The sequence below is a fragment of the Pseudorca crassidens genome, chromosome 1 (genome assembly GCF_039906515.1).
Source record: "Pseudorca crassidens isolate mPseCra1 chromosome 1, mPseCra1.hap1, whole genome shotgun sequence".
NCBI lineage: Eukaryota > Metazoa > Chordata > Mammalia > Artiodactyla > Delphinidae > Pseudorca > Pseudorca crassidens.
The window spans coordinates 117,935,537-118,077,512 of NC_090296.1; the positions used below are offsets into that span (position 1 = coordinate 117,935,537).

Sequence of the window (141,976 nt, forward strand, 5' to 3'; positions counted from 1 at the left end):
GCCAAATGACCCAGTTCCAACCAACACAAGGGGAGGAAACCTCTGAGGAAAAGTTCTCTCCCCGAATAAAGAGGCACACGAGAAAGGAGCCCTTTTGCTCTCCCTCTCGCACCTCCACCTTCCTTTCTGCTGACAATGTTCTTGGGTGAATATATGATGCCTGGAACCGTGGCAACTCTTTTGTGACCATGAGGCGACATCTGCTGAAGATGGTGGAGCAGGAAGATAGAGAGAACCTGGACCCTCGCTGACTCTGTTGAGTTGCTACACTATCCTTGGAACCACCCATCTTGTTGAATAAGATTATACATGTACGTATTGATGATACCATTACCTGATGTCTTGTTACTTGCAGCCAGGATCATCCTAACTGATAAAAGGGATAACAGTAATAATAATAATGATGATGATAATAATAGGATCTTCTTTATGAAGTAGACACTCTGAGATCTGTTTTATACGTAAGGAAGCTGAGGTTTAGAGAAAATACTGAATTTTCCCACTTTATATATCCACCACTAGCAAGTAGAAGAAACAGGATCCATCTGATTCCCACACCTGGGCTCCAAAACACCTCACAGTCCTGCCTCAGAGAGAGTTGGGTTCCACTGAAAGGACATCAGAGAAAAAGGCGATTTCTACTCCTCTCCTAGAGCTATCTCTAAATTACCCCATTTCCAAGTATTCAGTGAGTATCTATGTTAGAATGTGTCCTGTAGGACCAATGATGTGTTTTGGAGTTGAAAAGAATAGAGATGATGGGATTGGGCCTGTGAAGAATGAAACCAGTCCTGCCCTTCAAAGGCTTGTGTTGTCTTTAACGATCTGGGATGGTCACCCCAGAAGCAGTGAATGACCCCAGAAAGAACACATCTTCTGCTTCCTCCAGTCTGGGTCCTTCAAGGCCAGTTCAAGTGTGCCTTCCTCCAGGCAGCCTGCTCTGACTGTTCCAAGCAGACCTGGCCCTCTCACAGGCTATGTTTGCCCAATTCTTATCATGAGCAAAGTTTTTAAAGCTAATTATGTGCACATGTACCCTTCCTGCCAACTGAGTGTGAGCAATTGGTGGGCAAGACTGTGTCTTACAAACAGGTGCCCATCCCATGCCCAACGCAGTCCTGAGTGCCCAGGAGGAGTTAAGGAAATGCTTCCTGGTTTGACATGACATCATTCAGTGCCAACCACACGCTCTGTAAGGACAGCTACCCCAGGTCAGTTTCACCCCCTCATTGCCGCAAACCCACCCCATGCTCAGCATAAGCCTTTATCCACCAAAGGGAGCTTCTTCTACCAAAATCTGGGGTATCCATTATGGGGCACCCCAAGAAGTACAGTGGTCATGTGACCCTCAGGGGGAGCCCACAACATCAAACAGTTTGAAAAAGACTGCCTGGAAGAACTGGGACTTGACCTTGCCTGGGAGGGCGGGGAAGAGCGTTAACGGGAGCCCGGCGTGAACAAAGGCACAGAGGTGGCCCCATGCCGGAGGGTAAAAGGGACAGTCGGGGTTGGCTCCAGAGAGCCACCAGGCACCAGAGAAATGGCAGCTTTCTTCCGCACTCCTGCCAGGTGCTGCCACCTTGACCCAGGCCTGAGGAACGTTCTAAAAGCTGGCGATACCTTTTCCCTCTGGTCTTACTCGTCCCTGGAACATGATGGCCTGTGCTTGAAGAGCTTGGGGGTTTCGGATTCCTTCAGGCAGCCAAGGAATCAACAGCTTCTGGGGGCTGCCCTGAACCGCCCCTCTCCGCGGGTATTTTTAGTCACTTTTAATTTGGCACCGCTGAGCACTTCTGATTTCACAATGATTAGTTAGAGCTTGTGTGCGCGCTGGTTTTCTTCTCCCGGGCCGCCTGTTTCCCACAAGGGGACTGGTTGTTGTTTTGACTTTTATGTGCTACAATAAAAACTTTCATTGTAGCAAAACGTTTGCTCGTCAGAATTAGCTTGGTTAATTCCAAAGAATTGTTTCACCTTGGCTCCACAGGCAGCAGGGATCTTTTTACAAGACGAATTGGCCACCAGCCAGCTATCTCCGGGACCATTCCTCTGTAGTGTTCTTCCCCCTGGAACTTACCTTTAAAGAGGAAAGACCTTTGCTTGCCTTTGCTTTCCAACGGCTCCTGCGAACGTGCTACCGAGTTTACGTGCTCAGCAGGGCTGGGTGACGTTGATTTTAACGTGACAGACATGAAAGAAAGCCCGCCCACCCAGAGATAGACTCTCATGAGTGCAATCCAGGCATGAAGGCATACACACGCGCGCACACACACACACACACACACACACTCAGATATGCCAGGCCCAAACCTACACCTGGAGATATTACACTGCCGGACACATATCAACACACACTCACAAACGTACAGACACACCAGGCACGACACTGCACACAAGCAGGCTGACCCGGGGCACACGGGAAGATAGAGATGCAAAGGGACACGCAGACCCCACCCAGCGGGTCCGGATGGGGAACTCCTGAGCCGCCCTCCCCTCACGCCTGCAGGGGTTAGCAGGCAGGCTGGGCCCAGAGACCTACCTGTATCAGTGAGGGAGCTAGTAGATGCCACCACCACACAGCATCGGTTACCCTGGGGCCAGGGCTCAAGGCCCTCCTTGCACTGGAGGAGACGAACCCCTAAGCCAGAAAAAGCCAGCTCTCTTGAGCCGAGAACGCAGGCCGAGCCGACTCGCTCTGGCGGCTCTCCCACCTGCCTCTCCCCTTCTCCCACTGAGATCCGCTAGTCAAGGAGGTGGAGGTCTGTGCGGTCAGCTGCCCGTTGTTAGGTGGGAGTCTGCTCAAATAGTCAGGAAAACAAACCTGTGAGAGGCAACGGGAGGGGCGAACGCGCAACCTGAGCTAGAGCGCGGGCCAGGAGTAGGGTGGACAGGAAGGGGGTTCTGGAGGACTCTCTGCAAATGGACCGTTTTGCCTTGGCTGTCCTTGGGATGGATCCTCAGAGCTGGCCTCAAACCATGCGGGTTAGTAAATGACACTCAGCGCCTCCTACCGGCCTTCCAGCAGCCCCTTCCTCCCCCTCTTCTCTCTACACTGAGTGGGTTTACCGTCAAAGGGTTCTGGGAGAAAGGCGAAGTTGCTATTATCTGGACACCCCTATGTGGCAGGCCCAGTTCAAACACTTGAACTCATTTACTCTTTCAACAATCCTGCGAGGCTGGCATCTTTATCCCCATTTTGCAGACAGTCGAGGTAATGATGATGGTGCTCAGTGTGGGCCCAAGGACAGTTGCGCTCTCTCTCCTGCATCGGGTGGATAGACGATGAGGCTCAGAGAGGTTCAGGGACTTTCCCAAGGCCACCCAGCTGGTACTGAGGGAGCAGGATTTGAGCTCAGAACTGACTCCAAAGCCAGTTTGGGGACAGGCATTTAGGACCCGCTGCCCTGGACACAGGATGGCAGGATCAGGGCCCCAGATGGCAAGGTCTGGCTGCAGTGTGGGTGGCAGATTGGAGGGGAGATCCATTCGGCTGTGGCGTGACCTGGGCTAAGAGCCTGACCTAGGGACACCGCGGCAGCAGGGGGGATAGGAGGGGTGGCGGGGGCGGCATGTAGTTGGTAAGTTGAGCTGAGCTGTGTCCCGCATGGCTGAGACACAAAGGGTGCCCAGACAGGAGCAGCTGCCACTGCAAACACAGTCCCTGATAATGTAGCTCTGTCATTCTCCCCTGCCTGCCTGCGCCGCCCCCACCACCCCTGCCTAATTCACTCCTTGGAGAAATGGCACAGCTGACATCTTAAGGGGAAATTGGCCTTCGGGCCATGTATTCATTCTTTAAATTTTTATCCTGTTCCAGGCCCTGGTCCAGGCACTGGGGCTACAGCAGAGAACAAAACAGAGCTTCTGCCCTCCGGCGCTTGCAGGGGAGACAGACAACCGTGGACAAAACAGCAACGTCCGGCGATGAGGAAGATGATGGGGAAGAAGCAAGAGCCGCTGGGGTGACGGGTGGTGAGGGGAGGGCGGGACCAAGGGAGCAGAGATCGGAGGGCTGAGCTGAGCCACTGTCTGGGAAGAGCAATCAGAGCGGATAGAAGCCCCGAGGCCGGAGCAGGCTCGGCGGCACTAGGAAGTCAGCGTGGCAGAACTGGGCCAGCAAAGAGAAGAATGGGTAAAATGAGGCTGGAGAAGCAGCCCGAGGCCAGGTCTCGTAGCGCTTTGTGGGACGCGGTCAGGGCTCTTGAGTATAGCCTGCATCTGTAAGCACCAGGGGCCACGGGGCAAGCGGCTGACAGCATCGTGCAAGGAATCTGGCCTTCTCGGCAGCCGCCGGAGCCCTTCATTCTAGAGTTTCTCTAGCCAGAACTTTTGGCTCCCTGGCTTAGAGATCAAGTCCTCCTTCGCAGTCCCCGTTAGGGAAGGGGCTTGCAGAAGCTGCTGGAAAACTCTTGCTACACTGTTGGGTGCCAGTCAGGGCTGAAGACCTGGACAGGGGCCTGGTCCCAGGACCTAGCTGGGTAGGGAGACAAGAGCAAGACCTGGGATGGAGTCCTCTGGCTTCCCCTGGCCAGCTGTGTGGCCTTGAGTCAATCATTCGCTCTCTCTGAGCCCCAGGTTCCCCCATTGTCAAACAGAGAGATGTCCCGCCACAAAGCCCTGCAGATCAAGTAAGCAAAGGAAGTCAAAGGGCATCGTAAAATAGAAGAATTCTGCACATCTGGAAGTTTTTACTTAAAATTGTTTCTTGCCTGTAGGGGGACGGGACACTGACAGCCAAGGAAGGGAAGGAGAAGGCTTCTCTGGGAGGGACTTGGGCCCCCCTCCCTGCCCCCTCCTCCCCATTCTCCCCGCTGTCTGGTTAGGCCTCCTCTGGAGTCTCTGATCCTGAAAAACTAAGAGGCTCCACCTAGACCCTGAGGCCCAGCCCACCGGCACTGATTTCTCACCCAGGATTTCTTTTATTTAATTAAATTAATTAATTATTCTTTTTTAAAGATGTTTTTGATGTGGACCTTTTTTTTTTTTAAGTCTTTATTGAATTTGCTACAATATTGCCTTTGTTCTATGTTTTGGGTTTTTTTGGGGGGGCCGTGAGGCATGTGGGATCCCAGCCCCCCATCAGGGATCGAACCCGTGCCCCCTGCAGTGGAAGCACAGATTCTTAACCACTGGATCGCCAGGGAAGTCCCTCACCCCGGATTTCTGCTCAGGCGTGTGCTTCTTGCTCTCTCCGGCAGGGAAGCCACAGCCTGATCAACAAACCCACGGCGTTCTCCAAGTGGCACCTGGAAGAGACCCCAGGAGCAGGCTCCGCCCGTGGCCGGGATTCAGAGACTGGAGGATCTGCTGACAGGACTCACCAGGGTTCCCCCCAAAGCCCGCCTCCACCCCACACCCCGATTTCAGCTTTGGTCCATCTCTCTCTCTGCATTCATTAATTACTTTTTTAAAAGTCAAATGATTTTTTAAATTGATGTTCCTAATTCTTCTCACTTTTCGATCCTAAGGACGTGTATCTATGGGTAAATGAGAAAACACGAAGGAACTGGCTGATGGAACACTTAATTTGGATCATCAAGGAATTCTAAGGACCTGAAATTTATTAACCTCCCATAAGACAAAAAGACTACTGGTGAGTGAGGCAGGGTGTGGGGACCATCGCAGCTGGGGACACAGGGCTGGGCCCACAGAGAAGGCCTCTGCTTCAGCAGCTCAGCTGGGTGGGGGGCAGGGGCCCACGAGGCTCTGGTGCCCCCTGAGGGCCCCCACCTGATACCCTTCAACCTTCTGCCTCCACCAGCCCCTCCTGACCGTCAGCTGGTGCCTTCTCGCTTCAACAGGGCTCCACCAGCCTGTCCCAGAAGCTGCCTCCCCCTAAGAGGCAGCAAGGTTCAGGTGAAGGGCAGGACAGCACAGTCAGCCAACCTTCGGCGCCTGTCGGGTGAGCAGAAACGCTGCCCTCGCAGGGCTGCTGAGAGAAGTCAGGAGGCTGATATGCAAAATCCCCAGCCAGGGACGAGTCCGCACCTTCCCATCTCCGCCCAGCCTGCATCCCTGGACCGCACACCGGGCACTAGGGATGCGAGATGAGTGACACATGGTCCCTACCTCCATGAAGGTCACCGTCCCCCTCTGAAAACTGACCATCTGGGTTCTGGTGGCTGGAGCAAGAATTGGACCACGTCATCAGGGAGGGAACCGTGACAGAGAGAGGCTGGTGTCCCTGACCCCTGAAGAACTCAGGGCTCTTTACTCATAGCCAGGAGGTCCTCTAGGGCCCTGTGGAGGCCGCTCGGAGGCCTGGAGACCAGGAGGGCAGCTGCCTCCGTATCTTCTCCTCTTTGTCATCATTTATTGAGCATGTAATATGTGCAAGATGGTATGCCAAATGCTGTATACGTATTAACTCATTTCATCCTCCCGATAGCTCTATGGGATGAGTGTTATTGTTTATTCTACAGGGGAGGCAGTTGAAGCACAGAGAGGTTAAGCAACCTGTCCAAGGTCACACCGCTGATCGGTGATGCAGCCAGACTGGACACAGGCGTCAGGTCCAGAGGCTGCAATCACACCCACCGTAGTAACAACTCCTCTGACAGGCATGACGTATATAGCACAGGTCATCATGAAGCAAATGTTAGTGTTAGGAATCCTCCTGAAAGCTTATTGCCCTACTTTACATTTGAGAAGTTAGGCCACTGAAGTGATCATTCATTTTCACTGATTAATTAGTAGGAGCCAGGAACTGTTCTAAGTACTTTGCATGTTTTCACTAACTTGGTCTCATACTGTCATGACCCCGATTTTACAAAAAGGAGGAAACTGAGGCGTGGAGAGGCTAAGCGCCTTACCCAGGGTCCCCCAGCTGATCACTGGCAAAGCCACAGCCTGAACTCGGGAGGTCTGGCTGTAGAGTGCACATTCTTGACCACTCTACTACGCTGCCCAGGGTGTGCAAAGTTAGTAACTAGAAGAGCCCAGGCTCACAGCCAGGTCTGTAGGCCATCCGTCCCAAGCGTCGGCCGCTCCCACCTGCTCTGCCCGGACTGTGACGCCCTTTCCAGGTTGAGATCCTAAGCAGGGTCCCAGGCCTCTGGTTCACTGCCTGCCAAAGCAGGGGTCCTTTGTTTCTGGGCCCTCCTTCCTCCAAACAGGCTAGAAGGAAGCTCTCTTGTCCTCCAGGGCTCTCCAGCTGCCTCGCTCACCTGGGCTTGGCCTGCGCTGGAGTTCACCTGCCCTCCAAGCCTTCCGGCCAGACTGAGCCCCTACTAGACCCCTGAGGAGCCGCACCCCTGGCTAAGGAGTCATCTACGTTTCATTGTGGGAGCCTCTGGCCCCTTTTCCTGGGTGCTCACACTGTCGTCGGTGCTCTTCCTTGGGCTGGTCGTGCACTCCGCCTTCCTGAAATCAAGGGCCCTTGTCTCCTGGGCCTGATTTGCCTTCGCTTCTGGGCTACCTTTCCCCAGACTCACGTCTGCTTCCCTTCACCCACCAGTTTCTCCTAAAGGGGCACCATCGTGGCGCCCTGGCCTCCCCACCCCCTGAGTGAGGCTGCCGGTGGCACCCAGCCGGCCAGGACAGGCTGCGGGGGATGGCAGCTGTCACAACTGCACAGCTGAGCCCAGGTCGGGTGGACCCACAACAGCACAGCGGCCGCTCGGAGCCCTGCTGGCCAAGGGCCAGGAGAGATGAGCTTCCCAGAATCCTCCAGAAGCAGCACAGAGGAGGGGCCAGACAAGCCGCGCACTTGGAGTCTCACTCAGACCCTGCTCTGTGACCTTGGCCGCCTACCAATTAATCTGTGTCCCAACTCCACTGACTATAAAACAGGGGCACAGCTAACACCTTGAGGGTAGCCGTGAGGATGAAAGCCTGCCACTTGGCAGAAGTGAAGGGACTCTCGGAGGTCTCTTTTAGCTCCAGCAGGTAACGATTCCGTGAAAACCAGGCAGGTAGTCAGGCCGCATGTCAGGCAGGTCAGGCTGTAAAACGCCAGCATCACGTCTCCTCAAAAAGCAACAGACTTCTGCTGGTCACTCAGCATGTGTCATGTGAGACACCCAAAGAGGACTCTCTATCTCCAGCCCCAAACCCCTTCCTTCAGGCAGGAGCCAGGGTGCTGAAACGCCAGCACTGCAGGCACCCCTGCGACTTACACACTGCTCTCTCCAGGCATCTCTTTTTAAAAGAAAAGGTTTCGAGCTGAGTGTCTTCTCTTACAAAAGGCAGCCCCACAGCATCACGGCCCCTGGATGGGCGGGAGGCACAGGCCTGGAAGCCAGGATGAGGCACAAAAGAGTGGCCGAGCTCAGGCCTGGAAGACGAACCTCACCAACTCCCATGGGTGGCTGGGGCCAGCTTGGCATGGCCATACACCTCGGCACCTAGTAAGGGTCTGTCATCCTCACAGGGGCAATGCTGGGCTGTTCACAGAGCACATTTTTACGTACGCTCTTCTGAAACTTCACAACCTGCAGAGGTAGGTCTGTTTAGACCCATGTCACAGATGAGGAAACCAAGGATTGGAGATATGGACTCCTCCAATATCACCAGCGTATCAGGGGCAGATCCAGGGTAGACCCAGCTCTGGCTCCAAGCCCAGCACTCTGCCAACTGCACTGCCACCTGAAGCACCAGCAAGACGCCGTGGTCAGCAGCCCAACCCTAGCGCCCCTGCATCCCCCGTGGGGAGAGCTTAAGGGGGTTCAAAGACTCGAGGCCCGCAAGCATTTGGCTAAGTCACGGTACTTAGGATTCTGACAGGTCCCGCTAAAAGCCCTCATCCCTGGGGGAAGTCTTTGGTGCCAAAAGGGAAGGAGATAAGTCCCCGGGGGTGTGGACTAAGGGAGGACAGGCTGGGCCGTCACAGAGCAGAGCCCACCCACAGCACTGGAGCAAGCAGCAGAGCCTCCAGAGGGGAGGTCCCAGGCTGGGATGGCAGGTGGCCCGTCACGCGCTTTGACTGCAGAGGGAGGTCTGTGCAGGCCCCGCTTAGAAGCAGCTTCAGAGCAGCTGCTGGCTGAGCAGCAGTGGCTCCTACGAGTCGCCTGCATTATGGAGGTGTCTTAGTCTCCAGGAGCCCCACAGCTCAGGGATCTACACGGTCTTCCTGATGAGACAGGAGAATCCCTTCCCTTCATCTCGGAGGGATCGCCAGCGAGGTCCAGGTGAGCAAGCCCAGCACCAGAGAGTGGGCATGGAGAGGGGGCCGCCACGCTGCAGGGTCGGGGGTGTACTCACTCGTGTGTGCACGTGTGAGGGGGTGTGTCTGCAGGGGTGATGAGTGGAGCGAGTGCAGCTGTCAGTGGGAGCCCTGAGGTGTGTCAAGGGTCCGGGCCCGTGGCTGTTTCTGAAAGACAGAGACTGTGTGTGCGTCTTGTTCACCCCACCCACCACGTGCCCCATGCCTATCACAGTGCACCATCACCCAGCTGTGTGGCCCCAGGCAAGGTACTTAACCTCTCTGTGCTTCAGATTCCTCTTCTGTAAAATGCAGCTGGCACTGGGCTTGCGGGAAGGATTTGACGTGACAGCGAAAGGACCTGGTACGCTCTCTGTGCTTGGCGTCCCTTGTGCCCCCAGAGCATCCGAAAACATGAAGGCTGGCACCTGAGGTCCTCCTGGCTCACCGGCCATTGGGAGAAGGAACTTTTGATCCTAGAAACCGGAACGATCATCAAAAGACATGAAAGGAGCTGGAAAACGTCACCCCTGGGGAATGTTGTTTACGGAGCACACTTCACGAAAGTAATCATTGTTTTCTCTGAGAAGCAGTTCTCTAAAGGGCCCTTGAAATACCTTACCGAGAAATCCTCCAAGAAGAACAATCCCTGTGACTTGCTTTGAGGGATGCCTCCGACATGGAGACGCACAAACCTCGTCCATGCAGATCCAAAGGTGAAGGTGGATGCAAGGCCGAGGACTGGGCTGGCGCCTTCTGTAGAGCTCAGCTTTACAGCACAGAGTTTACGGCACCTAAGCAGCTCTTTGTGAATGAATTGTATTTTCTTGGTGTAGCAATGCGCCATACTCGGTCTCAAAACAAAAAAAAACTGAGCACAGAAGCACAGTGCTGAGCACATACCAAGTCTCCACAAATGGCAGCTGGAGTCATTTTTATTATTATTTATGTACTATGAATATTATTTGTGTATAAATACTTAGCTATAAATAATGTTTATTTTAATATTATTATTAATATATGTTATCATGCAGGCAAAAAATGAATGATGCTACCGGAAGAGTGGAAGAAGCAATCAGGTGACCCCCAAATTCATCACTTTGGACAAGAGAACAGGGGCTCAGAGGGGAAATTTGGCCAGACCAGACCTGCCAAAGTTATGCAGAAAGTCAGGGATGGGGCTGGGATAAGCTCCCTACCTCCTGACTTCCAGGGGCCTGTCACACTCTAGCCCTGCTCCCCTCCCCACTGGGGGTCAGAGCCCTCTGTGGCCCAGCAGGGGGACCAGTACCCTCCTACCCTGACCTACTCGGTCTCTGGGCTGGTGACTCCTGGCAGTGTCGCCCTGGCTCAGGGAGGTCTACTCGTATCAGCTCAGCGCTGGGAGCCAGGAGACCCCAGGGCCACATCAGTTGCCCACCCACCCTGCTGCGAGGGACCCTGAGGCCACCCAGCAGAATTAGCAGAACACCCTGGGAAGTCTCCCTTCACCCCTCACTCTCACTTACACATGGGGGGTCTCGACTCACCTACGGCCTCGGCCTCCAACTCAGAAGGGGCAGTAGCCACAGGGCCATGTGCGTCTGGGAGGTCACAGGTCCCAACAGACCCCACCAGGGTCTTGGGGGCTGCCTTCCCGGAAGAGGCCTGGTCCCAGCACTCACTTTCCCTGGCTGAACACTACCATGCTGGGATGAGAAAAATCTTTGAAGTTATGGAGCCAGTTTTGCTTTTCTCTTGGGCACCAGGGACTAGGGAAAGTGTAGCGGGATGTTTAGAATCTATCCATTTTATTTGCATACTTAGCAGGGGGGCCAACAGACGCAGACACACCTGGGTTTGAAACAAGGCGACCCACTTACTAGCTGCCTGAGCTCGGGAGGTTCTTCAAGTTCTCGGAGGCTCAGTTGCCTCCTCTGTGCAATGGGGTAATAAGGCGCTACCTCCTGCAGTTGCTGGTAAAGGCGAGTGAGGCCAGGCTTGTAACAAAACACCACAGACGTCAACGCACTGTGATGGGGGAGCGGGTCCGAAGATGTAACTATTTGCCCATAAGAGTCTGAAAGAATCTTCACCAAAATTTAAGCAGGGGTGGGTATCACTGAGGGGCAGGATCTCAGCTATTCCAATTCCTTTTCTTCTTTTCCTTTTCTTTTGACCTGAGTTTTCCAAATATTCCACAATGCTCCTGAACTCGTCATTTGAAAACGATAACAGAGTGAAAAATCAACCCGGCCGCCCGCTGCGATGCGTAGCCGCTTCCGTACTGGGGGTGGGGGCGGGGATGGGGGTGGGGAGGGAGCCCCGTGGGGGCAGGGCTAGGTGCCCTCCCCCGGCGGGCGGGCCCAGCGGGCCTGCTCGCTGGGGTGGCGCCTGGCTCAGACAATGCGAACACACAGTCATTCATTATAACTCAATTACAGTGATTAAAGCTGGTGGCATGCAGAGGCAGGAGGGAGTGTTGCCAACAAAATTTACACTCCGTGTCATCAGCGAGAGATAACAGCAGCTGACGCGGCCGCTCGCCTCCCCCTGCCATCTGCTCGGCGCGGGGGCCGCTCGAGGGGCGAGGTGCTGCCGGAGGACCGCGCAGCGGCGGAGAGCTGCTGATTCGGGCCGCCCGGGGCCGGGACAGGGCAACGATCGCTGGGGAAGCTGCCCCTCCCTGCGGACAGGGCGGCCCAGAAGCACGATGTCTGGAACGGGGGTTTGGGGAGGCAATGGTGCCCGCTCTTCTGGGTTTGTGCCCACCGTGGCGGAGGGTGGGACGGGAAGATCTGGGTTTTGCCCCCATGCTCCAGATGAGGAAACTGAGGCACAGACCCATGAGAGACGGCGCACAGTAAGCCTAAACTCACACCTGCTCTAGCTCTCCTAGGGACGTTGCAGAGAGGGAGGCTCGGAGGTTGGGGGCCACTCTGGACTGCGGGGAGTTGGAGGGGCCAGGCGGAGGCCTGAGACCCAGAATGAGTCAGAATGAGTCAACGGTGGGGACAGGAGGGCCTATGGGGGCAATGTGGGGGACACCAGCCACAGGGCAGGGCTGCTGGGGGAGTGTGGTGGGGCGTGAGGTGGCCATCAGTCAGCAGGCAGCGGATCAGACACCCGTGGGCTCTGGGCAGGGTGACTCAGAGGGACTAGGGGGATGAGACAGGCAGAAGACCATGGCCTGGGTCTGTGACACCGTGAGGCAGAGGGACGGGGAGGACGCAGCTGCCTTTCAAGGGGCAGCAACGTCACCCCAGAACACCAGGCCTCCAGCTTTGTCAGCCACAGGGAATAGGAACCTGTCTATTGGACCAGCAGATGAGTTGGTCCCCTATCTGGAAAAGTCTCCATTCTGAGACCCTGTTGACTTGGGGTGGGGTGGGGGAAAGGAGGTGCTTCGGGCTCCCTTCTCCTGGTTATTCTCTTACTCGTTTACCCAGAGCGTTTTTCCAGCGGTGCCCGCCTCTGAGACCACAGTCACCATGGTAGCATAATGCTACAGCTAGAGCTCGTTTCCTAGTGCCCAAATCCCACCACAAGTCGCATTTGCTAAACTGTCAGCGGCCCCTTGCTTCCCCCAGGATACATCTGACCCCCCAGGTGTTCTCCTTTGAGCCCCATCTTTCCCCTTTGCCCCAGGGCCTTTGCACATGCCGGTCCACAGACTGAAGCTCTGCCCCTCCTCCTTTGGCCCTCCTCAACCCGCTTGTCCTTCAGAGCCCAGCTTAGGCATTTCCTCCTCTAGGAAGCCATCCCGACCTCAAGGCCAGCTGGGTGCCCCTCCTCTGGGCTCTCATACCTGCACGCTAGTCCCCTTGGAGCACCGACCAAAGAATACAGGGGTCAGCTGGGGACGGGTCTGTTTCCCACCTTCAACCGTGGTAGCAACTTGGGGGCAATGGCTAGGGCCTGTGCATCACTGAAGTCTCAGCGCTGACTGGACAGGTGTGCGAATGTGGGTGGGTGGACCAGACAGAAGCCAACAAAACGGCTACCTCACGCAGACTGGCTCAGGAGAGCATGGAACCCAGCCCACAGGTCAGGGCAGAGATCAGTGTTAGAGTGAAGAGCGAGGGCGGGAAAGTGAAGGGATAGGAACCACCCCCCTTCCCCAGCCTCTCCCACATCCACCAGGGCCCCTCATTCCATGCCTGACAAGCCCACACTGTGCTACACTTTTGGCTCCCAGGCAGGTCAGACCAGGCAGGGCTGATGGCCTAGAGTGGGGCTCGGAGCTGCGGACTGCTGAGGCCTTCTCTCTCCTGCACATCCCACGTCAGGCCACCTAGACACTGGACTGTCAGCAACGGGGGACACTTGGAGACGTGGTACAAGAGTGAGGTCCAGGCAGGACCACACCACCTAGCCCGAGAAGCACAGTGCCTGGAATTCCCCAAGTAGAACCGAAAGAGGAAGCAGAGGAGAGGTGTTGAAGGCCGGGGACGAGGTGGGAGAGTCTGCAATGCAAAAGGCACTCAGAGTCAAGAAACCTGGGTTTTTGTTTCAGTCTTGACTCAGGGCTGCCTGAGGTTATGCATTCGTTCATTCTGCGAGCCGAGCTACGGACACAGTCCAATGCTAACGGTGGTCCTGCCTCCATGGAGCTTCCATTCCAAGTCACTTGCGCTCTCTGGGCCTCAGTTTTCCCATCTGTCACGAGGGTAATGGCCTTGAACTGGTCTCCCGAAGTTGGTATGGGGGAGGCTTTTTTTAAGTAAGATGAAGACTCATTGAAAATCATGGCCATCTATATCCAATCTCCTGGGATAAACCATAATGGAAAAGAATATTAAAAAGAATGCATCTATGTATATAACTGGCCCACTTTGCTGTGCAGCAGAAATTAGCACAACTTTGTACATCAACTATACTTCAATTAAAAAAAAAAAGAAGAAGAAGAAAGAAAAAGAAAATCACCGCCCACAGAGCAGGAACGTTTCTCCCTTTCCAATTCTCAGTGATTCTGATTAGGTCAGATGCTGAGGGGTCCTCAATGCCTCTCAGTCAGGAGGACTTGAGGCCTAGTTAGATCTGTTGACATTGCATTTACTAGTGTGAAGAATTTTTTAAAAGATGAGTGATAACCCCCTGAGGATAATGATATACAGTTTCCCTTTTAAATGCTTATATTTAAGCTTAAAAAGTGAAATTATTTCAAGAAAAACTATTAAGTAACTCGGAGGCTGGTGGGTTTTAGCAAACCAGGGCACATAGCACCAGATGATAATTTGCAAATGACCACAATTCCTTGATCCTTGGGTCCAGGGGCTGCTGCATCACCAGGGTAGCTCTGCTCCTGGTGGGGGCAGGGCTCAGAGGCCTGACAGCTGTAACTCCTAGAACTGGGCCAGCAGGGTCAGAGGAGGGTACCACACCCTGATAAAAAGGTGATGGTGAGCCAGTTGGTAACATCGGTCCTTGGGGCTTCCCAGGGACTAGGGAGTATGTCCCTAAACAAGCTTGAATGCAAATTACTGTCAATGACAGACAAGCTGATCTACAGTGCACGCACAGCACTTGACATGAGTTTCCAAACGGTGCTCTGCAGAGAGGGGCAGCGTCTCTGTGCAGTGCTTTACAAAGTGACTCAGGCCTGGGGGCTCTCTCCCTTCTCCCTTCCTCCCTCACTCTTTGTGCCTGCCCTCCTACAGCCCCCCCCCCAAGGGGAGGGGTCCTCCTAGGAGTAGCCTCCAGCCCCAGCACAAGGGATTTGTAAAGCCTTTAGCCACGCAGGAGCAAAGTAGCTCAGCACTACAGAGGGGCAGGCGAATCAGGGACCAGTGTGTCTAAAAGGCCTTTCCTTCTCTCAACCCATGACTCCTATCATCCTTAAATACCTAGGACAACTGTGATCTCCGTTGAAAAGCCTTCATGTATTCCTCCCCTTCTGACCCTCCTAAGAGTTGCATGAACTTTCTGACCCCCATAATATGCTGTCCATACCACTATTTATTAGTAACACTGTTCTATAATTGTTCTAATTGTTCAAGTTTGTTTTCCCCACTAATGAGTACACTGCTTGAAGCATGGACCATTCATTTCTATACCCCGTGTCCCTAGCTTCTGACACTGGGTACGGGTAGCATAGATATAGAGCATCTGTCTATATCTATCGAATCAGTGGGTGGGTGGAAGGGTGCATTGGCTTGGCTTAAAGTTATAAGCTAGTTTTGCACTCACTCTACTTCTCTATTTAAGGAGAGGAAAATGTGTGTTGAAGGCATTGTTCTTTCAGGCATTCATATTACTAAGCACATATCATGTGACAGGTACTTTGTTAGGGGCCAGGAGTACAGAGTGAACCAAATTTGATCTGTGCTCTCAGGAAGTTCACAGGTTGGAGAGTGAGGCAAGCAGCAAATGGGTAACAAGGGAAGGATTTCAACGTCATCATCACTTATATGTAAAACCACTCAGAATTGAATCAGTTTTGAAAGGAAATTCAGATAGAAGGTCAATGAGGTTAAGTAAAAACCTGCAACCCTGAATTTGAATTAGAAGTATCAGCAGATGTATAGCACAGGGAACTATACTCAATATCCTGTAATAACCTATAATGGAAAAGCATCTGAAAAAGAATATACATATTGTATATATATAGCTGAATCACTTTGCTGTACACTTGAAACTGGCACAACTTCAATAAAAAAAGAGGTATCAGTAGACTTCATGATGTATTTTATCTTTAACAACTATATAAAAACACGTACCTCCTAGCTCTGCTACTGAAAGGATCTAAAAGCAATGACCAATCCATTAGCATCAAGCACCCCTAGCCCCCAGATTATGGCCCCTTAAATACTACTTCCCGCTAAAAGGAACTAGGGGTCCTTGGGGAAATGGCTGACTCCAGATTTAGGACAGAAAATGTACAAGATGAGAACATTGCCTTGTACCAGAAAGCAATGAAGCTATCAGACTACCAGAGTCACATCAAAAAGACTCAGAAGGCATCTTCAAGAAGTTTCCTAAAATAGGATGATTTGAGAAGCAATAAGAATAACTCCACTTGACTGAAACATATCAAATATATATAAATCCACATGGTTAGAGTGATACTTTAAAAGAAGAAAATCTTGGAGGTTGCTAAGGAACTAACTTATTACTTTGAAAACTGAAAAATAAAGCAAATAAGTAAGTATTTATCGTGCATTGAAACTCTACCTCAAGATAACCAAATGGTTCATGAGGGGTAGTTTCTCTTTATAGAAGTACCCAAGCAAATAGATGAAAAAGGAGGGATAGAATTTAAGTATCACCATTTTGCAGCCTCCTAATGAATTCATGCATCTAGACAGTGATCAACCATGACTGCTAACGTTCAAAAGGAGAAACACATACATAGTTATGTGCTTCCGAAGGGATCAATGAAATAGTCTTGCCTGCGCACACCCCCACCCCGGCCCCAAATCAAGCCGGGATCTCATCAAACTCCAAGATCTAACTAATTTAGCAATCAGCAAAATTCAGACTGTGAGAAGCTGTGAGGACAAATAATTTTGTTTCTTCAATAAATAAATGTGTGTGTGTGTGTGTGTGTGTGTGTGTGTGTGTGTGTGTCAGAGAGAGAGAGGGAGACTGAGATATGAAGAAGGAACCTAAAAGACATTTATCAATTATAGTCGCTTTGTACTTTATTTGGGATCCTAATTCAAATATACACATTTTTTAAAAAAATCACCAGACAATTGAGGAAATTCAAATATGAAGTGGTTATTTTATGACTTTTAACATTGCTGTTAATTTTTTGGGTGGGTTACTAGTATTATGCTTATATTTTTAAAATAGATTTCACTTTTTGGAGATATTGAAATATTTACTAATTAAATGATGAGATGTCTGGGGTTTGCTGCATAATACTTCAGTGGTGGTAGCCAGGTGGAAATAGGAGGGGTGTAGATAAAACAAGGTTAACCCTGAGTTGACAACTGTTGAAACTGGATGGTGAGTACACGGAGATTCATGATACCGTTCTCTCTACTTTTGTTTGTTTCCTAATAAAAAGCTAAACAAATTTAATCCATGATGTCTATGCATGAGATTGTTGCCCATGAAATCTACAGAATCATTAGAATCACAAAATATCTAGGCTAGAGAGGACCCAGGGATTGCTCACCCAGCCTTCAAGCATGACTCCATAGATAAGAAGACCAGGACCTGGAGACGTCTGGTGACATAGATAAGACGACATGGTGAGCTTTGCTCCTCTGCCACTGGGCATGTGCACCTGTCCCCCACTTCCCCCGCCATGCCCAAAGCTCCCCTCTTAGTCACCAGAAATTATGATGATTCCTTATCAAGTCCTGATTTTTCTAGCTTTTCTTTATTTAACCTTCAATTATGAAATATTTCAACCATACAGAAGATAATATGATATTACTAAAGCTACCACACAGATTTAAAAAATGTGAACATTTTAAGATTTTCTTCAGTTTTTTTAAAGCTAACAAAACGTGATAGGTAGAACGAACTGAACTCCCACATTCTTCTCCCTTCCCTCCTCACAGATACAATTATCCTGGTGGCATGCTGTGTTCTTTCCACTTGTGTTTTTATAGTTTGATGTGTACACTCAAATTTATAATTGTTTTGTGTGGATTTACATTTGACATAAATAGTATCGTATCGTATAGTTCCTTTTGCAACTTGCTCTTTTCACACAACATTGTGTTTCTGAGGTTTATCCAAGTTGATACATGAAGATCTAGCTCATGCATTTTAAAGCCTGTATACAATTTCATTATACAAAAACGTATAGATTTTTCTTTATGTTTCCTCCAATAATGCATTATTGGTTATTGACAGTTATTTTTTGCTGCTTCAAACAATGGGGCAATGAAAAATGTCTGTATGTATCTCTTCGTGTGTTTGTGGAAGAGTTTCTCTAGTGTATATACTTGGAAGTAGAACTACCAGGTCATAGGGTTGTGTTGCTTCTACTTAGCTATTGCCAAATGCTCAACAAAGTGGGTGGGTGACCCAGTCATGCTCCCACAAGCAGGGTTTGATGTCATTCCCCATCCTCCTGGAAGCTGCATGTTATTAAACTCAAAAAGTTGCCAATCCAACAGGAATGAGTTGTTGTGTTTTGCTTTTGTTTTTTGAATTTGCATTTTCCTGATGACTAGTGAGAATGGGGCTTTGTCACCTGTTTCCTGACCATTTGTGCTTCCTCTCCTGTGAACCACCTGTTTCTGCATTCTGCCCATTTTTCTGTGTTGTTTACTTCCACGTACTGACTTGGAAGAATTCATTACATATTCCAGATACCACTTCTGTGTCCGTTATAGGCGATGCATTTATTTTTTTCATGCTTTTTTATGGCAGCTCTCATCGTACAGGCGTTTTAAATTTTAATGTAGTCAAATTGACCTCTTTTATTTTTTTCATTATAGCTCTCCCTTTCTGGGTCTTGTTCAATGATCCTTTCCCTACTCAAAGTCCTAAGGTTGCTCCCTAATATTTGATCCTAAAAGTTTAAGGATTTTAATCCTGCTGGAATTTATTTTGGTATGTTGTGTGAGGTAGAGATCCATTTTCCCCTCCATAAAGATGGTCTATTGCTCCGGAACTATTGCTAAAATGCTTTTCTTCAATGATACATGACGGCACCTGGGTCATAGTCAGAGTTCATCTCTATGGAGATTCATTTATGCACTCTGTTGTGTTCCACTGGTCCACTTGTCTATACATGCACCAAGAGCACACTTTCCTGCTGACTGTGGCTTTACAATAAGGCTTGATATCTGGAGGACCAGTTCTCCTTTCTTACTCCTCTTCAAAATTATATTTGCTATTATCGGTACTTTACTCTTCAGATAAATGTGAGTATTAGCTTTTAAAATTACATAGAAAGCATCCTTTTTGGGCTCTGTTTAACATTGCATTACTGTATAGATTGCTGGGAAAGACAGCTTTTAAAATGAAACCGAATTTTCTCCTCAGTGAATATGGTATAGCTTAATGAGACAGGCTGGGACCTGGGCCCCTTTGTTGCAAGTGCTGCAGTGCTTGCACCTGGACACCCCTCTCCTCAAGCAACAAAATACAAAGAAACTGTACGGGACTAAAAATAACTGTGTGCATGGTGCAGTTGGGGCAAATTCTGGACCCAAATGATACAAAGAGACCAAAAAAACCCAACTGCCACTTTTTTTTTTTTTTTTTTTTTAGTGGTACGCGGGCCTCTCACTGTTGTGGCCTCTCCCGTTGCGGAGCACAGGCTCCGGACGCGCAGGCTCAGCGGCCATGGCTCACGGGCCCAGCCGCTCTGCGGCATGTGGGATCCTCCCGGACCGGGACACGAACCCGTGTCCCCTGCATCGGCAGGCGGACTCTCAACCACTGCGCCACCAGAGAAGCCCCCAACTGCCACTTCTGAAGAGCCTGGAGCAACAACAGGGCGTAGGGGGCAAAAGCAAGATACTGCACATGCCCCCTCCACACACCACCACCTAAGGGGTGGGCAAAACACCTAAGCCGCCCCTCTGACCCGACCCCTGGACACACCCCTACCCTCACCCCATATAAGAAGCAAGGTTGCCCACCCGCCTTGGGGAGCGAGCAAGCAAGGGAAACTGTTGTTTGTTCTCGCTGCCCCCTGCTGCAGCAGGAGGGGCCCCAATAAAGCCTTGCCTGAATTTCTTGTCTGGCCTCTAGTCAATTTCTATTGATTGGGGAAGGCCAAGAATCCTGGTCGGTAACATGATCTGCATATACGTCTTTTTTTTTGTGGGGGGGCTGCATTGGGTCTTAGTTGCGGCATGCGGGATCTTCACTGAGGCATGTGGGATCTTTCGTTGTGCCACACAGGCTTTCTCTAGTTGTGGCTCTCAGGCTCCAGAGCGCATGGCCTCTGTAGTTCGCAGCACGTGGGCTCAGTAGTTGTGGCATGAGGGCTTAGCTGCCGCACGGCATGTGGGATTTTAGTTCCCCGAACAGGGATCAAACCTGTGTCCCCTGCATTAGAAGGCGGATTTTTACCACTGGACCATCAGGGAAGTCCCCTGCATAAGTCTTTTTAAAAATTATTTCCTTCTATAACATTTAATATTTTTCTTCATAAAAGTCTTATGTAGCTTTACTTAGATTTAGTCCTAGGTCATTTTTGTTGCTATTGTAAATGGGTTTTATTTCTTTAAATTACATTTTGTAATTGATTACTACTTATGAATAGGAACGCTATTGATTAATATTGATTTCAGATCTAGCAACTTGATTAAACTCTCTTACTTGTTTTAATTGTATATTTTCTAAGTATGTAGTCATATTATTTGCAAATAATCCTGATGTTCTTTCATTTCAATCATCATATTTGTTATTTTTTATTCTTTTATTTTGTCCTATCGCATTGGCCAGAGCCTTCAGCGCTATGTTGAACAGCAGCAGTAATAATGAGCGTTTTTGTTTTGTTGCTGACTTTGAAATTATGCTTCTAAAACTTAACCTTTATCTATTATTGGGTTGCTGCTGGTCTGATTCAGCTATCCATTGCCAGATGAAAGATATTTTCTTTTATTCCTACTTTGGTACTTTAAGGAAAGTCATGAATGGGTGTTGAATTTTACAAAATGCCTTACCTGTGTCTTTTGATTGATAAAACTAAGACTTCCAGCTGTGCTGAAAAGTAAGCTGTGTTCTTCAATAATTGGTTGTAGGGTTGGTTCTATGTCCCAATTATGTTGTTCAAATCTCCTATATCCTTATCAACTTCTCTCAGCTTGATCTAGCAATTTCTGTTAGTGGATACATTAAAATCTCCCATTCCTCCTTATAAAATTCTGTCCATTTTTGATTTATGTAGTTTTTATGTAGCTTTCTTAGCTTGGGAGCTCCCACTCTACATTTAAAGTTTTTTATCTATGACATTAAAGGATTCCCCTTTCTTTCAAGGTAGCCTATCAAAATAATTGTTGTGTTTGTTTATTTATTTTTGGCTGTGCTGCGTGGCATGCAGGATCTTACTCCCCCAACCAGGGGGGAGGCCCTGGCAGCGAAAGCACGGAGTGCTAACCACAGGACCACCAGGGAATTCCCTGTTTTACTTTAATTTTATCCAACGTGTCTGTCCACACGGCTAAAGGAAACCCTAATTAGCTTGCTGTTAGATTTGCCAGAATTGGACATGCCAGACGTGCTTTTTTCAAGTCTGGTCACCTATTGTCAGCAAACACTTGCATCTGTGATATTCACAAGAGACAAGACCACAGCTCCATCTCACTCTCGCTTCTGGCCTCAGCAGAGCGGGAGCCCCCAAGGGCCCGCTTCTGAGCCATCAGCCCTGCCCTGTCTGATCTGCCTGGGAGGGGAGCTCAGAGTCAGGGGCACGGTGAGCACACTGTGGAGTTTTCTGGGCATTGACAGATGTGCCCTAATAGATGTGAGGAAGGCCTAAGCTGGGCAGTGGACACTTCTGTCCTCCTTTGACTTTTACCTTCCTATGGTCTTCATCCTGAGATTGCTGATGTCCTCTTCTATCTGTGAGATCAGTTCTTTCCAAGCTTCTGAGCCAATCCTAATGATGCAGCTGGTCCACCACCCACCCACTCATTCATCCATCTACTCATTCATTCATCCAGCCAGCCAGCAGCAATATCGTACAAACACTACAAATTGTGTGATCTTGGAACTTCAGTTACATCATCTATAAAATGAATATAATAATAGCATTGACTTCATAGGACACTTACGTGTTTAGAATTAGACAGTGCTTATGAAGCACTGGCAGACACATACTAAGGACTCTATCAATAATAGCTATGATCTTCATCACACACTCACTGATTCATTCAACTAACATTTCCTGATCACCTACTGCGTATTAAGTACCAGAGATACGAGACACAGTCCCTGCTCTCGGAGCTCACTGCCTGGTGGGAGGGCCAGGTGGACATCAGGAGAGAGGATGATATTATGAAACTAATAGCCACAATACACCATGAATAGTACATGCCACAGAGAGCTGGCAGAGATGCTCCAACAGCACAACGGAGACACAGCCAGTTTAGACTAGAGAAGCTGAGGCTCAGGGAAGGGCTTCCTGGAAGAAGTGAAACTGAAACTCAGCCCTAAAGAATGAGCAGGCGTTTGAAGAAGGATGTAGGGCATTCCTGGCTGGAAGAGAAACACATACGAAACCTAAAATCAGAGCGTGGCTTCTCAGGGCCTTGGAGGCACGTGTGACTAGTGTGTAAGGTCAAGCGGGAGAAGAGGTGAGACATGACTCTAGAGATGCATGGCTGGGCCTGAGGACAAGTTAAAAGTTCAGACACTGTGCTTGCCCAGGGCCACTGAGGGGCTCCGAACAGGGGAGTGGTGAGGACAGGTGTGCAGTTTACAAAGGTCCCGCGTGAGTATATCAGCCGGGTAAGGGACCCAGATCACGTCCAGTGATCCAGTGCACAGAACCCCAAGTCTTTGGATGTTAATTGAGGTGGGGACCTAGAGCCTGGGACCCATCACGGGCAGTCTTGAACTGCAGCTCACGCCCTTCATTTCCTCCTCGTCCCCCTGCCCCTCCTGGCTCAGGCCGGAACTGTGGGCTCTGCAGCTCCCTCCTCCTGAGCTAGAGCAAGGCAGAGGGGAGAACTAGGTGGGGCGGGGGAGGGGCACGGGGAAGGATATGCCCTTACCCCAGGCCTTAGCACATGCTGTTCCTTCTGCCTGGAACACTCTCCTCCCCACATCCCTTGGGCATGGTACCTCTGCATTCTTCAAGCCTCAGTTCAGCTCACTCCTTCCAAGAACCCCTTGCTCTGACTCCACGTCCTGGGTGATGTCTCAGCTATGTGAAGTGACATCTTTTGGTTTGTGCCCTCACATATCTCATGGAGCGGCAGTTGTCAGTTTATGTGACCGTTTCTGCCAGCTGGCTGAGAGCTCTGTGGGGAGGGCAGGGAGAGCACCCAGAACCGTGCCTGGCACACGTTAGGTTCTCACTATAGAAATGTTGGTTGGATGGATGGGTGGACAGAAGGATGGCTGAAGAAATGAGTAGATGAGTGAGTGGGTTGGGTGATGGATGGATGGAAGCATGGGCAAGATGGGTGGGTGAGTTCTAGAGTGTTCTCAAGGCAGGATGACTTGACTTCCATGACTACTGTGGGCCATCTCCCTTCCATGAGGAATTTCCTCACCAGTCCTCTTGAAGAAGAGGCAGGAGGCGTCATCCCCTGGGTACTAATCCTCCAAACAGTATCATTCAGTCCTGCCCACCGGGCAGCTCCTTCACTAAGAGTGGGCTACTGAGCTTAGGGGAGGGGGAGGTATGAGTTGCAATCTCAGCTCAGGCTGTGTCTCATGGCGGGTTACTTACCCTTTCTGGGCCTTAACTGTCCCATCTATCAAACCAAGGTCTCAGGATAGATGTCTCTTCAAATACAAAAGGCCCAATTTTGGTGTAACGTTTAAAAATACCTCATGAGTACGGTACATTTTATAGAGCACATTTTCTATTGTTGTCATAAAAAAATCAAATGATGCCTAACCGTGTAAATAAAAAAAGGTTCATCAGGTTTGTTTGCTATACTTTATGTTAAAAATAGCTCATTCTCAAACAGTGTTCTTGAAAAAACACTTACACTCCAGCATCACGGGAGAGTCCGTGGGCAGTTCATAACATTTAAGAGTCTTGCCAATAACACTTCCGGCTCCAGCATCCAGACCTCTGTATCTGTTCTTTCCCGTAGACCCTGTAAGTTAGGACAGTCACTGCCCCTGCTGGGGCCTGGGCTGCCTAGGGGTGGGGAACAGGGATGGCAGTGACTCAGAGAGAGGCCTGAGGGTGACCTGGTCTTAGGATAATCCTGTCACTGCCCCTGCTTGGTCTGGCCTGGACCCTTGTACATAATCTGATGTGACCTAAAACCGTGAAAGCTGGCTTCTGACGACCACGCCCTCTTCATGTGTTTCAAACAGATCTCCTTGCTTTGAGCAAAGGCAGCACAACAGAACTGAAGAACTGCAGAAACCAGTGCCTTCTCTGGGCTTCAGCGGTGAGCACTGTGACAGCCCACTTGCCCTGAGAAACGGGCTAATCGCAAGCCAGTGAAAGCTCATTCTTTATTCACTAGTTACAACCCGGAGCCTAGGAAGTCCTGGGCGCTGCACTCCAGGGAAACTAGTCTAGCTGTGCAAACAGGTGTGTGAAATGCTGCAATTAGTATGAGCCCGGATTTTTGCAGCAATAGTTAGGGGGTGACTTTGAAAAGGGCTAAGAAAATATCAAGGCTTTCTACCATCCTATGGAGGAGGAGGTGTGGGCAAGCTCCGGGGATTAAGGATGAAGTCAGATTGTTTACCATACTTGGGTCTCTCCCCAAAGACTCCAAGAGGCCTCACAAACCTGAGTGCAGAGGAATCACCTGCAGAGCAGTAAGAGGGGGAGCTGAGGTTCTGCGAGGTGGGAAGCGTGGGAATGAGAGGGCAGCGGTGGGCGGGGGAGAGAGGAGGAGAGGAAGCAGGCGGAGTGTGAGGCTCAGCGTGGACAGGCTTGGTGAGCTCCTTTCAGGACAGTGGCCGTGATGACAGGAAGGGGTCAAGGCACCAGCAGCCAGGGCCCAAGGGTGTGTCCCCAACCACACTTTCACAGGTCAAATGTCTCTCCCCACCCTCGACTGTGAGCTTCTAGCGCTCGGCCTGAAACTTGGTCATCTCTCCATCCTCGACTGTGCCCAGGAAGTCTTGGGAGGACAGCCTTTCTGAGGTAGGTCGCCTCCCCTTCTCAGAAATGGACCTGACATCGGCCTTCACTCCCAGCAGCACAAGACTGGAGGTAAGCATTATGAGGTGTTTTCCTCTTCTACCTGCTGAGGCATGCAAGCCTCAACTCCAACTCTATCTCAGCACCGATGGGCAACCCACTGGCAAACACAGAATTTTCTGGCCAGGGCCTACCATCTGGCCCCTCTGGCCCTCTGCTGTGACGATAAGACCTGGACAAACAAGGAGTGTGGTTCAAAGGGCTGATGCTTTTCCTCAAGTTTGTGCAACCAGGACAAGACAGAGCTGTCAGCCAAACTGTAGCCCCCGATGGGCATTCTTGCTACCTGCTGGAAGCTTCTCCGCTGTAAGCCTGAGAGGACAACCGGCTCCAGATAAATGACCCGTGTGTGCAGTCCAGCTGTCCTTTCTTAGGCTTAGAATAGACTGCTTTATCCCGAGCGTCACTCCTTTTTTCAAATGTTCAACTCCCTTTCTTGTATGAAATAACAGCAGGCAATCGTTTGTGCCGATTTACGATGACTGACAAAATACTGAGTTGGAAACCACGTTTGTCCCTAGTTCTAGAGAGATTTTGCCCAGGGCTGCGTGACAGCCAAGAGCCTGGGAACCATCCCGGGCCAGCCCTGCCTCCCTGAGGGCACTGCCCTGCATTTCCTATCCTGCCCCTTCCGTAAATAAATCCCTCTTCCTTCAGAAATGCACCCGTAGTGAATTAGAGAGCGGGGTCAGCCCACAACATCTGAATTTAAGCTTAAAAAAGACGGTGGAGGTTTTCAGGGTCCTGATGTGACATCACAGACACTTTGCAACTTCACTGGAAGTTCATCACACTTCATTTTCTTCCCAAAAAGTTTAGCAGTGACAGCCGTAGAGGACTTTGGTGTTACCTGTGGGCTTCCCCTCAGGGCAAGTTAAGCACTCCCCTTAACTGTCCCGTGCGATCACTTTTTAGGGGCAGGGGCAGCATGGCAGTGCTTTGAAGAGAGAAGAGCTCACGTTTATGGATGACAAAGGAAGCTGCCCAGGATCCAGGACATGGGGGTGACAGCGCCCCGCTCTCTTCTTGGGGGCGGGGGATGCAATTAAAACGCAACAATCAAACCAACCTTTAAATAGTAACTTTTAAAAATATAAAAACAGCTCATTACAATGACTTTTCATTTTCTCTTTTCTTCAGGAATCAACTTGTCTTCCACCCTCGCCCTCCCTTGTGGGGAGAGCCTTAACAAGAGGTGGCAGCTGAGCATCTGAGACCCAGAGAGAGGAGGGAGAGAGGGAGGGAGAGAGACAGAGAGAGAGAGAGAGAGACACAGACAGACTCTGGATACGTCTCCCCAGCCTTAGAAAGGGAACGCACCTTGCGTATCTGCAGCCTCCCATGCCAGGTTGGGGGAGGGGCTCACCCAGGAACAAGAGCGGGGGTGGGGGTGGGGGGTGGGGTGGGGGTGGGGTGGGGGGGTGGGGGGGTGAGGGGCGTGGTTCACCAGAGCCCCTCCTTCCTTCTCACCAGACAGAATCACACATTATAAAATAATCCATAAAAATGCAGTATAAAAATTATCTTCCATATGCTACATCCATGGAGAGCCCACCACCAGGACTCACGACGCCCTTTAGCTTTTCCTTAGAAGAAGAAAAAATAAGACCAAAAGGAAAAAAGGAAAAAAAAAAAAAAAACCCCAAAGACCAAAAACCCACCCAAATCCTAACACCTCAGAACATTTTGGTACCAAAAAGTGGCACCTGCAGGAGACGATATTCTAGCTGTAAGCTGTCTGGGCTCCTAAGAGAGACGGGAAGCTACAAGAAGTCAGCCCAGTGTGCCCCCAGCCCAACCCCAAGTCCCCTCGCCCCAGGCAGGGGGGAGATAAACCTGACTCACAGCTCTGCAGGTTAAATACACACTTTCCCTCTAAGGAGAGAGGAGGTCAGAGGCAGGAAAGGGGAGAGGAGGCATTTTATGAAAGGACATCACTTCTAATTCCTTTTATTCAAATTAAAAAAAAAAAAAAAAAAAGCACCCACATCAGTTGCTATTTTTTCTCTGGTAGCTCCCTGAGCTGAGTCGCTATGCTTTCCTCTAACTTCGTGTCCTTTTTAGGTTGTGTCCGAAGATTAAGAAGGGCCGGAGACAGAGTGGCTTTGAACTTCCATTTCTCACCACGATAACCAAATGTGCACCAAAGAGAGATGGAGGTCAGGGTGGGTGGGAGGGAGGGAGGGAGAGAGAAAGGGAGAGAGAGAGACAGACAGACAGACAGACAGGGTGTCAGACACCTGAAAGGGGAGCATGGAGCTCAGGGGACTACAGAAAAACCCACCATTTCTGCTGCCGTCACCCGGGCTGACACCCATCTCAAGCTCTGTCAGTCCGTCAGTCTGTCTGGAGCTTGGTCCTGACACGCCTCAATCGATTCCCAGGTCCACACAGAGATACACTTGTCCGGGGGGTACCTGGTAGCCAACCTGGCTGCCAGCCGTAGTGCCTCTCCTCCACCCCAGGAGTTTTCTCCCCGTTCTACTCCCTCTCCATTCTGCACCCCGCTCCCTGCCTCCCCTTCCCAGATGGGAACTTTTGTTTTTTTTTTAAAAAAAAAAAAAAGAAAAAGCCACCACCACGAGTGGATTACAAATACAGCAGGCGAAATACACGGCTGGCGTTGCCGGTGGGAAGGGGCCTCCTCCCCCCGCTGACCAGTCCGAGATAGGAGTCTGTTATTTACACTTTTCACAAACCTCGTGCGCTGCACAGTCAGGGACGTGAAACCCCCCCTCCCCTGGCACAAACGTGTGGTCCACGCTCCAGTGTCCCCGAGCCAGGGCAGGGGAACACATCAAAAACAAGAGGGGAAGGAAAGATTCATGAGGGCGTCTGTGGGGAGCTGGAGCCACGAGCCCCCGAATAAATCTATGTGTAGCATCTGCCAGGATCGTTAAGGGGAGGAGAGGAGAAATCCATCAGAGTCCGTGAGTCCCATCAATCCACGCCTGGGAGTCCCGACTGTGACGGGGGCACCTTCTCAGCCGCCGGAGCACAGCGCTGGCCCGCTTGCCGCCCATCCTCCACGTCCACGGAGCCCCTCGCCGGGGTCTCCCCGGCACAGCTGAGTCTGTTTCTCCCGGAGTTTGACAGCCCTGTTACAGTCCTTGTTTAGTAGATGACCTCATAAACCGTGGCCTTCTTGTCACCAGAGCCTGTTACAATATATTTGTCATCCGCCGAAATGTCACAACTCAAGACAGATGAGGATTCCTTAGACTGGAGGAGGAGAGGCAAGAGAGGGCGGCGAGAGAAAGGACAAATTCACTTTGTGGGTACTGGACGCCCTCCCTTTCAGTGCTCTCTGAATTCAACCGCCCTCTGCCCGCCCTGGAGCCCACACTGCAGGGCCTTCAAACACAGCCCTTCCCGTTAGAGGGGCCCCTTCCACCTGCTTCCCCACAAGGAAAAGCTCGTTAACAGGGCCCAACGTGATCTGTACAGTCTCTGAGGAGCAAAACAGAACACTTGAGCCTCGTGAGCTTTGATCCTGAGTTTACAAACAGGAAGAAGCTTTTCTGAGCTGGGAGCAGGTGTCAACAGGCCAGACCCTCAGCCTGGTGAGCTAAGAAAAAGGATTTGCACCTGAGTTTTGAAGCATCCAGTGTAACTGGAGACTTGAAAGTTACATGCGTGACACGCTAGATGCCAGACTTCTAGCCTGAATCCAGAAAGTGGCTTGTTGGCTCTGAGAGCGGGTGTGACTGTGTGTGTGTGTGTGTGTGTGTGTGTGTGTGTGTGTGTGTGTGTGTGTGTGTGTGTGTGTGTGTGTGTGTGTGTGTGTGTGTGTGTGTGTGTGTGTCATGTCTCTGTATGTGTGCGCGTCTGTGTGACCAAGTGAGAGGGTACAGCATCAGGCCCCAGGTCTTGAAAACTCACAGAAAGCCTCCTCCTTCTCTCCCATCTCCTTCTGGATCTTTCTCCTGCTCCACCTCTCTCCCTACTTGGAAGTGTTGAGATGAAATACGAACTTACTTGAATATCAGACAACACTGCTCAGAGAAAAAGCTGCCCAGTTTGCTCAAATGCCCAGCACACCTCCTGCGAGGGCGCAGCGTGCAGGCCAAAGCCAAGAGCATGTTTTCACTTCTCCTTGCTCTAGAAACCCTACAAGAGCCCCTGCTTAAAAAGCCCTCACCCCGAGGGGTCAGATGCCATTAGCAGCAGAGTGTATGGCCCACGGATGCGCCCAAGTCCAAGCCCTTGCCTCTGGAGAACCCATCCTGGACCCCCGGCAGGCAGGGGCTGGAAGAGGCCAAGGCAAGTTCTGCTTCACCTCCCCCAGCCCCGCCCCCATCGCCGCGGACGGGCCCTGACTCTGGGCAGGATCAGGAGGGGCGCTCGGGTGGCGGGTGGTACCTGGAATATGCTAGCTCCATACGGTGTCCTCCAGGCGTTGAGAAGGTTATCCTTCCCGGTGCTCACAAACCACTTGCCTGCGGGCGGGAGGCAAAGGAAACGTCAGGTTGTGGGCTGCTGCCCTCTCAAGTGAGACCCGCCCCATACATGGCTGGCTGCCATGGAAACACAGTGTGAACCGCTAACCAGTGCTGGGCCAACTCTTCACTCGTGAGAGGCATTTTGTAACCGAGACACGGTAACACAAACATCGACACCCAGAGAATGCCTTCCTCTGCGATCAAGGGGAGGGGTGGGCAGGCTGGGATGGAGAAAGGGAGGATCTGCAGTTAATCACAGGGATTACACTGCCCGAAAGATGCTTTTTAAAGCCACTAAGGTTGACTGATCCATCTCGATTCTACCGCTGGAAGACGGCAGGAAGTGCTAGGAATGACAAAGCTCTGAGTGTCTGGAGACCCAGCGGAAGGCGGGGATTGCTGCAGGTGCGCTGCCAGGGCTCTGCCTGCGTTAATGCCCCAGGGCTCCCAGAGCCACGTGGGGTGCCTGCAATTCCTGGTCCACAGAAAGACCGGTCGGGGTTTAGAGAGGACGGGACGCATCAGAGCTGCACAGCCACAACTACTGAGTCCGCGTGCCACAACTACTGAAGCCCACGCGCCTACAGCCCGTGCTCTCCAACGAGAGAAGCCACCGCAATGAGAAGCCCGCCCACCGCAACAAAAAGGAGCCCCCACTCGCTACAACTAGAGAAAGCCTGCGCGCAGCAACGAAGACCCAACGCAGCCAAAAAGGAATAACTAAATTTTTAAAAAAGTAAAATAAATTTATATATTAAAGAAAATGAAGTGGGTCAGCAGATATTCCAATTCAGAGCTATGGCCACCAAAGCCTGGGGTCTGAACCACAACCTGGAAGCACTGCCGGCAGGGCTGTGAGTACTGTTCCTTTGCCCCAAGCCAGCAAGCTCTGGCTCTAGCCTGGTCTCACAAGTGCTTGGTACCCTGTGGCAGCATCTGCATCCGAGGATGCAGGGGGGGGGGGATGCCAGATGGGGGGTACCGGTCAGGGTCAGGGGGCCTGGCTCTGGGACCGTGCTCACTTTGGGGCTCTGGCCCTTCTCTAAGCTTTGGGCCGCATCTATGCACAGAGGGCAGGCCAGGCCTCCCGGGGCTCCCGCTCCCCCAGGCTCACCGCAGTAGGCGAATTTGAGGGATAGCACGCAGCTCTCGTGCAGGTGCAGCTGGTACTTGTCGGGCTTGGTGTGGTGCAGCACCTCCACGTTGCTGCTCTCCATGCCCACGGCCAGCCACTCCCCGGTGGGGCAGTAACCCAGCGAGAAGATCTGCGGGGGAGGGGCATAAGGAGATTAGCATCCTCCCCAGCCACAGGGGTGAGGGTTCCTCGAGGGCCCTGCTCTGGGACCCTGAAGGCTCAGCGTCCCACCACTCCTTCCCCCAGCACCTCCCCACCTGCCATTTGCAAAGCCAAGCCCGATAACCCAGGGGAATGGGATCTCGTGTTTCATCCCCATTTGACAGGTGACGAAGTTGAGGCCCAGAGAGGTTGCTGACTCTAGAAAGTGGCAGAGCAAACTCAGAGGTGGCACAGATATTTCCCTCTCACAGTTATTCTCTCTGCCTCAGTGACTTCCGCCTTTCCTTAAGAAAAATGTGAGTAAATAAAACACTAACGTCTTGAATAGCAAGATTAAAATATTAAAACAAGCAATAAAACAACAACAGAACCCAGTAACACCTGGCACTTATAGAATGCTATGAGCCATGCTTACAGCCAAGGCTTTTAGAGGGACCATTTCAGGTGCTCCCACCAGACCCATGAGGCAGCTATGACTATTCCCATCCCACGTACGAAAACCAAGGCCAAAGTGCTCAACGGCAGAGGAGCTGGGAATCAAATCCAAGCCGCTGGGGCAAGTGTGTCCAAATCCAAAGCCTTGTCGATTCTGTTTCATTGCCACTTCCTCCAGGAAGCCTTCCCAGATGGCTCAGGTTGGTCTCAGGTCCATTTGCAACGACCAGGTGTGAGGGCCCCTTTGTCCCCTGACTCAGCCACTGGGACCTGGGGAGGGAAGGCCCCACGCTGCTCCAATGGAAGGAAGGGGGGGGCTCTCGGGGGCACACCTGGGAGGTGAAGTCGTGCTGCTGCAGCTGCCGGCCCTCCCGCAGGTCCCAGGAGCGCACGGTGTTGTCCAGGCCTCCGGTCCATAGCTTGGTGCCGTCGTGGGAGATGTCTATGCAGCTGGCCCCATCCGTGTGGCCCTGGAACTGCCTAGGAAGGCCAGGCAGGGATGGGGGTGAGCTCCGGGGAAGAACCGATGCCAAGCGGACAGCCATCCCAGGGGGCAGGCCAGCTCCGCCTGAGCAGAACAGGAAACTGGGGTCCATCGTCCCCCCGAGGAGCCTGCAGCAGAGCCAGGCCTGGGCCCCTCTCCTACTCTGCTCAAGGGTCTTCGGCAGGGGCAGTTCTGGGAGAGCAGGTACGTAACAGGGGAACCCCCCCCTTAGCCCGACACCCCATGCCTCCTCAATTTGCATTCTTGATCCATCCTTGTCACCCCGCATAAACCACGCGGCTGAGGCCATAAACCAGCTGCATGGCGCTATGACTAACGCAGACGGCCACACTGCACTGAGGGCCGATGCTGGGCCCGGCGCTGGGGTCCGACTCTAAGGAAGGGGCTTCACTCCGCCCGTTGCATGCAAGGGAAACCGAGGCACGGAGGTTAAGTGACCTGCACAAGGTCACACGGAGGCAAGATTGAAACCCTGCAGCTTTGCTCCTGAGGCCCCACACTTAACCACCAAGAGGTACTGCTCCTCCACTCTGGTCTCAACGCCTCTCCTTCTCCTGCCCTCTCTGTGTGTGTCCCCAGCTCCCCTTCTCCCCAGAGCCTTGTGCAAGTTCCTGGGCCAAGGAGCCCTCCATCGTCTACCCATGTCAGGCATCTGGCACAAGCTGTCTTCTCACCTGGGTGCCCTCGCCCGCGCTGTTCCGGCCGGCCCACGGCACCTCGGACAGGCCAGTCGCAACAAAGATACCAGGCACGGCCAGCGAGGCCTTCCCAAGGACAAGGACCCCCGCTCCCTCCCGTGCCTAACCTGACTAGGGTCTGGTTGTGCAGGTCCCACACGGCAATGTTCCCGTCGCTACAGCAGGAGAAGCAGACTTTGGCGTCGGGGCTGATGGCCAGGGCGTAGCAGGCCGGAGCCGAGGAAGTCAGCTCGGCCTTGATGCGGGGCGTGGGTGACGCCAGGTCCCAGATGGTGAGCGTGCTGGCCTCGCCGCCCACGATGAGCGTGCGCCCGTCGGGGAGCAGCTTGCAGGAGCGGATGTAGTTGTCCCTGTTCTGGAGGGGGAAGGGGCAGTGTTCAGCACCACCCTCCTCCCCTCCTGGGGACCAGGGGGGTCCACCACACTGAGCACCCTGGCCGCTTCTGCCCACTTCCTGCCCTTGCCGAAGGCAGCTGCCAGTCCGACTCGGCTCCTCATTCACTCCTCGTTCACCCCCCTTTCAAACTTTCACTCACTTCTTCACAGACCCCTGGAGGTCGGCAACGCCTCCCCTTACGGACGACGAAAGTGGGGCTCAGGGAGGTTTGCCAACTTGCCCAAAGTCGCCCAGCCAATACAGGGCTGCACCTGGCCGGGGGGGATGGGGCTCTCCCCCGACCCAGGCTGTCCCGCTCTCCTAGACCAGGTGGAAGGGATGCCCCCAGCCCCGGGATCCTCACCAGGCAGTCCAGCTGGGAGATGGGGCTCTTGCTGCCCGGCTGGCTGATGTCCCAGATCTTCACGCAGCCCTTGCCACCTGTGTAGACGTGCCGCGTGGGGTTGCTGATGGTCACTGCGCACACCACCTCCCCGTGGCTCAGCGTGTTGATCTGCCGGGCGTGCCTGGGGATGCCGGGGCCTGCCAGGGCATCGTGGGGGAAGGGCACGGGCTGCATCTGCCCGTCAGCACTCACGTGGAAGGAGTAGGCTCTGGGAGGGGGAGAACCACACTTCTGCCATCTCCAATCCTCTAATGACAGTGTGCACAGCTCCTGCCTAGTTTGACCGGCACCCGCCCCTGCCTGGCCTCCTTGCCTCCAGGTGTCCCCTCTCCCCAGATCTGAGGGCACCTGGTAACCCCAACCTCCTTGGCCTGGCTCCACCGGGCCGGAAACCGCTGCAGAGTCCAACCTTGGCTTCTGCCCCCGCTCACAGATCCCTGCTGCAAACCAGGCTGCTGACCCCAAACTGGCCATGCGAAGGGAGCACCCTTCCCCCACCCAGCTTGAACGCCACCCCTCCTCTAGGAGCCAGTGACGTTAGGGAGGAAAACGTGTCTGCGACCCTCCAAATGAGTCCCAGGGTGCACATCAGGGCCAGGGGCGAGCCAGCGTGGTCGGCCTGCTGTCTTAAGTGCCAGCTGTGGGCAGAACCCACAGGAGCCCCCGAGGCCAGGGCAGCTCCACGGCGTTTGGTTGAGAGACCGCAGTGTCCCAAGTGTTCCTTCCCTCTCAGAGCCCAGGGACCACATCCTCCACCCCAGCCCTGTCTCGTTCCCCTTTCAGAGGGAGCCTGGGGGCCGTTCAGGAGCGCGGCCAGGAAGCTTTGCTGGGGTTGCAACCTGGCCTCTGGGTACCCCGAGAGGGGCAGACACCTTCCCTCAGGGGAGGTCCACCAGGGCAGGGGATGGATGGGTGGGTGGGTGGTGTGCTCTCCCCTGCCCTCCCCAAGAAGCAGAAAATAGCCAAAGCTTACGGTTTTCCACCAGGAATGGAGGCGAGGCTGGAGGGCAGGCCCGTGGCCCGCATCGGGGGGTGAGGGTCAAACCCAACCTGTAAGGCAAGGCCAGGCCAGCCCTTAGTGCGGGATGCCGCCATACGTCCCCCCCACTACACATCCCCCTCCACCACCTCCTGTCCCACCCGCACGGCGCTGCCTCTTCAGAACCCGAGACAGCTGGGCAGAGCACGGCCCCTTGTTCCAGAGAGAGCACGGGCCCAGGAGGGCCAAGTGCCTCGTCCAGGACAATGGCAGGAACAGGATGATGGTCCAGACCCCGAACTCTGAGCCGGTTATCTTCCACTCCCACCCCCAGCTCATTCTCCCTGCTCTGCAAGGCCGAGCGGGCCCCTCCTCACTTTGTTCCCTCCCCTGGTGTCCCAGGGGGCTTGTCATGTGGAGAGGAGGCCAACCTGGGTTCAGGAGATCAAGAGAAAAACCGTCTCCTGGAAGAGGACCCACCTCTCCAGTCTGAACTGCTCTCAATAAACGGCAGACAAATCTTGGTATAACGGGCTGCCCCGTTTGCCAAGTCCCTGCCTCGTGGAAATCACCCGACTCACCGTGGGATTCCCACCCCCACAGAGCCCAGAAAGAGAGGTGTCAGCCCCGCTTCCCAGATGGAAAGGGGCAGCCCAGGGAGGCTGTGTTGTGTGAGGTCACGTGGCAACTGATGGGCAGACGGGGTGGGACCCAGGTCTGCTGACCCCCAAGTGTGTTCCACTCTTATTCCTAATAAACACTCTACCCCAAAGGCAGCTAGCTGCCTGGTCGCTGGGCCCAGGTCCCCTTTGGTGTGCACGAAGGGCCACCTTCACCCCCTCCAACTCCCCCGCTCCTTACCCAGTCCCCCCAAAAAAGGAGCCAAAAGGTCTACGTACAGCTCCAAAGCTCACCATTGGCGATCGGCCATAGGCGGCGGCAGCAGCGGCGGCAGCCGCGCTCATCTGGGGTGGGATGTTGTGGAGGCCGGCGTAGGCGCTGGGGCTGGTGAGGGAGCCGTTCATCTCATGGTGGCTCATCATGGCAAAGGGTGCAGCGTAGGAGCTGGTGATGGAGATGGGCGTGCGCAGGGCTGAGGCTGCAAGGAGGCGGCCGTCAGCCGGGAGAGGCCACCAAGGGGAGTGGGCCCCACGCCTCCATCAAGGGCAAAGCTCAGGCCACCAGGCTGCCTCCCTGCCCAGCAGCAATCCCTCCTGTGTTCTAAAGCTGCCTACTCCAAGCAGTCCTCCTGGACTGAACCCACCTACCAGAGAACCCCATCTTCACAGCCTAAGAAGGTTCGAGCTGAGAGATGTGACCACCGCTTTTTATAGAGCAGGACTCGGAGGCCCAGAGGAGGGGGCTGTGCAGAGCCTCACAGAACTAACAGCAGAGGCAGACAGATCACTGGTGTCCCGACCTGTCTGAAGCTCCTTCCACACACCTAGTGCACAGCGGCTCCAGGAAGCCCTGACATCGGTGTTGAAGCACCAGGCACTCACCTTCTCCTCAAACCTGACCAGGTCCCCCAGAGACGGGCCCTGGGAGAGCCCTGACTCTGACCCCCCTCCCTGGCCCCCACCTGTGAGGCTCCAGCCCTGGCCTGGGGCAGAGCCCCTCCCCTCAAACATGGTCAGCCCAGCCCCATCGTGCCTACCCATTATACCTATCGGGTCCATGCCTGGAGGCTTGCCCGGCATCGACCGGAGTCCTGGGGTCGTGCTGGTGCCCGGAGTTGGGGCATCGTTCCTTGGGGTTGGTGTGTTGGACTTGAGCCCAGGGGTGGAGGATTTGTCATTCTGAAGAGGGTAGATGCAGAGACCAAGGGAAGCCATGAAGATTCCTTTCTCCCAAGAGCTGGGCACCACATGAAGCCCAGTGCTGGACCCAGCTCTGAACCTTCTGCCCCACAGCTCCTCAATTCTTGCCCAATCTTGTTTGGCAGGGACTGTGGTAATTGTTCCCATTTAATAGATGCAGCAGCTAAGGCTTAGAAACGTTAACTAATAATAAGCACAGGGCTCAGCCTGTAAGTGGTAAAGACAGGATTTGAACCCAGGCCAAGCCCCAATCCGTGTACTTTCTACTCCAGCCCTCTGCCTTCCACTTAGCACCACTCCAGATCCAGACCCTTTTCCAGAACGTTTTCCCTCTGCCCCCACGTTCCCCACCCTCTCCCAGCCTCTGCGGCGCCAGGGGCAGACCCCACATACATGACCAAGGTCTTTGGTCTTGGAGGAGGGCGTGCTGCTGGAGGAGGCCACCGAGGCGGGGCTGGTGGGAGCGTCCTTCTTCAGGCCACGGGCCTTGTCCAGCCCGTTTTCAGGAGGGGAGTGTGCCGGGCTGACCCGGGGCGTCGCTGGGTCCTAAAAACACAAGTGATACGGGGATGTGCCGCGCAGTGACGAGTCTGCAGTCTCTCTGCTCTGGGGACGGGAATGGAGTGGGCACAGGGCATGGGAAAAGAGCCTGGTCCCAAGTGGGGACAATGAGTTTTTAATGACCTAGTCTGACCCCTTCATCCCACAGATGGGGGGAGACTGAGGCCTGGGTGGGTGGAGGTGACCTGCCCAAGATCAAATACAGGTTCAGGACTCCAAGCTGGGCAGCTGGGCCTTGGCCCTGGGTAGGTCCTTTCCAGCTCCCCCTCCCTCGCTAAGGCTGACCCAGGAGGCTCACAAGCCCAAGATCCCAGGGGTGGTGGGGAGAACAGAGCTGACCTGGAGGACCATGGTGACTGGGAGCCAGCCCTCCCCTGGGGTCTTCAGGGGCCTCTCTCTGGAGACCCAGCCTAGGAACCCCAGCAGTGTGCACGAATGCCCAGCCACCAGGCAGCCAAGCCCTGCCCTCCTCCTCCTGACCAGCTGGATGCCCCAACCCCAAAGGCCTCGTCACCCAGCTGGGGCTGCTGGTAACGGTGCAACAGCTGAGACACGACAGCTCCCACCCAGGACAGGAGCAATCGCCGACCACCCTGCACAGGGACAGTCGCCCTGCGACCTGGGCCGGCCCTTACCTCATTGGAAACGTCCACCACCAGATCGTCACTCTTGTCCCCGTCACTGTCCTGCACGGAGAGGGAAGCCAGTGAGAGGCCACGCCCACCCCAGACTGAGCCCAGACCACGCCCCTGCTTCCACCAGCCAGGATCCGAACCCCGGCCAAACCCCAAAGTCCATGCTCTCCCCACTCAGCCCCACCAAAGCTGACCTCTTCTGCCTGCTGTTTGCTAGCCCAGCCCCCAGCCCCACGGTCACTCTGCTCCCACGCCCACAGGCGGCCTCACCAACACCTGCCCAGTTATAATATTTCTAAGGCTGCTTTAACATGTCGCTCTGGAGCCAGACACCTCTCTCCAGCTGGCCTGATATCCACCACCATTTGCAAGTGAGTGCGCTGGTCTCGTTCCATCATTCCCATCACCGTGTGTGTGGGGAGGGGATTAGCCTTGTCTCCCAGAAACGCAGCTGAGGCTTTGGCTGTGCTACGTGTCCGGAGCCCCAGAACAGCCAAGGAGCTGAACACGGAGGGCCGGGCCCAAGGGTACCAGGTCCCACAGTGCATCGCCCCCTGCCCTCTGCCCCAGCTCTCAGCCCTGCTCGGCCTGGCACAGAGCAGACACCACGACCACCTGTAGGGTCGAAGTGTGGGGATGCCAGGAACGGTCCCCAGAGCAGACCGGAGGTTCTGAGGGGGCCGTGATGGCAGCAGGGGGTTTTTGGCCCATCGGGGGAGGTGCCCCTAAGCTCTCCCCAGGCCCTACGGAGGCTGGGATGACTTCCCTGTCCACTGCCTCCTGGCCATGGTCCGCAGGCTCACAGGACATCGGTCTGTGGACGCTTCCCCTGCCCGGGCCACCTGCCCTCCTCAGTGCGGCAGTGTCTCCTGCCCCCACCTCTTCCTGACTCTCCCACGACTCAGGCCCCGTGGGGTCTCCCCCAGCCCAGCCCACCCAATCCAAACCCCGGTGGAACCCGCCGCGCTCTCAGACGCACGTAGCGGCTCAGACTGTCCTTCTCCTCTGCTTTCCGCTTCTTGGCTTCCATGCTGTAGTCGGCAGAGCCCCGATGCTTCTCACTGGCCCGCAGGCTTTCCGAGGGCGACACTGAGTTATTCTGGAAGCAAGGAGGAGAGTGAGTATGAACATTTCATGCACATATCGACATAGCTAAGTGACTCAGAAGGTCAGCTGAGGTGTCGTGTGTGTCCTGCAGGTCTCAGCTCCATCGGAGGTTCCCCAGGGACGCCTTCCCAACTCCCCAGACTCGGTTCCTCTGGGAGCACGACAATTCTCTTTTATAGCTGCTATTAGATAATTAACCCAGCACGGGCCGTCTGCCTCTGGCCTATGAGACTGTATGCCTCATGAGGGCGGGCGGGGGTCACGCCTGTGTCCCCCACCGCCCATCTGTGCCTGCCACATACATTTGCTCAAAGAATGGATAAGCTCAATCTGCACTGCGTCTCGAAAGATGGATCTGAGCCGACAAACTGGGGCCAAGTGCAATACTTCACCTGCGGAACCCGACAGGAGCGGGGAGACTGACCGGGACGGGGATCGCCGGGGTGCCAACAGGCCTCCTAAGTGTAGGTGGGCGATGGGGCATTTTGTGCGAACACCCTACAACTACAGCATGGCCTTCTACAACTTTAGAGAAACTCCAGAGTTATAAAGAAACAGAAAATGCAATGTCATGAAGCCTTTCCCCTCTTAAGACAGGAAAAGGTATAGAGGACAGGCAGACTCCCCCGCTTTGTAATGACGGGAAAGGAGGGGCCCCAAGACAATGGGCAACGTGCCCAAGGTCCCCCAGCAGCAGGCAACACGAAGGAAACCCAAGTTTTGCAGGCCTGGAAGAGACTTAGCAAGTTCTCCCTTCAACTACAAAGCAAGTGAGGACAAGGAGAGTTTGGAATTTCAGGCCTGGCAAGAGGGAAGGTGGGCCAACAGGCGAGGCAGGAGAAGTACCGGCCAGCGGGTCCGGGGACGGAGCGATGCTGGAAGGGGAGAGCTGCCCGCAGAGGAGGACCCTGGCTGGTGGTGTGATGGGTAACCAGGAGCGGGCTGGGAGCAGGGAGGGAGGAGCTACGGGCAGGGGTACCTGCCAGCAAACCTCTGTGCCGAGAGAAAAATACCACAACCCCCTCCAGGGGGCTGCCGAGGCTTGCCCCTTCCTGAGAGGCCACGCGACCCCGTCCCCGCTTCGCTCGGCACCCTCTAGGGCACCTGCCCTGGATCAGGCCTGGGGCTGGATGCCAGGCGTGCAGGAAAGAACAAGACACAGTCCCTGCCCTCCAGGAGCTCACAATCCAGCTGGAGGGAAGGCCAAGTCCGCTTCATCCCCATCCCCAGGGGTGTGTGACGAGGCCACACGGGGACCCAGAGAGACGTCTGCTCCGAGGAGAAGGGCATCAAGAGGCAGCTGGAAAGTCTCCCCACGTCCCCAGCGGCCGGGGACAGTGTGCCGGAGTGGGGTGGGGGGGAGCGGTGCGGGAGCCAGCCACAGGACTTTATTTCCTCCCCTAAGCCGGTTTCTGGGCAGCCCTTCCCTGCCAAGCTTCTGCCTGAAGCAAATTAAAATGGCAGAGTTATCAAACCTTGAAGAAAATATGGAGGTTATAACGGAAGTGCAGCTCAACCCTCCCCGCAGCCGGGCAGGCGCGGCGGCGATCCACGCACAGCCGTGATTCAATTAGCCGGGGCGAGCGCCGGCAGAAAAATCGCCGTCATTTCACTTCAGTTCCTCTGACGGTGGCCACCCCGCGCTAAGCAGAAGCGCTCCCAGCCCCTCTGCTCTCGGGCGGGCAGGCGGGGAGGAAAGGGGGGCGCGCGGCTGCTCGTGTTTCTCCCCGCGACCAGGGCCACGGCTCAGAGAACAGCGGGCTCTTTCTTCTCCTGCAGTCAGGCTGAAAACCCTCGCTGCTACCGGAGCAGAGTCCTGTCAGGCGTTTAGCAGCATCGATCCAGCCCGCCTCTGGCTGGCAGGCGGCCAAAAAACTAAGTATTTTTTATTGCTTCGGCTAGGCAAGGAAATATGAATGAAGCTACCTCTAATTGGACTCCAGACTAACCCCTCTGGGACAGCTTCCAGCCCCTCCAGCCGGTCCCCCTCCCACTCCGACACGGCCCTGTCTTTCCTGCCGGGGCCTCATCTGTTGACAACCTGGTTTCCAAAGGGCTGATTACGTGTGTCTACACTCCCTCCAACACCATGGCCGCGTGCACACATGTGAGCCCCTACTGCCTGTCCCCGGGACGCCCCACACCCCCTCCCGGCCCAGGACGGCGTCCCGATTCATTTCCACGGCATTCTCCAGTGGCCCAAGGATGGCCCCTCTGCCCTGAGTCTGGATGTCGGCGAGCACTGAGGAGCGAAGAGCCCAGCTCTTAGGGGTTCCCCATGGGTTCCTTCTAGCAGAGATCGTTCACAGATGGGGGCACAAAGCCAGAGTCAAGAGCGACGAGGACGAGCATGAGCATGTGTGAAGGCAGGGAAGGGGCCGAGCACTTCTCTGTGCGGCAGGTCCCTGTTAAGCAGGTTAAGCTCCGGATCCTGGGTCCCGTTCTGAGCAGGGGGTCTTCCTAGCTAAGCGGAGAGGCTGGCTGGGCAGGAATATTGCCATGTTACAGATAGAGAAACTGAGGCTCAGAGAGGCCAAGAGGACTCCCCAACGTCCCATGAATCTGGGACCAGACTGAGCCTTGAGGTGTCCAGCCCAGCCCTCCAACAAGGCCACCCACTGGGATCAACACTAAAGCAATCAAAATGGATGTACAGTTTCAGCTGTTCCTTTCTTACGCACCTAGCCATTCCTGGGCCCACATGACCTGGATTTCTGAGCACACAGGCAAGTCGAGAGGGGACGTGAGCACCGCTGCTAATGGGAGGTTTAAAGTCAGCCCGGGTAGAGGGCTGGGAAGGGGAGGTGGGTCGGGATGGAGGAGCTGCCCAAGGAAGCTGCTGTCTAGATGGTTAGTTAACTGCCTGACCTTCCAAGTCCCACTTAACACGAGGTAATAACCAAAGCCATCCTAACAGATTAGATGGCCCCAGATACGAGGACGGCGATGAGGAATAAAATAGCTGTGTTAATCGCTGGAGGATTTTTTTTTATCCAGACTCCACTGTGCTTATTCAGAGGCTTATTCACTTGAAACAGAACCTCTGAGCCTCCGTGTGCTCAGAAAGATTTACAGCAAATCTCAGAGCTGACAGACACGCAGGCAGCCTGCCCTTAATGCTCGCTTGCTAGCACTTTCTCAAACCGAGTTAAAGCCTAGAACAGGGAGAAGCCTCAGGTGTTGGGAGGAAATGAGGAGGATATAGGATCATACAGGGGTCAGCCAATCTGGGGGGCAGGGAGGCACTCCGGCCCCAAACGAGGGGGGGACACCAGGGTCCCGAGCTCTGGGCTCAGCCTGTGACTCCACAACCCCCCCTTGGAGGGCCCAGGGCTGGCTGGCTGACCTCTCCAGTAATCACCTCTCCTACAAAAGGCGTTTGGTTAGAGCTCACTTAGCCCAGCTCTTCATTTCACAAATGATGGCCCTGAAGCCTGGAGAGACGAAGGCTTCCCCAAGTGCAGGTCACTCAACAGGGGACAACACCCTCCTCCCAGGAGCCCACACAGGGTTAGGGCTGACCCTCCCCCAGCACCCAACCCCCCCCCCCCCGCAACAGGTTCCAGAGTGCTGGACTTACCGTGCTGGATTCTCTCTCTTTGGGGACAGAAGGCCAGGACAGGAGGAGAGTCAGGTCCCCCAAGACAAAGAAACAAAAAAGAAAGCAAGGTCAGTATCGTCCGGTTGCCTTTTATGCTTTGCTAGTTCACGGGTTTTAAAACGAGCAGCGGCCTGGCTCTGAGTCACCGCGGGTCAGCCAAGGTAGGGCCATTAGGTGACGTCTCTCAGTTTGGAAATTAACCGCCCCAATCCCAATGCTTCACTCGGCCACCAGGCCCCGGCGGGGCAGCAGGGGGGGATCTGTGGCCTAGCTCTCCCTGACATGCGGAGAAGGGCACCAAGATTACTGGTCAGCAGTTTTTAAAGCCGTTAACTTGGGAAGGATCGTGCTACGCAAAATAGCCATGGGATCTGGGAGTTGAGAACATTATTGTTATTTTTTTGTTTTTTAAAGGAATTATCGGAGTGGTATTTTGGTGGTGGTGTTTTGCTGTATGCAGGCCTCTCACTGTTGTGGCCTCTCCCGTTGTGGAGCACAGGCTCTGGACGCGCAGGCTCAGCGGCCAAGGCTCACGGGCCCAGCCGCTCCGCGGCATGTGGGATCCTCCCGGACCGGGGCACGAACCCGTGTCCCCTGCATCGGCAGGCGGACCCTCAACCACTGCGCCACCAGGGAAGCCCGGTGTTGGGTGTTGTTTTTTAATTAATACTCTTCTCTGTTTCTTTACCAAGACGCCCCAGGAAGCTGAGGCCTCTGATTATTTGCCCAGCCAAGCACTAGCTCCCTGATCCTCCTGTCTGTTGTGGGGAGGCCCTCTTCCTCTGCCAGGAGGACCATCCTACTGCAGGGGCAAAAAAACTTAGTCTCTGGTTCCCACGACCTGCTCCTACCGCCCCATGGCCCCGGCCCAGGCAGGATGGTAACACTCCAAGCCCCCCGTGCCCAGGGCCGGCTCATAACGCGTTGGCCATGTGCCCCAGTAAGTATCTAAGGGCAAATCAAACCATCACATGGTGCACCTTAAACAGGATAGCATGTGTCGACTGTATCTCAATAAAGCTATAAGACTAATATCTAAGGGCAGACCACACAAGGTGGCAATCTTTGCAAAGGGTCTGCTAGGAAGCCAGGCCCTCTCCTTTCCCAATCAAACTAGGCCCCCTCCCAAGGCCCTTCGCAGCGCAGCTTCAGGGGTCTTCGCGGGACAGGCTGGGTTAAGGGTAGAGAACGTTCTCATTCCCAGTCTTCCCAATCATCTCCCTGCAGCAGTGTCACCACCACCTCTACTTAAAGACAGTCCCCTAATGAGGCTTTACTTGAGCGCCAACTGGGTATCTTTTTCAAAGGACGTGGTCTCTGTCCTCAGAGGACTAAGGATCCTGGTGAGGATAAAACACTTTCCAGGGTAGGAAACAGAAGAACGGTAACAAAGGGCTCCGTCTTGGGACCCCCAACTCTTGAACTCTTATGGGAATTTGAAAAGAGACCCTCAGCTTGGCCAGGAGGGCATCCTGCAGGGGTGGGACTGGGGCTGGCCCTTGGAGGGTGGACAGGGTGTGGCTAGGAAGATGGGAAGGTATTCCAGGAAGAAAGGACAAGATGTCTTCCAGGGCAAAGAAGAGAAGGTACACATCAGGGATTGGGGGGTGGCCTGGGGGATGGGGCTCCAGTTTCCATGTACCAGGATCTTAATAGATGGCCCCAAGCCTTTTGCTAACTCCTGGTCCTAGGGTGACAGCATTTGCTGTGTCTGTTCACAGAGGGGCCTCCGAAACCTCTGCCCCCAGCCCTGCACGCTGCCCTCCGCCCCTGCCCCGGGCCGCACCTCTGTGATCCAGTTCATGGTGGTTCTTCTCGTCCTTCACCGACAGGTGGGCCTGGCTGCCCAGGGCACCAAGCGCCAGCAGCCCTGAGCTGCTCCCCGTCACCGGGGGGATCCCTGGAGGCTGGAGGCCTGACGGGTGGGGCGGCAGCTGCACCGGGGGGCCGTGCGTGGCGTGGGAGAGGTGCTGCGCCTGGAGCTGCTGTTGCTGTAATGAAGTTGGTGGTGAGCGCGGCTGAGCGGGGAGGGCCGGGGAGGCTGGGCCAGCCCTCTCGCTCCTCCAGGAAGTGCCGGGGGCACGTGCCCCCCGTACCTCTGCCCCCAGCTCAGGCCACACATGCTGTCATGCTGGAGGAAGTCTGGTAATGGACCGCAATTGAGACACAAGATCTATGATGGCAAACGCTCCACCTCCTCTCCAACCCCAGTCTCAGGACAGAACTTCTCAACGCATGTCTCCAAGCCCAAGATAAATACAGCATGCGTTTAAAAGCCAGTCGTCGGGGCTCCCTCTCCGTTGAGGGCGATCCACTTTTACGCTCCCGACGGCCACAGTTTTGCTCATGCTTGCATGCCTGCAAACGTCAGCAGCCGGCGCTTCCCACCCTGAGCCCGTACCCTGGGGAAGACTCCCTAATCCTGAGGAACTCCAAGCCTGTCTTACAAAGCGGAGGCAGGACACTTGGCAGAGGAGTCCCGAGATCGAGAGGAGTTTGGGGCCAGTGGAATGAGAGCCGACGTCACCGGACATCAGAGTGGAGAACAGGGTAACAGGAGGAGTGGGGGCTTTGGAATCAAGACAGACCAGGATTCAAATCCTGGCACTCACTAGCTGGGTGACCTCAGGCAGGTTACTCACTAAGTGATCTCATAACAATAGCTAAACGTTTCCCAGAGGCCCTTCCAAGGCTCCCTCCCCTTCCAAAATCTAGTCGTGCATTAAGTCACTTATTATCAATAGCAAGGGTAACAATCCCTAATTAAGGATTCCGCTTGGCACTAGCCTCAGGGTCTTCTTTTCCCCCTTCCCCTTGTGCTCCCCCAGCAGCCAAGACAAAGCGCCCTTTATCATTCCCAAGATTGCGTCAAGAACCACGGGCACTGTGGGGCACGCTACGCCACGGCTGAATACTTCATAGGGACTGAAATATGTCTTAGGAATGGCTGGGCCCTTGGGTACACATACATCTTTCTTCTCAACGAGCACAACAGGAGGGAACAGAAATTTACTGAATGCCTGAATCCATGCCTGGGCCCTTTCCAAATATTTTCTCTCACTCTTCCAACTACCTGGCAGAAGGGTTCTGCCCATTTTACAGATGGCAAACTGGCACTTAGGGGCTGGAGGGGGCAGCCAGTAACTAGCCAAGTCTCACCCCTAGTGGGGTATCTGGACTCAAATCTGTCAACCACCGACGTCAGCCAAAGAATGTTCCTAAAAGACCCTCCTCCCCAAAGCAAGAAGAGTTGGTGGGGGTGACAAAGAGCTAAGACGTGACGAGCTCACCTGTCAGTGTGAACCGTGGCTCTCAGGCCACTGATGAACAGACAACAACACACAATGCAGGCCCACGGCTCTGGACAGACGTGAGGCTCCGAGAGGCAATGAGTGTGTTTGAGGTCAGGGATTAAGAGCCCCACTCTTCCCCAACTAAGCCGCCAACCGCCAACCTGATGCACCCCCAAATTAATGGCACCCCCAGTCACACCACACTCCTGGCCCCAGAGAGCTCATTTCTCAGTTTGGGGAGAAAGGCTGGGACCCACGGCCATTGCTCCAGACCTAGGACATCTCTTGGTGGGCAGTTTACGGAAGCCGCCGGTGGGCACTGGTCCAGGTTGCAGCCTGACCCCAGATCTGCCTCGAGACGCCAGAGCAGAAGCGAAGCCGAAGGGCCCCCTGGAGCCCTCCCCATCATCCGGGTCAGAACAGATTCCTCCTTTCTGAGAGTTATGACAGCTCAGACTCTGGAGCCAGACAGACTAAGGAAGATGTCCCGCTCGATCTCTTATCAGTTCTAAGAACTTAGACAACAGTGGACCTCTCTCAGCCTCAGTTTCCACATCTGCAAAGTGGGGATCAGAATGCAGCCCATCTCTTCAGGTTGTACAAGGATCACGTGCGTAACTACATGTGAAGGCAAAGTAGGTGTTCAACAAACATTAGCAAAAACTATGAGTGGACCACAAATAGAACTGCATCTTTCTCTGATCTTGGCAACTCGTGGGCTCCAGGAAGAAAGGACCTTGTTTTATCCATCCCAGCACCTCGGGTGGGGCCTGGCATGTTTGCCCAATACACATCTGCTGGGTGAATAAATGAAAATGTTGGAAAAGGGTTTACACAGAGAGGCTGGGAAGTAAGTCAGCAGAGTGGCTCTGTCCAAAAGCCATCCACCTGCCCAGATCCAAGCCTCCTCTTGGTTGGGAAGAGGGGCATCAGTGGCGCATCCTGCTTCCCAAAACACGAACCAGTGAACCAGCATCAGAAACTTGGAACAAAGGCTGTAGTTGCAGTGGCTGTTTGGAAGACAGTGGCTTTCAAAGCTGCTGAGCTTCCCAGACGGACAGGCTGGTTTTCAGCTGTGGCCCGTCAAGCAGGAGTGTCTCTTCTTTGCAACAGAGGAAAGGCAGCTTCCATGTACTTCTCATCTTCAAATACAAGAGCACCCCCTGCACAGCCAGAAACTCCCCTGAGGTCTGCTCTGGGTGGCTGGAAGGCATCGTCGGGAACGGCCCAGCAGGCTCCAGGAAGCAGGGACAGAGAGCCGACCTCCTCCCAGGCTCCTCTCCTGGGGCGAGGACAGACGCCAGGGCTTGTTGGGCCAAGGGTCTGCTAACAACAGTCCTGGTTGTGATAAAGGGTGAGATAAAGTCTTTGCCGCAGCGGGGCAGGGGGAGCCGGCTGGCAGTGATCCACCTGTCTCTCCGTCCCCGTGTCGCAGGCAGGGTACAGCCATCCTCAGGCTGCATTTCTATCCCTGTGACATATCTGTGACTTCAGAGGGCGATGTGCAGAAACACAGTGACATCCGAGTGGGAGGGTGACAGCGTTTTCAACTGGGGACAAATGGGATCAAGTCCACCGTCCGAGGAGGGAACTGGGCTTCACCACTCTGCAGCAGCCTGTCCCTGGCTTCCACCATTCCCTCCAAGACCAGGATTTCTCCGTCCACCATAGGAAAGGAAGTCAACCACCCACCCCCCAACCCCAAGAGGGGTGGGGCGTCTGGAGGCAAGCCCCCTCGTGAGCACGCCCTCCTCCCACCTTTAACATTTCACACTGGGACAGCAACCTGTCAAAAAACACGTCCCATGGGGCAGACGCGTGTCCCTGTCCTCACGTGTGCCACATGCCCAGTTCCCGGGCTCCGAAGTACGGCCACTTACACGGGAGGCTGTCAGGGAGGCCCGCGCTGGCCAAGTCTGTGTAACTGGACTGTGCACACCACGCTTCATGCCTCTGCAACCTGATTTAACGCTTCGCTTCTCAGGTTCATGATTTGGGTTAAACCTAGTGAAGTTGTCTAAGCATTTCCAGGGCTGAGACCCACCAAGGACCTCTAGACAGAGTCCTAACTGCATAAGATGCAGACGCCCTGCCCTCCCAGGAGAGGGAGGGCAGCCCCGGCCTCTACTTCCTGCCCACGGAGGTGGCCCCCCAGCTCCAGGCTGAATTGTGCCTTCATGCTCTGTTATAGCTTGGAGAGCTCACAACAACCCCGTTATCCCCATTTCAGAGACGGGAACAGGCTCAGGGGGAGGTGAAGGAACTCCGCTAAGCCAAAGTAACCAGAGCCAGGACGCAAACCCAGCACGACTTCTCTCTACCACGGCCCCCTGGCTGAGAGAAACAGATGCGTTCATTCTAAGGCCCGCTCGCCGCACCATCCTTCTCCCAGTCAACTGAGCCCAGCTCGTCGGCGTCCTGGAGGGAACGCGAGAACCTCAGTACCGGCTTCAAAATACCCAGTGTAGTTTGTAACAAGCGAAAACCTCCCCCTTCCTCACCCCGCTCACCCAATTTAAAAAAAAAAATAAGTAAGCACCAACAGGGACCTACTGTACAGCACAGGGAACTCTGCTCACTATTCTGTAATAACCTAATGGGAAAAGAATCTGAAAGAGAGTGGATACATGTATACGTACAACTGAATCACTCTGCTGTATGCCTGAAATTAACACGTTGTTAATCAACTATACTCCAATAAAAAAAAAAAAAAACAAACCAATCAAGCCAACACTTGTATCTTCCACGAATAATTTCCAAGGGAATGCAGACCAGAACGTCAGTGGGGCCAGTGAGGTACATGCCCCGCCACCTGCCAGGTTCAGTGACCTTGGACTAGCACGGAGCAAACTAAAACACGAGTTCTGAAGATGGTGGGTAACTTCGGCTCACGGGGTCTTTAATCTGCTTGGGGGGGCCTTGTGCAAGCTGCTGGCCAAAGGACAATATTTCACCCCTCACGCTCAGGAACCTTTTGACCCTCCAACGATCCCCCAATAACTTGGACCCAAGAAAAAAGGGTGTGTAACAGGTCTGCAGTAACTGGGTCCTGGCAGGCCCTGGCGAACAGACACACACCTTCAGGCCTGCCTTCCCCAGACGGTCACTTGAGTTCCCAGTGGCCCTGTGTGTGGTGGGCGGACTGGGCCAGCAAGCCTGGGCTTCCGTCAGCCCCTCTGTCCCCTCTCCCCTCACACCAAGCTGACGCTGGATTCTGGCCTCTCTCACCTGGAGGGGAGGCCCTGGAAATACTCTAATTCACGTGATAAACACACACCGCTAGCTGCAGGTATGCCCGTGCCAGATGTGTCTACCTGACCTCTCATCTCTCTCTGAAATGAGCCAAGATGTGAACTCAGAATCCTTCCACCCCATGCCCAGGAGAGCCCCAGATGACTGACTGAAAAGGGCACGTCAAAGGAAACTTGCCCAGCCCTTTTCCATCTTTTCACAAATGGGGAAAACAGGCCAGAGGAATGAAGTGACTTGCCCAAAGCCCCCGCTAACTCCCAGACCAGGGGGCTGGGCTACTTCTCCCCCAAGAGGGGCAAATCGGACAGTACCACGTGGGTAGCCACAAGGCTTCTGGGTCCTCCCCTTCACCGCCCTTTCCTGCTGGGGCAGGACTCCTGCCCTCTGGCCATCAGCCCTCCCGGCCCCCTGCCACCCTCCTCCCATCGCTCTCCCGAGTCAGCCCGGCCACAAGCCCGCTGTCCCTCTCCTTCCTCCCTCACAGGATGCCCCGGCTCGGCGAGCCATCCTCAGCCGTCCGTAATTCCTGCCTTGTGAGGCTCTGTCAGGCGCACTGATTAGACGGCTGCCTTCTTAATGACAGGGAGACGGCCGCATTCACTCAGAGCCGGAGAAGCAATTACCTCGAAAATGGGGGTCACAGGCCCCACTCGTTGGCTTTAATTGAATTCCAATATCTGCCTCTAGCTGCCTTGGCCTAACGTGTAGCTTCCTAAATACTCCTTGAAGGAAGTGGAGCTAATCCAAGCAGCGCTTCTTCCCCCAATTCCACTCTTCTCTTAGAACTTAAAAAAAAAAAAAAAATTTCATAAGAGGATTTTAATTCCAAAGTTGAGGGTGGGGGGAGACAGTGGGGGAGAAGGGACTCCACTGCGGCCACGGAGGGATGGGAAGGCTGGGCCTGGAAAGCGGATAGGGAAGAGGCTCTGAGAGAGGAGAAGTATCAGAGAACGCACTTCCCACCCCGAGCCCTCATCTGCCACTCTCAGCAAAGCCCCCACGCTGTGAACTGGCCACTGAGGAGGACACGGGCGCCACACCGGGGCCGGACTGGACGGGAGGTGGCGGGGGGAAGAGCCCTAAGCCGAAAGCCAGCCCGGGGCCTCTGGCCTGGTGTTGCTCCTGGACCGTGTGTGACCATCTGTGAGTCACTCCCCGTCTCTGTAAAGCAAGGGCGTCGGCTGGATCAGTGGTTCTCTACCACGGGCCATTTCGTGCACTGCCCCTGCCCCCTGCCGGGACATCTGGCAATGTCTGGAGACGTTCTGGGGTGTCACAGCTGTGTGTGGGAGGGTGCCACTGGCATCCCGTGGGTGGAGGCCAGAGCTGCTGCTGAACATCCTCCTGCACATCCTCACAAAGTATGTGGCCTCAAAGTTCACGAGTCTTGAGGCTGAAGAACCCTGGGCTAATAAGATGGTTTCCAAGGAGACTTCGAATTTTACCATATTATGATTTCCCTACCGGGGGCTCTGCCTCCCAAGCTCACTGGCTAAAAGCAGTGACCAGTCACTCCCGTTCCCCTTTCTGGCCTCCTCTCTGCTCCTCCCCCCTCAACACTGTCAGGATTCAGACCAGGCTAATACTCCCGCCCTGGCCGTCCTCCAGCAGCTCTCAGCAGCTGCCACGGGACTCAGACCGGAAGGACAGAACCCAGTAACCATCACGGGGCCCCAATGCTGTGTGGGAGGATCAGCACCCGCCAGCATCACTCTGTCTCTCCAAAAGCCCACCCTCCCGGCGTTCCTGGCCCGAAGGGATGAGCTGGCCCACCCCCTCCTGTAACAGACGCAGAGACTAAGGCCCGAGGAAGAGACGGGACTGCCTGAGGCCACCTGGGGAAGAGGCTTAACTAGAACACAGGTCTCCAGGTTTCTGCCCCAGAATGAAGAGCCCAGAGTCATCATTCAACCCACCAAGCAGAACATCCCAGGCCTTCAGTTCCACCTTGAAATAATGACCGTACTTAAGAACAAGCGGAGGAATGAGGACCCATCAGAGGGCTAGAGGGACCTCAGCCAACCAGTCCACTGCTTCCCAAGCCTGACTACCCTTCCGAATGATCTAGAAAACTTCAGAAACACAGATTTCCGGGTCCACCCCAAACCTATGGAAAAGAACTCTGGGGTGAGTGCCCTAGAATGTATTGCTCAGAAGCTCCGTTGGGGACCTGGACTCAGCCATCTGTGGATGGGAAGCAGTGATCTCACCCACCCTGTTCATTTTAGGGACCAAAGGTGGACAGCTGCATCCTGAGGCTAAGAGTCTTGCCCAAAGTCCCCTTAAAAAACCTGTTTCTCCTCAGATGCTTGTCTTAAATATCCTTTAGCAGCCTCATACCAGAGCAGCAAGCAGGAGGAAGATGCTGCGTGAATCCCACAAACGCACTAAAGATGTAAGCCAGGTAGGAGCACTAAAGGGGAGAGATCGGGCTTCCTCCTTTCACTGAGGGGCCAGACCAGAAGTAGGCCTCACGAAGCACTCTGCATTATCTTTTCCTGTTCCCGGGTGAGACGGGACTTCTAGAACATCAGGGAGACCTAGCCAGGGGCCCTGGCTGGACCTGACATGGGCCCAGGATGAAGACTCCGCCAGGCAGCTCAGCGCATGGGACAGCAAGGCCCAGCCCCAAATGCCACAGCACGTTTCACATCACAGTACAGCAGAGACAGTTCTGATCCCAGGTGGCCAAAGAAGGGTAGACCTTTGCCAGTGAGGGGACAGGCCCCTGGGGAGGTGGGAGAAACCAGGTTGGCCTCCAAGGTGATCCCAGAGTCCACCCCCCGCTCAATGCTGGAGATACCGAAAGCCGGGAAAGGATGGGGTTGATGAATTTCGAGGCGGATCGGGTCTTGTCGGGCACCGCTTTAACTTGGGGAGTGAGAGGCAACCGGGGAGCCACAGGGGGAGATCTCTAGGCGGGTCCAAGCCCATGAGATGCTGGGAGAGGCCGGAGCCCTGGGGCTGCCATTCTTTGAGGCCAGCTAAGGTCAGGGTCCATCTCTGGTTATGGTAAGTGAGAGGAATAAAAGGGCTATACACACGGTGAGAGGCAGACTGGGGAGTCCACGTACCCCGATGATGGCGTTCAGCTCCGTCATGGTGACCTGCTTGGCTCGCTCCACCGCCTGCGCCACCTGCTGCTGGTGCTGGAGGGAGCGGGTGTGGGTTAGAGGCGGCCGCCTTCCCCGACCCACCACGGAGGCACGGGGGTAGGGGACAGGTGGTGACACAGGAGGCAGAGGAGGTCCACCGACCAAAGCAGGACACAGGGAGGACGGGGGACCCTTTAAACCCTTCTCAACGGGTGCCTATTACTTCTGTAATCCACACTTCCCGGAGTTTTAAGTTAAAATATAAAAGAGCCCAAAGAGGGCTATTTGTCGACCGTCTCCCTCCGCCACGCAGACAAAAAAACTTCCTTCCAGGCATTTGAGACAAAAAAAACTTCCTTCCAGGCGTAAGTCCCCAAACTAACATCCAGGCTGGATATTAGAAGATGCTACTGAATGATTATTCATTTCCTAAATGTGGTGACAACGGTGCAGTCCCGTAGGAGGGTGTCCTGTTAGGAGAGGCAGCTGGAGCAGTGAGTGCTGTGAGCTGTCAGGGTGTTTGCAACTCACACCCAAAGGGTTCAGAGGAAAAGTACGTGTATCTACAGATACTCACCCTGCATCTATCTAAATAGAAAACGAACAACAACAAAAAAACGGCACAACGTTATAAGCTGGGAATTGGGTGATAATGTGTCGATGTAGGTTCATCAGTTACTCTGGTGTGGGATGTTGATGGTGGGGAAGGCTAGGGGACGTCTCTGTACCTTGCACTCAGTTTTGCTGTGAACCTCAAACTATAAAGAATAGAGTCTATTTAAAAAAAACATTTTTTTTTAGTGCATTCATTCCCTTCAGCCTTGAGGTGAAACCTGCTTCATAGGCAGCTGTCTCCCCTAATGGGTTGCAAGCTCCTAGGACATCACTATATCCTGTTTTTACATGAATTCAATCACGTATGGGTCACTACTGCGACTCAAGAGACCCAGGAATCCCAGAGGGAGCGAGGGTGGTCTAAGCCACTGACGGGGGCCTGGAGGGCAGGCCTGCCCCAGGCTGGAGTGAGCTCTGCTGGATGGAAAGGGGCCCCTCTCGGGCAGCCCACCCATCTGCCCTGCACCACGGGGCCTCCTTGCAGATGCTTTTCTCCTACTGCCCACTGGTCCAGCCCTGCCTCAGGCGGGAGTCTCTTGCAAAAGTGTGCTTAGAAGATGATGTGACTGACTTGGTCATGCTCTGATGAGGACACTCTGTCCTGGGGGCCGGGGTCCCCTTTGGGTAGTAGTTCTCCTTGCAGGGTCTGGCCCTCGGTGCTAACTGGCCAGGCTGCCTTGCTCTTAGATGTCTCCAGGTGTGGAAGCTGGGGCACGGGGAAGCAGAGGCTGGGAATGCTGGTTGGGATGGGGTAGGGCCGGCGGTGGGGGGAGGCACAGCGGTACCCACTGCCCACTGTTAGCCCCTCCACAGGCCAGGACCCTCCTCTCGGGACTCAGGCAAGGGCAGAGAACAGGTTCCACTGAAGGAGCAAGTGGGCCCTGTGATGTGCCAGAGGAGCTTCTGTAAAGCCCCAGGCTGTCAACTTCAGTCCACGTGAACGGACAGGGGCTGGGGCTCCGGTGAGACCTAGGCAGCCACTGGGCTGCTCTGCAAGAAACGGAGGGCACAGTAAAAGAAGGGCTTACCTCTTGTGACAGGAAAGGCATGATCTGTGCTAAAATCGTGTTCAGTCTCTTCGCGATCTCTGTCTGCAAAGGAAAAGAGACTGCGTGAGGCTCAGGCCAATAAATCAAGTCGCCAAAATGTCAGACGGTGGAAGGACAAGCTTCCCCCCAAACCGCAGACCCCCGACGGGCTCCATCCTTCCACCCTCGGTGGGCCTCCTGCCAGGAGGCCTCGCTAAATCCACAGCATGAAGCAATCTCTTCCAACTCCCTCCAACCGGGCTGCCTACATTTCAGGGAGCTCCAATTTCCTATCAGAGGTGGTCTCTGTGTTTGGTTCAGAGTATCCAGTTCGCCTCCTCTGGATGGAAGCCCTAATCAAAACAACGCAAAACTAAACAAGAACCACCTCCACACCGCCCACTGTGGTGAAACCCATCACAAACAAGAGGGAAATGCAGTGCGGTGAGAAGGAACTGCTGTGCCGTGTGGCCCCAAGGGCAACAGCAAGCCAGGCTCTCGGGCTCCCAGACAAATCAGGAGGTGATGGAAGACGCCCGGCTGCATGTGCCAAAGTGTTCCCTGGGGCCAGCCTCACACCCGGCGGTATGTGTCTTAAAGGGTCTCCCTCGCCCTCCACTTTCCGCTGCTGCCTGACTCCCACCAGACCGATCCCTCACCCTTACATGTGCTGCCCAGCCTGAAATCCCACCGTCGACGCTTCCTTTTGGGGGGCATAAAGCACTGCCTTCTCTAACATGATGCTCGGGATGTAACTGATTGGATCCCTAGCCCTTCATCTAAGTTGACCACAGAAACAATTCTCTGCCCCACTGCTAACCCTCCAGAAAAGATCACATTCAGAAAAACATCAACTGATTCTGCCACCCGTGTTCCATGTGAAACCATCTCAGATGAAGAATGGTTTAGGAAAAGAAAAAAGAAAAAAACAGTGGGGCTAAATGGTTAACTGAATCCAGACAGGAAGGCCGAGGACCAGACAGACAAGTCTCAGAATTGCTTCTCTTATCTCCTTCTGAATCCCAAGGCCACCAGGACTGAGGTCCCAGAGCTGGCTTCAAGGCTCTCATCAGCACATAGCCATCTTTCAGAGACAAAACCATGACAACAGCCTTTAAAAATCTGTGATCATCTGCATGTCAAATGACTCTGGATGAGAAATCCTCGTGCACTTAAAATAAAAGCAATGTTGTCTGAAGGCTTACGAACAGACCCTGGCCCTCAGGAGAATTCCTGGGGCCAGCACCCCCTCCTCCCCCCAGCCCCCAGCCACTCATGAGTGATGAGGATGCCCCTGGCTTGTGAAGAGACAGGCCATGGACCAGGAATCTGACGGGCTTTTGTGGTCCCACGTCCTGGGGCTGCTGGCTGCGGTGCAGGCTCCAACTCAGAACACCTGTCCAGGGCATCGGGGGCTCCTGGGTGGGGATCAGAGATCACAGCTCTCTCCTGGAACACTCTAGATTCTCAGGAATAGGGCCAGTCTTGCCCACTGTGGGCATCTGGGGTAAAACAAGTCTTTGGTGTGAAAGATTGCCCCCCATATCCTAGACCAACTGAGTGCCCATAACGGTCCCCACATTTCTAAACTTCCAGGGTGGAGAGGGTATATCATCCTCGCTAAGCCCCATGGGACTCACAGCCACATCTGCACATTCAGGGTATATTCCCGCAAGGGCACTGTATAACAGTTTGTCATTCAAACTGGGTTTGTCAGCAACAATGCTTTTGACATTTGGGGCCAGATAATTCTTTGTTGCATGGGGCTGTTCTGGGCATTGTAGTGTTTTTAGTAGCATCCCTGGCCTCCGCCCACTGGATGCCCGTCATTCATACTGTAAGGAACCTGGGACGATTACTAATTATTGTATAAATTATTAATCTAGGTAAGTGGGAAGAGTTCTACTCCAAAACAAGGTCCTTTCTCACTTATGTTCATTTTTCTTCCCCCAAACTGACTGACAGTGGGCAAGAGGGATAAAATGTAAGAGTCAGGGTTGTACAAGTCGGGAGTTCTAGAAACAATCAAATCAGTCCAAACCCGTAAGAGCAACATAATCACTCAACTGTCACATGTTTATGTGCCAAATAAGAACAGAAAGTTTTATTTAAAACAAAAAGCAAAGAGAAATAAACGAAATAAACCATCCTCACTGCTAGGGAGCTCATCGGTCCAAGGCTTCTTACCTCAAATGACTGCCATAGCAGAGCCTGGTACGTAGTAGGTGCTCAGTAAATGTTGAACCAAAAGAATCTCGCTGGCCTCCCCGCATGTATTTTTTGAGACTTCAGATTGCAGTGGCCCCTGGCCAGGGATCTGGGCCTGCCCCACTGTGGGGGGCATCGGGGGGAGGGGCAGTGGCGGACGGAGCGCTGACCTACAACCAGGAGCACAAGTCCTTCATCGACAGGGTGAGGCAGTGGTCAAGCCAGACCAGCCACAAACCGCCCGCTGGGCTCTGCCTGCTGCCTCCGCTACAGCCAGGGAGGCAGGCGCAGGCTCGGAACCTTCCCCATCACTCTGGCCTGCTCAGCAACTACAGCTCTCACCGTCTTTGGGGTGGGTAGTTATAAAGGAGTCCCGGCTGTTGCTTACTTCCTCTAGCAAACAGGTCAAGTGTCAAGATCTTGGGAGGTAAAGGAACAAAATGACAAGTAGCTGACCTTCCCTCTCCCCGCATCTTTTAGCAAACGTGCGGCCACAGGCTGCCCCCAGGTGGGATCTTTCCCCTGCGCGGCCTGGTCCAGAGCCCAGCATCCTCTGGTTATGAGGAAAAATCTGCCGGGATTTCACGTAGCTCTGCCTGGTTCAAGACCAGTTCAAGCCTGGCATCCAGGCTACTAGGTGACCACGGCTGGGTCGCTCAGAAGCCCTGTGGGGGGCTCAGACCAAGTCCCCTCTCATCTCACCTTTCCACCCACAGGGAGCAGTTCTTGCCTCCCAACCCCACACATCAGGACCAGCAGAACAGATATGCAATATTCCGGAGGCCTGGGCTATCAGCCTTCAGGCTCTCTCCTGGGGCCCAGACTTAATGAAAAGCGGCCTCCCCGAGTGACAGGAAGGACTCTGGCCTGCCACGAGTTAGGACTGTACAGTGTTGGGGGAGGGCAGAGGAAAGGGCGTGGTGTCACACTTGGTCCCTGTCCTCGTGTCTGGGTTTTTTTTTCCTGGGAGGAAGCGGGGGGTGGAGAAAGCATGCAATCCCATCCTTCCCAGCTGGGACCGTCCCCTGCCGGGGAGCAGCTCTCCCCTCCTGGTCTCCCCACCATGTGCGAGCAGGAATTGAGCCTCGGTTTCCTCTACATAGACCATCCAACCCTGAGAACGGGCTCAGCGCACGCTGGTGCGTCAAAGAATGAACAGGAAAACTGTTCCCTAAACGATTTTTCTTTTCATGTTTATTTTTTTGAGGGTGATGACGGCAGGAGTGGAAGCTCCTGCAAATAGAAAGTCGACCGGACAGAACCACTCTTAACAACAACGATAATAATAATGGCTAACATCCGCCGACCCAGCTGCTCCAAGCATTTTGCATGTGTGAGCTCACAAGAGCCCTACAGGGAAGGCACTCCTCATCAATCTCCAGTTTTCAGATGGGGAAACTGACGCCTGGCAATTAAGCAACGTCACTAACCGACTTCCTACCAAGAAGCCAAATTTTGACATTTTGAGGGAGCTCAGAGAAGTATTTTTCAAAGAAAAACTACTGTCAGGGTTAATAATTGACAGCATTTCCGATTAGGGCAGCTGTTAAAACAGCATCTGATCCAACTCAAACAAGCTCTAAACATCACTTCCAAGAAAGGAAAGAAAAAAAGAATCAAGACGTGTGACTTTTAACAATCGGGACAGGTCACAAATCACAAATCGGAACTAGATCCTACGTTGGAAAGCTCCTTTTGGCCTTCGGGGCACCCTGTTATCAATAAGGCAGCTGGGGCTCACGGGGTGGACCTTCATCCTTCCTCCATCCTGGTCCCAAAAGGCCACTGCCTTTGAGTCAGAGCCTCGGAGGAGAACCTGGGAGGCGGCAGGTGCCAGGCTGCGGGAGGACGGCTTCCTTTGGAAAAAGGTGTTTGGGGAGCCTGGTGACGCCTTTGAAAGTTTCTTTTCAAGTGTGGTTCAAAGAAGGCAGCTTTGCTGGTGGAAAAACATCGTTCCTCAGAAGGAACTAAGCTACTCGACGCAGACAGAGCAGCCGCTCAGAGAGAGAAGTGTGCACAGAGATCCTGCGAAATCCGGAATCTGCGCTCTCAACTAGGCGCAGGAGGTACACCTGCCCTGTGTCGCCGTCCAGACTGTTAGGCAGTAAGTGACGGAACACAAGATGAGGGGGGCGGGGGCGAGTGTAGTTTCCCAGAGAGCAGTCCGCTCCACGCGCCTTAGTGACTCCCATTCACGCGATCATCTCATCAGAGCAGAACCTCTAACCATCCTGGGGTAGACGGAGGGCGCCAGAACTTTCTCAAAGCACACTGCTCCAGCCACACCCTTGCATTCACATTTGCTGCTGTTCCCATCCGTTGGGCCTTTGACCCACGACACTGAAGGGAGATGGAATCTGCCCTTGGTCCACACCCCGAGCAACCTCTCACTCCTGACCGGCAGCACCCAGCCAGGCCTCGGCTCTTTTTTTTTTTAATTTAACTGCCTGCTCAAGTCACAGCTGACAGCCACTTCCAGAAGACCGTCTCTCCAGTATTTGAACTGCCAGGTGGTCTGGACCGATCAGCTCTTGAAAATGCACACTTCATTCTAACCTCAGCCCAATAAAAACGAGGAGAGGGAGGAACCTGGCCGCTTTAAAGAGCACGTTCTGACCCCGGAGCCACACAGAAATGACCTGGCGTCGCCTCCCAGCTCGGCCTCCAATCTAGCCGCATGGCTTTGGGCAAATCCCTTCCCTCCTCTGGGCTTCAATTCTGTCGTCTGCAAAACAGAGGGATGGACTGAATAAATGATAAGATCCAGGAGCCATCTTTCAGAGTCTGAGAACGCTAAACATTCCTGAGTTGCTCTGTGACACATCGATTCCTCCAGAAAGCTCAGTAAAACAGAGCAGAACGTGAGTTCAAAGGATGAGCAGAGAAGAGGCAAGCCGACTTGAGACACGGATGGATGCCGGGCGGTGGGCTAGGCTGGGGCTGGCTGGGCTTGGCCCCCAGGACCAGTCTTCACGGCACAGACCGTTCGAATGTGTCCATCAGCCATACTGCACCCAACGGTCACAGAGCAGACAAGAGCAGTGATGTCCTATCTGTAGGTGCCGAGCACCTCCTGTCCGGGTTCTTGCCGTGATTCACAAGGAGCTGAAGACAGCCAGGCAAGGGCTCTTCAAGGTGTCTCACTTAGTGGGAAGTAAGAGCAATGAGGCAGCCAAAGGGCCGCTCCTAGGTTCCCGGTTTCACTTCTAAAACAAGAATTTCTTCACGGGACAACCAGCGTCTTGGGAAGAACAGAGTGCTGTGATTCTGAAGCCCCGTGTGTAGACGTGTGCGAGAAAAACGAGCTGACGGAAAGATACCTACGTGAGATGTGAGTTACACCCCAAGTCCCGTGGAAATGGTGCTCCCCCCCCCAGTTCTGCGTCCGACAGGCCATGTGACCTCTGGACCGCTGGCTGGGCCTTGGGTGACTCCTCTTGAAGCGTGTGTGTCTGGGGTGGACACTTGGTCTGCTCTGGGGTTCTTGAATTTGGATGGGGTTTTACCTGGCTCTCTGACTCAAGTCCTGGGGTGTTCAAAGGGAGGCTGCCTGTCTTGAATTAACATCACAGGGGCACAGGGAGAGGCTGGGGGCCATGCAGAAGCAGGAAGCTGTGGCAGCCAGGTGCCACAGTCACCCCGCAATCAAATACTGGGAGATTCCAGAACAATGCATCCGAGCAATCTTACCTTCAAGTATCCCACTGCATCTCCTAGGCAATTCTAAACTGACAGGCCCTCAATTATTGGACTACGAGATGAAATTCCTTGCCAAGCAGTTCCTCCTCAGACCAAGCTCAGAGAGCTCGGAAACAAAGCAAGTGGACGTGTTATCACCAGAGAGAAGGAAGTCCAGGGACAGGGAGGTGTGAGACCTCCAGCAAAAGCCAGTGCCGGGTTCCCAGGCCCCGCTCCATCCCCGCCAGGTACTGGCTCTAGGGGAGAGCAGCTCCACGGTGTCTTTAAGGAGGGGGGAGTAAATGACCCACTTGGCAGCCCGGGAGATAATGACCCCTGCTCCTGCAGGGGCTGGGGAGGTTTACATCACAGATCACTCAATGATAGGTGAGCCTCCTTAAAGGCCCTTTTAGCATTGACATATTGATCAAATTATATATAACTACAACGCCATTAAATATTTATGCTTCCGAGGAAGCCTGCTGAATTCTTTATGCAGGGAGGGCTCGGAACAAAAAAAGGCCCAGCCCTGGTGTGACCCTGAGGATCTGTCTCCCGGGGGAAGGAAGGGGACGCTGGTTGGGGCCAGCCTGTGACACTGGTCCCCGTGCCCTTCACACAGAGTAAAGATGGCAGAGAGGATTTAACACACTTGCCCTTACCCAGCGAGGACAGATGAAAAGCAAGGGAGTCTGGGGGCCCTGAGTTGTGACATGACCTTCCCAGGTGCTCCCCTGAAAGGAATCCCGCCTTCCTTTTCTGTGCCCACCAGAAGTCTTGGACATTTTCTGCCAAGAGTCTAGGGAGTAAGGGAATTGGGAATGGTGACGCTGAGTGAGGAAGCGGGGGAGTGGCGTGGGTGGGAGAACAGAGGAAGCATCTAGGCCACTGACCCTGGAAAGAGTTGGCAACGCAAAGTCTGGAGACCTGCATTTCCGCCCCAGGTGTGTCTTGCGCTAGGACCTCAGCTTCCATCGCATGAAGGAGGCAGACTTGGGTCCAAGTTAATAATCAGAGCTCTCAAAAACAAATTAGGTGCTGTGTGCAAGTGAGTACCCCGTCCCGGGGAGCATTCAATGGCAACCCTACAGGGACATCGGCGTGGATACCACTCCAAGGGAGGGACTTGGAAAGGTGACAGCCAAGTCCCTCCCTGGCTCAGACTCTCAGTTTCCATCCACCGGGCTTCCTGTTAACAAGATCCAATAATCTTTAAATATTTGTTCACTTTAATTTCTTGGCTCCCAAACACATTAAACTCTGCTTGCCTCCCACCCCCACTCCAGGGAATGGCCCTCAAAGAGCCTGCTTGTGTAGATGGAACAGGGAAAGCCTTTTCAGATTACAGCTTCTCCCAACACTGCCCATTCATCCCAGGCGCGGAAGACCCCACCAACCCCCCCCATCCCTCCCTCCCTCCCCTCAGATAACCCCCGGGTCCCCTCCCCCACCTTCCCAGACTCCACAGGCCAACTCCCGCCAGGAGGGAAAATTCTCAATTCATCCCTGTGGCGTTGCTATGGCAACCCCCAGCCACCTAATCCCCCTTGGAACATTATGCAAATCTCCCTTTGCCCCTCAACAGGCTGTAAAAGTCACATTACCCTTGCAGAGGCGGCTCGTTAAATTTTGGGAGTCTCCCTGTAAGGTCAGCGCTGTGACTTTTTAGGGACAGGGGCTCTCTGGGAAACCTGGGTGGTGGGAAGGGGAAAATGAGGTGTCGGGGAAGGAGCAGAAAACAGTCCCCTTTTACCCACCCCATCACTGAGTCCACAACCCAAGCGCGTGGCCCTTCCTTAGATTAAAAGGGTCAGAGGGGCCTCTCTTCCCCAGACAAGGATGGCAGGAATGGTGGCATTTCACAGGCCATAAAAATCAAGATCAGTTATTTAGAAACTTGCTTAAACGATCGGCTCCCTCTCAGACTGGCCCCCTCCCAAACCATCAGCACATTCAACATCGCATTTCACAGATGGAGAAAAGGAGGCCCAGAGAGGGCCCAGCTGCCCCAGGTCACACAGCAAGACAATGGCTCTGGAGCCAGAATTCCTCCCCCTCATCAAGGGTTCTAAACCAGGGCCGATTTTACTCCCCCAGGGACACTGGCAGTGTCTGGAGACATTTTTGGGTGTCACAACTGAAGTGGTGCTACTGGAAATTAGGAGGTAAAGGCGAGGGATGCTGTTTAATATCCCGGGAAGCCCAGGACAGCCCCACCACAGAGAATTATCTGGCCCCCAAACGCCAACGGTGCCCAGGTTGAGAAACCCCAGTCTACACGTCGCTGACACTCATGTTTCACCGAATTCTTAAAAAGCTTTGTCTGAGGACTTCCCAACACTGGAATCAAAGCCTTGATGTACAGGTGGGTCTGAGGGTGGGCCAGCGTGGAGACCACAGAAGACCACACCCTGATGTGGCCTCTGGATAAAGATCACTGGTCCAAATGAAACAAGCCGAGTTACCAGTTCTGAACCCGCCCCTGATCCACAGGGAGACCGCAATCGGGTCACTTAACCTCTTGAAACGTCAGTGTTCCTACTGTTAGGCGGGGCTCCTGGTGTCCACATTGTAGGGCTGGCACGTGGAGTCAACAAGTCACAAAGGAGAAAGGGCTCTGGGAAGTGTCACAACACGTGCAACAGCAAGGAGCTGGTCCTCGCTCTCTCAGGCCTTGGCAACTTCGGGGACTGTCCTGCTGTGAGAACCCCCTGTTGAGGTCTCCCCACACACAAGGGAGGTACTGTGCTAAGCAGTTAGCATGCGTCATTTCACATCACCCTCAAAACACGCTCTATAACCGCACAGTCCAATACATGAAGCCAGCGGCCATGCGTGGCTAGCTAACGTTAATTAAAGTTCATTTTGAAACTCAGTTCCTCGGTCACAGTAGCCACATTCCAAGGCTCAACAGCCGCACGTGGCTGGTGGCTACCGTACGGGACAATGAGATAGCCACTTCCACGACTGCAGAAAGTTCTATCAGGCAGTACCACTCTAACAGGTATGCATTCTCACCATTCCCATTACAAATTCAAGTTCGCAGAGAGAAATGGCCTATCCCAAGTCACACAGCCAGTAGATCCTAATCTAGGACTCAAAACTAAGTTTGTAATGACTTCCAAGCCTGTCTCCTAGCCACCAGGACAGGCCATCTCCCAGCTCCTGGTGCTCTGAACCTAACTTCCCAGGATGCCCCTTCGAGAACCAACTGACTTCTGAGAGACCAACTCTGATTCCACTGGCACCTTCATGAAAAAGGGTTTATCAAAGACCCACCACCTGGAGGCCTGGGAAATGCCCAATGTTCCTACAGCACCAGAGGGGGATTAAGACAGGGACCTAGTCAGGGGGATAGCGAGGGAGAGCCAGGTGGAGATCCCTTGAGAAGTGGGGTGAGAACCAGGTAAGAGATTAGAGAGAAACCGGAAAAGGCTAAGAGCGAAGACCACCCACACACATACCCCACCACCGCCACCTTCAGGAGTTCCTGCAGGCTAGGCTCCCCGGTGCCACACACAGAGCGCCAGGTGACACGGAGACCAGCGTCAAGCCAACAGTGGGAGAACTGTGGCAGGGGGAGGGCAGCTCTTTGGGGGCTCTAATGCTTCTCCTCATTTCGGGCTGGTTTCATGGGGATACCGATTCTCTGGGATAAAGCGTGAGGTCCTAGGAGATGGGGCCATCAACCTCAACTCCTCCGGAGTCTTGCCCGAGGACTTCTGCTCTTAGGCAAAGCAAGATGGGCACTGGACTGCAGCACTCTCCACGGGTAAGGCATCTCTGAGGAAGGGCCCCCTTCTCTTCTCAGAGTAAGGGTTTAAGGAGGGGCTAAAGCACCCCCTGACTGATCAGCCCTGGCCCGCCCCCTACCTCCATCTGCCCGATCTCATGGGTACTCTCTTCCCACCAGGCTATTGAGCCCCTCATTCCAGACCATTTGGTATCACCGGCAGCTTCTCCCAGGCCCATGAGTCTGCCCGACCTCTTCCCGGGCAGGAAGTCTGATAGTCCGTGTACCCCGCTTGCACCTCAGCTGGAGGATTGCCTCCCATCCCTTAACCCCCAGACACACTAAACTGCCCCGCTCCGCCCTAGCAGATCTCACCACTGGTTCACAAAGCACGTGCCTGCCGGGATGCTCAGTTTCAGACCAGGAGCAGGACGGACCTGTGGAGGGCTCTCCCCTGAGAAGTGTTTGGGGACTGGGTAGAGGCCCTTTGTCACAAAGTCCTCACCTCCTGGCTGGGTGGTGCAGGAGTCTAAAACAGAAACCTCCCCAGCCAGCCAGGCAGGAAGAGGCCCCTGCCCTGCCCCCAGGTTGCAGGACTGGTGGAAAGAACTCTTTCCGCCTCTGAGGGAAAATGTACCCTCCCAGTACAAACGAAAGAAAAAGTTCTCATTCGGAATTAAGGGGGAAGAAAAAAAGTCGAAGAGCTGTGAACAATGGTTATCAAGGATTTAAAAGGGCAATGAGATAAGGCCCCAACACTTGGAACTCCAGGCCCAAATAGATAGCTGAGGAATGACAGGCATCGTTTACTAATTTACCTCCAAGCCATTAACCCTTGTTTCCTGCTACTCGGGTGCTCCCGTAATCCAAAGTCAGCATGCTTTCCCTGGTTCTTCCCCATTCCTTATCCCGCCCCCCCCATATCTCTGCTTTATCATCTTTCCCCAACTATCTCGTTCCTCACCCCCCTCCCTTTCTTCTCCTCTCACACTTCAACTGTCCTGTCATGTGAGACGGGAAAAGAAAATGGTTAAGCCTATCAAAGACACGTTATAATACAGGTTTATGACACATATTTCTTCCTACCAGCACGACTTTCGCAACCACAGGCCTCTCTCAGAAACCTGAGAAAGCCTGGTATCCTTCCCAGAAGGTCCGTGACGCTATCCAGGGTCAGGAAGACCCCCAAACTGGAACATACAGTCCCGGAGTCCCCAACAAAATGCACACCGTGCACCCGGTACGGGCTCAGGGGCCTCCGTGAATGCAGAATGGTCTCATCCCTCAGGGCGCTCAGAGCCTCCACAACGCTCTCCTCCCCTCTTAAACCCAGCCCCAGTTTAAGAACACAGCCCTGCGGGCTTCCCTGGTGGCGCAGCGGCTGAGAGTCCGAGCGGGTTCGTGTCCCGGTCTGGGAGGATCCCACATGCCGCGGAGCGGCTGGGCCCGTGAGCCATGGCCGCTGAGCCTGTGCTCCACAACGGGAGAGGCCACAGCAGTGAGAGGCCCGCATACCGAAAACAATAAATAAAGAAAAATAAAGAAAAGAACACAGCCCTGTGGCACCCTTAAGTGTACAGGTCATCTTCACACGCCAGGCCTTTCGTGCCAGGCTCTGATGCTTTCCTCCTGGTGTGTGTGTGTCCTGGAGTCAAATGCCTGTGAGTTTAGGTTTCTAAGGTGAAAATGTCTAATCTGCTCTGCAAACAATCAAGTGCTGCAGAAATACGAAAGGCTATATTATTATAATCTCCAGTATCTGGTAGATCAAATTTTCACTGTATCCTTGATGAAGGCTTTCCCCTGGGATTATCTGGAGATGGCGGCAGCCCCAGCACCCCGCCTGTGTCACTCACGTGGCGGGTGAATGAAACGGGACGCCTCTGAGAGGACAGGGCAATGGGCGCGGCCAGACCCAACCCCAAAGGGGCTCCCCTGGAATCTCAGCCCCACTCCTGGGCACTTGGTTCTTCCTTCACCCTTCAAAGGACGCAATTGGTCAGGGGAAGTTCTGGTGATAGCAAGCGAAGGGAGCCTCTTCCTAAAAGGTTGTTGAACCTTCAAAGTCGTGACATCACTGGGGTGAAGGGGAGGGAGGTCTTTGTTCTCAGGCAGAATCTTCAGGGCTGAGTAAATGGGTCCCCTGGCTCATCCCAAGCTGGGATGAACCTCCCCTGAAGAAGGCAAGTCCCTGACCTCCCCATCCTCATGATTTCCGGAGGGGCCTCTGCAGAAGAACGGCCTCCTGGAATCTGATTTGAGGGACTTCGAGGCCCCTGATCTGACTCCCCAAAGGCTGACCCCTTCCCCATCAGATGGCCTCTGCCTGCACATCCACGGTGACAAGGTGACAGTTTGGAAGCCTGCTCGCTCCACCCACATGCTCACCAGTGCAACAGCCCTGGCAAATAAAAGAACTCAACATCACTGCTGGGGAGAACTGCAACGCCCCCATTATCTCCTCCAGAAGACCCTCGGGGGCGGCACCAAACCTTACTTCTGTGGCAGCAGGAAATTCCCCCCCTTCCCTAAGTTTCCCCTTAGCCTCAACCTGAGAAGGAACATTTCTTTTGAAAGGCAAGAGAAAAGCAAAAGCCAAGGGAGAAAAGCAAAGAGAGAAGGGGAGAGAAAGCATCTTGGCTGTGATCTTGAAAACAAGATATTGTCCCTTTAAGCATATAAAAACAAGGCCCTTGAGTGCGCAGTTCTCACTCTGGTACACAATTATGGGTGCTTTCAGCTGTCTAGCACTACTTCAAGTGCTCTCTTAAACCAGACTGTCAATGGCATGTTGAAAGCTATTTTGCCGGCTGCTATCATTAATAGCAAAGTGGAGAGCTGGGCTGATGAGAATTAAATATGGGGGAGGGGGCGGGTCATAACCAGTCATTACAGAATTACCAATATGAGCAAGAAGACAATGCCACTTTGGGGAGTAAAGTTCAAACCAGCAGATGACGGTGGGGAAGCAGGCCACAGACTGCAGCAAGTGGCCCCCCGGCCCGGCCCGGCAGATGGACCTGGGCCAGCCCTGGAGAGCCATCTGGGGACCGAAGAGCCACAGAGCGGCGAGTGTGAGAGCAGAGAGGCCTTGGAGATCGCTTTGCTGCAACATGTCACCACCTCACCTCCTGCCCCAAGTGGAGTCCCCCCTCCCCGCCCCGTTCCCAAGACTTGTGGACTTGTGGCTTCCGGGACACACCTGGCTGCCTTTCCAAGCACTGCTGCTGCCACCCCCGGAGGAGCCTCCACTGGCGGCTCCGCCTAACGAATGCGGCCCTCCCTTTAAGACGAGGCTCAAGTAACAGCCCTTCGATGTAGTCTTCTCTGACTCCCCTTTCCCAGGAAGGATGAGCCCTTCCGTCCTGGGGGCTCCTCCGTTAGTACTTACGTCACTGCATTGCAATGACTTATTTAGATGCCCGACTCCCCCGTGGAGGGAAAGGTGTCTGTGGAACAAGCCCCAGACCACACCCGGGACACCCCAGGCCCCTAATAATCATTTTGGGGATCAGTCCAACCCGCTCATCTGACTGATGGAGAAACTGGATGGTGAGCAGTAGGAAGCAGCAGGAGGAAGCCTGCAGAGCCGGCGGCCAGCCCGCAACGAACCCCCATCTCGACTCACACCCTCTGACTGCCCAGTAATTCTGAGCAAAGGAGAAGCAACGTGTTCACTGAGCACCCAATATATGCTAAGTGCACATAGGAGTCCTGAGCAGAGGGGCTTGCCCCCCAGCTATGGGGGTGTAGGAGGACCTCCTGCATGCAGATCGCAGCAGGGCACCCCACTGAGGTCCAGCCTGATCACCTTTTTGCCCCTGGCATCCCAGGATTTTGTACAAACGGGATGGAAAAACATTTTCCCCCCACGCAGGAAGGAAAAGGGAATTCATCCCTTGGCTGACTCACTCCTACACCAAAAAAGGAAACAAAGGGCCTCTGACCTAGGCTAGACCCTTCCTGTCCGAGCTGGGGAAGGAGGAAGCCACAGACAGAAAGAAGAGCTCCGTGCCCTCCAGGAGCTCCTGGTCCAGCAGGATTCACGGAGAGTCTTCAGTAAAGAGCCAGGTCCCCATCTAGGACCAGTTTCCTTGATCGGAGGGTAAACACAGGGACCATGTGCCCATCTCCCAGGTCATTTCAGTGATCAAATGGACGAGAAGGAAAAGCGCAAGGAAAGCACACAGACCCTCGCTCTGACAACTCCATCAGCAAGAAGGAAGAGGGGGTCCCGAGAAGGCTGGTGTGAGATGCAGTCTTGGGGGCCTGGGAGGCAGGCTCCTCCTAGGTGGACAGGACAGGGTGAAGGGAGCTTGGAGCTTGGTGGACCCCAAACTGGAGCAAGGCAGGCACCCCAGGCCAGCATGACTAGAGGAGAGACTGTTCCGCAGAAAAGCGACAAGGCAAGAAAGTCAGAAGGAAATCAGGGCGTAGAGCGGTTCCCGGATGCCAGCATTCTGACCAAAATAAATGATACTCAAAGGTTTTTTTCTTAGCTCGACTCAGATGCCACACAAATAAGCACCACCCTAGTATGAAGACCCACGTCCCCTTCAATTTCAGTGTTCCACCTTCTCCTCACCAAGACGGACCTGATTCCTGGGCAGGGTTCTGGTAACCTCACCACCTGCTGGCCCCCTCTGGCCACCCACACCTTCACAGCAGCCACAAAACTTCAAGCTGTTATCCCTAGAGGTCTTCCAGCCCAAGCCCCTTTTTATGTAGGTGTGAGGACCCAGAGAAGGGCAATGACAAATGAAGATGTCCCATCTCCATCTTCAGCCACGTTCATGGCCACCCCCATCCTTAGATGAAAGTCACAGGTTTTATCACTTTACCTTACCTGTGACCCTTACCTCCGGGATTGCTAGTTATGCATTGTGTTCATTACTAGGCGCACTGAATCACTGGTTGTGCAAATAGCTAGCGGTTCAGAAGAGCACCCTGGGCGGGCAAAGATGATTCATCTGATATGGTTATAGAACCAGAAATGCGGGACTTTGGCGTTGCCAGGTTTGTGGCCTTAGCCTCCTGAGATAACGCAGAAATCAACAATAGTTATAGACACAGAGTGCTATTAGTTAGTAAATAAGCGCTCTTCGTTTCTTGAGTTTTGCTAAGAGACCTGGGGTCAGGAGGAAAAGTGGCAGCGGCAGTTCCTCTGCTAACATGGGGCTGGATACCTCGACTCCCCTGCCTGGGCCTCAGTCTCCTCATCTGTGACTTGAAAGGTCTGCAGGAGATGCCAAAGGGCTCTCCCAGTTAGAACAGAAAGTTAGAAGAAGTGTTGCTCGGTGACAGAAAAGTGGGGGCATGACACTGTCCCCAAATCGAAAGGCCTCTGGTGCTCTTCCAAAACCTTAGCGCTCACCAGCAGGGGGGTGAAGAGACAGCCTGCCCCAGCTTCTCAGGGCACCAGTGCCTCAAACCCAATGCACTACGATCGCTCCGGAGGGCTTGTTTCTGCGCTGGCGATTTGTGGCTGACACCCGAGAGCTTCAGCCTCTGCGGGAACAAGATGGGAACTGACGAGCTGGCCAGCCATCATCACCTCCCCGGCCTTGCTGAATCACCCTTGACATCCTGCCTGGAAGTAGAGGCTTGGAGGAGGTGGGTGACCTCTCGAACTCTCGGGCCAGGCCCATGATGCTGTAACCTCTGCTTTGCCACAATGAGGGAGGGAGGGGAGGAGAAACCATTTACTGCTTCTCTGGGATCTGACAGCTTGGAAAAAGAACGGAGAGGGAGACAGTGAAACAGCTAGGAAAGGAGCCAGCCAGTGAGTTTAACCTCTCGGTAGAATAAAAACGGGCTGGACGCACCTCATCAGCTGCCCTCTGTCAATACTCAGGCCCATCTGGTGGAACCTGAGGTTCCCAACTAATAGGCGTTTCCCATAGAGCCAGCAAACGGCTTTTGAAGAAAATATGTGGGGGTGCTGGTAAGAGGTGAGTGAGTGTGTGTGTGTGTGTGTGTGTGTGTGTGTGTGTGTGTGTGTGAGAGAGAGAGAGAGGGAGAGAGAGAGAGAGAGCGAGAGGGAGAAAGAGCGGGAGCACGCAGGCTGAGGACTGCCACACTCCCCAAGGTGCTAGCTCTGGAGAGCATCCATTATATAAAAGTACAGACAGTCCCCGCCCCCCCGCCCCCCCCCAGCTTCAAGATGAAGAATCCAGCCTGTTTGTTCCAGGCAGATGTAATCACACGAACAGTCAAGTCTAGAGGGCAGGACACTGCATGAATAATTCAAGCACTCCAGTCACTTGATTGTGTGTGCAGATAAAACACCAGTCAACCGCTAAACAGGTCAGCTGATAAACTTGTTTGCTCAGGCCTAACCACCATCCGCCAAATGCACCCAAGACCCACACTACAATTAGTGGCCGGTTTTCTTCTGCAGAACCCTTGCATGCCTAGGGAGTGGCCAGCCCCAGGAGGTCAGGGCTGCATTTCTCAGTGCAGGGTTGCTTCACCTCCTTGCCTCTTTGTTCCTACACAGGCACCGGGCGATTGCACCCAACTCAGAGATTGCCATAAAGCCGGTAAAGGCACTGAACTCAGAGCACGGAACACTCCCTCTGGGAAGCAAGTGGGAGCTGAGGCTGGAAGGCAAAGGTGAGTGGCTAACAGGGTAAAGTCCTGTTTAGAAGCCAGAGGCCCAGATTTGAGTCCTAGGTCTGCCCTCCTCGCCTCCCTGAAGCCTCAGTTTCCTCGCCTCCAAAAAGAGGGCAAAGAATACATCTATCTGCTTCTGGCAGCTGACAGGATTAAATGAGACCATGTCGCCAAACCTCAGGCATTCTCCCCCTAAGAACCTGGTTTGGGGACTGGCCAGAAGTCCCAGATGCACACAGCTGCTCCTTATGCAAACCCCACCACTCAATGTGCTAGGAAGGCGAACAACTCTTCCTGGGTTCAGAGTGTCCCCAGGACTCCAGGGACAGCTTCGCTCCACCAGCCGAGGTGGATTCTTTGTGCCAAAGAACCAGCCACTCACAGACGCGGGGAACACCACCCATGCAGACCTCGACATGCAACGACATATTACACCTTAACCACGAAGCTCTTAGAAGAACGGCTGCTATAACTTTTAAACCTGGGTGCAATTACCCTGTTCAATTTAAACACACCCAAGATACCAAGCGCTGAGGACAAAAAAAGAGGGGGTGGAGAAAGGGATGAGGTTGCATCCTGCATAAGAGCCCAAGGCCCTTGAACACCTGGAACCCCGGTTGCACTGCACACATTCTTACTGGACCAGTCAGACCCAGTCAGTCCCACCTGAAGTTGGGCAGTCTCTAGCCCCGACTCCCGAGGAGAGACAGCTTTACTTACAAAGTGGTGTCTGTTTACAGTTCCTGTGGGTCAAGAAGTAAAAACCTGGTAGCCTTCATGTGCCTCCCCAGATTCCTCAACAAACTCAGGTCCCTTTCTGGCTGCCCTTCACCCAACACTGGGGTTCCCTCCAGGAGGGGAAAGGAAACTAGATTCCAAAGACTCTGTGCGAAGCCACTGGAGTGGGCAGACAGGAATCTACAAGCATTCCGGAGGTCACCTGCCCTGGGTCCTGCCCCCTTAAAGAGCGAAGTTTAAACCTTGTAAACCACTGTTCATTTAGAGCAGAAAGTCCATTCAAAGCACGGTCAACGAAGACTAGAATAAGTCAACAGTCTCCTGGGATTTCAAGAACACCAATTGTTACAGAGAACCACCGGCCTGCGCCATTTCTCCTTGCCAAGTCAATGCTAATCACTGGCCAGGCCAAATTATAGGCGGCCTCTCCTCGGAAAACAAATACACAAACGGGCCTCTCCCACAGCCCAGCCCGGCACCCAGGATGAGTTACTGATATGCAGCAAGATAAAGGTGTTTGTATTCGCCCGGTCTGAGGTATACTGTTATTAGAAGAGTGACAATACGGGGTAGTTTACATATCCATCGCACACTACCACACTAGCTAAACTGGTTTGACTTCAAACCAGGATTTCAAAGCTGAGCTCAACCCCCAGCCATCTCAGAAGTCCTGGCTAGGCTGCCCCAGGCTCATTACTTCACCTCTCGGCTTCGTCTTCCTTCTCCGAAAAATGGGAAAGGCTGTGGCCGCCTTCACATTAAGATGGAGATAAAAGAATTGCCTCATATACATAAGGCATTGGGCCGTATTTCATTCTGGCTTTATATTTTTAAGCAGTTGGTGGCTTGTTCCCTTAAATTTTGACAGCTCAGCCTGGCTTTTAAGACTCTTGAAGTTTAATCTCATCGAGGCAAAACATATTTTTGTACACACACACACACACACACACACACACACACAAACTCTCCTGCCTTTCCTCTTGAAAATTTTACATTAAAACAGGTAGCAGCCAGCTACCTCTGGGTTTCAGGAGTTTGTAGAGTAGATCCTGAAGGAACAAGTTTCCTTTGGCTGCTTCCTCCTCCACCAAGATCCAACACCAGGACAAACTTCACAAGCTCGGACACCAGAAGCTCAACATGTCCAAGAAATCAGCCAAGCCTCAACCCCTGCATGTCAAGGGCTGGATCCATTCACTCTTCAAGGAGGAGGAGAAGGAACAGAAGAACGAGGCTCATTTTCAAATAGGAGGAGCCATTTTTAAACATCTGTGGATTAGGTAAAAATTTTAAAGCTAGACATGTACGGTAAAGCACTTACTTGCTTGTGCATTTCAATGTTCAATCCATAGGACATCTCGTAGTACTAAAAGTAAAAGTAACGGCCGTTAATGCACAACACCGAAGTCTGTTTGTGTTCCACAATGAGCTTTGGGGAAGGTTTCGGCCAAATGATACTTTTAAGATACATCTGCTAAAGAAGTTTAAGTCAAAGCCCAAAGCCGGCTATAAAGGGGCTGCAGAGCTGAAGACCGGCTCATGAGTGCTGTTCTCACTGCAACAGAACATCCTATACGCAAAGTATTATGAAGAGCGGGGCCCTCCCTCCCACCAGCCCTGCCTGTGCCATATATCCTGTTTATACAAGGTTCTCGTTCAACAAGGAATCGTGTGTACACTGGGACCCTCTTGTCCTCTGAGAGTTATTTAGCAATGTGTCGAAGGCCTCTTATGTGCAAAGCAGTGCAGGGAGCCTCACTTAAGGACCTCCGGTGCCTTCCTCACCAACAGAAGATTTAAACTTGCTGGAATAGACACCGGGAAAAGGGCGGATGTCTACACACTGTCCCAGGGCCTTTAAGGTTCTCAGTTGGGGGATCCCTGAGTGTACAGTGGAGGCAAACGCCTGTAAAAGGCTCCTCCACTGTCAGAAACCCCCGGAGAAAGGGGGTAGGCGGAGGGGCCTTACGCCCCACTCTGGCTAGATCCCAGGGCTGCAGAGCAGTGAAGTTTTCAAACACTCCCAGGAGATCTCTAAGAGAGATTTTTATCCAACCCTGACATAGGCTGATCCAATCCTATCTTACTAGCCAAGATAAGACAACCAGCCCTCTGGGAAACCTTCAAAACACAAATTAATGGGGCACAAAGGAAGTGCACAAGTGCTTGGCCTGGGGTTTGGGTTTCTCTTTCTGCCCCTCCTCTCACCCACCCTCCTCCAAGTGGCCGGGCTATGGGAGGCTGGTTAAGGGTCAGAGGGCACACTCGGATTACACCCGCTCCGGGGCTGCCCGGCGGAGGCCGGTCAGGGGACCCGGCTCCAGGCTCCCCAGGCCCACGCCGCCCCGGCCTCTCACCATCACATAATGGCGCTGCATCTCCGTCTTCTCGTTCGCCAGCTTGTCGTATTCCACTTTGAGGCTGCGAGGGCAGAAGGAGCCGGCTCAGACTTGGCGCCTGCACAGCCTCCTCCGAGGCCCCAACCCAAGGGCCTCTGGGAGCCACTCTGTCACTTTCCTGACACCCTCCCCCCGGGGGGAACCCCTTATCCCGCAGTCTCTGGGGGAGGGGGGCTTGGGTCCCCGACACGCGGAGGTGGAGTGAAACAACTTGAAACTTCCCGCGGCCAAGAGAGTGGACTTATCCGAGCCGCGGGGGGGCGGGACCCCGACGCTCGCTCGCGACCCCCAGAACCCGGAGCGAGCCGGCTCGCGACCCGAACCCTCACCCTGGGGGCGGCGCAGGGACCCGGAAGGCTCTGCCGGCAGCAAAGGGTTAAGGCGCCGCGCTCGGAAAGGGGAAACAAAAGGAAGAGGCCCGGACTGCCCCGCCGCCCCGGGGTCGGGGGCCCGCTCGGTCCCCTAGGGGTGGTGGCAGGAGCTGCGGCGGAGACGCCCCCGCCCCGCCAGCCCCGGGGCGGCCCCCACTGGCCTTACCTGTGATATTGAGCTTGCAGGAACTGGAATTCGTCTTTGATCCTGTCACAAGACTCAGCCACCGTGAATTTAAATCCCGGCTGCCCGGGTTGATGGGGAGCCTGAAGCCGGCGAGGACAAGACAGCGGAGGGGCGGGGGCGTCAGACCCGGCTCCAAGCTGCCCAGACCCCTCACTGGCTTTCCCCGTTCTCCCCCCGCACCTCCCCCACCCACCCACCATAGGGGCCGCCCTCACAGCCCAGCACCTTTCCAGCAAGTTTCTCAGCTCCCCGACGGGGCGGGGGGGGGACGGGGGGGCTAACCTCTCCCTATTGGCCGCGGGGCTCCCATCCCTTTCACGAAGGGGCTCCCATTCCCTTCTGGGGCGGGGGAGACACAACGAGTGAGTTGGGATACTTAGGCGAGGGGGCGGAGGACAGCGTGAAAACAGTTCCCCAGGACGACTGGCAGCCCCCCACGCCATTAGGGCGGAATTAACCTCCTCTCGTAACGGCGCCCCCCCATCCCATCCCCTTTGTGTGAGCGCGCGCGCGCACACACGCACACACTATAAAGGTAGCAACAAGCAAAATGGAGGTGCCAGATAAACTGCCTCGTTTACCCTCCCATGATAGATGCTTAAATAAACCGAATTGCAATTACTCACCGGATGTCTGCCTTGCGGATACATGGCAGGGAGGGGTCGTGATTCCGAGAGCGTGGAAGCGCCGAGAGCCCGGGCAGGGGAGATGCGGGGGAGGGGGGAGCCAAGCCCGAGCGGGGGGCGGCCGGGAAACCGAGAGCTCGTCCCCGGCCCCCCCAGCCCGCTCTCACACCGAAATCCCAGAGTCGGGCGCCCGCCCCAAGCGGAGACAAAGAGCCGCGAAGCAGGCGGCAAAGTCGTCGGCGGGCGCCGAGGCCGGGCGGCGGGCGCGGGCTTTGTGCACCTAGGGCTCGGCGGGCTGTGGCCGGCCGCCTTCCCCCCGCTGCGTGGAGCGCGTCAAAGCCGGGGGCTGAGCGGACATCGTCGTCTACCCGGCGGGTCCGGCGCGGGGTCCCGAGGTTAGGGGGCCCCTCCTGGGGCAAGCGCGGGCGCCCTCCGGTTCACTCAGCGCGTCGCGCCAGGAGGGAGGCGCGCCGGGGCAGCCCCAGCATCCGGGGCGCGCGGGTCCGATCCCAGGGGCGGCTCTCGGCGAGAAGAGGAAGGAGGCAGGCACCGGGGTGGCGGCTTGGGGCCGCAGGAGTGCCGGAGGGTGAGGGCGGGAGCCCGGCGCGGGCGCTTCGACCCCCCCCCCACCCCGGAGAGGAGAGCCTGCTGTTCTGTCTGTTACTGCCGCCGCCGCTGCAAGCCCTTCCCAGGGCCGAGGAGGAAACTCCGGGCTCAGTAGGTGGGAATCAACCACCCTGGCATCCTAACTCCAGCAGGCACAGGAAGCCGCATCAAAGGGGTCCTCGCTGCTCCTTGCTTGAGCGCCGAGTCCCCAGCGAGGAGCGCTCGGTGCCGCCACCGCCGCCTCGGAGCGCGCAGGCAGGAGAGCGCTGGAAGGGAGAAGCAGCCCGAGACCGGGGAGCTCTGTGGCTTCCTTCCTTCCTTCCCCTCGGCTCGGCTCTCCTCTCGCGCCCCGACAATCCCCCCAAACACACACACACACACACTCGCACCAAAAAAAGTGCCCCGGACCTGCGGATACCACACACAGACAGGCGAGGGAGACGAGCACGAGGTCTGAACTGCCGCGAGAGCAGTTCCAAATAGGGACTGAAAAGTAACAAAATAATGTGGCAGCTTCGCCCAGCGCTGGCCAATGGGAGCGCGGGGCCCCCACGTGGGGCTGCCAGACTCGGCCTGCGACTGGGCGCCGCCGGGCGCGACGTCACAATGCCCTCTTGTGTCTAAAACTATGCATGAAAAGTAGCAATCAGGCCCTACCCGCTGGTGACTTTCGCATGGGAGTGAAAAACAGCGCTCCTCAGATCAGGAATTAACCGAAAGACATATAATAAATAGATATATATTATAGTCCTGGGCTGCTAGGGTTTTTTTCCCCTCCTCTCTTTTTTTTTCCCACGATCTACTAGCAAATAATTATTTGGCGGGAGGGGGAAAGAGGAAAGACAGAGGAATAATAACAAAAGAAAAAAAAAGCTGTACAGTCCTCAAAACCTGTGGCTGGTAGTAACGTATCAGTTTATTCTGCAGTGGCGGCAAACGATACCTCCCTCTAATCCCATTAGGTCTGCAAAGCAGCCCAATTAGATACTATAAAACAAACAAAATCACTTTGTCACTTTAATGTTTTCACAAGATTTCGGACTGATAAAGTGGTGGTCCCAAAGTTGCCCCCCACCTTAAAAAATTTGCTCGGAACTGAGGGTGTCCCTTTCTTTACGCCTTCTCCGGCCCACCCCCGACCCCACGGCCCCCAGCTTTTCTTCTTTGTTCATTTGTCCTTCTTTTCAGAAAGCCAAATAAACAGCCTCTTTGATGTGCGGCGGCTGCCCCCGAGAAGTCGGAGGAACTCTAGCTTGGCGGGCACCGCAGACGGAAGAGCCCGACTCCCGCAGACACCCTGCTCAGTCCACGCTGTCCCCACACGGGGCTCCTTCCCGGTGGAGACGGCTACGCCCTCGCCGCAGCTGCTCACTGAGAGCCGGGGCCAGGGAAGCGAAGTCGGGAATGCGGTGGCGGCCTGGCCTCACCACGGCCCGGGAGCTCCGAGTTCCGACCCGGTTTCCTCAGCCTGCCCTCGGCAGTGTCACCGCGTCGGCGGAAACCTGCGGAGCGGCGCGTGTGCGAGCCTGTGGGCGTCTCGGCCGCCAGCCTCGACGCCCCGCGAGGCGAAGACGCTCATCCGCCCCCGCGCACTCCTCTCCTACCCCGCCGCCGCGCCTCCGGGACTCCTCGCGCGGTCAAACAGGCCGCTCGACAACGGGGGCCAGTTTGCCCGCACAGCGATAGCCTCCACCTCTGGTGCTCAGGGTTACGTCAGGGCAGACGGGCCTGGGGGACGCGGCCCTCGAGAGGCTGGGAAGCTGGAAGGGCAGCGTCCCAAAGCCCACGGGCACCGCCGGGTGGGCGGGCCCAGGTGGGCCCCCGGACCCTCCCCTCCAGCATCTCCGCGAACCCGCACGCACCCCGGGGCCGTCGGCGGTCCCCGGATCTATATTTTCTCCTCATTAGGAGCTGGAGTTCGCTTTTGCATCTTAATGAGGAGCTGAGAGCGAGCGGGCGCTCGGAGGCCGGTGCGATGGGAGTTACACGTGAACACCCGCCTCGGAGTTGAACCTCCCCGCGTCCGTTCCGGCCGCCAGCCCCGAACCGTGCTCCTCTCTTCATTTATTTATTTTCCTAAATAAAAACATAAATCGTGTGCGGCACGCACCGAAGGGCGGGGGAGGAGAAGCCCGGCTCAACAGATGCGAGCATCTGGCCGCTGCATTCATTAGACACAAAATGGCTCCGCTTTGGAGCTTCCTTTCCCCCGCCCCCTTCTCTGCCCTCCCCTCTACGTCACGGGTGGGCGCACCCGCTTCCCACCCGCCCCGCCCCTTTCTCGCCCCTGCCCCCACGTGGGGGTCGCCGACCCCTCCCCCGATCAAGGCCCGAAAGGCCAATCAGAGACGGCTGATGGGAGTCTCTGTTACCGATTGGTGAAGCTGCCGAGCGCTGTCAGTCCGAGACCAAGGCTGTCAGTCAAAACCACGCGGGGTGGGGGAGCGCTGACAAATGCCGAGGCTTCTGAGCCTCCCGCTTGCAAATAGTGCTTGGAATGGCTGCTTAATTAGCTTTGAATGGCTTTTCCTTCCAGCTCAAACAATCTGTCACTACCATGTGGTATAAAGGAGCCATGCATAAAAAAGTAAGCAGAGGCTAAATATCAATTTGATTTTGTGTATCAAAGGAATATTTTATTTTTCTCCCTAGTAATGAAACGTATCAATTTAAATAATAAAAGGTAAAAACACACACACACACACCAAAGAAAAGAAAAAAGAAAAGAAAAAAAGAAAGAAAAAGGAAAAAAGCCAAGCTCCACGGTTCTCCGACTCCTGTGCAAGCCTGAAACAGGTAATTTCTACGGCCCACGTTCAGGAGGAAGCCTGAAGCTTCCCCCCAGCCTCCCCCCACTTTTAAACTTGCATTAAGTGTTCTGTTGTCGTCCAGAAGTCTAGAAAGAGTGATGGGGGAGGGGTGGCAATGTAAAAGGAGGTGGGGACGGGGAAGGGGGCAAACTTTAAAGGGAGCTCTTTGAAGCTGCTAATCAAAGTGGAGGGAGGGTTTAAGACCCCATAAACTGGGGCTCCCGCAGCAGGTCTCGATTTGGGAGCTGAGAGAAGAGGGGGGGGAGAGCGAGTGTGCGTCTCGCCCGGATTTATTAAACACAATGCCTTCAAGATGCCCGGGACGCGGCCCCTGTACCGGCCTTCCCCCTCTCCGCTCTCACTCGAGACCGGCTCCGACGGCGCCCGCCCGCAGTCGGCCGACGAGCCCGGGCCCTGGGTCACGTCTACGCAGACCGTGGCCAGAAGAGACGTCTCGGGTTTGGCGTCGCTCCTGCCCCGACGTCCACTCTCCTAGGGACCCCATGAGCAGAGCAGACTCGCGTCGAATTCACCTGTGAGCCACAGCCCTACGGCCAGCGCCAGGCCTGAAACCTTGGAGGAGCCCGCGGGGCGTGTGATCGACCATGTTTTGCAGGGAGCCGCCTCCTCTGCAGGGCCCGAGTGGACTACTCCGCCACCCAGACCGAAATGATAACGGCGCCCAAGCACTTTCTGTGTACAGGGCAGGACACAGCTACCCAGGCGAGAACTCTCTTCATCCTCACCTCACTCCTGAAGGAAGCGGCCTGGCTGGTAGTCCGTTTTATAGAGTAAGAAAGAGAAGCCGAGAAAGTTCGGTAACTTGCCCCAAGCTGGGCAGAGGTGTCAGGATTAGAGTCCAGGGCAGCGGGCTCAACAGCCAACTTCAGCGCCCTTTTGCTAGCGCGAGCTGGACCGGGGCGAGCTTTTGCAAAAGGAAAGGCATTCATTAATTCATATTCACTTATTCATTCTGAGGTTCTGGCGATGAGGTCAGAGGCCCAGCTCCCCAGCCCCTGGCTTCTACTCGCTCTGCACCCAGCATCACTCCCAGCTCGGCAGGGCTGTCTGGGCCTCCTGCCTCAAGAGGAACGGAGAGGTAGGCATCCAGGCCAGCACCCCTTTCAGCTCGCCACCGCTCTACCCCCCACCTTGCCACCCCACAAATTAGGAAAAACAAGGAGAAAAATAATTTTTTTATGCTCGAGAGAGAAAAGAAAAAACATGTATACAACACCCCGTCCAAAGCGCTTGACAATTATTTTTAAAGAAGGAGGGGAGTGGAGAGAGAGAGTTCAAACGTCTCTGTCTCCAGTTCTAATTGGAAACGTTTCAACTGTTTATGTTACAAGAAGTGTCAGGGTCATTTGCTACCGGAGAGCTGACTTTTCATTGGCTGCTTAATTGAGTACCTCGGAGTCCACCCCACGTGGGAGAGGAATTCCTGGCATTAAAAAAAAAAAAAAAAAAAAAAAGTCACCCGGTGAGACAGAAAGTCCGGCCTGGATTTGCAGAGCAGAGGTTCCCCAGCCCCTCATTTGAGGTGCAGGGTGGTTGGTGGGTAGCAGTTTGCCAGCTCCAAGAGCTGCTTTTCTGGTTTTTAAAAAATAATTGTCAAACACTTTAGATAAAGTGTTAATATATGTTTTCTCCCTTTCCCAGCAATCAAAGGGTCTGACTGAGGTCAGCCACTGGGCTGTGGCCTCGTATTTGAGGAAGAGCTCAGTACCTTGGGTGGGTTTCAGATCGCTCTCTATCATCCCTCCCCCGCTCCCCCCCAGCCCCCCAGCCTCCACTGGCTTTGATTTTCTAAAGGTCTGTTGTTGGGACTGCCCAAAGGGAAGAGAAATCTTTCTCTCCCCTCTCCCCTTTGGTTGATTCTGTAAGGCTCCTCTGATGGTTGGCCCTTGACTCCATTGCTGGGGCAGTTCTGTCCCCCAACTTTCAACACCCCTACCCCACCCCCACCCCCCACTCAGTCATCCCCAGCCTTCTTCCACAAGTGAGCACCTCACCACAGAGCGAAAGGAAAGGGAATTTTTATTTATTTAACATACTCTTACATAGTGCTTAACTCTGTCCCAGACACTGTTCTAAGCACTTGACAAATATTAACACACTTAATCCTCTCACAGTGAATGAAGTGGGTACTATCAGTATCACCCCTATTTTACAGAGGGGGCAATTGACATGCAGTGGTACAATGACTTGCCCAGAGTCACTTCAGTGGCTGATGGACTTGAACCCAGGCAATCTGGCTCCAGAGTCTTCATCCCCCACACTCCACTGTGCAAGCTTGGCTTTCCTGGGAATGGAGATCAGGGCTGCAGGACAGACCACAGGAAACTGGAGGGGCCCCGGGAAGACCCAGAGGGAGCTCATCCTGCAACCACCTCTTTTCAGGGAAGGGAACTGAGTTCTGAGAGGCTGGGGAACTTCCCAGGGTCTCCTTACCCCTCTTCCAATTCTCTGGCTGGTCCCAGCTATGTGACCTTGGGGGACTTATTTCATCTTGCTAAGCCTCCATTTCCTCATCTGTAAAGTGGAGATAACAGTCCTGTCCACCTCAGAGGATGGTTTTGAGGACTGATGGAGTTAATGCATGCAATGTACTTAGTACAGAACCTGGCACATGAAGTGATCAGTAACAGTTAGCCATGTTGGTCATGATGATGATGATGCAGAACCATCAGATGATTCGACTCCATGCACGTTTTGTGGGTGCCTGCAGAGATGAGGAAGGTCTAATGTCCCAGCCCTTGCAGGGAATAATCCAGGCAGTAGCCAAGCCCCGGTGGGAACACCCAGCTCGCTGGAGCCCCTCCTGAGGTCATCAGGCCTTCCCCTCCCTCTCTGGAATTCCCATTCTTTCTCGTGGTCCTCAGATGACCCTGGACATCCATACTGCCCAAGGACCCTTGAGGTGTGTGTGGGAGGGGAAGGGCAGAAAGGAGGGGGCAATTCAAGGCTAAGCCTTGGAGGGGTGAGGGGTTCTGGAGGCAGAGAAGTCCGACTAAACAGCAGTGGCGTCCATAGCATTTCTGAGAAGACAAGCCACAACAATGAAGTATATGAGTATAAAGTGGTCTGGCTCTGAGGGAGAACAGGAATTGTGAAGGGGGCGTTCTCTGAGGGCTCCCTGGAAGGGTGGAGCTTGAGCTCAGTCGAGAAGGATGGACAGAAGCGCCAGTGGGTAAAGGGGACCAGGCTGAACAGAGACTTGTAACGGAAACCTTTCCCCCTCAGCCTGCTCCAGGGGGCTTTCCGCTTCCTTGGATCCTTTCTGTGTTTTGCCACCTGACAACGTGCTTTGGCTCCCTTCCTTAAGACCCCTGCCCTCATCCCAACTTCTATTTCAGACTCCAGTGAAATCTGGCTCTAAAGTCTCCTAAGGTCAGGAAAGAGGAATCCACTCATTAGTACTGTGCGGCAGCCCCAGCCTGGGCATCAGGAGGCCTGAGGATCTGCAAGATCCTGGGCAAGACCCTGAAACTCTCAGAGTCTCGGTTTCCAGATCTGTAGAATGGGAATGATTGCTTACCCGGCAAGAATGTACAGAAAGCCTGCTCTGTGTAAGACCTCTTTGGAGGTACCACAATCTAAGGGAAGCCTTTGCCTTTGGAACGTACACAAGGCAGGACAACCCCTAATTCCAGGCTGTATGTAGGCCCTAAGAACCAAATAGAGTCTATGCAGGGAAGCAGTATTGGGTAGAAGGGTGGAGGTTGACAGTCAGGGAAGCTGCCTATAGAGGGTGGCCCTCGGTGTGGCTAAGTGGAGAGGAAGGGGAGAGTTCCAGACAGGGGCAAAGGTGCCCAGCCGGGACGTTCTAGAGCATGCTGGGGATGGTTTGCTTGCCTGGTGGCCCAACTGGCGGAGGAGGCCACCACCTCTCTCCGGAAAGCTAAGGAAGCCGGGCAGTAATTTAATGAGCCCCTCACGTCTACCTGGGACTTTGTGCCGAGTAGGCATGGAATGTGTTTGTTCACCTGTCTTTAGCAGAAGCTTAAGTCTGGAAACATTCTCCCAGCATTCCATCCGAAGCCGAGCCCCACCGCATCCCGCCGTTCCCAAGGCGCACTTTGCTGACCTCCACTGACTAAGGGTGCAGGGTTTCTATGCCTCATGCCGGAACCGGGTAAATATTTATCGAAGTGATTGGGCGTCCTAATTAAGAGATTTGTGCCATTTCTTTCTTTCCTTTTTAAGGATTCAAAAAGGAGGCTTAGGAGATTAAGAAATATTTTGCTGGTATTAATGCATCCAACTTCACAAGGGTGAGGCCCATGCCGCAAGAATTATCCAGGCCAGCAAGCAGAGGGGAGTGCTCCGGGTCAGGCTGGGTGATTAACGGGGGACTGTCACCGAGCACACTTGGTCTTTGATGGCGGGTGCGGGTTGGGCGAGGAGAGAGGAGAGGATCTGTATTTGCCTCACAGCTTTGATTTTCACTTCCAAATCTGCTCTCAGCTTTATATCCTTTTAGTAAATGAATTGATAAAAGTCTGTTTGTCGCATGCAGGCAATAACAGTGAAGAGTTTGTTCATCCAGTGTGCTCACCTATACTAGTGGTTCTCAACCAGGAGGGATTTGGTTCCTAAGGGGATGTTGGCACTATCTGGGGACATTTTTGGTTGTCACAATTGTGGGTTGCGGTGCTACGGGCATCTAGTGAGTACAGGCCAAAGATGCCTCTAAACATCTGTGCACCTCTAAACGTCCTACGGTGCACAGAACAGCCCCACAGCAAAGAATGATCCAGTCCCAGGTGTGCATAGCCCTGAGGTCCAGGAGCCCTGACAAACCTGTCTCACCTAACCTTAACAAGCAGAGGATCTCTCTCCATTCCTATTCTGCAGATGAGCAAACTGAGATACAAAAAGGTATCACTCGTCTAGGATGTGAAGAAGTGGTTGTTGAACTCAGACCCTCTATCTTCAAACACGGGATCAGGGTCTTTAGACCCCTTTTCTTCTCTTTTCTCTATTCTCAGAGAATAGAGCTCTACCAGAAGGTGATTAGAACGAACTAGCTCTGGCATCCTCCCTTGTGTAGACTTTAAGCCATTTTAAAGGTTGCCCTACAAATTAGCAATTATGTAGTTGTTCAAATAAATTCTCTCTAGGAAGGGCTGGCTGGGATTTCCTGGTAGCTCCTCCAAGTGAGGACATTAAACCTGGCCCCTCCGGGCATCTGTATTACACTGGGAAATAGTCAGGAAAGTAGCTGTTGGCCCAGCTCTGAAAGCATCCAGGTGGAAGGCTAGATAGGGTGAGGTTGTGTAGAGTTCGATGGGGGAGGTGTGGCCCAGGAATGGCATACGTACACTTTGCCTTCTTTGGAGGTGCCTTTGCTGGAAGGAAGGTCCTGCAGGAGGGAGCCTGGGGCAACTTGAGAAGGGTGGGCTGGGGCAAGGCTGGGGGTACAGAGGGAAGAAGGTGACGGAGACTGTGAAGGTCCAGGTTGCAGGTGGACCTGGAATTCTGGGAGCATGGAGAGACGGGGGCAGTAGAAGAGGGAGGGGCTTCTGATGTAAAAAAGAAGGAAATACGGCTGATATACCATTTCAGATGTTCATGCTGGAGTAGAATTGCAAAAAAGACTCATTTTGAAAGTCTGGAGGACCAACTTGCTGTTTGACCACTAACCCACTGCAGAACATCTGCAAGAAGGAGGCAAGGTACAAACAAAACGAAAGCCGTGTGTTCAGTTTACAGCACTGTCATATCTATGGACTCGTAAGCAACACACAACATGTAGAGCAGGGAAATGTCTCCATTTGATAGATGAAAAAATTGACGATCAAGGAGAGAAAGTGGTTTGTACACCACCGCACAAGTTGATAATGGTGAGTTTGACCAGAATTAGGCCTTCTGGAGTTGGAATAACCCAGTCAGGTTATTTTTTTTTTTTTATTTTTTTTTGCAGTACGCGGGCCTCTCACTGTTGTGGCCTCTCCCGTTGAGGAGCAACAGGCTCCGGACGCGCAGGCTCAGCGGCCATGGCTCACGGGCGCAGCCGCTCCGTGGCATGTGGGATCTTCCCGGACCGGGGCACGAACCCGTATGCCCTGAATCAGCAGGCGGACTCTCAACCACTGCGCCACCAGGGAAGCCCCAGTCAGGTTTTTAAACTGTGATCTAAGGCGGTCCTTGTATCTGCAGAAGTTGATGGGGTGGGAAGAAGATGGGGAAGTGGAGAGGGTGGAGACAGGGATCCCCTCCCCCACTTCCGTTGGAAGCGCTCCAATTTTTTATCTGTTTAATACATTAGGTTCTACAAAATACTTTGGGGAAATAAAGAGAGGTTCTGGAGCTAAATAAGAAGTTTTAGAATCACTAAACTGCTTGATATCTGTCCAGACATTCTCGGCTGCGACTACAGAATCCCCCCCCCGCACCCCCCCCCCCCCCCCCCCCCCCCCCCCCCCGCTTAGTGAGAAGGGCTCTAGAAGCCCCATGCTCCGGGAGGGGCACTGCAGATGCCTCATAGCCCAAGGCCTTGCACTGTCTTCACACCTAGGGAGTCCTTAGTGCTAATCTGGCTTCCCATTTGCGCTTGTGAAATGGCCTAAGAGGAAAGGGAGACTCCGGGAGGCTGAGGGCCACTCTTAAACCCTCAGAGTGGGTTGGATGGCTCAAAGGGGAGAGCTGTAGATAAGTCTGGGCCACCTCCCTCCCCACCACCCACACCTGCCCTTTTATAGAGGACAGAAGGGAAACCCAGGGAGACCCAGGGATCTGCTCAAGTCACTCAGCTCAGGAGTGGGAGACCTGGGGTTCCACCCCAGCCCTGTCCAGCTGCAGAGTCAGTGCTCATGAGCATTGAACTGCTCTACCCAGTACCACCCTGCCTCATCGACCCACCATTCCTCTGTGCTTGGAAAGTCACAGTGAACGAATGCTCCACTGTCTGCTAAGCAAGGCCCTAGCACTTTCTGATACATCATCTCATGTGTTACCTTGGCCCCCCAACACTTATCATGCGTTCCAACTTCCTTACTAGGCACCTTCCTATACTGCAGAGGCTGACAGCTAAACATCACACTTCTACACTCCTTCATTGCAAGGGCCCTGAACAAAAAGACAGTTCAACAATTAGATGCTCTCAAGCAAGATAGGAAAGCAGCAGTACGGCAGAGACCATCTCTGGCTACCCCAATCGTTTCCGAATGGTGGTGTGTTTGTAAAGAGGGTGGTTTTTTCTGCACCCCTGTTCCAGTATCTAATTGCTAGCTTCATAAGTGTCAAGGGTAAGTTGTGATGGGTAGGGCAGCTTTCTAAGCTCTGACTCTTGGTAACAGCAGGTATTCGTCAAGTCAGAGATGCTAGAGGTGGCCATATTTCCCCATCCTCCTGACTGTGCCAGGCAGCCCTCCCACCAAGGCTCCTAGAGGAAAGCATGGGGGAAAAATCCTTCGTGACATTGGATTTGGCAGTGATTTAGTGGATGTGACACCAAAAGCACAGGCAATAAACACAAAAGTAGGCAAATGGGACTATATCAAACTTAAAACTTCTGTGTGTCAAAGGAAGCAATCAACAGAGTGAAAGGCAGCGTACAGAGTGGCAGAAAATATTTGCAAATCATATATCTGATGAGGGGATAATATGCAGATTATATAAAGAACTCCCACAGGTAAACAAAAAAAAAAATAGATAACTGGATTTAAAAATGGGCAAAGGGGGCTTCCCTGGTGGCGCAGTGGTTGAGAGTCCTCCTGCCGATGCAGGGGACACGGGTTTGTGCCCCGGTCTGGGAGGATCCCACATGCCGCGGAGCGGCTGGGCCCGTGAGCCATGGCCGCTGAGCCTGCGTGTCTGGAGCCTGTGCTCTGCAACGGGAGAGGCCACAACAATGAGAGGCCCGCGTACCGCAAAAAAAAAAAAAAAAAAAAAATGGGCAAAGGACTTGAATAGGCATTTCTCCAAAGAAGATACACAGATGGCCAACAAGCACAGGAAAAGATGCTCAACATCACTAGTCATTAGAGAAATACAAGCCAAAACCACAATGAGATATCACCTCAACCTCATTAGGATGACCATTATATTAAAAAAAGAAAATAACAAGTGTTAGTTATGATGTGGTAAGATTTGAACCCTTGCGCACTGTTGGGAGTGTTAGATGGTGTAGCCGCTATTGGAAATAGTATGGAGGCTCTTCAAAAAGTTAAAAATAGAATTACCATAGGATCCAGCAGTTCCACTTCTGGGTATACACCTAAAAACCACTGAAAGCAGGATCTTGAAGAGGTGTTTGCACACCTGTATTCATTGCAGCATTATTCACGATAGCCAAGAGGTGAAGCAACCCAAATGTCTATCTATGGACGAACGGATAAACAGAATGTGATATATACATGCAGTGGAATATTACTCAATTTTAAGAAAGAAAGAAATTCTGTCGTGTGCTACAGTATGGGTAAAACTTGAGGACATTATGCTGAACGAAACAATCTAGTCACGAAAAGACAAACACTGTATGATCCCACTTACTTAATGTATGTAAAGTAGTCAAATTCATAGAAACAGAAAGTAAAATGGTGGTTGCCAGGAGCTGGGGGGAGGGGAAATGGGTACTGAGTTTCAGTTTTGCAAGATGAAAAAAATTCTAGAGATGGATTGCACAACAATGAGCATTTAGTTAACACTGTTGAACTGTACACGTAAAAATGGTTAAGATGGTAAATTTTATGTCATGTGCTTTTTACCATAATTGAAAAAAAAAAAAAAAAAAAAGAGGCAGCCCCTCTGGCAGACAAGTTCTGTGGAGTTCTAGGTATGATTCCCAGAGGCCCAGCCCCAGCCCTCTGCTCTAGCCCTTCCAGTGGTATCTCAGATACCAATTCCTTCCACTGAATGCTGTCTGTGTCACATCGCTAAAGTGGCTTCTGTTTCCCGCACCTGACTCCTGGCTGGTACCCTCCTACTTCTTCCGGCCAACCTCCTGACTGTGCCAACCTCAGCCTGACTTGGGCTTTTGGGGTGTTTTGTTTCTCCTTGCTGTTTAACTGTTTCACAAGAATAATGATATTGAAAATAACAATGACTCAGGGCCATCAAGCCTGAGCATAAACAGATGAATTTATGCAACCTAGTGGAGGGTACATTCTTCTATTCAGAGCCCAAGTGCTCTTGGAAGACAGATGTGGGTTGATATTCTGATTCTTCTGCTTTTCTTTTTTTTTTTTTTTTGCTGTGGAACCTTGGGCAAAACACTTGTTTTTGCTAAGCCTCAGTTTCCTCATCTGTAGAATGGGGATATTAATGGTGCCTTCCTGACAGGGTGGTTGTGAGAATTAAGTGGGATAACGTGGGCTGGCATCAAGCTTTCAATGACTGTTAGTGATTCTGAATGAATGAGGGCACGTCAACTGTTTTGTCTCAATGTGTTCAGACCCCTTAGCCTCTTTATCTGAATCCAAACTTAGATGCTTTTCTACTAGAGCTAGATCCTCTGTCCCGGAACTTAAATATGTCTCACATTAGTGGGAGACATGAAAAGAGGGGAAGACTCAGAGGCCCAAATGCTGGAGGTCAATGTTAATCAGAGGGAAAATGCAAGTGGGGGTGGGTTTTCAGTGGGTAACAGATGTGTGTGTGTGGGGGGGTGGGTGAGATGGGATTGGGGACTTGCTCATCCAGAGCTAGCAAGAGCCTGACATGGATGCAGCCCCTGCCCACCTGCCTGCAGGCTCCCACCCTACAAAGGCCAGATCCAGACAGACACTGGGAACCAGAGCCAGGCGGCCTCCACAGTTGGCAGTGCAGGGAGCCCCTTTTAGCCAACGAGGAGCATGCCTTCTCCAACCCAATTAACTGCAGCCTCATAACGCCTAACTAAGACAAGAATGAGGCCAGACCCAGACAGAGGAAGACCAAAGCCTCCGCAACTGTGACTAGGGGATCTGGGCTGGAGAGAGTCTTTGGAAGCCCCGTGTATGCTGTTGGTTGGGACCTGCAGAATTGAAGGCTAGAGCAGATCTGGCCATCAACACAGAGGGGGAACTGTGAACAGAGTTCCCCCCTGCCCCCAGATGGGAAATCAACAGGACCGACTTTGGAAAGGGCTCTCAAAAAGGAGCCGAGGGAGATTGGAAGAGCAGGTAACTCAGAGCTGGATGGTTGATGGCCTTGGAGGCCAGGCTAAGTGACCTGGCCTTTATTTGGGGGATGCTAAAATCATCGACTGCTAGGTGGCAGGCCCACACTAAGCTGTTTACACAGTCGTCTCCTCAAACTGTATAACCATCGGGTCATGGTTGCAGGGGTGGCCTACGGCCCAGACTCCCCCGAGGACGGAGGCCCCAGGCCCCAGCTGCAGGGAGTATTGGGAGGCTCCCAGAACTGCCCTCCGCAGAGGAAAGCCCCCTCGCCCAAGGTCACACTCCTGCCCCACCTGGGAAAGCCAGAATCCAATGACGGGTGGGCTGTGGGAGTGCAAAAGCCCAGAGCCCTAGCCTCAGTCTGGGTAGCTCTGAAAGGCCACCCAGCTCCAGAGCATCCCTGCAGGTGGGCTGAGACCTCTGTGTGACAGTGTCACGGCCCTCTGCCTTCTCGCTCTGCCCCTTCCTGCTGCCCTCGCTGCTCGTATTGACCCTGAGAACACCCCTCAGTAAAGCCCCTGCATTCGAACATTCTCCACTTTACAGTTGTCGGATGTAGCAAGTAAAAATGCAGGATACCCACTGAAATTGGAATTTTCGTTAAACAATTTTTTTTTTTTTAGTATATCCCCAATATTACACAGGACATACGCTTAAACAAAAACCCTTCGTTTATCTGAAATTCAAATTTAACCGGGCATCCTGTGTTTGACCTGGCAACCCTGCTCCATCTCAGTCCTTTCTTGGGCGAGTCTGACCTATAACAAAGCCCATGCGGTGGTACTCCCATTGCCCCTTTTTAGAAACAAAATGAACCCTGAAAGGAATTACAGTCACACACACGTAACCCTGGTTATTACCCTCGGGTGACCACAAAAGCAGTGCACTTGGGAGCTGGAGCCGCTGGATTGGGCTGGGGGTGCAGAAAGTCCTCAGCCCTTTTCAAAGCACCACCTCTAACTGGGCCTGCAGCTCTGGAGGAGATGGTTCCTCCCCGGGTTTTCCAGCGAGCCTTCCCAGGGCAGAGCTGAACAACCCGGGAAGAACATTTTAATCAGCCACCCTGTCTCAGCCTCTCTTGGCCTTTGCTTTCATTGTCAGAATCTGTGTCAATAGCTGGAAATCCAGGCAGCAGCACAAGTAGGCTCTGCTCTTTCCTAAGCAGAAATCTCACAAAGGGCAGGGCTCCCCTCTTTACAAGGAAAACAAACAGGTCTCCAGGCTCCCAGGGGGTGGGGGTGGGCTTGGGGGCGGGGCTGTGGGCAGGCAGCTGGCTCAGCCCGGCCCATGCTTCCCAGTTCCATCTGGCAGATCCTGCGGCCTGGCCTGCGGCTGGGGGTGGGGGTGGGGGTGGGGGTGGAGGGGGGGCCTCGGCAGGCTTCCCCTCTCCTCTAGAGAGTGCGGCTGGCTCAAGCCTCTGAATCGCTCAGCTGGGCCACTGGGCTCAGCAATTCCACTCCATCCCTCCCTAGGAGCCAGCGTGACCTCAGGACGCTCCCATGGCTCCCTTAGGTGGTGTAGATCACACCTCTGGCCTTTGCTCTTGGGTTCCTTCTACCTGAATGCCCTTTCTTCTCTGTTTGGGCTCATGGAATCCCACCCACTCTTTAAGGCCTTTCCTTTACTGTTCCCCCTGCCCCACTGCCGAACCCTCTTGGTCAGAATGAGTCACTCCCCCTGCCTTATGGTTAGTTGGGCAAGTGTGGCTCTCCGCCCCTAGGCTGTGAGCGTCACCTGACCTTTGTACAGTGATGTCCAGTGTATAAGGTCATTTTCACATTCTTGCACCCTTGCAGCTTTCTTGGATAGAGATCACAGTCCCCATTCTAAAGATGATGCAATAGAAGCCTGGAAGGTTTCCTGGTGTGCCCATGGCCAGGGAGCTAATAATTGCAGAACAGGACTCAACTACCCAGATCTTCTTGGTCACATGTCAGTGCTATTTACATTAAAGGCTGGAGTTACGAACTTATATGCTAACGACACTTAGCTCTGTGGGTAGGCACATAGTAGGAGCTCATTAAATGCTGAATTAAATGACACGAATCAGAGAGTTTGCAAAAATATCAGGGAGGGGGTCATTTGGAGATGTCTAACAGCTTTCAATAATGTTGAGAAAAATCCCTTCCTCTGCTCTCTTTCCCCACTCCCATGCCTGCCAGGCTCCCAGTAGAGTGTGGGGTTGCTAGGGCAGGAGTTCCACTTCCTGTTCTGCCCCCTTCCTCTTTAACTGGAATGCTGGGGCCGGTGACGGAGAGGTCAGCCTCCGGGGCGTGCAGTAGGAAGCTACCATCGTTGTGCCACTGATGGTAACATCAAGAGGAACTGGGATTGGGGCCCATGAAGGCCGGGCAAGGGCGGGTGTGGAGGTACTTTCCACTCCTGGGGTGGCCCCAGCATCACCAGCCTACCTGGGAAAAAGCAGGTCTGGAATCTCCCACCTCCCATGGACCACTTGCACGGCTGCCCCTGAGGACAGGGTCCGGGGAAGGGCTTCCGCCCCAAATCTTTCCTGTGAACAGCTCTCTCAGGGAATCACGATGGTGCCGCCTCCCAAGTACATCCTCCACTGCCATCTCTGCCTCTTCCGGGCTTAGGTGGAGTCGGGGGCAAAGGAGGAGAGAAGGTGTACCAGGCAGAAGAGCAGGACTTGTGTACAAAGTCCTGGAGGCTCAAGAAAGAGTAGATGCAGGTGGTCTGGCTCAGCTGAGAAGGCCGCGGGCAAGGATGCAGAGGCAGAAGAGATAGGATGCTGGCAGCCTGGGGTGCACTGCCAGGGAGTTTGGGAATCCTCCTGAGGATGGAAGGAAGCCACAGGATGACCATTACTGGGGAGGGCCACGATTAGGTTGGTAGTTTAGAATGATCCCTCTAGAAGTGACAAAAGGATGGGTGGGGGGAGGAGGGAAAGCAAGATAGGCAGTGACAGCAACAGTCTAACCCCGGGTGATTTTTCTGGGGCAACTCCAAGTAGTGGGAAGAGTTGGACTATGGGGTCCGGCAGCACAGGGTGTGAATCCTTGGGAAGTGGCTCATCCGAGCTCACACACCAGCTGGCTGTGTGACTTTGGACAAGTCACTTAACCTCTCAGAGTCTCAATTTGTTCTTCTGTAAGGACACCTGTCTCCCAGGGAGATCCTAAAGTTGAAAAAAAAAAAGGTGATAAAAATTAAGAGGGTCTGGGGGCAGGAGAGACATGAACTGTACTTAAGCCTCCAACTAGGGGAGGTTCAAGATGAAAATGGCACAGTCTAAAATTGCCCGGTTCAGAACAAGGACTCTGGCACTGCCGGTGCTGGGTTTGAGTACTGGCTCCATTACTTAGTAGTATGCAGTTGGGGTCTAGCCACTTCATTTCTCTGAGCCTCCTCTTTAGCACCTGTAAAATGGGCGTAATAATATCTGCCTGACAAGGTTCTGGGGCAGGGTCACGTGATTCCCAGCACCCGGAACACTGCGAGTGTTCCAAAGATGGGAATGGTTGTCACTGTCATCATTATTATTATCCTCCTTAGAGGAATAGAATCAAAAATATTTTTTTCTTTTGATTTTCGTTATCGACATGCTGTCTATACGGTAATTATTTTAATAATGAAAAAAATTAACTCATCAAGAAAATGAGAAGACAAGGCACAGACTAGGAGAAATTGTTTGCAAGAGACATATCTGGTAAAGGAATGTTATCCAAAATATACAAAGAATTCTTAAAACTCAACAATAAGAAAATTAACAACCCAATAAAAAAATAGACAAGAGGTCTGAACAGACATTTCACCAAAGAAGATATTCAAATGGCAAGGAAGCATATAAAAAGATGCTCCGCATCATATGTCACTAGGGACATGCAAATTAAAACGACAATAAGACCACTATATACCTATTAAGAATGGCCAGATTACAAACACGGATGACACCAAATGCTGGTGAGAATAAGAAGGAGTAGGAACTCTCATTCATTGCTGGTGGGAATGCAAAATGGTACAGCCACCATGGAAAACAGTTTAGTTTGGAAAACTAAACATATTCTTACCGTACAATCCAGCAGTTGCACCCATGTTATTTACCCAAAGGAGACGAAAACTTATGTCCATACAAAAACCTTCACGTAGATGTTTGTAGCAGCCTTATTCATAATTGCCAAAACTTGGAAGCAACCAAGGTGTCCTTCAGCAAGTGAAAGGATAAAGAAACTGTGGTACATCCAGACAATGGGATCTTTTTCAGCACTAAAAAGAAATGAGCTATCAAGCCAGGAAAAGGCATGGAGGAAACTTACATGCTTATTACCAAGTGAAAGAAGCCAATATGAAAAGGCTACGTACTGTATGATTCCAACTACGTGACATTCTAGGAAAGGCAAAAAAGGACACAGTAAAAAGATCACTGGTTGCCAGGGGGAGGGAAGGATGAATAGGTGGTGCTCAGAGGATTTTTAGGGCAGATTCAGACTGGGAAAATTAGGATGGCCTAGGTGCAGGGTGCCTGGTGCAGGGTGATGGGTGGAGTGGGAAGTGAAGGTCCCCTGTCCTCAAGGCCCCATCACTCAGTCCTACCCTTTCCAAGCCTCCTGCCCCTGCTTCCTGTGAGTGGCTGATCCTCCTGGATCAGCTGGAGAGGCTCTGGGGAGGCTCTCTGCCTACATGTCAGCACTTGGGCCCCCTCTGCCTTGCTCTAGCCTTCTCTAAAATGGGAATGGAGGATGCCCCATAATCCAAGAGCTCTTGAGGCCAGGCCTTTCGAGGGGCACAAGTGGGGTCTCTACCTTACCTTTCCACCCTGCCCCCCAGCCTGGCTGTCCCCCTGGATCTCCTCATGCAGAAGGGATGTTGAACCCACAGCTTGTATGTGATCTGGGTCCTGTCAGTGACACGAAGACAGAGGCACTTCCAGGGGCATCCCATCCACGGCTACAGAGAGCCTGCCCCTCTTACCAGATGAAAAGCTCCTGTGAGGAGCTAATTAATTACCTCTCGCTTTGTTAACTTAACATCAGGGACTCTGGGCCCAGGGAGAGCTCTGAGGGGCACGGGAACATGACACAGAGACCTGGGGTCACAATCTACACATGCCACTTGATGGCTAAAGGTCACACCCCTTCCAAGGCCAGCGACCTCCTTGGGTCCCACGGCTGGGCTCCCCTTCTTTAACCAGCCGAGTACCTGCCCGCCTGCCTGAGGCCACCCACGCCAGTCATGGGCTAGAGCCAGCTCCCCCTGGCTTGTGATTGCCCACATCTTGCCGGGAGAAGAATATTTACACCATGGAAATCTGCAAACGCTGCCAGTCAACTGCACCCTCCAGTTGTTGTTATTATTATTATTAGCCAGTTGTTAGAGAGTTAGCAGCACACACCACACATACTGCCCCTTTTGCCAGAAACAAGCTCCCCTCCTCGTTCATACCTCAGTGCAAATAGGGCTTCCTCAGACAGGCCTTCTCAGCTCCCCAACTAGAGTGTGGGTCGCATAGTAGGGACTCTTTAAGGATGTGGGGCAGAGCATGGGACCAGCTCAGTCAGGACAGCTGTGAGTAGGGAAGGACCTACCCTGTAGGCTCTCTCTGTCCACTCTGGTTAGGAATGATGGCTTCATCCTGCACCCCGCCTCCCAGGAAGAGATGATTTTCGTTTTTCTACCTTAATAGCCTTAAATTGCCACCTGTCTCTTGGAGGGCTCAGGCATGCATCCTTCCTTCTCACTGATGAGAGTTTCTCCCCGAGCCTCCAAGCCTGCCTTTCTGGTTTTAGCAAAGCCCTCGAAGGTTGCAACTCACATCCTTACCTTTGCAAGGCCCCTCGGCTTTTCCAAACCCTCTCCTTCTCTACGCCATCCTTCCTCTCCTCTCGCAGGGCCTCCACACTGCCCTCGGATTCCCTCTGCCCTTCCACTTACACATCTTGCTTCCAGGCTCTGTCCTACAGTTAATCAATTACATTTTAGCGAGAATTAGAGGTAAGGCAGCTGGGAGCAACAGAAAGGCACTGGCTTCCTTTCACTCGTCATCTTCCAGGGCTCAGCCCAGACAGCAGAGGAGTCTTCACTGAACAACCTCCTCGTTAGTCTTGATCACAGCACCCTGCTTATTTTCTTCATAGCCCTGATCACAGGCTGTGATCTTTATTCATGTACTCACCTTTCTCTGGCTCGTTGTCTAAGAAGTGTTACCTCTACGAGAGCAGGGACCGAGTTTGTCTTCCTCTCTCTCGCGTCCCTGGCGCCTGGCCCACCCGTGCTCAGTACACATTTCTTGACTGTACAAATGATTTCTCGTTCATAGTCAAATCTATGCCCTGCCCTGCCCAGCTGGGTCACCTAGACGACTCCCTTGTTCTTTGTGACTCAGTGTTCTCATCTGTAAGTGGGGAGAACAGTACTTGCCTTTCTGGATTTCGGGTTTGTTGTAAGGATCAAATGCGATGCTGACTGAGAGTTCTGGACACCTGCAATGGGCTGTTGACCTGCAAGGGCTTATTATTAAGTCACAGTGGCTGTCCAAATTCATCTGCCTTCCCAGTCTCACCTCCCTTGTGTGGTGAAAGGGTTAAAGGAATTCCAGGAGGCAGCAAACAGGTGAAGAGAAAAATAACTAACTAATGATAATAGTAATTAATAACTAATTAATAATAATAAAAGTAATAATAAATGACTAAATACTATATGTCAGATGCTGTTCTCAGCTCCTTATAGGAATTAACTCATATAACTTAAGAACAACCTTATGGGGTAAATCCTTTCACTATCCCTATTTTACAGATGAAGAAACTGAGTCAGCAACTGGTTTTGAATTGGAGAGTTTCAGTAATTGGTCCAGATAGTGGAGATGGGTGAGACTTTTAATTTTTGGTGAGATTTCTCCAAAATCTCTTCGATCTAATAAGTTGACAGTTTCAATTTCATGACAGTTTACTGGATCGCTAACACCAAGAGTTTGTGTTTGAGCACGGCTTTGCCCCTGTGGCAGACACTGGGGTTCCAGAGCTGAATGGGGCCAAACCCTGCCTTCAGGGAACCCACTAGAAAGGAGCTGGCAGAGTGCAGGTCCTGCTTCTGAGGGGGCTTCCTTCAGAGCTCCAGCTGCCCCCAGGGCATTGCCGGTCAGGGAATGACTGGAGGGTACAGCCGTGGTCACTTGGGACCGACGGAACACCTAAAGTTTGAGAACCGCAGAAAATCAGCACCAGAGGGGCCCCCAGAGTCAACAGTTACTGATGACTTGCCCTACGCCGGGCTCGGGGCTCCACGATGCGGGCTGTGCAGTGCCACCCTCAAGGGCCGTGTATGTGGGGTGGGGTAGGGATCGTGCAGGTCACTTCGTAAGGCACACCTTAGGGCAGGACCCACCTGGGTCAGGACCCCCAGGCGGTGCAGAGCCAGGCCCAGGACCCGGGACTGCTCACTCCCACCCTGACCCCCTCAACGCTACCGTTGGCCTCAGGATCCTCAGATCCTGGCCAGGGGCCCCTCAGGAGAGGCCTGGCTCTCCCTTCCTCCAGAGTCTCAGGTTGCGGGCAGGGACAGCTGCACGCGGTGATGAAAAAGGCCTCCCAGCCTGAGGCCGACCCAGGTCACACACATAGTTTCAGGCGGCTGGGGTCGGCTGGGGTCTGCACATTGGAGGCTCGAGGGACCCGCCGGGACCCGCCCGTAGGCAGCCTTTCAACTTCAAAGCCCCTGGCAGACTGTTAATTAGTCCTCTCTGGCCTGCCTGCCCTGGTGATGGAGGTTAAGTGTTCTTGGGCCAGGAGGGAAACCCAGAGGAGGCTGAGGGACTTCCCTGAGGGGTATGGGGCTGAGCAAAAGTCTGAGAAGGAAAAGGAGGAACCCTGACTTCCAGAATCTTCTGCTAGTGGATTCCAAGTTCTTGGGCTCCTCCTGCCCTGTTAGAACAGCAGCATAACTGAGGGCAGGGGCAGGGGCAGAGCCCCCAGCTGGAACGTGGCACCACGAGGCTTCAGAGCCAGACAGCCCTGAGCTGGAATCCCAGCCCCACCCACAGCAGACCTTGGGGCATTAATGCCTCTAAGCCTCTGTCTTCTTCTCTGTGAAATGGGGATAATAATAAAGCCCTAGGTGGGACTGAGTGAGTTATCCGTGGAAGTGAGGATGGCGCTCACTGTGGAGTGAATGAACATGGATATTGGTGGGTGGGGTGGGGGAAGATTAGAGGTCCAGAGAGACGGGCTGGGGGATCTAGATGGGAGGGAGGGGCTCTTTTCCTTCCTTTGCTCCTCCTTTTCCTTACTCCATGGCCGAGGACTCTGCCCAGAGGGCAATTGCTATCCCTGGCCTTGCACGGCTGGTCATAGAGGAAGTCAATTTCGTCCACCTTTGTGGGACCCTTGACATTCACAGCAATGGAGAGCTCCACCTAGGAGTTGCCAGGTGAGGGTGCTCCCGTCTGCTTGGCCTCCCCAACCTCGCTGCTATGAGGGCCAGACCAGGCAACTGGTACCACAGCCCTGGCTTTAGGGTCTCCCGGACCTGAGCTCAAATAGCTGTTGCACTCTGCTGAACAAAGATTCCAGCTAAAGTGGGGAAATCATCCCCACCTCTCAGGACAGTTGAGTGAAGGTCAGGTACGTGAGTACCAAGCAGCTCAGTGCTGGATAAGTGATAGCCAGAGTCATCACTCACAGTGTGAGACGGGGGGCGTGAAGCGTGAATGCACCGACAGGTGGTGGCCTCACGGGACAGGGAGCGGGGCTGCCCCAGCCACCTGGTCACCTGCTCCATCCTCTCCATGGTTAGGCACAGGGCAAGACAGGAGGGCTGAGAGATGTGTGCAGTCTGGAAAAACCATCCCTTAGCATTTTGGTGCCAGGGACCCCTGTGCACCCCTTGCTCACCCTACTTAGGGCTGCTATGGAAGTTACTTAATGATGGTTTTATCCTTCCTGCCCTCTCTCCAAATCCATCAAAAGCAGAGACTATGTTTGGGGTGTGTCTGGGCCCCCAGAGTTGTTGTTGGTGACAATGTTAAGAGATGGGGTTTGGCATGTGAGGGATTAGAAGGACATCATCTCACGAGGACTCAGAAGCACTGATCCTGCTTCCTGTCTGGGGTCAGAAGGTGAAAGTGTATCGAAAGAGGACGACGAAAGACGCCCACGGGAGAAGCTGCTATAACCTGGCAGACGCTACCACCACTTGCTCAGCCCTCTTGACGTGGAGGAGGGGTGCAGGGGAGGAGGAACACAGAGGGGCTGCCAAACAGGTAACAACTGTGGCTGGAAAAGGCATGCCCCTCCCTTGGTCAAAATCCCCGCTGGCTCCCCAGTGCCTGTGCCAGGAGCCCCTGGTCTGGTAGCTGCGGAGGTGGTTATGTGGGTAATCTGTAGGTTCTTTCCATTCCTTCAAAATGCTTGATGGGGGTCAATGGTCCCTTTTCCTGTGACACGGCCCTATGGGTTAACCTGAAATGACGCATCAGATTCACTCCCTCACCTGCTGGCTTGCTCATCACTCAACCTCTAATGAACACTACTGTCTTCCATGGTGCTGACCGCCGGGGGTGGGGGGTTGGATATGAAATCCCTGTCCCCAGGGGTTCGCAGCCTCCCCAGGGAGATAGACAAGCAAATAGACGTGCCCACGCAGTGTGATCCGAGCTCAGCACCTAACCTAGATGTGGGGTCAGGCATCTCTGCTTGGAGGAAGCATTAAGGTTTGAGAAACCAGAAAATAGGAAGGTGGGAAAGAGTGAGAGGTTTCCATGTAGAGGAGCAACATACTCAGAAGTCTGAGGGGGAAATATGCAGGTCTGAAGAACCAGGAAATATGCAGGTCTGAAGAACCACGAGTCATTTGGCAAAGCCCAGCCGAGAGGTGAGGGGCCAGGAAGTCAATGACTTTGCATGCTGGACTTTTTCCTGAGGGCAATGGGGAGCCATGGAAGAGTCTAGAGCACCAGAGTGAGATGTTCAGAAACATTTTCTTTTTACTTTTGCGATAGTAATCTCAACTGAACCAACATTGGTTATACTGTGGGAAAACACATGGGTTATTTGTTAACAGGTGGGGTGTACTCAGTAGGGCACGCCTGCTAAAGATGGGATCCTTTGAGAAAACTGAACAAAAGGTCTTTGGTGGTGACTTCAGGCCAGCAGGGTCAAGTCTAACCTCGCCCCACCGCCCTGCCTTTGCTTCCATTGCTTCAGACAGACCCTCGCTCCAGCTGCGACACGTGTGTGTGTTGTTGTGCCTGTGACTTGGCCCTGTGGTCACCCTGCCTATTTGTGCCGCAGCCTCCTCCTTCCTACCGCTCCGTCTCTCCAAAACCCAGTCCTGTCACCTCCTCTAGGAAGCCTGCCCTGGCATCTGCCAGTCCCTGGGACTATTTTGCTCTTTGCACTTTGGAAGGATTGTAGTAGGGTTTTCCAAGGCAATGTGAATCCTCCTGTTGGGCTGGGTGGTAGAGTCACCTACACCAAAGCTGCATCTCCACAGCTGGAGCATAAGCAATCCGAGGGCAGGGACGATGCCTCGTTCCTCTCTGGCTCCCCCAATCATCTAGCTCTGTGCCTGGCAAGCAGCCCATCCATGTTAAAAATGGAATCATGTTGAATTTTGCGCATCCCAGACTTGTCCAGAAACGTTGGGGAGTAAGTGTAGGACCCCCGCCAAGTTTCTGCAGTCCATTTTCTGCATGCCTGGTAGTTGTGGTTTCCCCTTTTGGAGCCTTCTTGTCCAGGTACAGTTAGCCACCCCTTCGCTGGGCTCCCATAGTCCTTTGCGCCTACCTCTGTCATGCTCCTTATTATAGTATGGAGTCAAAGTCATTTTTCAAAGTGTCCACTCTCCCCACCTTCCTGTCCCCACACCCAGCCCAGTGCTGAATGCACAGCAGGAGATCAATAAGTGTTTGTCGAATGAAAAAAAAAAATGTCCTGGCAAGAGTACAAGATCGCTCCTTAGGCATATTAATGGGAACACAATCACCAATTGAATTTGTTTCCTTCAAAAGAGCCATATATCCTGGAAGCTCCATTCCAGACACCCAGATGGCAAGGCCTAGGAGAATTCAGAGTTATTCCTATTGAAACTGTTTCCTCCAAGAGGTCCAGAGTTCAAAAGGGAGGCATTTGCCATGAACAATTGGGCCAGTGTGAGAGGATGTGGGTGGCACATTTCCAAGGCCTCGGTGGGGCTTTGAGCAGTTACCAATGCAAATATAAGAGAAAGACTCCCCCCACCCCCACCCCCCCCCCCCCCCCCCGGGGGCAAATGTGATCACCCAGAAATGGAGCCTTTGGCAACAAGGAGAAGGAGAAAAAACCAGGTCAGCCACTGCGTGGGGCTGTGGAGAGGCCAATGGACTTGGAGCCAGGAGGCCTAGGTTCTCAGTTGGGACCTGGGTTTCAGATCAAGGTTTCTGATAATCTAGCCCCAACCTTATTCCCCCGGGACAGTTTCCAAGCCAAGCATGAGATGCAGGACACATCAAAGGGATTTTTCTGATTTGTGAAGTGTTCCTGTTAACTCAGGCTTTGGAATGAGGCCCCATTTCTTGTTCTTTGAGGAGGTGCCCCTGTCGAATGTGGGACTCTCTCTGCAAAACTCTGCTCCCGTGAAGTTCACCTCAGCCTTCTCCGTGTACATCTTACTCTCCAGCCTCGCTGCCTCTGTTCATGCCTCTCCTCCTCTCAGAGTGTCATCTCTTCACATTGCAGCATCCCCCAAACTGGGTTTGATGGTTGCCTTTTCTTTGAGGGCTTTCTCTGATCACCACAGCTTACAGGGATCCAGAGAGAGAACTGCTTCTAAGAGACTACAGAAGGTTCTGCTGGAATGTCCCTCCAGTTAGCACGTATGGACAACCTATTTAGTAGTTAACGTCGGCTGACCACTGACCACGAGCCAGGCACTCTGCTACTCTCTACAAGCAGGATCACTCTTAGCTCTCCCAACAACGCTAGGAGGGAGATCATTCTGGTACCATGCTTTAAATCTACCTTTGTGGTAGTCATTAGTGTTGCGTCAAAGTCATTTTGGCTGGCTCTCCTCCTCCTGAGTACCAAGAAGGATTTCACTTCCTGAGCCCCTCGTGGTAGGGTGAGGCCATGTGAACAGTCTGAGCAATGCCATGCGGGAGGAAGGGACCCATCACCCCAGGTTGGAGAACATTTCATTTTCCCTCCTGTCTGGTGATAGGCCAGCAACATTTGAGAAGGTGATGGTTTCATCAGCTTGCTTTTTGTTGAGTGACGACAGTGAGCAGGACACTCAGGCTGACCCAGGATGGCACGTAGCATGCGTAAAAACTAAACGTGGCTTGTTTTAAGCCACTGAGATTTGGGACTTGCTTGCTACTGCTGCACAACCTAGCCCATGCTGACCGAGACGCTGCTCTACAGAGGAAGCAATCACGCTTGCATGGAGGGGGAGGCACGAATGCGCCTGGAGAAGAGGTAGCTGGAGCCCTCACTGTGCCCCGTGCCCTGACGGCTGGATTGTGAAAGGCCTGGAGGGTCAGGCAAACAGCTGGACTTCACAGTGTTAGCTTTGGAGTGCGAGGGAAGGGTTTGAAAGACAGAGGAACAACACAGCTGTCGTACTTGGGCTTCAGAAGGATCATGGGGCAGCTGCTCCTGGCTGAGAGGTCACTCTTTATTTATCCACCTGGAGAGATCAGTCCTGAGCCCCATTGAAAGCCAGCCTCCCAGCATCTATAAAGACACCCAGGGCAAGTCTGCGGAGTGCCTGCGATCCCCCCAGCGCCCAGAGTGGAACGTTCACACCTCTCCATAAAGAGCCAGCCTGGGTGGAGGAGAGAAGTCCCAGGAGGGCCTTCTTCCCACTGAGGGAGGCCTGTCGACTCCGCTGTCTTTTTAAATGACCATAGAGCAGCACGGAAATGAACGCCAACTAACAAGTTTAAAGGATCCTTAAAAAACAAATGACGCCATTTTTTTTTCCCCCAACTCACTGCTGAGTAAAAATTTGTCACTTCAGTAAGCATTTTATTGGTAATTACAGAGTTACTTTATTTGCATATTACAGAGCTGCTAGCGGCCTTGGTGAAAATGCTTAATGTCATTGAGCATCTTGGAAGGAATTACTCAACCCAGGGAGGGAGAATTCAGTAATTATTTCCTTAAAACTGGAGTTTGCTAATAACTTTGCAGTTGATCAATTTGTGCTCCCCAATACAGCAATTAAATAATAAGCAATTAAGTGCCAAAGTGACTCAGGCATAGGACCTACCCGCCCCACAGGGCCTCTGCTTCATTTCCTTTGAAAGGGGAATTGAGTTAAAGTTAACCCTTTGACTGCAGAACCACAAGGGAACACTGAGTCCTCTCGGAGCCAGTTAGAGCGGGCTGGGGGCCCCAGTCTGCAGCAAGGGGAGGCTGGCTCTCCTGCCCAGCAGCTGGGATGGGAAGGGGCAGATGTGAAGCGTGGGGATGCTGGAATCAAACGGGCTGGGTTTGTGCATCGGGCCCAGCACTTACCATCCGGGTGTCTTGGACAGATCACTCACCCTCCCTCCGTCTCAGTTTCTCGTCAAGTAAAGGGGTTCATAATGGTACCTACTTGATTGGAGGTTGTGACAGTTGAACGATACGTGCAGCAGAACAATGTAAACTCAGAACACGGTCCACACGCAGTGCGTGTGAGCTGCCTTGGCTTTGCCCCAGAGCCCAGGGCTCTGTCAGCTCTGTTAGGGAACGGGATTCGAAAGTAAGGTCAAGTGTGGTGGCAGGCCTGGTCTCCCTCAATCCCTCTGCCTGCACTTGTGAGGTGCAATAATGGGGGTGGGGTCGGCACTCACCATCTAGATGAAATCCTGGTCCCCCATGTGCACACTCAGTGGCCGCGTGACTACAGGGCACTGGCACAGCCTCCGAGAGCCCCGGGCTCATGCCTGTAAACCAAGGAGAGCGATACCCATCGGAGTGGCGAGGGCACCAGGTGTCCCATGTTTAACCACATGCTTTAGTCATTTAGCTTCCTGCCAGGCACATTGAGAGAAAAAAAAAATCAAGTGGACATGGCCTGTCCTTAAAAAGATCATTACAATTTCAGACTTGCTCTGTCTTAATTCCTGATTGATACTTAATCAGCAGTAGCTTGGAACACTTTGGCTTTTAGTCTCTCCCTCTGTTAAGTATTTAATGATCTGAAAACAAACACTGGAGGAGATGCTACCTACAGAGGCTCTTGATCTTTCTGCAACCCAAGGGATCCTTCATGATGGGGCTGAGTTTACTCTCTATTTCATCTGTCTGCAAGATCTGCTCAGGTGTGGTTTTCTATTGAATAATGTAAAATGCTATTCCGTGGAGGGGAGAGGGCAGAAATGTATATTTTTAAAGATTCACCTCTGCACTTCCACATCAGGCCTGTCTCTGCTACCAGGTAGGTTTACAGGAAATATCTAGTGACCTCCTGAGAAGGAAGATTAAATGAGCTAGCAGAGTCCAGCTCCCAGCACAGGACCTGGCACTGAGATCTGTAATTTCTAGCTCCCATGTCCAGCTCGGCAGTGCCTGACATTACACCTTGTAAGTTTTCTCTTTAGCTTCAGCCATTGGTCCAGGTGAACATGCCTTCCCAGCCCAAGATGCTGAGAGGGTCTCACTGTTATTGGTCATTTACATCTCAGCCAGCCTTTTTTGAGACCATGCTTCAGAGATGTCTTGCATCTCAGGGCTGGGAGGGAGAAGCATGGCCGGGTTCTGACATCAGAGGAGGTAAACACACGGGAAGTACCACCTTTGGACTCCTTCCTGGGGCCCTTAGGCCCTGCGGAGGTACAGTGGTGTGCGGTATGGGGGGCTCTGCCCCATGTGTTAGCAGCGGTTATTTTATTTTATTCTATTCTATTTTATTTTATTTCATCTCATTTCATTTGCCTCACCACGCGGCTTGTAGGATCTTAGTTCCCTGATCAGGGATTGAACCCGCGCCCTTGGCAGTGTGAGCGTGGAATCTTAACCACTGGATCGCCAGGGAATTCCCTGGCAGTGGCAATTTTTAAAACATGGCTCTCTTTGACCAGTCTGACCCTTGCTTTTGCCAACTTCAGAGGCTCGTACCAGCAGTAGTCTGGGCAGCTCTGAAAGCCAGCACCTTGCAAAAATAAGCTGTGTCTGCCTTGCGGATCCTCTGCTCTGGCCAAGGTCTGCCCTCCCTTGCCATATAGAAGACGAATTCCATGTCCATGTAGTGACTCTGTCAACTTCTAGAGTACACTCTTGGAGTCAGAACCTCACCAGACCTAAGGATACCCAGTCCCCAGGCCTCCACCCTCCGTCTTGTGACCTGGCTTTGGCGTGTAGCTGGTTCACTGCTCTTGAACCCACTCCAGTTGATTAATGCTGCCCTTGAAGATTGGACCAAGCTTATTTTCTCCTGTGTAAGAGCTTCAAATGCACCCAAGTGGAAGCCGGCTGGAGCCAACCAGGTGAGCTCATCCACTGCTGGCTGGACTGGGGTTTGCAAGGAGAGAGGCTTGCTGGTCAAAGGGGTGGGAGAGAGAGAGGGGAGGTCTGGGTAGGGCTCTTCGAGGAGGATGGCTCTCTGCTCGGGCTCTCTCACAACCATGTCCCCGAGGGTCCAGCAGGGGCTTCTGGCCAGGGATCCAGGGAAACGCAAAAAAGGCCCAGAGGATCCTAAGTACAGATCCATGTAGAAATGTCTTTAGGGCCATAAAATAATGTGGAGCCCGGTGCTCCCCTTGCGAGATGACCGTGGGTGACTGGCAGCTGACACCTTGCTACCCGCCTGCCAGCACTACACTGCCCTCAGTGGAGCCCTATGTGTACAGTGTGTGTTGTTGACACACCCATAGCACAACCTGGGCTCTGAGGTTCCCTCATTTCTGTTCACCCGTCACCCCCATCTTTCGTGGTCATCTAGCTCTCTGCCCTTGGCTTCTTTCCAGCGAGCTGTGGTCCTCCGGGGCTGACACCTGCTTTTATAGCCTCTGTGATCCCTCCAGGGCCCCAGAGAGCAGGGGCTGGCCAGGGTGGGCTGCTCTGGGCTGCTGTGTGCAGCAGGTGATGGAGGCAGGAAAGCCGCTCGGATGGACAGAGAGCAAAGCCCTGGGGTGAAGCGTACAGAGAGCACCTCGCCAGTGTGGAAACTAGGAGCCCTCAGGTTGGAGCCTGTCCTAGAAGGGAAGATATATGGATGAAAACTCTGACCTCAGATGGCAGCCAAACCTGAAGACAGTGGTGTGCTGGTAAACGTCAAACAGCTGGCTCTGGTGGGGGTGAGGGAACTGATTTATATCCTTTTCTTTTAATAAATTTATTTAATTTTGGATGCACTGGGTCTTTGTTGCTGCGCGCAGTGAGCGGGGACTATTCTTCATTGCAGTGCACGGGTTTCTCATGGCGGTGGCTTCTCTTGTTGTGGAGCATGGGCTCTAGGCGCGCAGGCTTCAGTAGTTGTGGCACATGGGCTCAGTAGTTGTGGCTCGTGGGCTCAGTAGTTGTGGCTCACGGGCTCAGTAGTTGTGGCTCGCGGGCTCAGTATTTGTGGCTCACGGGCTCAGTAGTTGTGGCTCATGGGCTCAGTAGCTGTGGCTCACGGGCTCAGTAGTTGTGGCACACGAGCTCAGTAGTTGCGGCACACGAGCTCAGTAGTTGTGGCTCGCGGGCTCAGTAGTTGTGGCATGCGGGCTCAGTAGTTGTGGCTCGCAGGCTTAGTAGTTGTGGCACGCGAGCTCAGTAGTTGTGGCTTGCGGACTGTAGAGCACAGGCACCAGTGCTGTTTCCCACTCCAGCCCAGTCAAATCAGGCTCATCCAGAAAGGGCCTTGGCTCATTTTTGTGACTTCCAAGCTCTTCAGATGAAGCCCATGTGTTGTTGTCATCACAGAGGACCCATGCACAGGGCATAGCTTCTTCCTCATAGCCCTCAGAAGGAACCAACCCCACCAACACCTTGATTTCAAGACTTCTAGATCAAAACTGTGAGACAATAAATTTCTGCTGTTTAGAACCAATCAGTTTGTGGTACAGTAAGTCCCCTGCATACGAATGAGTTCCCTTCTGAGAGCGCGTTTGTAAGTCCAACGAAGTTAGCCTAGGTACCCAACTAACACAACTGGCTATATAGTACTGTACTGTAATAGGTTTATAATACTTTTCACACAAATAATACATAAAAAACAAACACAAAAAATAAAGCAAACACTTTTAATCTTACAGTACAGTACCTTGAAAAGTACAGTAGTACAGTACAGCAGCTGGCATACAGGGGCTGACATCGAGTGAACAGGCAAGAAGCGTTACTGACTGGAGGGGGGAGAGGAGGTGGGAGACGGTAGAGCTGAAGGATCGTCAGCGATAGGAGACAAAGGGCAAGCTGCAATTTCACTCACGCCTGACAGTGATGGCACAGGTTCTGGTTCCTTGCTGGATTCAATTCTATCTACCCTCTTGGAAAAACGATCCAGTGATGTCTGGGCAGTAGTTCTTTTTTTCTCGTCATAGATGACACGGTAGCACTGGATTGCATTCTGAACAGCTACTGCAACCTTCGTGTACCGTTCTGTGTTCGGGACCTGTGCCTCAAAAACTAACAGTGCCTCCTCAAATAAAGAAAATCCCCTTGCATTTCCTGCGTCGTGAATCCCTTCGGTTCTTCAGTTACTCCTTCTTCCTCTTGTCTTCGCCCTTTCTCTGGGCCTCCAATTCCTGGTGCTTCTTAGCAGTACCAGCTACATCACAGCTGCTTTTATGCCTGCTTCTGGACATCCTGGGCTTGAACTAAAGATACTGTACTACTGTACTCTATACAGTACTGTACAGTAAAGTACACAAACGCACAACCACTTGTAGAGGATGCACGCACGTGACAGTGTACACCAGATAATGTGAACTAACTTACGTGATTGGACATGCAAACGCACGTTCACGTCTTTGAAAGTTTGCAACTTGAACGTGCATACGTAGGGGACTTACTGTACTTGGTTACAGGAGCTAGGGCCAACTCATACAGCAGGTAACTAGTGTGTCCTAGTGGGATTCATCTTCCCACCCTGCTCTCCTTGAGCTTCTTTTCCAGTGAGGGAGACAGGCACTAAATAAACAAAGAAGTTAATATCTAATGACAAAAAACTGTGAAGGGTCCTGGGACATGGACCCTTCTTTCCATCCTCTTCTCCTTATTTGGGTTGTGAAAACCCATTGATAAATGTTCCATCTCTGGGTTTTGCTTGTGTGGGGTCCTTAAGAACAAAATGAGATTTTAATAATCAAAAAATCTTTTGTTTTCTTCTCTGCCCGCTGGTTAAAAATGGGCTAATAAAACAAATGAAACAAATCCTTTCTTTTTATCCTTTATAGAAGAAACCATTCAAAATGTTCATGTGGAACCATGCGTTCTGCAGGATGTGTGGTGAGAGTGATTCTCCCAGCATATCAGGATGTGGTTATTGGATGTGGGAGAAGACAGTGCTCGCTGTTTCATGTGGAAATGGGCTTAGGCCTCGGGAGCTAAGACAAATCGGCACAGGCATGTCACTCTGGCTGGCTGGGGCTTGAAGCAAAAACCTTCCCACGAGGCCAGGGAGCCCTTCCCTCCCAGAAACAAGGTTTCAGCAGGGCCCAGCTGCCTGAGGAACCCGGGCAGCGAGGGTGTGTTTCAAATCCAAGCCTCTGGATAATTTTTTTTCTGGGTGGAGAATCACAGAGACTCTAATTTGAGAATCTATAGAATTGTAACACCTCATTTAGCCAGTGTCATTAGGGAGTGAGGAGTTCCACATAAGTGAGTTTTCCAGATAATTGACCTTTACTCCCCTAAGAGCCCAAGCTTAAAAGAAATTAACCATTTTGACAGAACGCTTTCTAAAATACGTTCCTCTGCTTTAAGACCCTGGGTACCCAGATATTTAGCCCCTTCTCGGCAACTCTGATGATGCAGACCCTCAGTGCCTATTTCTGGGTTGGGTTGGGTTATAGTTGCCTCCAGGGCAGGGGTTCTCAGCCCCCTGGCTGCGTGTTACAATCATCTGGAGAGCTGAAGAAATCCTGCCACCCAGGTCCAACCTCAGGCCATTTAATTCAGAGTCTCTGTGAGGTGGAGCCAGGCGTGACTGTTTATTAAAGCCCCCCGAATGACTCCAGTGTGTAGACGAGTTCGAGAACTACTGCTCTAGGATGGGTTGAGTTTCCCCCAGGAATAAAAGATGACATCAAGTACAGCAATCAGGAAACAAGTGAGTCAGACACTCAGCTGGTGACCCACATACCTTGTGTCCTTTCATCCCTGTCGGTGGCCTTAGGCTTCCTTTTCCATGGGGAAACTGACTCTCAGGGCCGCAGGAAGTTTTCCACCCTCACTTAGCTAAACAGCAGAGTCCAGGGGCCCAGTTCTCTCACCCAAAGCCCTCCTCTGTGAGATGGCTCTCGCCAGCCCCGCGGCCGGAGCACTTTCTCTGGTGGTTCCGTACCCTTCTTCACAGTTGGTTTCAGCAACCCCTTCTCCTGTGGCCCGTGCTTGCCTCTAACCCATGCCACATCGGAACCAGAGCTTCTAGTCTGCCTGGGGCTGGGAATCCAGATCTCTCAGGGTCAACTGGCTCCGAGTGGAGGCCTGACAAGAGGGCCCTTTCTGTGCGAAATGTGTGTGAGCTCTAGGACATCAGCTTTGAACTCTGTTTGCATATGGAGGACCCAGGAGGTGCCTGTAGAAATAAATCAGTTCCCTTCTCTGCCTTTCATCTCTGCTCCCTGGGGGATCCCCAGGCACTGGGCACACGCACGCAAGGTTCTCAGACATTATTTGCTACCGTCTGCTCTGCAGACGGGGCCCCTGGCAGGAGGGTTGGAGGTCCTTCTTCGGTCAGTTCCTGTCTCTGTTCTGTCCTCGTCTCCCCAGTCTCCTTCCTCCCCTGCCGAACTGGGCTTCTCACAGCCTCTGAACTTGTCCCAAACATCTCACCTTGATGCTCTTGGGCCGGCTTCTTCCATGTTCCCTTTTCTGTGAGCCCTGCCCCTACTTCCTTCCAGCACATTCTTCCTAGAGCCTCTGCCTATAAGAGAGGTCACTGACCCCTGTCCTAGGAGCTTCCACCAGGGTCCTGGCCCTTAGACAAGGAGGGAGCCCAATCTGTTCTAGCATCAGTTTCTTCGCCTGTGAAGAAACCCATCTCACGAATTTTAAAATAAACAAGGCGTGTAAAACACTTGGCCCAAATGACCACCCAGGACGTGGCAGCTCGTCCCCCTAGAGGACCAGCTCCAACCCACGGGGTCCCCAGCAACTCAGCCCTGCCTCTCTCTCTGGCTCCTTCTAGCTCTGCTGCTGGGCTACGTGATCATGGTTCCTTCTTAGAGCCTGTGGCTCAAGTAAACGTCCAGTCCTCCCAAACTGGCTCTTGGCAGGCCTAGAAGTTTATGTTTTTGTGTGGGTCTGGAAGTAGGGGGGTGATGGAGGAGGGGAGGGGCTGGAGGAATTAGGGGCGGGGGACCCGGCGGGCGTTTCTGCAGGTAGGACTCCAGGAGGCTCAGTTTTCACTCCAACTCTTGGTCTGAACCTAAGCCTTAGTCTGTCCTTGCACTTGGCTCACCTCACATGCTGCCTTGGTCTCCGTGTGCCATTGTCTGCTCTCCCCACGCAGGATGTGGACTCCTGGAGGCTGGGGGTCCCCTGTTCCACCTCCAGCAGGCCCAGTCCAGGGAGCTGGGGGCCGCTGCCTTTCCCCCACCGTGTCGCCTGGTTCTGTAACCGCACAGAGCCTCCAGCCTCTTGAGAGACCCGAGCGTGTACGGGCTTCCAAAGGCAAACAAGCAGTGAAGTATTTCAAAACCTGGTTTTTCACCAGAAACGGCCCTTCAGAGGGGCCCAAAATACACAGCTCAGTGTTTGCACTTAAAAGAGTGGGAGGCCCAGCCCTAGGCTCGGTGGCCAGGTCTTCCCCGTGTCAACAAGGAAAAGGAAAACAGCTTGGCTGTGTCTGGGGCGACCTGACAAAGGGGTTTTCCGACTGGGGCTGGAGGAGAAGGGAGGGCAGGGGATGCGGCTACCAACTCCCCTGGGCTCTTCCTGCACATAGTGTAGAGACCCTGGGGCTTTCTTGTGAGCTCAGGGGGAGAACCTCCTAGGGAATTCCCTAATAATAATAATAATAATAATTCCCAGTTACTGTGATGTGCTAAGCACTTTCCATGGTTTATCCCCTGTAATCCTGATCAGGTCTGTAATATCATCTTCCCCATTTTGTAGATTAGAAAACTGAGGCTTGGAGAGGCTCACGTGTTGGTGAATGGTGGAGCTGATTGCAGTGGAGGTGGGCCTGGCACCCAGACCTGTGCTCCTAGCAGTATGTAAAGTTTGCCCTCCCTCCGTCCAAGGTCACTGAGCCCCGCCATGGTCCAGGCACTGAAAACACCGAGAGGAATAAAATACAGCCTCGGGGAGCTGCCAGTTAAAAGGACAGCCCTGTAGACAGGTGATGGCCATGTGAGAGCATGAGGGCTCACCAAGGTTTATTCAAAGTGTCATGGGAATGTGGGAAGGAAGCGTTCGCCTCTGCAGGGCCATGTCTGGAACTGGGGCCAGCTGACTAAGGGCTGAGTAGAGAGTCAGTATTGCCAGGCCGGCCGGAGGGAGCAGGGGCTGCAGGCCGGCGGCCGGGGGACCCTGCAGGCTGTGCCTGTCTGTTTAGCAGGGCAGGTGTGGGGTGGGGGTGGAGAGAACAACTTCCCACTGGGTCTGGGAGAGGATGAGTAGGGTGGGGCTGGGCCTCGGCAGAAATCGGAGGGCTTGGAGGAGCCCAGAGGATGAGCCGGGCTGCTGCGGTCCTGGATGGCCAGGGAGACGTTGAGGGTGACAGGGCACTGACCAGCCTGTCATGAGCTCTCTTAACACATCAGCCCACAAGAAGAGGCCAGTGAAAACTTCTCAAGGCCCCATACAGGCAGTGTGGGTAGTGATGACACAGTGGTGTGTCCCAAATGTGCCCGGAACTCAACAGTGTCACGTTTTGACAGTCCCATCCTTAGCACAGGCCTGGGATGCAGGTGCTCTCACCCTTGTGGTACCCATGAGGAGAAGAGGTGGGTGGGATGGCCCTGGGTTAGGTGTCAGGAGACGGGGACCCTTTGCGGTGTGATCTTGGGAAGGTCCTTTCACTTACCCCTGTGGGTCTCAGTTTTTCCAACGGAAAATTAAGTGGATGGGATGACCCCTGAATTCTGGCTTGAATGGAAGTTCCTGTGAGGCGATGAAGGGGGAGGGTGGTTTGCATCACAGAGTCTGCCGTGTCTGCACCAGGAGGTGGGACAAGTATGGACCAGGAGGCCAGACATGAAGGAGGCTCGGCTTCGTCCCACGCAGGATGCGTGAACCCGGGGCAAGTCATTTCCCAGCTATAAAATGGAGATAATAATTCCTCTCCCAGCTCACTCATGGAATTCTTGCGAACTTCAAATGAAGTAACAAGCATGAAAGTGTTTAAGCTGTGAGGTATGATATAAAGTTGAGTCAGCTTCTGGTTTGGGAATCTTAGGGACCATTTAACCCAATTCTCCTATATTCCAGAAGAGGAAACAGAAGTTCAGAGTGGCTGTGACTTGTCCAAGTTTCTCTGGGCAGAACTGAGACCAGCCCCTAGATACAGTCTCTTCCCTTTAACCACTGCTGTTGCTGCTATGATTCATTTTGTCCTAGAAAAAAATGTAACCACCACCCAGCTGACCCTTGGCGTGGAGCGTCTCTTTGCCTTCAAAACAAAGGAAGGAAAAAAAATTCCAAAGCTCAGCAACCACAGAGCAGTTGCTCCTCAGGAAAAGCCACCGTCCTCTGCCACTAGGTACGTGACACAGCCGAAACTGGCCTCTCTGCCTGCCACCAAACACACGTGCCCTGTTCTGATGGCTCTGTGGCCGATGTCTCGCTGTCACCAAGCTCTTCCAAATCACTGGGGGAGGTTGTTTGGATATTTGATTAGCCACAGAGAGTAACTTGTGAGTGCTTGAGAGAGCCAATTCCAAAGCCATCACGGCGCTGAGTGCTTTAGGCTGTTAGAGATACCATCGTATCAGGGAAAGTAATGGTGGGCAGGGCTCCAAGAGGAAAGATAAGTGGGCTGTTGGGAGAAATTAATATGAAGAAAGGAAGTGGTGAATGAAGTCAAATGAAAACAGGGTCCTGTGATATCCATGACTCATAAATTTCACTGATACCCGGGATGCGAATTCCCCGCTCTCCCTTGAGTTAGCAAACTGCTTTTCGTCCTCAGGGCGACCCTTCGGGAAAATTCACGGTGGGGACAGGCTGGGAGGTGGGAAGGGGTGGGCCCTGGAAAACCTGTGTGACTTTGAGGCAGAACTTGTGGTACCTCTGCTCCCACAGGGGGGATCCCACCTAGGAAGGTCAGCCCTACGTAGGAAGGTAGGTCAGTCCAGGACATGATTCACGGGGGAGGAAGTGATGGTAAGAGATGAAGGGAGGTGATGATGGGGGGGGGGTGAGAAGGGAGGTGGGAGGAAGCACAGGCGAATCTTAATTTCTTAGCGAGTTTGTTCAGACCAACCTACTGCAAGATGTTCATTGCAAAGAGCCCCTTTTATTATTTTGAGCTACCACGAGCCCCCGAAGGTGAGAGATTGCGTCAGCCAAATGAATTCATTTTCCCATGCTTTTTTTTTTTTTTTTTTTTCAGTCAGCAATCTCTCTAAGCCGCTGCTCACAGAATCGGACCAGGTCCCATGGTGTTCAATTGCCTGTGGAACTGAGATGATTTCAGCCAAGGTTCAGTCCCTGGAGTTCAGTGAGCCTTACTGTCAGGCTTGGGTCAACGTGGGATTCCCATTAGGGCTTTTGAAACGTTGGAAATCACTTGGGGACTCCATTGCTTTCCGCAAGGCTTAGATCGCCAGCTATAGATGCTGCACCATCATCTCCACTCCTACAGCCCAATATCACATGCCTCTGGAGCCATGCTGGAGAGGGCCGGGCTCCAGGATGGAGGAAGGACCATGAAGTAGATGGGAAAGGGTGAGGCCTGGCCTTGTAGACTGGGACAGGTCCCAGGACATAAGGCTGGGAGGAGTGGCCTGGGTGTCACATCAGGGGGCTTCCTGGAAGCCCGGATTTGCTCATGCTGGCCTGTGGTCCTCTGCGGTGTATTGTGACCTCGCTATGTGAGTCAGGCTCTTATGTACAGAGAGCCTGTTCCCCTGCAGCCGAGGAAAGCCCGTTTCAGCGTGTAGGGACCCACGTCAGAGTTCCCAGGCACGTAGCCCCAATAAGGCCAATGAAGGAACTGGGACCAGACTGGGAGATCCAAGGGATTCTGGAAAATGAGGCCTTTTATGAACCTGAGAGGCAGGAGCTACCACTGCATTGCTCGAGCCCAGCTTCAAACCACAACTCGGCAGGGCGACACCTCCCATCTCTCTACCTCAGAGCTGGCCTTCCAGGACTGGCTGAGCTGGGAGTCTTAGCTCCAGTTTAGAGCTGAGGAAACTGAGGTTCCCGGAGGTGCAGTCATGTGTCCAGCATTACACTCGGGGCCCGAGTCCAGGCTTGTCCGACTCCAAGCCGGGCTTGTCACTGCCGCCCCACGTGCTGTATGGGGTTTTAGCGCCCTTCAGGCTGTCTTCCCGGTGAGATGGTGAGCGCTTAGAAGGCAGAGCAATATCTTATTTATGAGTTGGTTTGCTTCATTTTGACACACATTGATCGAGGGCTCACTTCATGTAGGCGCCGTGCTAGGCAGGACCTGCTACATCAGACATGGGGCAGGTGCTCAAGAATGTCAAGAGGGTGACAGCAGAGCCTTACCCCAAGCGCAGGCCTTCCTGAGGGCAGCCCATGAAGCCGGGCCAGACACTGGGAGAGCGGAGAGGAAACAACAAAACCAGAAGCCACCGCAGCGCCCTCGGAGAACGGGGACGGCCGTGGGCGCGCGGCTGAGGGAGAGTAAGGCAGGGTGCTGAGCCCATCGGGGCACCTGGCGCAGGGCCTGCACTGCACATTTGTAGATTCTCCACAAAGGTTGGGAGAAAAGCCCCTCGGTGCACATTATCCCACGGTGATGCCACGAGGCAGACGTTATTTACGTAACAGACCGTCACGCGTGCAGTGTGTGCAGACGTCTTCCTAAGCACTTTGCTCTTAACAATCTTGTAGGGACTTCCCTGGAGGTCCAGTGGTTAAGACTCCACCCTTCCACTGCAGGGGGCACAGGTTCAATCCCTGGTTGGGCAGCTAAGGTCCTGCATGCCTGTCCCCATGGCGTGGCCAAAAACCAAACCAAAACAATCTTGTGATGTAGTTGCTTTGTTCTCCCCATTTTACAGGTAAGGAAGCCGAGGTTCAGAGATGTTAAGTGACTTAGCAAAGCTCAGCTAGGAAGTAGGAGTCATCCCCAGATCGGTCTGCTTCTAAAACTAGAAGTTTCCCCCAGGGCACCATATGCTTTCCATGAGGGTAACCTTGATGACGTGTGGACCTGTGTTCAGGTCCTGGAGGGTCCCCAGCTTTCAGAAATGGGATGACAGGTCCATGAAGGGTCGGAGCAGCTGGGAAGGGCTGAACAGTGAGCCCCAGGGCCTGAAGGCTGCCGAGAATCTGTACCTGAGGATCAGCACAGGTGGGACTGGGACTGAGGCTGGTTAAAATAGAAGTATTGCAACTTTCCTCTTTTTAAAGGAGAAGACATTGGAAAATAAATTAGAAGAAAAGAGAGAAAAACACCCAAGGTCCCAAGATCCAAATACTACCCTTATTAATATTTTGAAATACTCCCTGCCAGTCTTGGAGAAATAGGAGAAAGATGTACCCTCCTAGGTTTTAGGGGAAAGGTGAAGTGGTATAACCTTTGTGGAAAGCAATCTGGTGACATCTATTAAAATAAAAAAAATGCATACACCCTTCAACCCAGCAGTCTCACTCCTGGGAATCTAGCCCACAGAAATAAAAGCTCCATTAGGTAAAAATGTAAGTGCAAAGATGTTTATTGCGGCATTATTTGAATGACGTGTATGCGCGCGCACACACACAGAACACAGCGGATGCCCATCAGCTAGGAGAATGACGGAATAAATAATGGTAAAGACATTGTGGATACAGCCACTAAGAAGAATGCAATCAGCACAGACTGGAGGTGGTGCGGGGGGCTATTAAGAGGGAAAAGCAAGATGCAGAAAGCAAGATGATCCATCTTTTGTAAATTAGTGACAAATAGTACCCGCCTGTGTATTTGTGTGTGTGTGTGTGTGTGTGTGTGTGTGTGTGTAGACACAGGTCTGTACCGGATTATACCGGCATGCATCTGAACACAGAAGGACACATACTGAGTTACGGGCATAGCTCACCTGAGTACAGGGAGAGGAGACAGGGAAGGTGGTCACTGACATGGCAGTACAGGCTAGGAAAGGGAGAGGGAATTCTCAGAAGAAAAAGGAGAAAAACAAAGACTGCTCATTTCTCCCCAGCCTTTTTTCACTGTATAATCTTCTTCCAGCAACTCCCTCGCTGTATAATCCCTGCTTTGCAGGCCACACCAGCCTGGCGGTAAAAACAGTATCATGATCACACAGTGTACAGTAAACCTCCAATGCCAGCCCCCGCCCGAGCTCGGCCTGGGCGTCAGCCTGCCAGTCATTCCCCTACTCTGCTTCTGAAACCTCCGCTGCCTGTCCAACCAAAGAGTCCCTCGTCCCACCACTGCTGAACCTGAGGGTGGCGACTCCAGTCGTCCCCAAAGAGGAGGGAGCCTGCCGGAGCTGTCAGGGTCCACACCCAGCTGTCCATTCTCAACTTGGTCTCCCCTCCCTGCATAGGTCATGCAACAGAAGGCAAATTGGGCTACCTTAAATAAAAGAGGGGGTTTGATGGAAGAATGTTGGGGAGGCCACAGGATGGAAGGAAGGATGAAAATAGCCGGGAGCTAACTGATGGAAGCAGGGGGGCCCCAGAACGCCTCAGGAGCAGAAACTCCTGCCCATCTCCCTGGCTGGCCATTGCTGATGGGCTGAATGAATGCACGCCAGCCTGGCCTCATTCCTTGCCTCTGCTCGGGGTTCAGAGTCCCAGGAGAAAGTCTCATTGGTCAGCTGTCCATCGTCGGGCTGAACCAGGGCACTGGGAGGAAGGTTCCAGCAAAGGAGCCTCCGGGGTCCCATCCCCACTCCGCCCCAGAGAAACACAGTCCTCCTGTGTTTCCTATAAACTAAGGCCACGTGCTGTGACCTAGAGTAGGGAGGTGGGGGAGGGAAACATCCCCTAAAGTAAATTGGGGACGGTTGAGGGAGGGGAATAGATGCTGGAGTCTCAAAACAATCAAATGTCTTCTTCTCACCTGCCCTCCCCATTCAGAATTTAGTGAGATGGGTTGGTTTTACTTAAGATTCTTTTGGCTGTAAGTGACAGAAACCAACTTAAGCTAGCCTCATCAGAAAAGGAGGCTTTCTCCTAAGGAAACCAAGGAGCGGGAAGAATTTAAGGCTTTAGGGAGGACCGTTCGAGGATCCAGCCTCTCTCTTGGCCTATCTTTCTACTTGAGGATACATGCTCTCTCGAGTTGGCTTCTTCCTGCTTGTCTGGGCTTTTCTCTCTCTTTCTCACTCCAGACTGACTGTCTGCCCTTCACGCGCATGGAGTTGGAAGTCTTCCAGCCCACAGCTCCTACATTTACCTTTCCGCGATTCAAGAAAGCATCCAGCTGTCTGGCTCTCAGTCTCAATTGTGAATTTCCCAGGGAGAACTGGATTGGCTCTGCTTGGGTCAGGTGGCCACCCTTTGCTCCAATCAGCTGGGGCCAGTGAGCAGCGTTGTGTGGTGTAGATGCAACGCTGGGAGCCTCACCCAGGCGATGGAAACCACGGGAAGAAACGGAAGGAAAAAACCTTAACAGAAGCACTGAATCCAGCAAACCAAGAGCATCTCTAAATCCACAGAAAGTCAGAGTCAAAAAAACAAAACAAAACCCAGCCAACAGCTGTCCTATATGGAGCTGGGGGTCTGGGGTGAGGGACAAAAAGTGGGAGAATCAGGTTGGGAGCAAACAGGGAGCCATAGTCTTGCAAATGGCCTGAAATTACCCATGGTCTTTGCCACTTGCTTTGAGGAGTCACAGTGAGCATGATATGGGATTGGGTCAGCTTGACTTCAAGAACTGACAGAGGCGATCTAGCTGGGGATAAGTTTTGAAAAAAAGAGTTTTTACGTTTTCCAAACTAATATATGCACATAGCTCTAAAAAAACCCAAATAACTAAAAGGCTTCATGTGCAAAGCAGCTGTCTCCCCGCAGGCTTCTCACCGCTCCCCCACCCCTGAGAGGAAGTGCTTCTATTATATATCTCCATATACTTCTAAATAATTTGTTACGCTGCTGCCTCCCCCCCCCCCGCCCCCGATTATCTATTGACTTCTTGTTCTGGCAACTGAGGATTTAGCTAATTTACAAGCCCTGCCCTCCCACCCCCATTTCTTCTTCTCTCTTTACCCCGCTATGTTATATCACAGTTTTGGTCCGCGCTTACATTGTCACGGCTGCGAAAATACTGTTCCCCATGACTCAAGTCAGGCACTATGATTACATTCCCCTTTTTGTACATCATTTTGTTTTTCTTGGTATTAATTTCTTTGCTTTTCATTGGCTCAGTTCTCTATGCTCCAAGAGAGCTATCAAATGTCTATCGTTATTGTTTTCTAAAAGTTTGAAACAACCATTTCATCTCCATGCCCCTCCCGCTCTCACCCCTCATTTGGACTGGCTGCGGTCTGGGCTCCTCTAGGGGCTCTGGGCCCCGTGCAAGGTAGTTACTGGAAATTGTGCCGGTTTCTTGGGTGGGATCTCCTGTTTCCTATCTCCCATGGGTTCCCATTTCTTGGTTTATTCTCTTGTTTGGCCGAAGCACGTGCTATAGTAACTTCCTAAGAAAAGGTTAGGTTAAAGGGAGGTTAATTTTTTCATGTCTGAAATGTATTTATTCCATCGTCACATGTGGATTATAATCAGGTTGCGTATAAAATTGTGTCAGAAATAGTGTCCCTCTCTGCATTCTGGGGACACGTGTTTCCATTGCTTTCTACTTTCTCGGGTTCTGGTTGAGGTCTGACACCATGCGGATGCCACAGAGAGTGGGGAGGGGTCTGGGAGCGAAACTGCTCCAGACTCACCACGGCCTTTTACAGACTTGGACCGGCAAGCACGGAGCCTCTCAGGAATTCGAGACACATCGGTTTGCTTCTCATTGGTCTCCTTCTGCAAGTGCTTGATTTTGTAGCTTTCTCCACTCTGTCAAGTCATTACCACTCAGAACGACTTTCCAGAGTCAGGACGTTTGTTGAAATCTCTTACCTTCTGATGTCTCAGACCACTTTGGACTTGGGATTTTATACACTTCCCCCACGACATCAGTTTAATGAGATGCTGAATGTGAGAGAAGGCCAAGGTGCGTTTAATCCACCATGTTCAATCAGACTCCAATCTTGATTTTTTTTTTTCCTACACCTAGAACGTACATAGTTTTCCATGTCACTGTAAGAGTCACGGACTTGTTTTGTAATTGCTGTATCAATTTTGCCAAAATTCCAGAATGTGTGTCGCCGTTTTCGCCTGGGGTCAAGAGTGAGGGGCAGGCTGTCGTAAACGCCTGGCTGGTCTACAGCTGTGAGGATCTTATTGAAACTCAGGTCTCTGCAGGTTTCCCCAACACCACGTTCTGGTGAATCTGTGGAAGCTGACAAAGGCATTCGTTCTTGCTAAGAAATGTCCACATGCTTGTCTCAACCAGTTTAAAAAAAAAGAAAACAATGCTGGTGAGGGAAGAAAGGAATGTAGATTCCTTTATTTTCTTCCTTAGTCTTTCCTCTAAGGAAGGGAGGGAAAGTATAGGAAAAGAAAAAATAAATTTTTAAAAAGCTATTTGAAAAAATAGCATGAGTTGAAATCAGCCAGGATGGTTAGTAACTGTAAATTAAGAATCTTACTGCTTCACCTCATTCCTTCTGGAACAAAGGCGTTCCAGTATACCAGTAGGGTCACCTTCTGAAATCTGCTCATAGAGACCTGTGGACCTTCCATGATGGACGAACTGGCAAGGCCCTTAATTCAGGGCCCCGTTTTACAGATGACGAGACAGAGCCCAGAGAGGGAAAGGGGCTGGTTCATGACCACAGAGCAAGCCAGTGGCAAAGGCCTCAAAAAGAGCTGGGGGCGGGGGCTTCCCTGGTGGCGCAGTGGTTGAGAGTCCGCCTGCCGATGCAGGGGACGCGGGTTCGTGCCCCGGTCCGGGAGGATCCCACATGCCGCAGAGCGGCTGCGCCCGTGAGCCATGGCCGCTAAGCCTGCGCGTCCGGAGCCTGTACTCCACAGCGGGAGGGGCCACGGCAGTGAGAGGCCCATGTACCGCAAAAAAAAAAAAAAAAAAAAAAGAGCTGGGGCTACCCAGACTAAGATGTTTCCTCTGAACTGGGCATGCCTGAATCATGGCTGGTGTCAGTATCATGTCTGTGACGAGTAAGATCTCAGTGGTGGCGCAAGGCGGTCCGTGGGCTTTCCCTCAGAGCAGCTCTGGAGGAACCACGGCATCCGCAGCCTAATCAGTATCACACTTTGCAGGGGCTGTTGGTGGCTGGATGTGCAGTGAATTGTGACTCTTGGCTCTCCTGTCTGGGGCCTTCCAGTGGAGAGGGCAGTCATCTGAGGGGCTGGCTAAGCATCAGAACGTGAACTTTGAGTCCTGGGGTCCCCAAGGAGCCTAGCAACCCTCTGGATTTGCTGTGCAGAGTCCTGAATGCCCCCCTGGGCCCTCCCCCAACACAGAGCCTCGCTTTGACCCTTACACTGGGTCTTTCCAGATCTCTAACTGGGTGTGACCAAGTGTTTCTAGTGCCATTAGGCTTGAATTAAGGATCATCCTGTGAAAGCAAGACCGGTGGCCGTTGTCCTTTATTCCCAGGGCCGGGCTAAGCTGATGGGCTCCGGTGTCGACTGCCAGGAACCCACCTCGGCTCCACCACTGGTCAGTGTGCCTGATCTGAGTGCATTGACATCCCTGAGCCCAGCTGTCTCATCAATAGAATGGAAGATGTTAGGTGGAACAGATATTGCTGATCAATCTACTAAGAGTATCTAACTTACAGCATTTTGAGGATGAAAATGAGATCATTCATATCCAATGCTCGGCACGCATCTGAAATGTAATAACTACCAAGGTTGGTACTTATTTTCTAGACTCAGGGCCTGGGCAAGGGAGAAGTGAGCTAACGTGGGTTAAGCATGGACTCTATGCTAGGTACGCTGTATGTCATACCGTTTCATCCTCTCAACAGTCCTAGGGAGGGTTGGCATGACTGTCTCCATCTTATAGATGAGGAATCTGAGGCACAGGGAGGTTAAACAAATTGTCAAAGTCACAAGGCTAGTTAGTGGCTAAGGTGGCATTGGAGCCCAGAGGCGTCTCACTGGAGACCACGTGCCTTCCCTGCGACACTCTGCCACTTTCCGAGTCTTACTGAAGAAGGCTTGAGTGTCTTAACGGTCTTTGCCTAAATTTGAATTTAGGAGAAGAGAGAGGTTATTATGAGTTATCTCCAATGAATTAATAAACCTCATGTGTATAATATTTTGTTTGAGTTCATAAAACAACATGAAACATCATTCACTCCATGAAAGAACTCTCGTTTCCATTTACAGATAAGAAAACAGGCTCAGAGAGGTTATAGGATTTGCCTAAAGTCACACAGCAGGAAGAACAGCCGAGATCTACCACCAAGTCTGCTGGACTCCCAAACCTTTGCTTTCTCTACACTGGGAACCACAGCTCCCGATGTCCTGAAGAGGGCCACGGCCTGGTCGGTTGCTGGCATCTTCTCATCCAGCGGCTGAGGCGGTTCCTTCTCCCCACTCTCCCTGTGCTGTCTGCACTTCACTCGCCTGCGATGGTGCGGGACCCAGATCCGTGGGAAATGATCACTTACTGAGATCACTGTGAACTGCAGCCTCACCCTGCCACACACCACACACACATCAGAGCTCTGGGGGGAGGGGGCAGAGGGCTCTGCACGCTCAAAATAGCTCTGTGTTATTAGCTGCATTTAATTGAAGGTGTTTCGAGGGAAGCCTCCACCAGGCCCAAACCAAATGGAAACTGACACACTGTCAAATTAATGTCCCCAGACCATGATACATGGCTGGGGTGGTGAGTAATGCTTCCATTTCTTGTTTTAAAGGAGAAGGATGCAGCCCAGCTCCCTGCGTCTGTCCCTGTTGTATGGGGGAAAGGTCAGGGGCATCCTCGGATTAAATAGCCTTCCTCACGAGCCCGCCCATGAGGATGGGCTTCTCCGGCTTCCGCTGAGCTGTGCTTTCCCTCCCTTCCTGTCTCTGGAGGCTGGCGAGGTTGCCGAACAGCTTGTGGGTCTCCAGGCCAATGTCCAGGGAGGAAGGGGCAGTAGATAAAACTAATCTGTCACCGTCCGCCTGTACTTTATACCTTCCAGAGCGGTCACCTTGGTTATCTCATTGATTAGCCGGCATTCGAAGCCCCTCCTGACCCCCAGCTGCACCCCCCAACCCCGCCATGTCCTTGGTTTCAGCCACGCTCATTCCTCAAAGCCGCCCTGTACACCTACCCTCTCGTACAATGTAGGACACCGTTGCTGAGTGCCAGGCCCTGGGCTCGGGGCTGCAGAGGCAGAAAAGAGCAAGAGTTGGGCCCTTCACTGGAGGAGGCAGAGAGCCCCCGACAGCCGGAGCTGGCTTGGCACCCCAGCCGGGCTGCTGCGCGCCCCCGTAGAGCATAAACAATTCCCCAGCATATAAACATCAGACAAGGCCACAAGCAAGACAAAAACAAGACCACTCCGTAATCGTATCTGAACGCAGACAAAAACAGGAACACTGTCCAAGCCATAAAAATCACCAAACATCCCCCTACTCTGGCTAACATCAGGGACTACAGCTTTTTAAGCAATTACAGTCTTCGCTTTGCTCTCTTCTTTCCTCCTAGATAAGATTCATTAAGTCACCCAGGCGTAGTTACTCCCCCTCCCCACTTCCTGACAGCATTCAAACCAGAACAAGACTCTGCTTCCTTGAATTCCTCCAAATCGCCTATCACCAGCCCAAATCCTAGAACTCATTTCTCGTACCCTCTCGCTGATGTCCCACTGTCCCCCATGGTTCAACCTTGTTGCAACAGGTACTACATTCGCTTTTGTTCAAATACAGGTGTGTTCTTCGTGGTCTTTGGCCGGATGGCAATGGCAACACGTACCTTGGGCACAGGGCAGGCAGAATTGTGGAGGAGCTAAACTGTCCCACAGATGATCTGTCACAGGAGCAAGGGTGCTGGGACCATTCATTCTGGATGGGGAGGCTTCATGGAGGAAGTGGCATAGCTGCTTGTCAGAGGAGGAGAAACGTGAGCAAGTGGGGCACAGGACCCTCCAGGTGACAGGACCCTGAGCAGAGCCCCAGAAGTGGGAACTGGCCTGGGGCGTTGTAGCTATTCCTTCCTCCTCTCATTGCCTGTCAACCGACACAGGGGAAATTCTGCGTATCCTTCAAGCCTCAGTGCACGTCACCTCCTCTGAGGAGCCCTCCTAGACTGCCTTGGAGTCCCTTCACTACTCTGGGTTTCAGTTTCCCTGCTAGTAAAATGAGAGGATTGGACTGAATCAGTGCTTTTCAAACTTTTCTTTTTAAAGGAAGGCAGCCTTTTGCTCAAAGGTGACTTTACACAGAAGCCCAACAAATAAAAGGCATAAAAGATATAAGTGGAGCTGTAATGGTTGAATCAGGGGCTCGGAGTCTGCTCCGCAGTTTGGCAACTCCTGGGCAAGGCAAGGGGGCGCTCCTGGAGACTCCTGGGGTTCCTCAGCACCAACTGGAAAGGCGTGAGAGGGGAGGGCATCTGTGGTCCCCTCCGACCTTTTAACTTGGCCCCCCCCCCCCCCGCTCTCCCGGAGCTCCCCAAGGACTGGAGCCACGTCCTAAATGGCTCCCTTTCTCCATGCCCTGCGCATGCAGGACAAAGATCAGATGCCACCTGAGTCCATGTGGGGCTCACAGCAGTCCTGCCGGGTTCTCGCTCTCCCATTCTTCCGAAGTGGCTGGTGAGGACCCCGAGGACCCCAGGTTAGGCAGAGGCAGTGCCAGCCAGAGATGACCCGATCTCTCCTCTGCATCCAGCACTTCCCCCACTGTGCAGGATCCGAGACTCAAGGCACACTCTGTCCATCTGTCTGTCCATCTGCCTCTGTGGGCCCAGGCTCCTTTCCTTCCCCGTGACAGCCTGAGACAATATTGAGGGCACACCATGGCTCTCCCGGCTCCATTATCACCAACTCCCCTGCTGCACGAATGGACCATCGGTCCCTGATGATACATCGCAGAAAATTGGTTGTCAGGCCAATAAATGTATCCGATTGGATTTTTGACATCCGGGCGAACCCATTTGTAAGGCATTTGATTACAGTGCTAAAAGGCAGTGCAGCGAAATCTGGGCAGAGCTGCCCTCCGTCTGGCCTAAATAGGGTACTGTCTTTCCTCTGGGCAAGATGCTATCTCCTTCCCCGTCTGCTCCTTCGCCTCCTTTCCCATTTTCATCCTTCACTGCTCTGAAAGTGCCACACTCAATCAGGGCTCCCGGGGGTGGGAGGGACAGCCTGGCCAAGTAGGAGAGGGATTGCCTTCCCTCGGCTGCCCGTTTGGGAGGTTCAGGCCTCCAGGAGCTGGCTGATGTGCCGGCTGGAGCCCTGCGTGCGCGTGCCCTTCCTCCTGGGCTGTCAGCAGGTATCAGTCACTGAGTCATCACAGCTGTTCCCCTTCCTGGGAGTTAGGGAGGGAGTGGAAAGAGTTCTCGCTGGATAGACTGGGTTCACATCTCTGTGAACCCTGGTAAGTGAGTTCATATCCACGAGCCCGTGTCCCCATCTGTAAAATGGGGATGATAAACACAGACACTGTTCCGTGTGCACATCCCCATAGCTTGAGGTGGAAATGGCACGGTTGGCCTATTAGGGGACACGATGTCTGTTACTGGACTGCTATTGGTGATGATGAAATCCCAGTGGGACACTGTGCCCCACATGTGGGACACATGCTCTTCATTACTTTTAGCTCGCAATCACAAACTACAGGTTTGGCTATAGGACATTGTACTTATTGGAATCATTGCAGGTAAAATAACTTTGTGAGTCCTTTTTATTCATTCTGCAGTCTCTCCTTTTCCTATCGACCACATGACGTTTCTTAGGAAGCCGGTCATCCCATGGTGTCGGCAGATGAGACGGGATGGAGGATGAGATGTAGTGTGCCTGGTGTCTGGCCCAGAATGGATGTTCATTGAGTCTTTATCCGTTTCTCCATCTCTCCCTCTTATGTTCTTTTGTTTCCAGTCCCAGAGCCACCACCCTTGTTCAAGCTCTTATTATCCTTCCAGGGTCTGGACAATGGTCTCCCGACTAGTCACTTTGCCCTGTTCTCTCTTGCCCCCAAATCTGTTTTACTAGTGGCCCCTAAATTGATATTCCTGAAATCCAGCCCCAAATTGTCACTCCCAAGCTCCAAGACTGGGTGGTTCCTGGGCCCCATAATACCCAATTCCAGCCTTATCCGCCAAAGCCAATCTCCCTTCGCAAACCTCCTTCCGGTGTGCCCAAGCCGCCAGAATGCTTTCTTGCCCACACCACTGTCCCCTGATCGTCACCCTCCAGGCCACACTCTGTACTTCTCTTTGCGTGCACAATTTCTACTCAGTTTGTAGCCCCCTGACCGCTGGGACAACGCCCCATGCCTTTCTTCCCCCACGCTGTTTCTTTCAGAGCTGGGCCACAGCACTCAGTAAACTGGCTGCCTGGTTGAGAGCTCACCTCCAATGGTCTGGAGCGAGAATGGCCTTATGTATTCACTGAAGAATTTCCAAGACCCCAGATCGGAAGGCATGCTTGGCAAGGACTCTGATGACATAACAGGCGCCCAGCTGGGACAGATCTGCCAAACCTGGGCCTGTGCTTGGGCTGGGAAGAAAAGATGGTGCCCCTGGACTGTGTTCGAGCTGCGCTGGGAGGCTCTGCCACGCATCCTGCTGCCGCGCCCGAATCCCACTAGCAGCCCTCCACCTGCTCCCTGCCCTCCCTGCCCTTGGGTTCAGAAGGAAGTAGTTTGATGGCCTTCAGTCCCTTTCAGACTTGGTCCTTCCAGTCAATGGAGTTGTATTAGCTGGCTCATTTGTCTCCGAGCTGGAAGACAGGCTTGCAGGAGCTGCTGCTGCCCCAGAGTTGGAGCCACCTTTGCAGAAAAGCCTCCTTCCCTCTCGGGAGTGTCTCTGCCCTCAGCCTTTCTGCCTCAGACTGGGCCGAGCAGGTGGGCAGGAAGCAGGCTGCACCTCACCTGGGACTCCCCACCCAGCTGGGCTGAGCTGCCAGAGGCTTTTCAGACACCAAGAGCCAGCAAGGGTGGGGGGCCAAGATCCTGCTACAGTGGGTTGAATGGTGCGCCACCCCACCCCCATCCCCACCCCCACCCCCTCCCCCATCCTCATCCCCATCTGCATCCCCACCCCCATCCCCACCCCCATCCCCACCCCAACCCCTCCCCCATCCTCATCCCCATCTGCATCCCCATCCCCACCCCCACCCCTCCCCCACCCCACCCCATCCCCACCCCACCCCCACCCCCTCCCCCATCCTCATCCCCATCCCCATCCGAATCCCCATCCCCACCCCCACCCCATCCCCACCCCCATCCCCACCCTCACCCCATCCCCACCCCATCCCCACCCCCATCCTCATCCCACATCCCCATCCCCACCCCCACCCCCATCCTCATCCCACATCCCCATCCCCATCCCCATCCCCTTCCCCATCCCCTTCCTCATCCACATCCACATTCCCATCCCCATACCCGGCGGAAGACGTGTCCACGTCCTAATTCCCAGAAACTGGGAACATTTCCTTATGTGGAAATAAGGTCTTTGCAGATGTTATTAAGTTAAGGATTTTGAGACGAAGAGATCCTCCTGGATCAATGACAGTCCTAAATTCAATGACAAGTGTCCTTAGAAGAGTCACACAGCGGGGATTTGACAGACAGCGAGGAGACAGCCATTGAAGGCAGAGGCAGAGATTGGAGTGAGGCAGCCACAAGTCAAGGAACTCTTGGAGCCGCCGGAAGCTGGAGAGTCAGGAACAGATCCTAGAGTCCCCAGAGGCGGGGCCTGCTGGCAACTTGACCTAGGACTCTGGCCTCCAGGACTGTGAGAGAATCCATTTCTTTGCTTTAAGCCACCCAGTTTGTGGTAATGGGTTACAGCGACCACAGGACGCTCATATACCTGCCCTCCGGCACCCGCCTCGCTCCAGTACCCTCTTCACCGCAGCCGTCTTTGCAGGAGGGTTGAAGGGCTGTTGGCCTCACAACTGTCAGGGCTCCTGCTTTTTTCCACCAGCAGCCTTCCAGGGGGAGTTAAGAGGGTACTTTGTTCTTCAGGCACCCTTCCTGGCAGAAGCAGCTTCTCACCCTCACCCCTGCTCCCTGCCTGAGCCCAGAGTTCCCTTAACTGCTCCCCCCAACCTGTGGATGCTACAGACCTGTGGCCATTTTCCTGTGGGTTCCCACGTGGGCCCTTGTCACTGGTGTCCCTTTGTCCCGCTAACAGGATGGCAGGCCTTACCTACCACTTTATGGAGCTAAGTAGAAACTCGAGAGACCCCTTGGTCAGCCTCCCCCTCTCTACAGATGGGAAGGAGGCCCAGAGAGGTCAAGGACCCCAGCCCCTGCCACCAAGGCCCTACAGGGACTCAGAAGTTCAGAGCCTGGTCTTCTGGCTGCCAATCCCAGCTCTTCTCTTGCACCACACTCTCTACCCTGGCCCCAGCAGGGCCTTCCACTGACCTTGCTTCCTGATGAAAAGCTTGAGTTCTGTGCGTTCCAAAATGTACGTCCCTTCCTGATGCTGGAGTTTTTTAACCTCTCCGTGAGCTGGAACCCCACCCAGGGTCTCTGGCTTCCTGTGAGATCAAGTGCACAGGGCTATAAGGGCACCCCCACCTTGTGACTGTGTCCTGGACCACTCAGGCTCAAGGCCAAGGGCCTCTGTCTACAGCTGAGGGCAAATGGGGTGTAGGTAGAAGAAGGGACAGTCCTGTCTTTGTCACTGTGCCATGTGCAGAAAGTTCCGTCCCCTCTCTGGGCTTTGCCTTTCCCAGCGGCGAAAGGGACAGAGTTAAATGACTGTAACCTGCCTCAAGGTCAGTATAAAATGAGGGATTAGGGGACAAAACCAGAGGGGGTCCCCAAGATCCCTCAAGCCCTCAGCATTCCATGTAGTTACGAGTCACCTGATGGGAACAAGGCAGGAAATGTTTAAATAGCTAATGCACATGTAATAGGGTCCCTAAACCACGGGATCTCAAAGCCCTGGGCAAATGAGAGCTAATCTCTCCAGTCCTTATTTTCCTTATCTGCAAAATGGAGATAATAGCGCTGCAGCCCAGGGTCACCATGAGGATTAAATAGAAGAATAGAGGTAAAGCTCAGAGCACAGAGGTCTGAGTGGATTAAGTGCACCAGTGATTAATCCCAAAGGGATTCACGGAGCCTAGTGCCTAGTATATAGTAGATACTTAATAAATGCTTAAATTCCCCAGCGAGAGCCAGATGCCAGGGCTGACTCATCCTGAAGTCCCCAGGGTTCAGGGGAAGGTCAGGCCTGAAGGTCACATGGAGGAATGAAGATGTGGTCAGAGGCTCATGCAGAAATCAGGAAGAGGATATGCTTCCAAGAGCCACCATGGAGTGGAGAGAGGGCGGGGTCTGACATCACTCACTTCTGGGTTTAAATACTAGCTTTGCCATTCGCGAGTTGTGTGACCCCATGGAAGTTACTTAGCCTCTCTGAGTGCCAGTTTTTTCTCCTGTAAAATGAGAATGAGTAATGCCCACCTCTCAGGAGTCCTGAGAGAATTAAATAAGGGGATGTGCTGAAGACACCTGGCACAGAGGGGCCATTTGACATGCAGTAGTAACTCCCTTGCCCTCCCCTGCTTCCCTGTCCGCAAAATTGAGAATAAAGGGTTATTGGCAGATTGCAAGAACCCGGGAAGTCTCCCTGGAGGAGGTGGGCTTGACCAGGCTCTGAGGAGGATAGGAGAAGCCGAGTGTTGGATGGCAAAACTCCTGTCCTTCTCCAGAGGGCATCTCCATGTCATCGTGCAGTGGGACAGACGGCTACCCCACCAGGCTGCCTCTAAAAATAACCTCCCATCTTGCTCTCTGAGTTAGCACATGCTCAGGGCTTCCTCCTGGCACTGGCCGTGCCCTGTGCACTGGCCAGGTTCTGCTTATGCCTCCGTCTCTGTGCAGGGCTTCTGCACAGCAAGACCAGCAGAACAAGAGACCTGGGGTAGGCAGGGGTGCTTCTCAGAGCAGCGAGCCCCTGGGCATTGAGGGCACAGGTTGAGGTGGGATCTGGACACAGCCCAAGGGTCCTCTGCTGATTTAATTTCAATCTTATACCTGAGTGTCAGGGAGGATTGAAGGAGGAGATCCTGAGTGGTCTCATAGGGGTCGGCCAGCAACCTCTGGCCTCTCTGCCCACCCAGGCCTCTCTGACTGGCTGAGCAGAGACAGGTCTACAGGGGAGGAAAGGTTGGTCCTTTCCCACCCACCATCTCCTCTGGCCCTTGACACCTACCCAGTCACTTGGGAGAGCAGGGCTGTGCCTTAAAATGTCTTGCTAAGGTGCCTGACACACAGTAGGTACTCAGGGAAGACACATACTGAGTGAGTGGATGAAAACGGGTTTTGTCCTTGGATGGAGCTCGTTCAAATTCAAACCCAAATTCTTACAAGCTTTGGAGCATTTAGGCAAATGACTTCATCTCTCTGAACCTTATTTTCCTCATTTAAAAAATGGACATAGGGACTTCCCTGGAGGTCCAGTGGTTAAGATTCCGCTCTTCCACTGCACGGGGCAAGGGTTCGATCTCTGGTCGGGGAACTAAGGTCTCATATGCCGCAAGACACAGCTCCGTCCCCAATCAAAAAAATAAATAAATAAAAGGAGGATAGTCCAGGTCCCTACTTCTAGGTGAACCCCTTTCCAGCCCATCTGGGAGGCTGCAAAGGGGGAAGTAGGCAGAGCGACCCCTAAGGAGTCCCAGGCACAGAGTAGGCACCCCCAAATGTTTGCTGGCCCCTTCCTCCCATAGCCCCGAGGCCCTACCTGGCTCGTTATCTTCATTCTGAGGACAAGTGACTTGTCCAAGGTCACCCAGCCATGGGTGAGTGGGAATTGACATTGGGCCTTGAGCCTCCAGAGCCCGAGTGCTGTACCCTTTCCCTTTCTGGGTGAGGAGAAGGAAAGCTGAGAGAGAGGGGAAGGGAGCGGAGGGGGTGGCATGGTGGGGAAGGGTGTGGAGGCAGCAGGAAGGGAGGGAGAAGCGGGGAGACAGTGACCTGGATGCAAGGGCCCCAGCTGCAGGCTTGACCAGAGAGGCGCGGGTTTCACTGACAGCACTCGAAGGTCAAGATGTAACCGGACTCTCACCCTCATGCCACATGCCTCAGATGGGCCATGGGTGGCCGGGAAGTGGGGAGCACTATATGGGCTAGCGTGGTGTGTCCGAAGCTTAGGGGAGGGCGGGTCGGGAGGCAGGGAAGAGCAGCTACAAGCACAGCCTGGGTCTGGAAGGGAATCAGCCCCAGTGGAGTCCTGGTCGGGTGAGAGCCACACTCAGAAGCAGTGAAGCCCCGGGCCAGCTCCTGTCTCTGGTGAGTGAGATGTCGCACCCACCCTCTGCTGGCTCAGGGGTCAAAGGACCTGGGCGGGGCTCCAGACACAGCCACCTACTAACGGCGAGAGGTCACTTAGCTCCTCTGGGAGCTAAGTGTGAGGTTGGGACAACACGGGGTGGGGTGGGGGACCCCAGAGGGCTCTCTCAGGGGTGTCACATGAACAGGAAGTGAGACCACACTCAGAAGACATTCAACACAGTCAGGACACACAGTGAGGATTACTGATGATGTTGATTGTGTGAACGCCGCAAGGATGCTATGAGATACGGCCATGAACGTCAGGGCACGGAAACCAGCACCTAGGGCTGCTCAATTTATTAATCCAACAAATTATTGAGGATCATGGATTCAGCCACACGTGAAGCCAGTGGGAGCCCCTGCCTTCCTGGAGTGGGCTGTGACGGGCCCTGGAGCCTCCTTCTCAGCACCCCCTCCTCTCTCACCAGCTCTGAGGCGCAGCCCTGCTTTGCAGGCTGAGTTTGCATCACTTGATGAGGGTATCAGAAACGTCCAAGGAGGGAAAGGAAAAAGTGAAGCCAGTAATTAGCTGCTGAGGATGCTGGGAATATCTCTCCCCAGCTCCTCCCGGGGCTCAGGCTGATGAGGACCCAGCCCTGGGGGCCTGGCCTGGCTCACTCTCTCCTTTCGTTAATGCAGTTTCCACTCGCTGTTTCCATAGTGGAATCTCTGTGCCGGGCTCCCAGCCTCCTCTGGGGGAGGACAGGTGGTGTGATGGAAATGGTGTGGCTCTGAGGGCAGAGGGTCTGGATTCAAATCCCAGCTCTGACATCTACTGAAGATGTCTTCTCGGGCAAGTCACTTAGCCGCTTGGGGCCCCTGTTCCCTCATTTGTGACAGTGGGGTAACCATGCATCCCTTGTGGGGTTACCATGCATCCCTTGTGGGGTTGTTGTGTCAATTAAAAGGGGGATGTTTATACTGTACCAGGCACATGTTGGGTGTTCAGAAAGTCTTAGGTTTTGTTTCCTGGTGCTCAGCCCATTGGAAAAGTAAAAGGGAGGGTTATCCTCGAAGGAGAGGGGATGCTGGCTGAACAGCAACAGAGGACCAAGGAAAAAGAAATACGGAGAAAAAGAGAGAAACTAAAAGATGGCAGAAGAGCTCTCTTATAAGATGAGGCCCGGGGCTCTGTTGTCTTGCCGCATCTGGCCCACCCTCCTTCCTGTGTGTTTCTGGTTGCAGGAGGCCTCGGAGGGGGACTGGCCCTGCCATGAGCATCCCCCCACCTCATCCCAAAGAAGGCTGGATAACCGAACCCCAGAGAGTCTGCCTCTGCCCCACTCTTGAGGCTGGGGAACGGCTCTGTGGAGGACCCCCATCACTGCATCAGCACCAGGATGAAAAGGCCAGGTGGGCTGGAGGGATAAGCCCTGGACTAGGAATTAGGATACTGGCTAAGGGCTAGTTCTTTCTCTGGGTCTTGGTTTCGTCATCTGGGAAAAGTAGGACTAATAGCATCTATTTCCAGGGCAACCCTGTAAGCGTACATTTTATACAGTTCTTGAGAGGTCGTTCCCCTGGATGTTCCTTCTGGGGCTTCTTGTTCTACCTCTCTCTCTCTCTCTCTCTCTCTCTCTCTCTCTCTCTCTGAGGGACTGAGGATGTAAAAGGCAGCAGATGGGCAGGATTCCTGCCACAGTCCCCAGGAGCCCTGACTGGGTAAGTGACCCTGACTGTCCGTGAGCCTGAGAATTTCCTTTCTTTAGGAAGAAAAAAAGTGAACACTCTGTGCCAGACACTATTCTGGGCACTTTACATATATTTATAGTAACCCAATCATCACATAACCTAATAAAGTAGCTATGCTGTTATTGTCACCCCCATTTCACAGAGGGAGAAATGGAGGCACAAAAAGCTGAAGCGACTTGCCTGAGATTGCACAGCTAGTAAAAGGCAGAGCTGGGATTTTGAAGCCAGCCTGTCTGCCTCCAGAGACACACTCTTACCCACTACTCTGGATTGCCTTTTGTGAGGTATACCAGCAACACTCAAGAGTGTGGCTCTGGGGTAAGATTGTGTATCAGTTAGCTATCGCTCCATAACAAGCACCTCTTGCCTGGGTTTGACCGTTGGGACACTTACTAGTTGTACACGTGGGCTTATTTACTTCATCTGTCTGAACCTCAATTTCCTCCCCCATAAAATGGAACAATAGCAATCCCTTCTTGTCAGGTATTACGATGATTGTGTGAGAAAATGCCCAAAAGTGTTTGCCTGATGCGTGAATGGCCACTGCTATTATAATTAAAAGACTCTGCTCTTACTGACCCATGAACTCGGAGCAGGAAAGGACTTTGAGGAAACTCTGAGAGGCCTGGTGTCCTACCCAAGGAGCCGACAGCAGAGCCACGACAGTCATCCGGGTCTCCTGACTCCCAGTCCAGAGCTCTTTCCATCACACAAGCTGCCACTCCCAGACTAAAGCAGAGAAGACAACGATTCCAGTTCGAGGACGGCAAATCGCGTTTCTCACACTTGCTGGCCGGGAGTGAGTGGTGGCGGCTGCCTTGAATCCTGCACCGAGAAAGCCTGTGAGGCTTGTCCCCGCTCCTGGCAAGGAAAGCCAGGATCCACCAGCGAGGCTGGCCCTGGGCGAGGGACGGGGAGCGGCCACTTGTGCGGGTTACTTGTCACCCCTCTCTGCCCTTAGCTTTGACCTCATCTGCCCCGGTACAGAGAACTGAGTGAATCACGTGCTCTGGGTCTTTCATTTCACAGAGGCGGACACAAGGTCCAGAGTGGTCAAGTGACTGGCCCAAGGTCACACAGCAGGACCATTCCCTGGTCAGTGACTTTCCCGTGTTTCCCTTCTTCCCACATCCTTGGGGAGTCTGGACAGGTTTGTGTCCGGCTCCTGCTGCCTGAGTTTCCAATCTCCAAGCAAGAGAGGATGTGATCCAGAGCTTCCTGCTCAGGCCTCTGGGGTCCCGCCAGATGCAAGGCAGGCAGCGTCAGGGAGAAGGCTTCTAGGCTCTTTGTTTGGTTTCAGATAAGGGCATTTTCAAGTTTCTTGAGATCACCTCGGAGGCCAGCCAATTCTATTTTCACCCAAGGATCCATCATCTCTTTCTCTGGTCTTATGTACACGTCAGCTGGAGTGAGCTCAGACGGGGCAAGTGCACAATTAAGAGTGGGGGAGGAGTGGTTCTCCAGGTGCTGGGGGCCAGCAGGTTTAGAGCTCCCTTTCTGAGGCAAAGACATGACACAAATCTTCCCACCACCCGGCCAACTCCTCCTCGTGTATCTGCCGGGGGTGATACTCAGACAACGTCTGCACACAGGGCCCAACCATTAAGGAATTCATTAATCAGAATCCTGTTTACAGCTCTCTGGCAAGCGACCATAATTTACTGGCTCACGCCAGACCCTGGGCCTTCCTGCAAACTGCTGTGACATTTGGTAAAAATATCAGCTGGGGACGGGGCCAGGCCAGGAGGTGTGTGTGCAACCCAGGCTGACTTGTGAAATGCAGGTGCAGTGTGGGTCACGGGCATCGGGGAAGGCTGGAAGACAGCCTGTCACCGGCTCAAGGTGTCACCTCGGACCAGCCACTTCTCTGTCATCGCACATCTGTTTCCTGAGGGGCTTGGAGCAGTCGAATGGCAAAATCTGTTGGCCCACTGACTTGTCGGTGTGGTCTGCACAGAATCAGCCTCCATTGTATTTTTTTTTTTAAAGGAATTCCTTGCCAACACTTAGAAACTACAGACTTCCAGAATCCAGATTTCCAGTATGACACTGAGCTTGCACTCCTCCCTGGCAATGATGACCTGTGAGTTGAGTTGTCCCTGACATCCCCACATGGGTCTGTGATCTGGGCTTTGCCAAGCTTAACACCCATCCCTGCTACTAGGCATGGGCCCAGGACCTCCATGTAAGGCTGTGCATGTTGTCCACTGCACAAGGCACCCAGCCGTGAGGCCAAATGGGGTCTGCATTCCTAGAATCTGCTTGCCGTGCCAAGGGGTGCTGGTGTGGGGCTCTGTTTGGCTGGAGGAAAGGATACTTTTTTATAATTCTTACCAAGAATTATATTGTTTGGGCCAGTACTGCATTACGTAGAGATTGAGGGTGGGGCTTCCTCAGAGGCAGAGACACAGGCAGGGCACAGGCTGTCAGGCAGGACAGCTACCTGTGATCTTGGGGAAATCCCTTCCTGTCTCTGGGCCACAGTTTCCTCATTTGAAAAACGAGAGGGTTAACTAGGTGACCTTGAAGGCCCTTCTGGCTATGGGAGAATATGACGCATAAAGGCGAAAGAAGCTGCAGGTACAGTCGAGGGTAGAGGAGGGGTGAAATGGACTGCGTGCCTTAGGTCTGCGGAAGAGGCTGGGGAGGCCAGGAGGAAGGAGGGAGGGACGGGGGCACAGCACAGAGTTGGCACAGATCTGTCCCCAGTTTCATCTTGTGATGCCTCCCAAGGCAAACTCTGGCTTGTACGGGAGGTCCCTACAGCTGCCTCTCCGTCCCCAGACATAAGGTCACACAGCAAGTTCATGGCAGAGCTGGGCCTAGAACCCAGTCCCTTCCAGGCCCTGGGACTGTGCTTCTACCACACACTTCCCATCCAGGCAGCCTACCCTCGTCCCTACCCTCGTCAAGGGTGTGGATGAAATGGGAGAGACCCCCAGGAGTTGGAACGTGGAAACTGGACTGGGAGAAGGGGAGGCATTCTAGGCCAGGAGATGACCGGCGCTCAGGCCACCAGCATGGTAGAGGGGGAGTCCACCAGTTCTTTTTGTCCCCTCCATCATCCTTCCCTGTGCTCAGAACCTTTTCCATTATCCCCTTCTGTTGACCTGGTTCTGTCTGTTCTCACTGTTGCTTCCCTTATTCTGCCTCTGACATTCTCTAAACCAGGAGTTGGCAATCTACAATTTCTGAGCCAACGACTGCCTGTTTTCATAAAGTTTTATTAGAACAAAGTCACGCTTGTTTGTGCACATGTTGGCCATGGCTGCTTTTGTGCTATGAGAGCAGAATCAAGTAGGTGTGACAGAAACTGTAGGTATGGCCCCCAATGCTGAAAAAATTTACTATCTGGCCTTTTACGGAAAAAGTTTGCCAGCCCCTGCCCTAGACCCATCAGTACCCGTGAAACCGGAGTCCTGATAAAATGATCAGCCCGTTTTCCTTATTTTACAAATGAGGGAAATGAGGTACAGAGAGGTTAAGCAATTGGCCCAAGGTCACACAGCTAATGAGAAACAGAGCCAACCTCTGAACCCAGAGAGGCTGACTCAGGAGTCAGTGCTCCCTTCCTGAGGAAGGTCGCTCTGCCAGGGTGATAAATACAAACCAGTGGCCAGAGTACAGGTCAGAAAGTGGATGTGTTATGGCTTCTGCATGGACCATTTTCTTCCAAATCCACTCCTCTTCCCAGAATATAATGGACTACGTGTTTTTGGTTGAACATTGGAAGAAGGCTCGTACAGGAGCGCCTGTGTATAATTAATCTCTTTTTTTTACACCTTAAAAGTCAAACCACGAGATAGTACTTGTCTGTTCGGCTTATTTGGAATGTGGTCATTCGCACATGGCAGCTCTGATGTTTGCTGTTGCTCTAGCCAAGGAGAGAAGGGTTCGCTAAGCGACTGCCCAGGGTGTGATATCGCAGGAGGAATATTTAAGCAACTTAGGAGAATGAATGGGACACAAGCATTTCTGAAACCTTTGTTTGTACAATTGCCCCACAGTGCATGTCCTTATAAAATATTGTTTGTTTCACGTTGACTGATGAGTTGATTTTATTCCCTTACAACCAAAAATCCATTCCTTGAAACGGGTCCGTAAGGAATACCTTAAAAATTTGTACATAACGAATCATTTTTAAAATTTTATGTAAAATAAACTTTTTACTTAACACTAGGTAACCCTCTTACCGTCAATTTTTTTCGGAATACTTTCATCGTTCACGTAAAACAGGTCGATGTACTGGATTGTTCTAAGGCTGTTTTATATGCAATGTTTTATTACTGCGAATGCTAGGGCTCCCTCCCCTTGAACAATATGGAAACATGTTTGAAGAAAGAAAATGCCCTGAAGAGCGGTTAATACCTGCACACCAAGCTGACCTTTAAGATCAGTACCAGAAACCTGAATAGATGCTGCACCTTTTCCAGGAAGTTGCTCTTTCTGATTCTGATGATTACAGGCATGTCCATAAATCAGCGGCGCCAACAGGGAAAACCCGGCACTGTCTAGAACAATCATTTTAGTTTACTTGCTGAACCAAACAGGTTCATGTCATTGACAATAGATTTAATTACTATCAAATAGCAAGATGAATATAAGTCAAGGCATGGATTGGAAATATAAAGACAAACCTGTAACTTATAAATAATCTTTGGGCATTCTGGAATCTTCTGGAAAAATCTGGCTCTCTGCACAATTGTTTGTTTTCTGGATTACCCAGAATTGACTCATAGGTTATGTCATAACGCACTAACCAAGTGTGGTGGACACGACTATGCCCACTTCACTGCTGAAGACACTGTGGTCCAGAGAGTTGGGAGACTTCACACAGCAGAGCTGTCCTCAACCAGCTTGTCTAACTCCTCAAGTCTGCTCTTTGGACTGTGCCGTCTCTTTGCTTGAACTTAACAATAATTGTACTTTTTTTTTTTTGCGGTACGCGGGCCTCTCCCTGCTGTGGCCTCTCCCGTTGCGGAGCACAGGCTGAGGATGCGCAGGCTCAGCGGCCATGGCTCACGGGCCCAGCCGCTTCGCGGCATGTGGGATCTTCCCGGACCGGGGCATGAACCCGCGTCCCCTGCATCGGCAGGCGGACTCTCAACCACTGCACCACCAGGGAAGCCCTAATTGTACTTTTCGTTTTGTCTCCAGTTGTTCATTCTGAGGGCTTCTTCCAATAGAATCAAAAGAATGCACGGCCCATGGGCCATATACCACACGGGCTCTTTTTAGGGGATGGGCCAGGGGGCAGGAAGGGCCCTCCTCAGGAAGGCATCAGAGAGGATCAGGAAGGATGCTTGGTTTGGGAGTCAGGGTGAGAATCTTATTCCAAATCCTAGCTCTGCCACTGGCCAATCAGGCAACCTTCGGGGTTTTCGAATTTCTCTGTGCCTATAGCATGGATATACCTATCCCATCACCATACTGGGAACTGGTGGCTATTGGAAGGTTGAAATGACAAAACATACATGAGGCTCCTGCCACTTAAGCCACTCAGGGACAGCGATTGCTATGACCTAGGCCAGTTCATTTGCTCCTCTGCCTCCGACCAGAATCACACACCTTTCCTTTGTTTAATGACTAGAATTTGTTCCTGAAAACTTTGCTGCTAAATGGAAAGCCGTTAAATGAAAAACCACTTCCATACATTTTAATGGGAAAAATTATGATACCTTTCATCCCAATGCACTGTTTCAAGGCTGCCCCTTAGAACAGCCTCTCCAAGGATACAGTCAGGATTTACGCCTCTAAGGGGCTCCACAGGTGATTCTAACGCAAGCCCAAGCCTGAGAACTCCTTCTCACCCTTTCCTTTCCCCGTGGAAAAGCCCGAGTCTCCCCCTCTGCCCCCCACTTCTGGGAATGTGCTCCGGTTGGGGGGTTACACAGACGTGGCACTTTACCATCACACGCATTAGCTCCCTGAGCCCCATTTTACAGATGGAGAAACTGAGCAGGAGACCCACTCAAGGCCACCCAGGGAGTGAACAGCAGTGCTCTCAGCTGAGTCCCAGGCCCGTCCTTCCTGAGGCTCTGAGCTCTCTGGCCTGATTTGGAAGAGGGTGGCCTTGCTAGTCCAGGCTTTCCTGAAGTTAGACCCAGGGTCTCAGATAACCATCTGCCAAAGATTAGAGGCTCCTGGCGGGGCAAGACCTCACTTCATCTCTGACTCACACAGCCCAGTGCCCCAAGCACGTCGACTTGGGGTCCAGCTCATGGTTTCCCATGAGTTCTCCCAGTTAGTGAGTCCCAGGCCTTCTTGGTGTAAATGGGGAGGCAGCAGTGCCCCAGGAGCGCTGGCATGGTGGCAGGGGAGTGAAGGTGATTCAGGGCATCTGGGTAGAAGTAGGGTCTCTCCTCCCCAGCCCGCCAGGCCTCTGCCAGGACATCAGAGGCAATGAGAGCTTACAACCCCGGCTGGAGGGGCGGGGTTGGGGAGGGCTGGGCTTCTGCTCTGAGGGGCTGTGCCGGTCTTGTGTGTCAAAGAGGTGAGAGACACCCCTGTCCCTACAGGGTCTGCAGTCTCCCTGGGGAGACCAGAACGTATGCTGGAAAGGGGGTGGAGGACGGTTGTGTGTAAGGGTGCAGAAAGTGCCTGTATGCATCTAGCTGTGAGCCAGGAGGGGAAAGACTAGGGAGAAGGAGAGAAAGGAATGGAGGGGGAGGGGAGGAGGGGGAGGAGATAGAAGAGGGGAGGGAGGGGGAGGGAAGGAAGAGGGGAGGGAGGAGGGGGAGGGGAGGAAGAGGGGAAGGAGGAGGGGGAGGGGAGGAAGAGGAGGCACAAAGTGCAGGCAGCAGGGAGCTGAGGCGTCTCCTGCCTTTATTCTCCAGTTTTCCCTGTGGCTGGACACAGGGTCAGGAATATTCCCCCAGGTCAGGGCTCACAGGGGCAGCAGTGCCTGGAGGGGCCCGGCAGGTGTGCAAGAGCCAGGTGGCCGGTTGGAGAGGAACCTGGCTCACTAGAGAGGCTTCTCCAAAGGTCTGGGCCTCCACGCAGCTCTGGCTCGTCACGGCCACGTGGAACAAGTGCTCCGTGTGGCCAGATTTCCCAATTTTCCAATCCAGAAGCTGGATTTCTGTAAACGTTTCCAATTTTTAAAGCCAAATGACGTGTATCCCTGGGCCAGATTCAGCCTGGTCGGTCTCTGACCTGGTCAGTTTGCTCAGAAAAGAGCATGGCCTTTGGGGTCAGATGCACTGAGGGTGCATCTCATCTGTGGATTTCTGCCTGGGGGTCCAGGACAAGTGATTTAATCTCTGAGCTTGTTTTCTTATCTTCAAGACATGGGTAACATGGCTGTCTTTTAGGGTGGTGGTGGGATTAAAGATAGCATTTGCCAGAATCTTCCTACAGGGAACTAGCACATAGTAAGTGATCAATGATTATCAGGCCCTTTTATCTGCAGCCTGCTCTCCCCAGCCCAGATTTCTTAGAAACGCCCTCTTTGACATCTTTCCTCTTAGAAACCATCTCCCTGGGTTTAGGATGAAGACATGGACAGTCTGTTACTTTGGCTCTGGGACTGACTGGACTGTAGTTTACTGGCCTGATGTGTGAGGACATGACTTTCTTCCCCTAAGGGGAGGGCAAAAAGTATTAGACACGTGCATGCAAGTATCCCACCTCCCCACTCTGTCCGAAACTGAAGCTCAGAGGAAGGGAAGGGCTTGCCAAGGCCAACTAGCAAGTGAGTGGCAGAGCTAAGGTTAGAACTGCAGTTTCATGGCTCCATACCCCTTCTCTCAGCTGTGCATGGTTCTCTAGTTTAGGAAGGAGTTTAGGGAAGGTCCGGTTTCTCTCCCAGAGGGGGCTGTCAGGCAGCATCTTGGTGAGCTTGAGGCTGGGAAGCGAAGCCCTTTGCATGTGGATCTGGGAGACTCTCATGCAAGCTGGAGCGAAGCAGGAGAGCCTATGAGCAGTGTCTGGCCTAAGCCATGGCTGGCCTCTGCGCTCCCAGCCTTGCCTGTTCCCATCCTGACATTTCGCATCATCACCCTCCCCAGGCGCATTCTTTCCCGCCAGCTGCTCAGCTGGTGTGCACACTAGTTCAGAGCGAGGACCCTGCCTTAATTAACCAGCTCAGTACTTCCTGGGACAAACCAAGCGCCTGAGACCTACCTAGTGGGTGTGCTTTGAAAGCCGGCTGAATGGAATCAAGTTGGAGGAAGAGGAAGTGACTTCCCGTCTACCAAACTAGCTAAAACAATTTTAAAACAATACCACCGAGTGCTGGCAAGATAGCAGTGAGGCTGGTATACTCAACCGCGGTGGGTAGCATTACAATTTCATATTTTTAGGAAGCAATTGCACAATATATACTTTACAGACACTTATGCCTTTTGACCTAGTAATTCTACTTCTGGGAATATGCAAATGACGTCGGTTTCCTTTCTTCTCCTTGGCGCTACCTATTTGAAGAACCTTTTCCTTTTTCCTCCCTTCTCGAATAAGAGACTTCTTGAAGCACTTCTGCTGTTCTTGTCCAAGCTTCTTCTGAAGGAACATTCACTCATGAGTGCATTAACACTGGAAACACATGGCTGCAGCCCTGGCTGTCCTGGAAGCCACGCCCGGCCAGCAGGGCTGGTTTTTCCCTTTTGTTCCCGGGCCGCTCCTGAACTCATAGAGAAGTCAGCCATGTTTGCCTGTGTGGCCCCCCTGCCACCCCCTCTCTGCCCTCTCTCCCTTCTGCCTTCTGACATCTCGTCCCTCTCCCAGCAGATGGGAGCCTTGAAGGTCTCAGCTGAGGGGGACCCCGGAGGTGTTCGCTCCTTAGGGAACTGGGCTCCAGGGATGGCTCTCTGGGATGGAGAGGGGAAGGCATGCCGTGTAAGTATCAGGGAGCATGCAGAAGGCAGGTGTAACCAGAAGGACAAGAAGTACATTTACAAGCAGTTCCAAAAGGAGCCCAGAACAAAGTCGGCCCTGAAACAGACGAGCCCAGCCAGATAAGAGCCCAGCGTGAGATTCACAGAGTAGTTCAAAAGATTTCTGTCCAGTATCGTGTTGTCACCTCAGATTCTCATGTGGAACCCGGAACAGCTTCTGACCAGATTTGTGTCTTGCAAACAAACAAACACGTTTCTTAGACCCAAAGGAGTGCTTCTGTGGGGCCGGATTTTACAGTGAGGCAGTCTGGGGATTCTCCAGTTCCACGCCCTACGCATCACGAAAGCATCAGCCTCCTTCCTCCACACAGACACTGCTCAGATGCATTTACATACGCGGCTATTGATCTCATCCTCTTTCTTACTTTTCATAAAATGCTGTTTCTTTTTCTGCGTACATCTAGTGTTTGTTTTCAACTGCTACAGAGTCTTCTAAAATATGCACCTACCACATTCTCCTTTTCTCAAGTGACGGATGTTAAGGTCACCTACACATCCCGTACCACAGCCATCACTGTGATGGACGTCCTTGGACACGTACCTTTGTGAATCCCTTGTTCAGCTACCAAGGAGATTCAGAATCTCCGTCCTCCCCTGAGAAATTTACCCATCTGCATGTAGGGGTTGGAGAAAGCCTCAGAGATGGTTTCCTCCTACTAGTGCATTTTCCAGAGGAGAATTCTGAGGGTCTGAGAGGGGAAGTGACTTGCCTCTAGTTATCCACCAAACTGAAAGCAGAACCAGAGCTATTGATTCAATCTTGGTGTACCTGCTCCTCCTTCCAAGTTTGGAAAATTATAGAGGTGGCAACCAGGTGAAGGGGGAGTAAAGGCGGGGATGCATGGATTCCGGGGCCAGGCAGGAACTCAGCTGGATGGCAGGAGGGGGCACAGATGAAGGTCATTTTCCATCCAGGTTCCTCTCTCTTCTTAAGGAAATGGGAATCTGGCTGATGTTGCTTGTTCATTGAAGGCAAGGAAGTGTGTGTGTGTGTGTGTGTGTGTGTGTGTGTGTGTGTGTCCTCTGTATTTTTTTTTTTTTTTTTTTTTTGCGGTACGTGGGCCTCTCACTGTTGTGGCCTCTCCCGTTGCGGAGCACGGGCTCCGGACGCGCAGGCTCAGCGGCCATGGCTCACGGGCCCAGCCGCTCCGCGGCATGTGGGATCTTCCCGGACCGGGGCACGAACCCGCGTCCCCTGCATCGGCAGGAGGACTCTCAACCACTGCGCCACCAGGGAAGCCCTGTATTTCTTCTTGAAAAGACAGTGATGTTGCCTCTACAGAGAAGAGCAAAAAGCGTGGAGCAGGGCAGAAGGAAGACAGCGAGGAACAGCCAGGTAAAGCCAGCGGTCCTCCGAGCAGCGAACGTGGTTTCCGATCCATGTACTGCAGCCTGATCTTGAAGCCAGAATTGATTGGGTGTGAGTGACAGCTCAGAAGGGTCTCTCCTAGACACTTATGTCACCAGGAGATCTGTAGTAAAAATAACCACCTAAACCATAGAGGACTCTGGACTTGTCCAAGGGCCTTCTTATCTCTTATCACTTGATTTCAGGCTAGGGTGTAATCTTATACACTTAACAAAAATCGTAAAGAGATTATGTGCTTATAGTTCAAAATCTGAAAATCAGACGGGAACAATGATAAAAATAAAAATCCATAATCCTTAAAGTATTTGTTTTGCACTAAATATTAGAATATTTGAATCCCACTATACATACAAATGTATTTTTTCACCAAATACTTTATTGTCACATTTCCTCTTTACGATTTTTGTGGCTTTCCTTTGTATGTTTCGCTCTTTAATCCTCTGTAAGTGAAGATCTGAATTCATTTAATTTTCCAAGTAGTTAACCAATTGCCCCAGCACCAGTGAGGAATTTTTCCTTTCCCTCCTGATATAAATTATCACTGGATCATCTACTGACTTTTTGTACCTAGCACATTTATATCCTAAGGTCTGCTTTTAAGGATATATTTTTTTTCTTCCTCTGGCCTATCTAGTGCTATTCTTAGGTGATGACAATATTGTGTTATCATATTTATAAATTTGTATGACATTGCAATTTTTGTAGGGAAAGTCTCCCTTCATTATACCTAATTCCCCAAATCTTTTTGACTAGCGTTGCCTTTTCATTTTCCTAGATGAAACTGAAAATAATTTAGAAATTTAGATAACTTGATCAAGGCATAGATTCCATCGTTTTTTAAAAATTGCATTAAACAGATATCAGTTTGGGGAAAATGAACATTATTATAAGAGTCGTCTTTTTTTTTTTATATATTTTATTTTTGGATGCGTTGGGTCTTCGTTGCTGCGCGTGGGCTTTCTCTAGTTGCAGTAAGCGGGGACTACCCTTCGTTGCGGTGTGCGGGATTCTTATTGCAGTGGCTTCTCTTGTTGTGGAGCACGGGCTCTAGGCACACGGGCTACAGTAGTTGTGGTGCGTGGGCTCAGCAGCTGTGGCTCGCAGGCTCTAGAGCGCAGGCTTAGTTGTGGCGCATGGGTTTAGTTGCTCCGCAGCACGTGGGATCTTCCTGGATCAGGGCTCAAACCCGTGGCCCCTGCATTGGCAGGCGGATTCTTAACCACTGCGCCACCATGGAAATCCTATAGTAGTTGTCTTCTACACTGGGAATATGCTGTATCTCTCATTTAGTCAAATGTTTATATCTCTGAAATGTTTTCTCTATTTCTTCATGTTATCATGCACATTTATGGTTAAGGTAATTCACATTTACGATATTTTTGGCTATTATGAATGGGATCTTGTTTTCCAAATGTAATAGTCTTGCTAGTTCTTGTTGGTACATATAAAAACTGATTTAAAAATATACATTTATCTTGCATTAGTTATTTGAGTATTACTAGTTCTAAAGGATTTTTACTGTTTTTGTTTTAGAAGTTTTTAGGTAGGAAATTACACCATTTAATAATTGCATCTCCTTCCTTCCAGTAGCTACACCTCATATCTTTTCCTGACTTACTGTATCTGCGAAAGCTGACAGACAGTGGTAAACAATGGGAGTGTTTCAGGAATCATTGCCCTTTTTCCTAATTTTGCTTGAATACTTTAAGTTTTTCACACAGTTATCATGTTGGCTGTTTGATTTGAGAAAGCTTTAAAAAAAATCAAGGTAGGAAAATGTCTTATTTCTAGTTTACTTAAAATTTATTTTTAAATGAGATTTTTATGTGGCATTTTATTGTCCCCTTTCTATTTCTTTTAAAATAATCCTGTGGCTATATACAATGGAATATTACTCAGCCATAGAAAGAAACGAAATTGAGTTATTTGTAGTGAGGTGGATGGACCTAGATGTCATACAGAGTGAAGTAAGTCAGAAAGAGAAAAACAAATACCGTATGCTAATACATATATATGGAATCTAAAAAAAAAAAAAAAAAAAAGGTTCTGAAGAACCTAGGGGCAGAACAGGTATAAAGACACAGACATAGAGAATGGACTTCAGGGTATGGGGATGGGGAAGGGTATGGGGATGGGGAAGGGTAAGCTGAGTGGAATGGACATACAT

The 141,976-nt window shown here is 52.8% G+C and overlaps 1 protein-coding gene across 8 annotated transcripts; it reads right to left on the bottom strand.

Moving 5' to 3' along the window:
• Positions 1-25,956: 25,956 nt before the first annotated feature.
• On the bottom strand, positions 25,957-74,678 carry TLE3 (TLE family member 3, transcriptional corepressor). 8 transcript variants are annotated; one of them, XM_067752015.1, is made up of 20 exons: positions 73,591-74,678; positions 72,944-73,044; positions 72,365-72,428; positions 71,329-71,373; positions 53,036-53,098; positions 51,372-51,446; positions 43,539-43,743; positions 41,732-41,748; positions 38,024-38,143; positions 37,045-37,095; positions 36,242-36,394; positions 35,695-35,827; positions 34,943-35,127; positions 34,023-34,099; positions 33,008-33,257; positions 32,375-32,622; positions 31,397-31,544; positions 30,447-30,597; positions 29,253-29,329; positions 25,957-28,112 (listed from the first exon to the last, which is right to left on the bottom strand). In XM_067752015.1, exons 1-20 carry the CDS (start codon positions 73,612-73,614, stop codon positions 28,005-28,007), a joined length of 2,295 nt encoding a protein of 764 aa, XP_067608116.1. In that variant the 5' UTR covers positions 73,615-74,678; the 3' UTR covers positions 25,957-28,004. The 8 variants fall into 8 exon arrangements, with proteins under 8 accessions (XP_067608116.1, XP_067608095.1, XP_067608105.1 ...); XM_067751994.1 differs by having other exon boundaries at positions 34,928-35,127; XM_067752004.1 differs by having other exon boundaries at positions 35,686-35,827.
• Positions 74,679-141,976: the final 67,298 nt, after the last annotated feature.

Bases quoted from the DNA above. Each gene is read 5' to 3' on its own strand.
- TLE3 (XM_067751958.1), bottom strand. From the start codon at position 73,614: ATGTATCCGCAAGGCAGACATCCG. The intron at 34,100-34,927 runs GTACGTAGACCT...CTTGCCTTACAG, and splicing joins CAATGGTGAGCTTTGGAGCT to GTTGGGTTTGACCCTCACCC. The intron at 28,113-29,252 runs GTACCACCCGCC...CTCCTCCTCCAG, and splicing joins ATGGAGCTAGCATATTCCAG to TCTAAGGAATCCTCATCTGT.